This window comes from Aethalodelphis obliquidens, unplaced genomic scaffold, assembly GCF_003676395.1.
Source record: "Aethalodelphis obliquidens isolate GAN/ISIS:26980383/991018 unplaced genomic scaffold, ASM367639v1 scaffold39, whole genome shotgun sequence".
In the NCBI taxonomy this organism is placed as follows: Eukaryota; Metazoa; Chordata; class Mammalia; order Artiodactyla; family Delphinidae; genus Aethalodelphis; species Aethalodelphis obliquidens.
This window is the reverse complement of record NW_020837983.1, coordinates 14,056,239-14,200,417: the sequence shown is the minus strand read 5'-3', so window position 1 is coordinate 14,200,417 and position 144,179 is coordinate 14,056,239. Positions and strand designations below refer to the sequence as shown.

Genomic DNA, 144,179 nt, shown 5'->3' with positions numbered 1-144,179 from the left:
CTAGTGGCTTGAAGGAATACAAGTGTATCCTCTTACAGTTACATAGTTCAGAATCTGAAAGGGTTTTACTGCAATAAAGTCAACATGGCGGGGGAATAAAGTTCCCCCGCCTTTTCCAGCTCCTGGAGGAACCCACATTCCTTGGCTTGTGGTCTCTTTCTCCGTCTTCAGAGCCAGGAATAGCAGTCAGGTCCTTCTCATGCTGCCGTCTCTCTGATCCTCCCTTTTCCGTCTCCCTCTTGTGCTTATAAGGACTCTTGTGATTACATTGGGCCCACCCAGATAATCCAAGACAACTTCCAACTGAAGGTCAGCTAATTAGCAACCTCCGTTCCACCTACAATCTTAATTCCCTTTTGCCATTAATGTATTCTTGGTTCTGGAAATTAGGATGTGGTTCTCTCTGAAGGCCAGTATTTTGCCTACCACAGCACCTGAGTCTTCAACTGTGCCTAGGGTGTCAAGTCCAGAGACCCTTGGTTTTAACATCGTCATAAACTAGATCTCCTGTTTTCTCTACGATGGGATGGAAAGGTGGCGGCAGTTAACAACTAGGAAGACTGAGGAATAGGTTTTAAGGGCCTAACTACAGTACTTCTGAAAAAAGAATTTCAACATATCTTCCTGTTTTTATTTCTACCTTCACCCTCACACTTCTATAAATACAATACCTGGTATAAATGCCAGATATGCCAATTCCTGAGGCTTTAGAGGATTCCGTAGATTATACCAGTACGTTGAGTTACTTCTTGACTTTGTCCACTACGAGCTTAGGATTTAACTTTCTCAGGTGTCTTTAAGTCAATTGCCACTTGTGTTTTCTTTCCAGTTACTGTTCTCTTCTCTTCTGTTCTCTTTGTCCTTGTGGTAGATTGATTACAGAAGAACTTCTTTGCTAATTTTGCACTAACAACCATTTAAAATTGGATATAAACTAGCTCATCAAAAAATAGAGTAAAGCTTTCTAACATACTAGCAGTATATAGTTCACAGTTCAATGTTTCCATTCAAAATAGTAAGTATTAAATCCAAAATCTTAATTTATGTTTCCTACTATGTACAATGCCTGGCTTTGTTGGCATTTGTTTGCCTGGATTTTATTTTTATCAACTCTTCATCATCTGAATAGTTATTTACTTTTCAAGTTTGATCATAAAAGAAATTATTTGAAATATTGCAGTGAGTCATTCAGCAGAACAGGCCTTTCATATATTTCAGGGAAGATTGCTATGTGTTTGACTCTGATTGTCAAATCAAAGCGGGATATAGTCCTAACCAATACAATAATTATTGTATCCCATCCTAATTATGAGGCCCAGGAATACAATCATCACTACATATAAACTTTTAATATTTTTTCTGGGCACTTAGCTTTTTGTTAATGCGGTTACAATTAAATGTGCTTAATCTAGCCCTAAACTCAGTGATAATAGCTGATTCACAGCCTTTGTAGGCAACATAAAGGATTTCTGAGCCAATATACAGCAAACAATAAGAGTAAAAGAATGCAATCATCTTGTGACCTTGTTTACTAATGGATTTCGTGTTTCTCTTGCATTCACCAATGATCATTACCATTTCCTGGATAAAAGAAAATGCCAATGCCTTGGATGTAGCAACTTTACAGGAATATATGAAAGACATACAATATGGAAAACTTATGGAAGAGCGGAGTCCCAGTGAGAATACATGCTAAAAGAAATGGTAAAGATAGGATATGATAAAAACCCAAAGAGGAAATCGATGAATAGTAATAAAACTCGTATTTTTTGAGAGCTTACCTCTTTCTATCTTCTCAACAATCCTATGAGATATGTCTTATTATCTTCATTTTATAGACAAGGCAACTGAAAAATAGAGAGTTTGTGTAGCGTTCTTAATATTATATAGCTAGAAGGGGGTGAAGCTGGGACTTGTACCCAGGCAGTCTGCTTCCAGGGTCCAGGCTCTAAACCCCTACATACACTGATGTGATTCTACTCCAAAATGAAGTTGTATGCACGTTGCTTTCCATGGAATTTCATGTTCTCTAATCCAGCTGCCTCTGGTAACTCTAAAAATGCCCTACACGACCTGAAAATGATTATACTGGTGTGAATGGACATGTGTGTGGAATTATATCATCTTCTTTCAAAAATTCTTTGGTGATTCTTCTAAATTCTTCTTGTAGCCTGCTTTTCACCTTTTGCTTTTATCTGGCTTTATTTCTATGAAATACCTATGCTGGTGGTCTATTTAACTAATTAGTGAAAGAGTGACATACTTTCATGATTATTGCAGTTCTCATAGTCTCTTTTTTTTTTTTCGGTACGCGGGCCTCTCACTATTGTGGCCCCTCCCATTGCGGAGCACAGGCTCCGGACGCGCAGGCTCAGCGGCCATGGCTGACGGGCCCAGCCGCTCTGCGGCACGCGGGACCCTCCCGGCCCGGGGCACGAACCTGTGTCCCCTGCATCGGCAGGCGGACTCTCAACCACTGTGCCACCAGGGAAGCCCCCATAGTCTCTTTTATGTTGTACAGGTGTGTAATCAATGCACTTTTTAATTCTATGGAATGTGGTCCTCCTCCTAATTGCAGTAAATCGGCTGCACTAATCACTTTGAGCTGTTGGCCAACGTAGTTATAGATTTCTACCAGGTGTTCCACCAGAAGATAATCACTTAACGGTACAGAGTATTTCAACAGTGCTGAGTGTAAAACAAATCCAATGGTAAATCCAAAAGCTGGCTTCATAATTCATTCATTTATTTATTCATTCACTCAGAAAAATGCATTGTGCATTCTGTGCATACCAGCCGTTGAACTAAACATCGGGAAAATAAAAGGCATGATATGCACTCCCCTCTCTGCCTTCAAGCTTCTCGCAATTTAGTGGACATTATAATGAAATAAAGTATTTTATGACCCATGAGAAAAAAAGGATATATAAAATTTTCCACAAGAGCCCAAAGGAGTGAATGACTAAGTCCGCTTCGGAGTTATGAACTCAGAGTCAAAAAGGAGATAATGACACGTGAGCTAAACGTTGAAGAATTTGCCAGTTGTTCCTGGTGCAGGTCCCAGGAACATCAGCACATTTTATGTAGTTGACGCATGGGGTGCACACGGGGGAAGGGCTGGAGACAAGGCTGTGGGGTAGAGTCGATTTATATCGTGAAGGATCTTTTATCTTAGGAGACGAATTTAAACCCTTGTTCTTAATAACAGTAAAGAAATATGAAAACATTTTAATCAGATAAAATACCTAGCACATTGTCTTGTAATTTTCAGGGTACAAGTCTATCTCCCTCACTAGACTTGTCACAAGGGCCTTCCCATCATAGGTGCTCCATAAAAGTTAAGTGAATCCTGAGTGGTTGGATTAATAAACTGATGGGGCTTTTTTGAAAGATGACTTGGTCAGCCATGCAAAACATAGTTTGATTAGGGTCAGTTAGAAGGCAAGGAGACCATTTAGAAAACTTGTATTTGTGCAGCTGTGACATAATGAGAGACTGAGCAAAACCACGACAATAATAAAAAACATGCCAAGCCACCAAAGCACTGTAGTGAAATGGGCCACCAGACGCTACCAAATGACCCTGAGAAATGCTATGAACAGGTGTGAGGACATCCTTCAGGCTGGGAATAATATCGTTCCAGTTACCCAGCTTACTGAGGGGAGGGCGCTTACCTCTTCTTCCACCACGTCCTTAATGTCCCATAATCTTGTTTGGGGCCAAGGCTGTCGGACCCTTCCTAAGTAAGTGAACTTCCTTGAACTTAAAACTGTGTCCCTTGATGTAACCCACATTTTCAGGAAACACTTTAGGTATAATCACATTGCTTTGATATGACATTTATCTGAGCTGTCAAAAATTCAAACTATGTCTTTTCTTGGTCTAACAATAGTGACTTCCAGTGGCAACAGTAATACTAAGACAAAAGGCTTATAAATAAGAGAGAGGCTGACACTTGTCAACACATGGAGAATGTAGGTGAGAAACTATAGTGAGGGCTTGGTGCACGTTTAAGTACCATGCTTTATAGCCGGAGCAGGAACCTTTGATGGCCCGAAGAGCTAAGGGATACACAAGACTGTTGCAAAGCAAGTGCTTAGAGAATGTAATAGACCGATACTAAAAACCATTACAGAAGGGAAACTACCCTCTTACCACAATACTATTAGGACTATCTATTTATACAGATGAATAGAAATTGTTCTTCACCTGATTCTTGGAAGCACCTTTTGAAACAAAAGCAGTAGAAACATTTTTTTAAAGCTATGCTATTTTCACTCTCTAAAGTTCTTCCTATGGACTCAACTTGTTCTTGATGAAAAACTTTTCCTCCCCAAACTCAAACCAGGAATGTAATCAACGATTTTCCTCATTGCCTGTATCCCCCATCATCTTTAGAAGCTCAAAGGGCCTCGAAGTCATACCATTACTAGGTGACAAGTGAAAATTATGAGTGGAAGAAATCAAATGCTAAGAAGTGAATGTCTTTCCATTTTAAGCACAAACATGATTAATTCTCACATCACATACTCATAAAGAAAAGCATGATCAACATTAGACCCGTATGCTGAGACAGAGGCAAATGACATTTGAAAAATCATCAAACTTGGAATGGAAAGAAGAAATCAAGGGAAAAGAGCTGGTCTTGGCAGGAGATGATGAGTTTGGCCTCAGGCAAGGCTGGTTTCGAAGGAAGGAAAATACTCATATCTTGATAAATTGTCTTTCCTCATCCTCTATTTCATTTTAGATAAGAGTTTAACAAAATGCAGAATAAACATTAAAATACTTTTATGTTTTTAGTTTGCATTTTAAGAAATTAAATAAACGAGAGTACTACAAAATCCGTTCAAAATTGCGATTTTTTTGTAGAGGATTCTTGTGACAAAATTTCCATTTTATCGCTTGTTCTTAAGATCTACAGCTTGGTATTTCCCTCATCAGAACCACACTCTTGAAGAGTCGCAGGAAACAAGACATTTTCATATTTAAAACTTAAAACTCACCAACCTAAATACGTACACTGTGACAATCAGAATAGCTCCGTAAGTTGATGAATAAAAATAGGAGTATACATCTGTTCTAATTGGCATTTCCATCTCAACTGACTCATTTCTGGGACCTGACACGCTGTGGTTTGCCAGTAGGTTCGCATGCCAGTGCTTGGGCCAAGGTGACATCACGTAACCTTTCTCTCCATGGAATCGTCAGCACCGTCAGTTTGAACAGACGTCCAGAAATAGGTTAACAGATTTTCTTATGAAGACCCAGCAGAAAATCATATTATTTCCCATTGCTTGTTAGCCTCAAAACATAATGATGCCTTTAATTATTTTGGGGGGAAAGGGTCACATTGATGGGCCCACACATTGGCTTGTTAGTTTGGGGTTTTTTTTACCAGTGAATCAGTTGATGTGGAATTGTTGCTTCATTTAAGTAGCTATACGTCAACAAGGTACTTAAAAATACCAAGTATTCACACAGATCATCTCTCTCTCTCTCTACTTCACACACACACACACACACACACACACACACACACTTAAAAGTTCTGTGTGTCTGTTTATGCATGTGTTTAAGAAAGAGATTTATTTCTGAGTGAGTTGAAGGTGTGAAATTCAGCTAAAGACGTCAAGCAAGTGGGGGGATGTTGGGTCTGCAGTCAAGGAGGGAGGTTCAGTGTGGTGATAAACGGCATAGCATCAACACCGAAGATTTGTCATTGAATAAAATCACAAATGGAAGAAAAAAGTGCCTTCGCGAGTGTCATTATTCTAAATTTTATGTTTATTTCAAGTAAACTAATGGAGTTACTAACGTAGTGAGCATTCTTCTTTGGTTTGGTTTTTGGAGGGAGGGTTGTTTGTTTTTGTTTTTGCCTGGTCAGCATCCAATCTCATCTGGGGATCAGGTGGCATAATACCTCCCTTTTCTGGGTGAGCACACCTGCAGACTCCAATCTGTGCCAATAAAAGTCAGTCCGGGGGCTTCTGTCATCAGGAAAGATCACCCACTTCCAGCCTCTAAGCTGGAAGACAATGAGCTGAAGCTGTTATTCAGTCTTATCTCCTCCACCCCTTGGGGAGAGCTTGCCTTGAGATGATGTTAACACAGAGGAAAAGAACAGAAAGAGACAGAGGGACGGCTTCCTGGCAGCATCATTTGGTCTATCTGATTAGGGTGTGCCTGAAGCTGAACTACCTCTGAACCTATTCAGTGTAATAAATAAATAAGAATAATGAATTTTTAACTACCCGTAATCTTACTAAACCAGAAATAGCATACTTAATATTTTGGTGTTTTTCCTTGCAGTCTTTTACACAGATGCATACATACAACTGTATATATGTTTATATAACATATGGTCTCTTAACATTATATTATGAATATTTCCCATACATTTACAAAATTACTGGAAATATAATTTTAATAATTGCATTAAATTCTATCATGTGAATATTTCAGAATGCATTTAAGCTCTCAGCAACAGTAATAGTCAACAATATTTATTGAGCACATACTATGTACAGGGCACTGATGGTAAACTCTGGAGGGATACAGCAGTGAACATTGTAGATATGGTATACATGGAGCTTATAATCTCTTTGTGAACATTTGGATTGTTTGCAATGTTTTACTATTTGAAGAACATCTTTCTACAAAAATATTTCCAGAAGCTTTTTAATAATTATTATGTAAGTCAGTAAGAAGTATAGTTTTTATTGCAAATATATACTTTCATATGTTTGTGTGAGAGAGAACTCACAGGCATACACAAATATATATATGTAAAATAATGAATAAAAACCTTTTAAAGTAATGCCAATCCTTACTACATACAACGAACATATTCTTATATTTCTATTCTATTATAGTCTATTGTTTTTAAATTTCTTTTTCCAAATAACTGGTCTTGATCCACTACATTGATTTATTACCCACTAATGAGTAAGGGACCCACAGTGAAAAACCCTACCTTAGAGCATAATGGAGCACCATGGTTTTCACTAGAGGATCTAATATGAGCTCTAGCACCTACTAAGCATCATACTCACTTATCAGCTATAGAGGAAGTACGAAGTTTTCTGAAAAAGGAAAAGACTCCAGCAACATCTTAGAAAAGCTGCTGTTAGGGGGGTTGTTACCATCAACCAAAGAAGCCACCATAAGCAAATGTTCCACCATAAGCAAATGTTATCTCCCAAAGCTGTTACAAATAACAGGATCTACTAAAGAGAGGAGGCTTAAGGGAGGAGTCCTTACTAAGAAGACCTTGATCACTAAGAGTTGGTGCCAGGAGCTTTCACCGTCCGGATCCTCCTTTGCCAAGAGCAGCTGAGCCAACCCTAACAGACAATTTGAGGTTAACAGGAACCATCCTTAAAACATGGCACAGGGTGGGCTTCCCTGGTGACGCGGTGGTTGAGAGTCCGCCTGCCGATGCAGGGGACACGGGTTCGTGCCCCGGTCCGGGAAGATCCCACATGCAGCGGAGCGGCTGGGCCCGTGAGCCATGGCCGCTGAGCCTGCGCGTCCGGAGCCTGTGCTCCGCAACGGGAGAGGCCACAGCGGTGAAAGGCCCACGTACCACAAAAAAAAAAACATGACACAGAGTATCTGGATGGAGGGATTCTAATTCCCAGAGATCTTTAGCTTCCTTTCTCTTCACAGACATTGTATTTTTGAAATGAGGGCAATTGTTGAGGTTCTCAACACAGTTGTCACCAAGGAGGAAGAATAACAATTTTCTGTCTGGAAATCCAGTAGGGTTAGAGGCCCAGAAAACCACAGGGACATAAGTTGTCAGCCTGTCGATTTCCTGCGGCCCAGAAAGGAGGGTATATGGGATGCAATTTGCAGTAGGAATCTCGCAGTGAATGCAATGGTGAGCGCAGTCCACTGTCCACAAGTAGAAGAAGGTAGGGTAGTGGGTGGGTGAGGATACAGAAGTATATGGCAAGCTAAATATATTTTAGGGGGAGCTAAATATTTTAGAATTGAAGGCAAACAGGTGAAGAGTATAGAGTCTCTCAAAGCAGACATCTAGAGTGGCGAGCTACCCAGGTTTGCTAGGACTGTCTCAGTTTCAGCACTGAAAGTCTTGCATCCCAGGAAACCCCTCAGGCCCAAGAAAACTGGGGCAGTTGGTCATTCTGAGTTTGGGTGCGGTTAGTTTGCAATTAACGAACAGTGTGACCTATTTACTCAGCATCTCTGAGTAACTTACTCAACATCTCTGGGCTTCAATTTCCTCATCTGTAATGTGGGAATGATAGTGCTTACCCACCACCAATAAAAGGAGATCCTAAGTATTTTTTAGTAGTTCTGTTCCTGCACAGATGCAAGGGCTTGCCTCAGAGCCAATTCTATTCGTAATAGCACCGGAGATAAAAATGCAGAATGCTGATTGGCAGTCTTTAGGTGGTGTGGGGTTAGAAGGATTGTAGTACTTGGGTTCTAGCACCCATGGCAGCCTTTTGCACCCCTGATAATTTAGGATTGATTTGGGCAGTACAAAAATGTCCTGGAACCCAAGGTTTCCCAAACAAGGGAAAAACAGAAGTTTGAAAAAGAAGATAAAGTTTATTATAATTTTTTACCTGGGTCCTGAAATATCTGCGACAAATATGCAAGCTATATAGTTTGTTTTTCCTTAAGAACAGAACAAAAATTGTGGATAATTTCATTAGATGTAACCTGTCAAGTATAAAGAATGTGCTCTTACTCCAAGAGAGATATTACGGACAATTCACATTTTATTGCCTCTCTCATATCGGAGGTAGCTTCTTGCCTTGCTTGGGCTCACAGGGTCAGCTGTTTTTATCTGAATTCACTCTCAGATTCGTATGTTCCAACCAAGTTAAGGGCCCTTGTTTCCATCACTGATATAGGCCACGACTAAGCCACTGCATGTTTGTATTTTCACTTCTTACCACAAATTTTTCTATACAAAGACTATAAAAATGATTCAAAAGCAATCCAAACTTCCTAAAGTAATAAGAACATTCTCTCAAGGTCTTAGGCCCCATCTTTTCAGAAGTATGGTTTGAGAGGGACTCTTTTAGGACAGTGTCAGAAGTTGTGGCATCGATTCATGCATGGTTAGCAGTGTGAAATGTGAGCCATTAAACCAAGACTATAGTCAGGGAGAGGTCTGAGAAGATTTAATGAAGAGAAAAAGTGAACTTTATCAGCTAGTATGAGGGCCGAGAGACTTTCCAGAGAAGTGATACATAAATCTTAGGAAATTACTTAATTTCTTAAACAGTACCTGGGACAAGAAATAAAAAGAATAGGAATAAAATTTTAACATAAATACTGGGAGAACATTAACTTTAGGGAAAAACAAAATTTCACAATCAAGAAATTCCCAACTACAATACTTAAAGAAAAGGAACTCAAAGATAAATACCATATGATTTCACTCATATGTGGAATATAATCAACAAAACAAATGAACAAACAGAACAAGACTCATAGATACAGAGAACAGATTGGCGGTTGTCAGAGGGGAAGGGGTAGGGCAGTGGTTGAAATGGATGAAGGGAATCAATTGTACGGTGACCGATGGTAAGTAGACTCATTGCGATGATGGCTTTGTAGTGTATACAAATATTCAATGACTGTATTGTACACCTGAAACTAATATAATGTTATATACCAATTTTACCTCAGTAAAAGCAATTTTTTAAAAAAGGAAATCATCTTTTGTGCCTTATCCTATGTGCCAGGCACTGAATTAGCTGCTCTCCTTGCAAAAATTTTGCAAGATTGGTATTGGAAGCCACATTAAGTCTTAAGAGGATAAAAGAAAAAACTACTGAAGGTTACAAAGCTATTAAATGGCTGGTAGGCTTTGAACCCAAGTCCATCTGTCTCCAAAGTACATATATAATTCAAATCAGGAAAGATGAACTCTTTTCAAAAATTGATTTGCATAAGACTTTCATTTTTTAGGACTTAAATATGATGATTTAAAACTTGACTTCTTCCTTAACTTTTAAGCAAACGTCCCTTAGGCCCATCCTCAGACTGAGCACTCGTTCCTAGCACATAAATACCATTTTCCTAAAGGTTAGAGGCCACATCAGAATGGAGCATCACATCTTTGCCAATTAGTAAGTATCAACGCTGGGAACATTCAGCCTGGGTTTGCATCCCTTCTCTAATAGCTGTGAGACCTAAGCAAGTCACTTATTCTCTCCGAGCTTCAGTTTTCTCATCTGAAAAATAAGGATAATAATAGTATCTCTTTTTAGATGTGTTTGAAGATGAAATTAAATGGTATTAAAACAATTAGCCTAGTGCCTGGTGAATAGTAGGGTTTGTTTGTTTGTTTTGCGGTACACGGGCCTCTCACTGCCGTGGCCTCTCCCGTTGTGGAGCACAGGCTCCAGATGCGCAGGCTCAGCGTCCATGGCTCACGGGCCCAGCCGCTCCGCGGGATGTGGGATCTTCCCGGCCCGGGGCACGAACCCGTGTGCCCTGGATCGGCCGGCGGACTCTCAACCAACTGCGCCACCAGGGAAGCCCAATGGTAGGGTTTTATCTGGGCCAGTATATGTGGTCATCTACAGAGATACAGGAGTTAGATCACTTTTTAAAGCAATCTACAAATATCCTACATTGAAACAGAAATCCCCAGAATTAGTTCAGGTTGATTTAATGTCCCAGGAGTTATGAGTAACTACTGAGGCTGCTCTGGCGTCTTACAAACCAGCGAAGCCTGTAGGGACTTAGATAATGATCACTTCATGTTGGGACTTGGGCACTTGTTGAGACAGATGCTAAAAGCTAATTACACCCACCTTAGCAGGCTGAGCTGGAAGGACAACACAGCAGCTGGCAAAAAGGGAATGCTGCTATGACTCTTCCACTGTCTGTGACTGGGGCCCCTGGGGCCTTGGCCTATTTAAGGATCAGAGTCACGCTATTTATCTTAGTCTGCATCTTGAAGAATATGCAATAATACATCCAGGCACTGTTCTAGGGACTGGGGATGCAAAGATGAATAAGACAAATAAAGACCATTCTCCTAAGCAGCTCCCATTTCAGTTAGAGATACAAATGACTAAAAAATATGATTTTGAATACCGAAGTTACGAAGAAAGTGAAATAGGACATTGGAATAGAGAATGATGGAGGGGGGGTCTAGAGCCATCTTAGAAAGCAGATCTGAGGAATAACATCTGAGATGAGACCTCAGTACTTTAGAAAGTATGTGGTGATACAGGAAGAAAGGGAAGTGAACATTAAAACAACGAATTACATAAAAACCACTACAAAAGCCCCTGGAATGGCTCAGAGATATTTATAGGATTGCAAAATTAATGCATTTAAATTCATAATGAAACATCTTATATCACAGATGGAAAGTTAACTATAACGATGAGTCCAGTCCTGAAGTATTTTGTCTGGACATAGCATTCTGTCTGTCTGCTTCTATTTCCTTCCATCTCTGTTAAAAACCAAAGTATTGTCCTCAAGTGAAAAGGACTTTTACATCTATAAGCCTCTGTATTCTCATCCGTAAATGGAAATAATAATGCTTCAGAGTTGTTCCATGGACTTGTGGTGAGGACAAAAAGAGAAATTGTGTACAAAATACCTAGGCCAGAGTAAGTTGATCAACAATGGTAGCCATCTACAGAGCATATGCTTCCCATCCACCTGAAAGAAAACGACCAATTTGTGTGGCTTTGGATAACATGGGAGAAACTCAGAGCTATGATATGGTTTTTTTTAATGTACCCATGTGGGATTTTTTTCATAAAAGTTTAAAAATCTGAAATCTTTATAATAACAGAAATATAAGAACAGGAAGGCCAAATAAGAAAAAGAAAAACAGAGTGGGTCAGGAAAGAATGAGGAGAATAAAAAATAGTGACATCAAGGCTCCAGGAAAAAAGAGTGCAAGCCCCAGAAGGATCTTGATGCTGCCTTGTCATTCCGGGAAAGCACCATGTTCCTGAGTCATAGAATCTCACAGGACTTGTTCCTGAAAGAAACATCAAGGAGCCTTACTAGAAAAACTAACGGGTCTGGATTCATGATTTCCCATACACAACATTGCTCTCCATCTCCTTTGAATTAAATTAGTTTGTATGTTTTGTGAGCAGAAGCATCGTAGCAAAGCATTATGGGAGTTAGTTTTCATTGATTCCATTATGGGGGTTAGTTTTCATTGATTCCACAAACATCTGTTGAGCCAGCTATTATTATAATTATTATTATCATTATCATTTTACTATTATTATTATTATTATTATTATTATTATTATGTGTCCGGTATCATGAAGGGCTCTGAAGTTGGGAGCGTTGGAATTCACTCTCACCACACCAGGGCAAGTGCCTCTGGGTGTGTATTCCTGATGGGATAAAATCGGCTTACACAGGGCTTGTGCACAAGTTCCCAAGTGAATCGTGAATTAAAAGAAATGGAATATTAAACCATTGCTGTAAATAGTGAATTAACGTATTCCCTATGGAGTGTGAAAAGGAGAGTGAGAAGCCTGGCTAATTCTCAGCCTCCCAAAGGAGCTCCGACAAAACTAGTCAGTTATCTAACAACTTAACATTTTTCAATGCTGTTTAACATTCAACGACTGTAAAAGGAAAAGTCAGCCCTGGCTACTACTAAGTAAAACTAACAGACCACTATTGAAAAAGATGTATGGTTTTAGCATCATCAAACATGCATTTCCAACAAAAATAAAAATCAAATGGAAAGAAAGAAATGCTATTTGGGGCTTAGCAAATACTTCGGTATCATCTATAATTCACATTACAAAACCTTTAAAAACATAGAGCAAAGCAAAAAGCAAAACCTCCACTCAGTAGTGAAATCAATATAGCATATACCGTTTCAACATTGTGCGTTACAAATACCTCGGCTTTCTTTCCGATGGTTTCAGCGTTTGCATTTTAAACGGTTGTGTTTTCAACCTGAGCCAGAGTTATGCATCTTTTTCCAAATTAGTCTTTGGTAAACTTCAATTTCCCATCACTGCCACTTGTTTTGCTCAAATAAATCTAAACTCAGGTAACTACTTAAAAATAAACCTTTTGGGGGGAGGGGGTAGAACCTTATGTGCAAAACATGTAACAGAAAGTTTCATTCAGGTTTGAATGAGGGAGTCATATACACAAAAGCCTAATAGCTTTATTTATAACTAAGTCACTTTCATAGAACTTTAGAACAGAAATTAAAATTCTATGCATCAAGCGCAACAGGAGATTTAACCATATGGTATTTCGCTTGGTCTTTAACAGTGGTGTAGGTACTGTTATTCCCACTTTACAAACTGACAAAACTGACAAGCTGAGTGCTTAAGTAAATTTCCCAGGTCATTTATCGGGAATTCAAATCTATGTCTGCCTGGCTCCAAAATCTATGTATATTAGACAATATCATGCCACTCATATTACACGGCCCCCTTTCAATCTTCCCCATGCAATGACACTATGGCACAAACTGAATCATACCCTATTGTCTATCTAATTTCTCTAGAACTAAAGAATTGGAACGTTCTCTAGAAATAATCTGATTAAGCACTTGATATCAGATAAAATTATGGCATTTATCTTCAGTGCTCAAAAGTGATAGTAATATCACTGAAATTTTCAATCATGTAGATTCTTTTTCTAAAGTGTAGAAACCTTTTATTTCAAAAGCTAGGTGATCACATATAATTAATATGATAATTTTGGAAGAGGACTTTAATAACACATTTTTAAAGGAAATATATATATATTTATATATGTATATTATATATATACATATATAAATATACAATACATATAAATATATATTTATATATATAAATATTATATATATATATATGTATATAAACAGATCTATGAGAGAAAGGAAGCATAATGAAAAACACCCCCGAATACAACTTCCGGAGCAATGTTCATCTGTGTGAATGCGATCCCCCCTCCCACTTCCCAAAGGATAACTCAAGAATACAATGGAAATTGTGCTCTCTCGAGTTAGACAATACAGCAGCCCAGGATTAACCACTCCAGGCAAAAGGAAAGGCAAGTGAAAGCATGGAGAGGTGACTCTAAGCAGAATGATGAGTCTGAAACACCTGTAGAGAGAAGAGAAAAATGCAGCTGTACCAGACAGCTCAAATTACCAAGCTTAGATTTTGCTAGCAGATCTCAATGTGTTTTTCTCCAAAAGAGACGTGACAGATAACATTCTCGTTCACGACACACTCCTATGGGCATACCACGGCTCGAAGAAGCCCAACACGATAATAATTCACAATCACCTTTTCTAATATCTAACTATCAGCCCATTAGGAAAGGTAGTTGCTTGCAGAAGGTTGCAGCCTACCTAAGACAGGCCTCAGGTTATGTGCAATTCCCCAAGACTTACTTGTAACACCGTACCTTTCATTTCTGCTCAAGAAACCACCTCAGATGCAAGAGAGACGGACAAACTATGGAGAATCGATCTGCTCTGATTCATACTGAAAAAATAAATGCTTCACAAACTCCTGCACTTTATTATGAGCAATAAATTACATGAGACACACCTAAATGTGACTGCACACACATAGCTGATTGCAACACACCAGGATGTCGACTCCACATCAGACAGCTTTACGGCAAGTAGTACAGTTCCGAGCAGAATTCTAAGTGTGTTTGTAGAAAGGGAATTACATGATGCAATTCATGTTTTAGAAAGTCCCCTTTAACAATAGTGAAGAGGATAATGTATATCATGTCTCAGTCCCAGCCTGACATTCCAACCACCATGCACACAGCCATTGACCAATAGACATGAACCACAGATCGTCCTCGTATGTTCCTCACATGATCACCCCCTGACCTAGTTCTACTCAACTCTAAATTCTTCACTCATCCCCCAACTTTGAACCCTATCTTTGGCACTTTGACCTCGGTATTTGGACTCTCCGATATCTAACTGTCCACATTCCCCAATAGACTCATATTTCAATGTGCCTAGTTACTCCCTTCATTTCTAGACCACCTTTTGCTGGAGAGTTTGTGCTGGTCTTGCCTTCTCATACTCAATTCCCACTACTGTCCCCTTGATGGAAATCCCAACTGGGTCAGTCCCAGGTCCCCTCTAAGGAAGTGGCTATAAATGATGAGATAGGGGAAACAGAAACTGGAGGCAAAACAAACAAAAAACTAGTGAGAGCAAAGTCACAAGAATTCAAATCAGAGACAATGGGGGAATAAACTAAACTTGGAAATGTAACACTACACAGAAAAGGGCTGAGCTGATAATGACTAATGCCTTGCTGAGAAATGAATTGTGAAAGTGTACTGAAACAGTGACTTAGGCAAATATATACTACATACACACAGAGAATAAATAACATAAAATGAACTCTTGGTATTAACTCTAATCCCCCCACATTTGGGAACTTACTGAAAAACAACAACAAAAAACTCTTAGCCACACATGCCTTTAAAATATGATTCTGAAATAGTCTTTTTTTATCTTGCTTGCTTCCATGAGAAAGAACAATTCCTGGTTTCAGGGCTTTCTCAGTCATTGTAGAAAATTCTTACTGCATGCAATTGCTCAAGTTCAAACTCTAAGCACATAATCTTAGAGGTCACAAATCGACCTCGGTGTGTTTTATAGGGTTATTTTTTCTCAGCTCAAATTGTGTCTTAAAAGGCATCATAACTTGATGGGTGTTGTGCTTGGTGGCAATAAAGACACCAATATCTTCCTTGCAGCCTGCTTCACACTTTTATAGGACCCTCCTGGTCCCTGTTTACAGTTATGTTATTTGCTTGGCTCCTGTATGCATTTCAGTTTACTATCTCCAATATTATTTTCAGAGCTTTATCTCTGTATCTTTCCATCTGCTACTACTCAGACCTAGACATTATGGGATTTAAAATGCCTTCACGCTCCTCCAATACTCAATCTCCAAAGCTGTCCGCTGCTGTCTTTTATCTAGGAATTCTCTCCCCGGCCTCCTCTTTCCTCCCTCTCCCTCCATTTCTCCCTCCCTTGTTCCTTCCCACAGCTTATTCAAGGACTATAAAGAAGTTAGACTGAGCACTACCTGGAAAGTACCCCTCATGGTAGCAAACCCAGGACCCCACCTTGCTCGCTGGGTTACACTATAAGGTACCAGATCCCCAATAGGGTCCTGACCAACAAACTCACCAAAGGACACAATTCAGTAATTTCATGGCCTCCCACCTACAAAGCCTGAATGAAACTATTTTCCAAAGAGGCTAATTCACTACAGCATTTGAAAAAATCTTTCACCCAACTCACTTTGTTTGTAAACCACGCGACTGTGCAGGATTAGCCACGTTTGTAATCAAGCATCTAATCTCATCATATCCCATATACACCATCAGCATCACAAATTGTTTATATTATTTATCTTCAGACATAACCTAATTCTTTAAATGTATCTCTCAACTTGAGGAAAAGAAAATGTAGCAGCACTAATAATATTTTTAGTTTGGGTGAGGGTGAAATGGACACGGCTCACTCTGGCATTTACCCTACTCTCCTGGTAACAGAGGTAATCGTCATAAAAATCAAAATTAATAAACTGTAGTCGCAAACCTAATGACTAGTCAGCAGCACATTAATTTCCCTATACGCCAAACTAACCGTATTGTTCATCTGTTGGTGACTCTGAATGAAATGGGTTGCATTAAGCGACCATCTGCTCCGTTTAAGTGGAATTAAGACAAGAAGCTGCCAGTTTATAGTCGGTGTGACTTAAACTTATGTAACAGAAGGTAAATGATCTTTCATTTGGAAGGACGGAACAGAATATTCTCTTCGATGAATTAACTTAAATTAATGCTTTTTCCATAGCAATTCAAGTCGTAGTTTCCATTTGTCTCCAATGGACATCATGAAGGCTGAATGTTCACTCTTTGGGGATTTGAACATTGGATTGTTGCATTTCATCAGTCTTCCATGCTTCGACGTTATAAGAAGCAGCAGACATTATATAAAGCTTTCTAGGCCAGTTGGGTTATTCAATAATTATTTTTAATTTCTGTTCTGTGCAGACTCTTGATGGCATCTTGTTTATACAGCTTCTTGCTGACTGGATACCTTAGGGGATTCTTTTGATTCTTTCATAGCAGAAGTGAGGCTGTTCCCAATTTTTAACATGAACGGCCATCCTCCTGCGAGCTCACTAAACAGATTGTCAGTAGTCATTTTGGCAGAGGTAGAACGTAAAAGCACTAGGAACTAGCTGGAACCAAATAGAGAGCGCTCAGAATCAATACAACACTGGACAAGATGTGCTGTTGTTCACAAGGCATTTTTCCATGAGAGCCAACGAATTATTAGATGCGTTATGTACGTGCACACAGACCTTCACTATTAATATAGTTTTATTTCTTAACTAGTTATAATTTTTCTAGAGCTTTAAAAATTATGTCTTTTTCCACTTTTATGAGTAATTCCCTATTACTGCCTGCAAGAGTAATCAAATTATTTTTATCACTTCTTCCAGGTCATTAAAAAGGACAGCCAGCGTAAGTGGCCTCATAATAATTATCCCACTAACTTTCCCCTAGACACCTTCCTGCTGTCCCAATTCACAGCTGCACCATCTTTCATTATGGTTTTTGTGCCTTGCCCCCCGTACCATCCATTCTCCACACAGCAGTTCCCAGCAATCTTTTAAAGCATGTCACTCCTCAGTTTAAAACCCTTTATGGGCCTCCCATTATACTCAGGAAAAAGTCCAAAATTTTTAAACCCTTCTCAAGGGCCCTCCATGACCTTGTTCCTACCCAAGTCTCCAGCCTCACATTGTACCAGTTTCCTTCTCATCTAATAGTCTAGGCACCTTGGCCTCCCATTTGCTTTTAAAACATGTCAAAATCTACTTCCCCTGAGCATCTTTACACGTACATGGGGAATGCCAACTGCATCCTAAAGCCTAAGCTTCATTTTACATGTATTTCCTCCTTTTTCCTCTGAATTTTATCTTAACATGTGATACCATTTAGGTAATTATTTGCCTACTGTCTCCCCAGTTTTACTGTGAACTCCATAAGGGCAGACCTGTGTTCATCCTGTTTACGGCTATAGCCTCTTCTACACATCGTAGGCACTCGATGAATATTTATGGAACGGATAAGTTTTTCAAGAATAAGTTGACATCTGAATCATTTAGCATTTTATTGTAGTTTTTTTTAAAGGTAAAGAATACATTGCTTGCACTGTCGTAGTGTCAAAAGTTTCACTTCAGAAAAACATAGCTCTTTCTCCTTTTCGGTCCTCTCAGTAGAATGTACCACATCCCCCCCCACCCCCCCAAATTGACACTATATAGAGAATACGTTTGTGACACAAAACCGTGAAAGTTTCAAGTTTTGGTCATACAATGAAGGGACAGTTTCATTTTCCCTGTCATCTGCTCACACACGTGATAGGTTCTGCTAGGTCATTTTTCATCTCTCATGAGATTACAAAAGATGTAATAGTTTGTGCAGTCTTTGAGCATAGAAATACTGAGTTCAACAGGACTGCATCCAGTGATAAACTAGTAAATGTTAAACAGCCAGAGCTGGGTACAGGGGGAGGAGAGCTGTGACTTGTAGCACTTGCTAGTTTCCCGGATGTAAATGCTCCCACCCTGGCTAATTTCAAGCTGTGTTTAATAACGGACTTGCAAGACTCCTGAAAATGTAACAATTGGCTCTTACAAGCCCATAGGAGCATCTCTAGCACATCATTGGCTGTGACTCTGTAAAATTACCCTTCTTTCACACGTGCCCACGCACCCCCCACACACACACAAACACGCATACACACACAATTGCATAGGATACAAAATAAATTTAATTCACTTGCGAAAGATAATGTTCTTATGATATAACATAGAAGATGAAAAACGAAAAATAACTTGTAGCTTATTCTGTCAGTTTACTGTGATAAAGTTTATCTGTAATCATTTGATTTCTCCAAGCTATTTCCATCTAGTGTCTGCCCCAAAGCAATTTCACAGCTGAGACCCCATGTGTTTCACTTTATTCAACAGTTTAAAGTAGTCCAATTGCAAGTGTTAACTATCACAATAACACTCTCTTCCTAGTTACTGGGAACAATGGCTGACCCTTCTCTAGTCTCCCCCGACTGACTGTCCACTCTAGGTCATTTTTCGTGGAGGATACTGAGTGTTTACCATGAGCCACTTGCTGGACTGATGGACTCTGGGGATTCTGACAGACAAAGCCACGAGGTTCAAGGAGCTCACAGTCAGGTAAGGAGATGGGCAAGGACAATTGCAGGCAGGAAATCCTAGGGCAGAGGTAACCACAGGGGCCTAGAGAATACACAGAATGAGCATGTAACACCACCAACATTGAAGAAGCCAACATTGAAGCTGGATTTTAAGGTTGAATAGGAATTGACTATGGAAAAAAGGAGAGGAAAGGCATGCCAAGAAGAAGGAAGAGCAAGGGCAAAATTATGTTTGGGGAAGGTGCAGCAGTCATGATGAACATAACTGAAACACAGAGTGTGGGAGGAGGGAGGAGGAGTCCTGAGGCTACAGAGACAGGCGCCAGTACAGGCCGGGCTTCTAGGATCCTGGTGTGCCATGCAAAGGAACTTGGCTTTTAACCTGAAAATAATGCAACAGGGAGAATTTAAGACTTTCAAATAGGTGAGTGATGGGCTTGATGCTTTAGAAAGATTATTTGGGCCACAGTGAGGACACTGGATTGGAGTGAGGTGAGAAGGAGGTGGAGACCACCCGTTAGGGCCATGCCCTCAGCCCAGTAATTGACTTTCTTTCCATCACTGTTTTCCCCTGAGTTCTCCATTCTTCTGAATTCTCTGCAGCTGCCAAGTTGCTTCTTTTTATGTTGAAGGAAAATGGTGCCACTCTCTTGTCTCCTTTGGTCCCTAATTCTCTTTCAGGCCCGCTTTCTCTAAAAATTACTCAACACGAGTCAGCATTTTGCATAATAAACTTCAGAGAGGAAAAACGCACAGGCTTCACAAAGTACAAGATGCCCAGCACGAACTTAAGTTTCACCAAGGGAGTATCATGGCTGTTTCAGTTATCTATAGCTAGTGCATGAAACAAGCCAAATTTCGTGGTGTCGGGCTACAACAATCATTATTATCTCTCACGGTTCTGAGGGTTGACTGCATTCAGCTAGTCAATGTAGTTCCAGTCTTCATGCTGTTGCAGTCAAATGGTGGCTGGAGTAGAGGCACCTCCAAGGCCTCCTTACCCACACGTCTGATGGTTGTTACTGACCTGTTGGTTGGGATCTTTTTTTTTTCTGGAACAGACACATGCTGTTACTGGGGTCCCTGAAACCCATGCCATTGGCCCTTTCCTGCTATGAATGCCCAACTTGAGTTTGTGGTACTTTGTCCACAGAACATGCAACACCCTCCGACTGCCATGTCCTCTCCCTTCTTATGGCACCTCCATCCAAGTTGAATACTGGTCTAGACGTAAATCTTGAGTTATAAATCAGCAAGAACAGGCCTTAGAGAATCAGCCCCACACTAGAATGTGACCATGTGCACTTGAGAGCACTCATGAAGCCCCCCCATGCGTTTTGCAGTGTGCTCAAAGGGTATGTCACCCCCAGTCCCACCCCAGCCATCCGACCACAGCTCTGTTCTCAGAAGGAAGGCAGCGAGGTTGGGATCTTGATAGGAGCTGTCAACTAGGCCTCTCTATGTGGCCCAGGCTTCCTCAGAACATGGTGCTGGATTCCAAAGTGAGTGTCCCAAGAGAGAAAGTCAAGCCTTTTCCAACCTAGACTAGATCTCACAGAGAGTCACTTCCGCCACATGGTATTCTTTAAAAGTGGGCCTCTATGGCCACTCCACAGGGCAAGGGAATAAGTGTTCACTTCTTGACAGGAAAAGTGTCAAAGAATTTACAGATGTGTTTTAAAATCATCACAATCATTTCATGTGTTTGACCAATGCAAGAGATATCCATTCTCGTTTTGGTGCACCAGGAAGGAAGTGAAAAAATATAACCATAACCAACAATTTCTAGAATACATTGAAAGGGAGCAAAACTTGCCATATATGCCCTCCGATAGAGGTTCAAGTCTTAAGAGACTTGACTGAAAGATAAAGACGTAATCAAAACCTGAGGAAAATAGATTCATGTGCCAACGGGAGATGGGGAGTGGGGTAGGAGATGTGAAGAGAAAAAAGTGACTCTTCAAAGTGGGGCAGTTTCACTTTCAGTGCCACCTGGGCTGACAGTATCACTCCTAAAACGGAGATGCAGCTCAGAAGAGGAGGGGGTACCATGAGATTTTGCACTCAGCACTCAAATTCTATAGAGAGCCCACTCTAGCCCTCTGCCCACCACCACCTCCTAGAACAGTGCCAAATTCCCTTCCCAGTTGCTCCAGACCAGCAACACTTAGCGTTCTGGAGGTCACTGACTGAAATGAAGTTCTAATGAAAGTTTTGAACCTTCTCCCCAGAAAATAAGTTATACAGTCACTAGAGCCCTTTGGTTGCAAGTCACAGAACCACTTTTGATTGCACAGACAAAAATAATTTATGGAAGCATATGGGGAATTCACAGATACAGAGGAGAGGCTGACAAATTGACTAAAACTTAGGAACCAAGCAGTTCTAAAGGGTCCCAATTATAGGAACTGCTCAGGCCCCTCTGCTACAATGAACAAATACCAAATGAGTTCAGTCTTGTATTACCTGGTTCATTATTCAGATTAGAAAATGTGATAGTTTAATTAGTTTCACATGGGTCATATGCCTAGACGTGGGCTGGATATGTGTAGTGCACCTTCATTAATAGCCTACCAGAGTGTTTCCAATGAGGAAGAAGTTATACACCAAAAGGATATAACTCATCAATGGGGGTGATGTTATTACTAAAAGAATGTGGAATGCAGCAGACCAGAGTACCAAAAAAACTAATGTTTCAACTACTCATAAATACAAACTTTTACATATAATTTTGGAAGGTTCACAGACCTTCTGAAACCCATACATGTATCTTCTGGGATTCCAGTACCCACCAGGTCAAGAACCCTTAATATAAACATAACCATTGAATATTCTTGGTTATCACTTTGCTGAATGCATAGACTACTGAGGTATTCTGGAGAAAATAAAGTGGTGGCTTTTCTCCCTATCTCCTCCCACCCCTCCCAAGCGCAAGAGCCTGGGTGGTCCACACCCTTCTGAAGGAGGAAGATGGCGTTGAACTGCTGGCAAGACTTTACTGTAGCCCTGCATGTTACAAGAAAAGGGCTCAAATTCTGCAACAACAAGACATGGGTTTGAAGCCCATTGCTGTAATCTCAAACCAAGAGAACTTCTTTGAGTTTCAAGTCTTTGCCCTTAAATTTCCCTACTTGCCTCATCATTTATTATGTGGTTCGTGTAATTATCTCAGAATATATTTTGTAAACTATAAAGTTAGGAACAAGTTTTAGATATAATCTGTATATCTATATGGATATAGATCAATAGATGATAGATATAGATAGATAGATGATAGATAGATAGATAGATAGATGATAGATAATTTCAGTGGTTGTCAAGTCTGTTTAATAACAGAAACATCTGGGAATGTTTTTAATTCAAATACTCAGGTTCCTTCCCAGACGTATTAAATCAAAATCTCTAGGGGTGGATTATATATGAAGACATATATGAAAGCATCTCACAGTACTCTTCAGTTAGCTAGATTTGGGGTCCCACCATATTTCAAATCAGAATTATTCATTGTGATCTGCTGTTCATTGATAACTCTGAAAAAAGTCAATATTACTAGTTGTGAGACTATCTAGATTTTGACTAGGTAAAGAAATATACTATTAACTTATTCTGTACCATAAGATATAGACAATCATATAGAGTCAGGGACTCCAACAGCCCCACTGAGGAAGTGCCCGTATAGCAATAACTGGCTTAGAACAAATTCTACTCTCATTTATATGCTAAGAATCATTAAAGTAAGATTTTACAGCTCGTGATCATTTTAACACCATCAATTTGTGAGTATGGCTGTTTCCACCACTTCAAAAACTTTGCAGAGAAGTCTATAGCTTCCTGCAGTCCTTTAATATGGAGATGATGTAATGTATTCTTCAGCTGCAGAAAAATGAGATAAATTAATTAGAATGTAAAATACAAAATAATGGTGCCAGGCTTAGCTCTAACAACGTTTTTTAACATCGGAGGTAGTTTTTTTTTTTTTTTTTTTTTTTTTTTTTTTGCGGTACTCGGGCCTCTCACTGCTGTGGCCTCTCCCGTTGCGGAGCACAGGCTCCAAACGCACAGGCTCAGAGGCCATGGGTCACAGGCCCAGCCGCTCCGCGGCATGTGGAATCTTCCCGGACCGGGGCACGAATCCGTGTCCCCTGCATTGGCAGGTGGACTCTCAACCACTGCGCCACCAGGGAAGCCCCGGTTTCTCGTCGTGCGTATTAAGTTTTCTTCCTGAAGGCGGTGTTGACTTCAGTTCTATTTTCCTGAGAAAGTAAAGGCAGCATGTTTCCACTGAGTGCTCTGCCTGGGTGGCTGCCTCCAGAGAGGAGAACCAACTCCCTCCTTGCTGACATCTGCTAGACAGAAGGCCATCTTCAAAATGCCAATGTGGAGTCAGGAATACCGTAAATCGGGAGGCTGATCCTTGAATTAACCAATACAAATGTTTCAAGTTTGAACATTTTAAACAAACTGACTACAAATGTAAACTGAGAGATGAAGATACCTCTTTGCGTAATTAGGCTATCTCCCCTTACAGGTTTAGGTACAAAAGACAGCCCTCAGTGCTGCACCATGCAGCACCGGGACCCCTTCATCACAGATTAGAAAGAGTTCAGTCTCTCCTCCTCCCTGATCCCCCTCTCCTGAATGCTCAAAAAGCCCCCCAGACTGCTTTCTAGAATCCAAAGTTCCATCTGATCTAACCTTAAGTCACATGGAAGCCAAGCTCCCTTCGGGCTGATGGAAGCTCAGCGTGAAGTTTGGGTTTCTCCAGAAGTTAACACAATGCTGTTTGTGCCACTGTCACCTAGACAGCACGTTGGCCCCTGATGTTATCACTAATTGCTGATGCCGTCACCACTACAAGAGCTCATAGTCACCACCTATAGAGACTTAAAGGGCCACTCCTTGTGGTTTTGGCACTGTTGTTAGACCCTTGAAGCTAGAGGATTCTACCACCTCTACCATAAGCTGGTTGCTCTAAGTTAGTGGTTCTCAACCTTTGCCTTTGATCAGAGTGACCTGGAGGACTTATTAAAATACAAAATGCTGATCCCCACCCTCAGAGATTCTGATTTGGTAGGTCTGGAGGGGGACCTTAGAACACGCATTTCTAACAAGCTCCTAGGTAATTCTAACGTTGCTGTTCCAGGGACCACACTTCCCCAGAACAGCAGCCTCAGACAAGCCCCTTCCCAAGACTGTCTGAAGCAATTCTCCATTTGTTTCTGGTGTTGCTTCTCCAAGGGCATAAATCCTGGCTGCTTCACCCCAAAGCAAGCAGCTGAGCGAGCTACCCCTGTGGCAGAGACTCCTGACAGGACTGCACTAGTGCTTCTTAGAGTGAGAGAGGAAGAGCCTTCTCTGGCCTGGGTTCCTTGCCTTGCAGTTTTAGAATCTGCTACTCAGACACTTACCCAGCGCTCAAGTCTGCCAACTAGATGCAGGTATACATAGGTTCTGGTGTCTACTGCCTCACTGGCCCCGGAAAAATCATTGTGCTTTAACCATCTATCTCGTTACCCAAGCCAGTCCTCTAGTTTTAAGTCTTTTTACCTTCTCCAGTAATTTTATCTCATAATTTTATCAGTGAAGTTTCTATACCTACTCTAGCACTAGACCTTACTCAGGACCAACAACTCTGCCTCAGTAGGTTTTTATAACACTTTTTTGTGACATCTCAATCCTTTCTGTCCTAGAGGGAACCTGGGTTCCTAATGCAATTTAGTTCACCCCTGTCTTAGCAAACTTTGAGCTCCAAGTTTGAGATGCTGGAAAGAGACCAAGGGTGGCTAAGGGCTTCTAATCAATGTTATCTCTTTAAGTGATAATCTCTAATTAATACAGTACATTTTTTGTGGAGACACATGTGCATGTACATATACACAAACACACACACAGGAAAAAAGAAATTACAGAACAAAGAAAAAACATGCAGGGTTTTCCTTTGTAACGAGATTGCTGTACACCCTGGCAGTCCCATGCATCATAGTGGATTGGGCATTAAGTTATAGAGGAATCAATAGTTGTCGGTTGTATAACATATCCCAAGCCCTGACACTTAGTAATAAGCATCGTGATGACATCACAAATATGAACATCCTTACCAAGTAGATAAGTAGACAGGTAAACCTTTTTTATGATTGTTGACCTTTGTTATTTCAGCATGGTGTTTTATTATATATACACCCCTAGTAGGCTTGGAAATAAATATTAATAATAACAGAAGCCTTGCATTCTGGCCAACATTTCCTTATTTGATACGTATAGAGTTTTAAATGCGTTACAAAGGCAAAATTTGTTCAAGGTTATTCACTACCAATGTTTACTCTGTAAAGTGCCTTGAGGCATTCTCAGCATAAAGGGTATTATATAAAATGTTACTTTCTGTTCTTGTCGCTCATCTAATAGAATACCTTCTGGTATGGCTTAAGGTAAGAATAAATCACTCATCATCATCTTTCACAGGTAAACAGCAATGAGGTAGAAAATTAAAAATTAATAAAATATAAAAGTTTTCTCTTGTAGATAAAATCATATTTGTATTTAATAATTGAAACATCTTAAATGCAAGATTAAAATCTCATCGATAATTTTTAAAAAATATTTTGAGTAGTAAGCCTTGGTTTTGTTTTCATGCTACTGTACAATTAGTACTCAATTATGCATAGGTTGTGCTTCTACAAATTTTTTTCTTCCATGAAATACAATACCTATAATGCACAAAATAATAATGTGGAGTTCAATGAAATATCACAAAGGGAAGATCTATATAACTATAACCCAGGTCAATGGAGACTGTCAAGATAGGGGGATTATTCTGCAAGTCAACAGACATTGCCTGCACCCCCAAAGCTTCCTACCCATCCACCTCTGAGCACTAACCCCAGTCTTCTAGAGATAACTGCTATCCTGACCTATACAGCCATCACCACTCTCTGCCTGTTTTCAGATGACCACCTGAGCTTGCATCCCCTAAACCCTAGGGTATAGCTTTGCCTCCTTTTCGAACTTTATATAAACGGAATTACACACCATGTGTTCTTCTGTGTCTGGCTTCCTTCACTTATCACTGTGCGATGCATCTATGATGAGTATGTAGATATAATTCATTCATTCTCATTGCTGTAAAGTATTCCATCATATGAAGTAACACAATTTATGTATGCATTCTAGTGTGGATGGACATTTGAGCTGTTCACAGTTTGAGACTGTGAAACACTGTGGGTGTTTGGAGCAATATATTTTTCAGTAAGTCAATAGCAGTCAGAAATGTTGTACAACACTTCCCAACGGCAGACCCTCAGTGTTGAGCTCTAATGAGGCTAGCACAAATGTGAACATCATTACTAAGTATATAAGTAGACAGGCAGTCCCTGTACATAATTCTTGTCACAAACTTGCTAACATTTCTGTTGAGTTATACCTGAACAAGGAATTTCTAAGTCATAGGGCGTGTGTGTCTTCAACTTCCCATCGTTTATGCCAAAGTGTCGTATTAATATGTATCTTCACCAGCATTAAATAAACGTTCCAGTTGCTCTCCATCCAGGTCTCAGCTCAGATTTTATCTCCTTTAAGCATCCATTCTTGGCCTTTCTAGTTAAAGTAGCTGTCTAGTTAAAGTACTCCACACACCCCCATGCCCCTTACTCTTTTGTCCATTACTCTAACTTATTTTCTTCCTGCCACTTCCCACTATCTGAAATCATCTTATTTTTTCCGGCTCTCCTCCACTGGGAGGTAAGCTCCATGAAAGAGGGACTGTACCTTGCTAGTGTCTGGCACATAATGTCTGGAACATAATAGACTCTTGATAAATATTTGTTGAGTGAACAGTCGGGAACTTCCTGTATGTAGTAAATACGTACAGTAATGCTGGTAGAAAAGATTTTACAGAATATAAACTTCTCAGTCCTTTTTGAATAAAAGTTTCATGCTCCATGTAATGTGTTTAATAGCCAGTGTTCAGGAAAATAATTGTCCATTTAGATCTTCCCGTAATATGGCCATCATGACATGTGTTGAATAATTTTTCTTTTCTCATGAACACAGTGGACCCGAGCATTTCACATCCACTGTGAGAAAACAGATGCCTGTAAATCAAGGCTTCCTATGCTTTTTGAAGTACAGTCCATAATAATCAATTGACGAGCCTGCTATAAATAATAATGCATGGTTTCTCAAGGAACCTAGCATGGAATTGATTAAGAAGCTATAGGCCTGTGATTTTTTGATATCTATGGAATCATTCAACCAACTTTATTGTCTTGTTTTTAGCTTGAATGAAGGTTCATGAATCTTTAATGTGCATGCAGCCTCTATGGAATAGAGAAGTAGTAGTGTGTGACTTTGGGAATAGGCTCAGCCCTATCTTTGCATTTCTACTGTAAAGCCATGGTGACAAATACCCAGGGAGGCAGCCAACCGTGAGCTTCTTCTGTGTCCAGAGCCATCCTCAAGTGAATCCAAATACTTGAGGCAGGCAATGATGTATTAGACTATATTTTCACAAATACAACACATACACACACACACACACACACACACACACACACACACTAAATGGGCTATCCCCAAATCACCAAATACTCAACTAATGCGGCTATGAATCAGAGAGGGATGTTTATGTTCTAAGTTCTTGACTGGTCCATGGTTTCTTTTTTTAAGGAAAGCTGACCTTGTGACCTAACTACTCTGGCTACAGTGAATTGCAACAAGGATGGGTACCAGATGCAAGGCTGGCAAGGGACATGTGAAAGGCATGAGGCCTCTGATAACAGAGCTGCTATACCTGGGAAAGTCACCCACTAAATAAATCAGGTTATCTGTATTGTAGAGTTTAAATGGAGGGCATGTGTAGCGTTCGAGGGAGATGGGGAAAACACGACAGACTATGTGATTTTAGTTACATAACTTGGGAACTATAAATCACAGTTGTATTTCCTCTATAATCCTGCAAATATCAAAATTATTCATGAGGATGGAAAATAAAAATGGATAAAAACTATGAGCATTATCTCATGCAGAGATCTCCTAATCTCTGATTTAAGGCTTTGTGCAAACTTTCTCCCGGACAATGACAAAAATATCAGTGGAGAGGAAAGGCAGAGCAGACAGAAATCGAGAGAAAAGGCAGGAAGCACAGGTATGAGACAGTACAAGCTATTAGGTAGTAGAAACCATAAGTAAGCAAAAATCAGTAGGTAACAAGTAGGAGAAAGGAGAATACTAGTTGTAAGGGCTACAGAGGTTGTGACTGAGAATAAAAAAGCAGAGTCATAGTGGTGAAATATTAAGTAACAATACTGCTAAAGAGACAAAAACTATCACTGGAATCACAATGACTCACAAAAGTTCTTACCATTTCTGTAACGCCTGATCATGAGGCTGCAGTGTTTATTGGTCTTCCCTTCATTAAAAATTTCTTGTACTCAATAACCACCTGAGGTGGGAATTCAAAATCTACTACCACCAACCCCCAAAAGTTTCTGATCTAGGAGCCCGGGGGCATGACCTAGGAATCTTCATTTTGTGTATCTGAGCCTGATATTTCAATGAATCGCCCCTTAAGAAACATTAATCTATCCTGAAGTTGTATATGTTCCTCGAAACTGGAAAGAAAAATCTGCCTAAAATAGATCTCACGTGTGACTTTAATGTTGCAAAGATAACCCAGAGTTGGAGCATTTAAAACACATTGCTGTGTTAGTTTTGTGATTATTTTCACATTAAATCTTATTGCTAGAAATGTAACATTTCAAGTATTTCAAGTTAGGTCCCTCCCCATCTCAATCTCCATGGACAATATCGGACTTGTCTCCCTCTGTTCCCTCGAAGAGCTCTGCTCCAGGCAAATTCACTGATTCCCAAACACAGATCAATATTTTTTATGTCTGAACCCACTCATATTCCCATCTACCCTATCTCCACTTAGGAGAATAGTGAGGAAGGAGCTGTAGGGTTGGCCTGTGTGGAATACGGGGTAAGGAGAGTGTTGGGTCCCACATGACTGAGTTTGGGGGTTGGAATGGAAACTAGAACTTCCTGCTAGAGACAGGCCAACAGGCCAACAATCAAGACAATAGTCAAGTCAATATCTACTGGTAAATACTGAGTTTGAAGACTGGAGAGAGTAAATCCAAAACCAGCGCAGAAGCTGGAGTCAGGAATCAAGGCAGAGTCTCAGAGCTAGAAGGACAGAACCGGCAGAAACAGAGTCTAAGTACCGAGAAGTCTAGTCAGATGGCACAGGCACCACTGGGTGGTTGTGACTTAAATTCATGGGCTGATGAATACATGGTGAATGGATGATTCAGGCCAGAGTAATGACCCTTGTGTATTAAATCATCTCCTAACAACCTACTTAAAGGTCTCAGATCCTTGTAGGGCTAGATGTTTGCCAAGATAATCTTTGCCCAGGTACTGGTACTGTTTGTGGGCAGAGTTTCTTTATGCCATTTGACTGGTAAGTAACATCTGCCTGTAGATTGGTGTCTCAAAATCTTCTTCTGTAAAATGGGAATTATATTAGTAGCTAATCTATAAATTAGTGAGGATTAGAAGAACTAATACAGGAAATTAGATCATGTATATGTGCCTGGCACTTAGCAAACACCTCAAAATTATTGATTCCTGCTGCTGCCATTGTTGTTTAATTGTTATTGTTGCTAGAATTAACTATTATTTATGTACAGTCAGTTATCTTGACAACTTCTTTTTTTTTTTTTTTTTTGCGGTACGCGGGCCTCTCACTGTTGTGGCCTCTCCTGTTGCGGAGCACAGGCTCCGGACGCACAGGGTCAGCGGCCATGGCTCACGGGCCCAGCCGCTCCGCGGCATGTGGGATCTTCCCGGACCGGGCCACGAACCCGTGTCCCCTGCGTCGGCAGGCGGACTCTCAACCACTGCGCCACCAGGGAAGCCCCGACATCTTCTTTATGCTAGATCTCTTGATACTGATTTCTTGCCAAGACTATGTCACATGTTGTTGGCTGTTTCCCTCTAGATGCTATATTACAGACTGAACTCTCTCCCAGCAATTTCCATGTCTGATCCTGGCGTTTGATCTATACTATGGTCTGAATGTTTGCGTCCCTCAAAATTCATATGTCGAAATCCTAAAGGCTAATGTGATGGTATTGGAGGTGGGGTCTCTGGGAGGTGATTAGGTCATGAAGGTGTAATCCTCATGAGTGAGATGAATACCCTTATACAAGAGGCCCAATAGAGAGCTCCCTCACCCTTTCCAACATATGAGGATACAATGAGAAGTCTGCGACCAGAAGAGGACCCTCACCCGACCATGCTGGCAACCCGATCTCAGAATTTTCAGCCTCTCAAACTGTAAGAAATAAATTTCTGTTGTTTATAAGCTACCTAGTATGTGGCATTTTGTTTTAAGAGCACAACCTAAGACAACCCACTACCTACTACTTCCTGAGAGTGTTACCTGTCCTACCAAGTAATAGGCCATTCCTACTCACGTCCCCAGATAATACAAATTCCTTCTCCCTTATGAGGCATTTTTGAAGCCCTAACTGAAATACTTCCTTCTTCGGAAAGCCTTACACACCCTAAAGGGTTCTCCCCACTCTCCGGAATGCCTGCTATATGTAGACTGAATAATTAATCTGCCAATTAAGTACTTACTGCCTTGTGAAATCTTTTCAATGAGTCTCTCAAGTTGTTATTTAAATCATGTATTATTATTTAATTTATCACACATCTGTCTTGTGTACCAAATAAGATAATACCCTCCTTAATGATAGCAACTATATCTTATGCATCTTTGTACGCCCTACAGCTAAGCACCATGTTTTGCACAGAGCTCAATAAATACATTTGATTTGAAATGCTTAAGTTAGAATACCATAAAAGACTACGCCGTTCCACACACTGAGGAAGACATTAAGATTTAAAGAGGCCATTAAGGACTAATCCCATAACTGAGAAGAGGGTAAATTCCTTACTTTTAGGCAGATGTGCTAACTTTCTGGGTCACTAAGTTTCTATTTAAGCAATTTACTAAAAGTAAGTTACTAAATGGATCCAGGTAGCTCAAAAAGGTTAATACCTGTTACTTCCTTCTGAGAAGTGAGCTATGCATCCCTTCCCTGCTCTGGGCAGCCTCAGCCATCTCCATCTACTGATGATAAGATATTAAGAATTATATTTACACAAACTAACCACTTGGACTGAACTTACATAGCTGACCAGAGCAGTTGTATAAGCTGCCTGATCGCAGTGCACCGCTGTTACCCAGTTGCTACTGACTTGCCATGATATAATCACTCTTCCCTTCTTACCTTGTATTCTAAAAAGCTCATATGTAACACGGGAGAAAAGGAAAAAGAATTAAGTCAATTGATGCTGGAATTGCACTCAGGAGTAGGGATACAAAGAGATTTAAAACATGAAAATGTCATGCCTGCTTTGGGGAGCTGTCATCCTACTTGAGGGTGAAGAGTTGGGGAAGGATGCCGATAGGAAACACATAAGCAATTATGTACAATGTGGTACATCCTATAAGAGTGATGCTTGCAGTGCATTCTGGGAAGAAGAGTGAGGAGTCCTGCCAGCTTTAGGGGAGAAGTGGGAGCAGCAGATATCTGAGCTCTGCCTTAAGGGGTTATCAGGAGGTCTCCAAGAGAGACAAGAGGAGAAAAGGCCTTCCAAACAGAGAGAGAGGTGCACGAACAAAGAAATGGTCTGGTTAGGAAATGGCAAGAATCATGGAAATGCAGGATAGAAAAAGACCTTAGAAATACTTTAATCCAAGCTGGGAATTTTATAGACCAAAAAACAAAAACAAGGCCACAGGATGTTAGGTGATATGTAGTTATACGATTAAGAATGGCGGAAAAACTAATCTTGAACCTGCATCTGTCTGACCTATGTTAACACTAATGTTCAGTCTACCTCGATAAGCTGCATATTTCATAAAAGTTCAATGCAAAACCAAGGATTGGTAAGTGAATGCTAATCAATGGGACGAACGTTCCCCACCAGCTGTGTCCATTCATTCACTTACTCATTCACTCAACAAATATTTATTGGCATCGACTAGGTGCCAGATCTCTACTAGGAGATAGGAAGCCAGCACTGCCATAGCAACCAAGACAGACAAAAACCAGGATTTCTCAGAAGTAACAAATTCATGGAGGATTTATACAAGGAAATGGACAGCTGGAATTGGGTTAAGGGTCGTGGCAGGGGAAGTAGGGAGTGCTATGAAAGCCCAGTGCACTCAGGCTAAGACCAGCAGAGTTTGAGAATGAAGTGGCAAGGTGTTCCACAAAGAGGCAACAGCGTGCGTAAAGGCCCAAAGATGAACGAAGGTTCAAATAAAAGACAGTGCCGTGCACAGAAGGAGAACTAAACTATGTTGGACTTTAAAGGACATATGAAGTATGGAAGTCTGATTGGCTTCCTTTCTCCCTGTGCCACCCCTCAGCCAAAGTCCATTTATCTTTCAAGTTGCAAATGACACGCTACTGCCTCCCTTCCCTGACACCCTCAAACTCAGGTCCCTTTAGTGCCATGGGCTTCTCTTCATTGTAGACTTCAATTGCTGGTTTATTATCTGGCTCTCTCACCCAACCGTAAGTTCCTTGAGGGCAGGTACCATGTCCCGGTGTACTGCAGCCACTCCCATACCTTGTTCAGTGTCTTGCACAAATATTTGTGGAGTTACTGCATGCACGTTGTGATAGACGGGAAAATGCCCGCAAAGATATCATAGTCCTGGGACTTCCCTGGTGGTCCAGTGGTTGAGAATCCACCTTCCGAAGCGGGGAGCATGGGTTTGATCCCTGGTCGGGGAACTAGGATCCCAAGTGCCGCAGGACAGCTGAGCCCAGGTGCTGCAACTGGAGAGCCCATGTGCTCTGGAGCCCGCGTGCCGCAACTAAGATTTGACGCAGCCATAAATAAATAAATAAATACTTTAAAAAAAAAAAGATATCATAGTCCTAATCACTGGAACCTGTAAATGTTACCTTATGGGGAAAAGGGGTTTTAGCAGATGTGACTAAGTAACAATCTGGAGGTAAAGAGATTTCTCTGGATTATCCAGGTGAGCCCTAACTGCAATCAGAAGTGTCCTTAGAGATGCAGAGGGAGATCTGACTACAGACAGAAGAGAAGAAAGCCACGTGACCACAGAGGTAGAGATTGGAGTGATGCAGCCACAAGCCAAGGAACACCAGATGCCCCCAGAAGCCGGAAGAGGCAAGGAATGGATTTTCCCCTAGAGACTTTGGAGGGAGCACAGCCTTGCTGACTCCTTGATTTCGGCCAAGTGATAATGATTTTGGACTTCCAGTCTCCAAAACTGTGAGAGAATAAACTTCTGTTGTTTAAGCCACCAAGTTTGTGGTAATTTGTTAAAGCGGTCACATACACTAATACAAACACTGCGATACACCTTTTCCCATAGGGATTGCTTTGATTTTGCTTCTGGCAATTAATTCCTTTGGACAGATTCCTAGAAATGGAATTATGGGTCAAAATATATGACCGTTTTTTCGCTCAATGAAGATTACTAAATTGATTTTTTTTTTTTTTTTTTTTTGCGGTACGCGGGCCTCTCACTGTTGCGGCCCCTCCCGCTGTGGAGCACAGGCTCCGGACGCGCAGGCTCAGTGGCCACGGCTCACGGGCCCAGCCGCTCCACGGCATGTGGGATCTTCCCGGACCGGGTCACGAACCCGTGTCCCCTGCATCGGCAGGCAGACTCTCAACCACTGCGCCACCAGGGAGGCCCCTACTAAATTGATTTTAAAAAACAATTTATATAAACACTAATATAGTAGGAGAATGTCTATTCACCATACCCTCTCCATCATTATTTTCGTAAATTCTGATGTATGCTATGTTGATATGCAGAAATAGCATTTCAATCTTGTTTTAATTTATATTTCTTTGGTTGCTAATGAAGTCAAATATTTTGCCATATTTGTTTACCATTTTTTTTGCATATGTGAAGTTAGATTTTAGAGAGATTTGTATATATTCTTTCCTTAGTAAAGATATTAAACTTTTGTTTCTTAAAGGTGCTAAAAACATCTTACTCTATGGCTTGTCAGTTTATTTAGGAATCTGGTTTTTAAGGGGCTGTGCACGTTTAGCTACACGAATAAGACAAAACTGTTGACCTTTTCCATGGTGCTTTCTTCTTTAGCTTCTAAGCTTACAAAGTCCTCCCCTTTCTAGAAGCCCGATAAAAAGTAAATCCTGGGGCTTCCCTGGTGGCACAGTGGTTGAGAATCTGCCTGCTAATGCAGGGGACACGGGTTCAAGCCCTGGTCTAGGAAGATCCCACATGCCGCGGAGCAACTGGGCCCGTGAGCCACAACTACTGAGCCTGCGCGTCTGGAGCCTGTGCTCCGCAACTAGACAGGCCGCAATAGTGAGAGGCCCGCGCACTGCGATGAAGAGTCGCCCCCGCTTGCCACAACTAGAGAAAGCCCTCGCACAGAAACAAAGACCCAACACAGCCCTAAATAAATAAATTAATTAAGAAAAAAAAAGAGTAAATCCTATTTTCTTTTAGGTTATCCATGAATTGACTTTATATTTAACCCTTCTGCCTGAAATTCACTTTTCTGTATACTGCAGAGTGAGTAACTAAATTGACTGTTTTTTCACAGTATAACAATGCCAATTGTTGCATCATTTATTGACTAATCAGCTTGTTCTCCACTGCTTTGTTATGCCTCTTTTGTTATGTACTAAATTCTTATATATAATGGCATCTGTTTCTGGTCTGCATGTTGTGCTTCTCTGATCAGACTGTCTATCATTTCATCAGTATCATATAGTCTTAAACACTGCATTTTGAAATTTGTTTTCAAATATGATAGGTCTCATCCCTATCCATATTACTTCTGTTTTTGAAGTATTTCTCTGCACTTTTAATCTTTCAGTAACTTTTCAAAAAACATTCTAAAATAATTTTATATTCTTTTGAAACAAATTTACTTTCTAGTTTTCTCCACAACAAAAAATATAGTCACAAGTCCATAATAAGTGCTTAAACATACTAGCTGTTATTAATACCGCTAAACAACAACTTCCATAAAAACCCACTTTCTGTCTATCTGGTTTCTGTGCTATGTAGAGTCGTTTTTCCTTTTGGCACTTAAAAAACAACCAAGTCTACGAAGTATAGCCAGTCTTCTTTTAGTGAACAAAATTATTGCTAGCATCCCTCACACACACACACACACATGCACACACACACACATACTTGCTAAGTGGTATCTGTTTTAAAAGACTTTAAAATATATGATTCAAAGAGTGGTTCACCTCACAGTAGGCTGAACTGACCTAGAGTCTTTTACAGGACTCTTCTCAAGTTTCCAAAACTGCTGAGCTGTATTTGCCCCATAAGCCCTGAAACCACATGTGCAGTTTAATAAAAATTAGGTTAATGGTGAAGTTTGTCTAGTGTGAGAAACCACTCACTTCTACATACTACTAAACATCTTGCAATAACTTTCAAACTCTAACTATGCGATATTGCTTATTAGAGATAGCTGATCTCCTAGACTTCTCCTTATCATCTCTTGCCATCCAGGAGCAAAGCTAATCCTTAGGGATCACCTATTTGTGTGGTTAAATGTTATTTCTTCTACATTTATTTTTGTCTCCTATGAGCTAAGTGCTGGAATACAAAAATTAATTAGCAAGAGAAGTAGACAAGTAAACAACTACAATGGAACTCTGAGATAAAAGCTCACTTTCTTTCAGTGGAGTCAGCAGAAGTTTTTTATCTTGAGAATAAGGCAGGGTGGAAACCACAGGGATCCCTCTCCTAACCTATTTAGTTTTCTTCGAAATAACTACTGCCACCTCCTCTAAGGACAATACAGTAGGACGCAAAGTATGACAATAGACTACAGATGAGATGATATTGAAGTTGGGCCTCAAAGAATAAGTAGGAGGTTTTTTGTTTTGTTGTTTTGTTTGTTTTTTTGATGTGGAAAAGAATGGGAGGCATTTTGGGAAAATGGAACATGAGGATGAGAGAGAACATGGAATGTTCTGGAAAAAAAAACTACTCCAGGACAGCAAACGTGTAAAATGTCAGTTATAAACACATATGGAGAAGATAAGATATATCATAGAGGATCAAGTCTTAAAAAATAAGTTGGAGATTGATTATGAAAATCCTTAAATGCATTTGGTCTCTATATTCTTGTCAATGAGAGTCATATTTGGCTCTAAAGTAAGAGAGTAAGACAAGTCATTAGCCCAGCCCTTCTAGCTTTCACTGCCCTCACTTCACTAAACTATCACCGTCAAGGCCACAAGCAGTTTCCATGTGGCAGATAAGTGTTTTTAAAAGTGTTAAAAAATATAATGCTGATGGACATATAGAAGGTTGATTAGAGAGGAGTAAGACTTGTGGCAGCAGTACCATTTGGGAGACTGTTCCCACAATTAAAGCATGAAACACGAAAGGTCTGAAAGAAGGAATTGGCAATGGTCTACTGATTCTAAAATTATTTACGAAAAGAGATAAATCTGTGATTTGGAAAGGAAGGAAGGAAGGAAGGGAGGGAAGGACGGAGGGAGGAAGGAAAGCAGGAGGGAAGGAGAGAGAGAAAAGGAGCCAGAGGGAGGAAAGAAAGGAGAGACAGACTATAGGTAACCAGAGATGAAGGGTTTGATTGGGTTTGATTTTCAGGAAAACTTCACATAAAATTACATAAGGAGAGTAGCTTCTGCTTTTATAATTCTTAAAGACTATAACAGAAGAATTTCTGTAAGCAGACATTTGGGATTTGCCTTATGACACTAACGCTCACACAACTGAGAGAATTAAGGCTGATCATTAAGGCTGGCAATCAGTGTTTTTCAGCTCTTGTGGATTTAATAACACTTAATTTGAAAATGCTTGTGCCAGAAAGACTGCATCTTCACAAAAATCAAAAATCAAAAACATGAAATCATAGCGAATAAACAAGCACAAATATTTGATTAAATAGCTGAAGAAAAACAAAAACCTGAAGAAAACACTCCAGTGATTCAGTATATCCAAATAAAACAATCAGGAAAATGCTGCCTAGAATGCTTTGCAGGATGCTTTAAAGAATTCTTGGAAGAACTGTGGTTGTGCCTAATCTCACCTTCTCCCCCAAAGTCTCAAAGAAAGAAGCATCCTTCTTGGTTTGGGTTAACCTCTCTGCCTGGGTTCCTGAGTCCATTTCCTCTCATCTCTAGGAACTTGCTGTGAAGGTATTTCCTCTTTCTCCTGTATTTCAACATCTTGTTCTCTCCATAGGTTCCTTTCAGAAGGCTACACCAGCTCAAGTTTCCATTTGAAAATATTCACTCCTTGGCTTATTCACTCCACCAGTAATCTTTGTCCCTTCTCAGCAAGCTTCCCCAAAGAATAGTTTTTCTTCCCTTATTGATTCTTCAGTGAACTCTAGTCAAGATTCTGCCCTTCCTACTCTGCTAACTCTGCTCTGGTAGAGGTCATCTTTGACATCCTAACACGCTGATCTCTTTTTATTGGAAATCTTGGCCTCTGTGCATCACTTGACATCTTCCTGCATGGAACAACTCTTCCTTTGGTCAACTGGAAATAGCTCTCTTGAGTCCCATGCTACTAATCTTGCCACTCCCCTTGATTTATTTGCCATACCTCTTTCCTCTCTAGTCCTCTAATGGTGGTAATTGCCAGGGATGACTTCTCTATGGCTTTCCAATGTTAACATCCTCCTATGTGATCTTATCAATTCCTGGAGCTACAAGAGCTTGACACCTACCTGCCGGTAACACCCAAATCCAATGCCTTTATATCAGACCTCCCTCCTGTGGTCCAGAAATACAAATTTCACTGCCTAGATTACTCACAGACATCTCAAAATCATCTCAAAGCTATATTCTATATTTGTTTTTCTTCTGAACTTTCCCCATTATTAGTGAATAGCTGACCTTCTATCAGGTCGTTCAAGCCAGGAATCTAGGAATCAGTTTCGATTCCTCCCTGTCCTTTATTCCAACCCACAGCCAAGTCCTGTTGATTCTACCTTTTCAAAATCACTTTTCCAATCTGACTCCTTCTTTCCATCCTTGTGGCTACTGCCTTATTCAGTCCCTTAGAAACAGTTCTCTAAGGTTCTCCCTGCCTCCAGTCTAACGTCCCTTTTATCCCTCTACCGTGTTATGGTCAGAATGCTTTTTTCTCAAACTGCAGTTCCTGTAAGCCCTGCTTCTTTATACTTCTCTGTCTGCTCACCCGCATGCCTTGGCCTGGAGTCTCTTAGCCCTTGTTTACTCACAGAGCATTTACTCACTTTTCAGGCACATTTCAAGGATGACTTTTTCCGTGGAGATTTCTTAACCCTCCCAACCCCATAAAATTGATCACTCATCCCTATGCCTCCATCGCACCCTTTGCCAACATCTGCCATTCCACTCCGAATACTTCATTGCGCTGTAAAATAATTCTACAGGATTTTAAGTTCCTTGTTGCCAGAACCTACTTTAGGTCCCTTGATGTCAGAACCAGAATGTATTCGTCCTTCTACTCCCAGCACAAACACACTGACAACAACATAAGCTTGCCGAATGAGTGAACAGCCCTTACAGTGTCAGGAGAATAAACCTCTCACCAAAGACAGCCCTTCTGGTCTAAAACTGGCAATAATGTAACACATTTAAAATACACTACATCAACACACATCCTTACCTCAAAATTTGATTCTGCCTCTAAACTATAATACAATCCTAACTGTAACAATAACGAAATATTAAATTCTCATTGAATAATGTTTTCCAAGGCAGATAGCAAGAGTGGATTTTTATGATTGTCTGGAGATATGCTGTACAATCCAATATGCTGCTTCCAGTAACTGCAGCCCCTCTGCTGCTACCCCATGTAGGAACACTGTGCCCTTGCCGACCTTCGAGTGCTTCCTCCGGCTACAGTTACACAACTGCGGGCCCTGAGCCACCCAAGTGCTGCTGGTGGATAAAGTGCAGACAGCAAAGAGCAGGGGCAACATTATTTTACATGGGCACTCTATGCTTTTCAAGGCATCCCTGGTCTGGAGTCAAGCTCACACCAGGATTCTACTGAAAATGTTATCCAGCACTCATGACCTTGCCTTACTTAACTTTCTCTTCCTTCCTCAATCTACTTTGACTACCTGAATCCAACCCATTGCTTGCTCTGACTTTTAGTGCATTCTCAGGGTTAATTCCAGGAGGACATGTACCACGTTCTATAAGCAAAGGGAGAGAGCAGCTAAGTAAGAGAGAATTCATTGAAATTTGGAAAGAATATAAAAAAAAAGAGCCAGAAATGGGGGTGCCCAGTTGCAGAGATCAGAGACCAAGATTTACAAGGAGCTACTTGCAGTGGTGACCATTTTGCAATGTATAGAAATATCAAATCACAAGGTTGTGCCCCAGGAACTAACATAGTGTTATAGGTCAATTATACTTCAACAAACGAACAAACTCATAGAAAAGAGATCAGGATCATGGTTACCAGAGGCAGGGGATGGGAAGAGGGGGAATTAGATGAAGGTGGTCAAAAGGTACAAACTTCCAGTCATAGGAGGAATCAGCACTAGGGATGTAATGTACAAATGATTAATATAATTAACACTGCTGTACGTTATACGTAAAAGTTACAAGAGTAAATCCTGAGTTCTTATCATGAGGAAAAAGTTTTTTTTATTTTTCTTTTATTTTGTATCTGTTTGAGATGATGGATGTTCACTAATCATATCGAGGTAATCATTTCATGATGCATGTAAGTCAAATCATTATGCTGTGCATCTTAAACTTACACAGTGCTGTATGTCAGTCACATCTCAATAAAACTGGAAGGAAAAAAAAACCAAGGAACTACTTGCAGACACAGTCTAATCTCAGCTACAGTTCCTTGAGAAATCAAAGATAACATGATCCAAGGGGGAAATTCGCTGGGAAGCGCTTCAGAAATAGAAAAATGTAGAGTAGATCTATCAGAACCAGGCAGAATATTACAGGAACTGGCCTAACCCCCAAGAACAGGCAGGTGTGGAGTCATTACAGGAGCCCCACTGTTGGACTCCCAAGCCTTTGCTTATGGGGCGAACACCCTGAAGCTGCAAGGGTGTTGGTGAAAATCAAAGCCAAGGTACATCAAACACCTTGCTTAGCATCTGGCACATACCACGTGGTTACTGTTCATACTGCTATTATTATCTCACACTTGACCACACAAGGTCATCAGCCACTTTTTTCCCGGAGATTTACTTCAATTTGTTCAGCATTTTGCCACCTGAAGAAGCGTTTCATACTCTTTAAACCCTAAAATTTCATCATGTTCACTTTTCTTACAATGTTTTAAAGATGTTAATAGATTAGTCACTTTTTCCTAGGAAATTCCACTGTGAATCTTTCTCTGTGTAGAGAATTTTCTGGTATACTCAGCCTTTCTCCAATATATTTTAAAAATGTCACTGTGATTTTAAAATATGGTCCTCATTCTTTGGTGACTCCATTTTGCTTTGTTTTGATGATAAGTTCCCAGACTCTCTCTGGATACACATTCTCAACCTCAATGGGCCTCTCTTCCTCCACTTTGAACTTTAACTCTTGGAATTCCAACACTGATCCTCTTCACACTCTGAAGAGTTGAGTTATATCTTGTTAGAGGCTTAGTAAAGTTTTTAAATATTATTTCTTAAATGGCTAAATATCCGGAATGGATCAATTCCAACACTTTTTCTACTAACGTGCCAATGAACTGTAGCACGTTTGTTTCCTATAAACATACACCCAATATCACACATAAAATATATTTTATTAGCATATTTGATAAAACAAAGAGATGCATTTACAAGATGGATAATCTTACTGAAAATAATTGTCCTGTCATAAGAACGACATAAGGAATCAAATCAGCCTTTAAAATTTTGTTATAATGACACAAAGACATGTACACACATTTCAGAGAAGCTTAGAAGAGATCAACAAGGGAAACTGTGTTCAGTTTTCTTATGTTTGCGTTTTGAACTTCACAAAATTGATTCTATTGACACATAGAAACGAAAAGATCAGCAATGTTAACACACTCTGTGTCCTATATATTGTCACTCAATAATTCTCAATTATATATTTAGCAACACAGAATCCTTCAGATGAGTAACTGCATTAATATTTTACCAAACATAGTCCTTTTTAAAAAATTGGTTATAATATTTGGACATTCTGAAGATTGAAATCTGAACTCCTTAAGAGTACACATTTCTTTGTTATTATTATTATTTTTTTTTGTCGGTCTCAAATTTTGCTCTTGTTCTGTGTGACATGTGCATGAATGAGGGTAGAGTTTCTATCAGCCTGGACCCTGGCTACTGGAAATAGCACATTACCAAAATAACCAGGACTCAAATCAAGTGCCTAAACAATAATTCTTTTATTGCTAAAACATACTGTTGCTAGTAAATAGTTACACTCACTCCTAAAAAGAAAAGAGCTAGGAAGAACTTGGGGTTCAGAAATGGACTCTTTTATGTTCTTACAAACTTGCAACTCTGGATTACAGACTTCATAGCATTATATTAATGAAGTCATGATTGCTTGCATTTCAAATGTTGAAAAAGCGGACCAAAATGTTTAGTCTATTGAACATGGAGAAAAGAGAACAAGAAAGATGTAGACTTAAAAGGTTATCCTTATTTCACAGATTAAAAAATATCTTTGCAATTGCTAGTGACATTTGTTTTCAAAGAGCAACCCAATTTCTGATTTCTACACGCTTGGTTGGACTGTCTTTTATTAGTTTCTCAACGGTCCACAGTTATCTTTCATGGTATGAAATGGTTCTTCAGTGCTCTTAATGGGTTTCCTCTGCATCCCTCACTTGCATTCACTTCCTTTAAGTTTTATATACAGTAAATACTTAGAGTTCTCACTACACAGCTCTCATAGCTTTCAAGAGCCTTTAAAAAATAATTTTTACTACTCTTGTTAAACCCATGAAACTTGAACCTACAAGACCCAATTTTGTCACTTACCAGCTTTGTAAACATGAACAAATCACAGCTCTCTCTGAATCTCAGTTTCTTCCTCTGTAAAATGTGAATCATAATGACATCTCCCTTCCTTATGCAACCTCCACCAGAAACTGGTTGTTTGATTTGGGTGCATTATTTAACCTCGCTGAGCTTCCATTTCCTCTTTTACAAAAAATTAAGGGTAATAATATTACCTATCTCATAAAGCTGTTGAAGGATTAAATGAGATATTACATGCCAGATATATGAAATTGGTACACGGCAATTGTTTTAAAAAATGTCAGTTCTGGTTATTGTTGAAAAGATAAAATATTAGTGTATGCAGCATGACAGAGTTGAAAGAGGAAGGACTTCAGAGTTCAACAAACTTGGGTTCAAATCATGCTCTCCCATTTATTGGCTGTGACATCTTACATAAGTTACTCCACCACTCTAAGCCTTAATTGCAAGATTCAAAATTATAAATATTAACAGTAGTAGGCATAAAGGGCAGCATGAGTATTTAAGAAACAGTGGTTATTATGAGTATTATGAAAAACTAACTTGCAAAAAAAAATCGTTACTCAAATAGTACTTATAAGAGAATAGTATTCAGAGATACATGAAGACCCTATCTCAAACCTTAGCAGCAAGAGTAAGAAGAAAGCCTATTCTGAAGAAACAGGAAAAACAACAACAATGAAATGGAACAAATCTGTGACCATAACAAAATAAAGACTATGGCAGCAAAATTTACAAAATGAAAAGTTCATTGGTCTCACAAGCACAATCTTCCGCTTGGTAGGTTTGCCAAATAGCAACTGGTAAGTTATATGTATAGTTCTTTCTAAGAAAATCAGACTTAGTCAATGAGTGACCCTCACCATAATCATAACAAACACATTTACTATCCAAAGCTAAAAAGGGAAGTATACATGTAGCATAATGTAATTCCAAAAAGTCAGGGTGGTAACTTCTTTTGGACTGGTCTGACATGCTAGGCTAGGGTAGGGGTTATATAGTGAGATATCCAGTCCTATTTGCTGTAGTAAAGTTGGTAGAAGTAGGATCTCACTTTAACAATGACACATCTGTCTGTCCATGATGGAATTTATGGTGACATAGGAAAATTGTTCATAATCATTTCCATTGTTGCTATAATTAAACTCAAACACCCAGTATTCATTACCACATGACATTTTCCTAAAATTGTTTTTATATTTTAAAAACAGGAAGTAGGGAAAATACAAAAATATACATATTCAATGAAAAGAAGCATAGAGGATTCATTTGTTCTATTACATGTGATATACACCTTGTTTAATGTATATATGTAGTATAAGGAAAAATGAGGCAAACTGCTATAACTATTAGACAAATATATTCAACATATATGGCTAGAAGGTCAACGACCATGTGCTCTAACAATTAAAGACCATGTTATACCTATCTGCTAGGCTACTTTTGTTCCTGATTCTAAACCCAGTCTTCATTCCTATATATTAGGACAATAAAACTCTCTAGTTAAGTAGCTAATTGACCCAGCATTAAGTCAAACTGAATATGGGGTGGATGTCTTCCTCACTCCCCACTGCAGCTTCCACAACATTCTTCCTCTCTCTTCCATTTCATTTTCCTCTAACTCTGAGTTTCATTTCTTCAGACTATACCACTGTGATGGTTCATTTGGTAAATATGGTTACTCAATGATGGTCAGTTTGGTTAATTCAGACTATACCACTGTGATGTGTCAACTTGGCTAGGCTATGGTACCCAGAGATTTGCTCAACCAGTCTAGATGTTGCTGTGAAGGTACTTTTCAGATAAGATTGGCATTTAAATCCACAGATGTTAAGTAAAGCAGATTACCCTCCATAATGTGGGTGGGCCTCAACCAATAAGTTGAAGGCCTTAAGAGAAATGATGAGGTTTCTCCAGGAAGAGGGAATTCTGCCTCTGGACTCCCTTTGGACTCAAGCTGCATTCCCACTCTTCCTGGGTGTCCAGGCTGCCCTGTGGATCTCAGACTTTCAGCCAGCCCCACAGTCACATAAGCATGAGCCAATTCCTTAAAATATAATCTCTCCCCACCACCTTCTCTCTCTCTTCCTATTGGTAAACTTTCATAAATATTATCTGCTTTTCTGGAGAACTTGTGCCCAGCTTGGAACACATGATTAAGTCACATTTAGTCTCGTTTGAAACCAACTAACCAATTCAGATACCTATTTGCATTTATCTCAATAATGCATTTCCTTCCTCAGTAGATGGTCTCTCTCTCATTCCCCGGTCACAAGATAAGTTAGAAACTCCAACAAATTGTGTTCTCCCCTATCCTCCCTCAGCTTCCCATTTGGCTGAGAAAGTAGAAGCAAATAGAAAAGAACTTTCTTAAGCTCCTACCACCAGAAACTACCCACCCAATAGTGTATGCTACTGTCCATATATTCTGCCCTCCTCCCAGTGAACTCCTGCCTGGGAACAGCCCCTCCACTTATCCACTGAACCCATGCTCCTCACCCGCTCCAAAAATTCTCCCCCTCTCTCTTACCTCATCATGTTCCCCCATCTCCTTTGGCTCCATAGCGACACCATAAAGTACGCTGTCATTTCTCCCACTTTCAGAAATAAAAAGATTTTTAAAAAAAACTCTTTAACGCTACATCCCCTTTCAGCTAAACATTTCAGTTCTTTATTCTCCTTTACAACACAGCTCCTCCAAAGAGTTGTCTGTACTTGGTGTCTCCGACTCCTTTCTTTCTATTCTTCTGTGATCACTCCCTTCTGGTTTTCACCCCACCGCTCCACTGAATCTAATCCTTTCAAGGTCACTGAAGGCCTCCATGTTGTAAATCTAAAGGTCAAGACTCAGTCTTCATTTTAATTGACTTACTAGGATCGTTTGTCACAGTTAATTGTTCTCTCCAACTTGAAACACTTCCTCTTCGTTTCCAGGATACGGACATTCTCCTGGGCTTCTTCCACTGGCTCCTCCTTTTCAGTTTTCTTTTGCTGATTCCTCTTCTTCTCCAAAACAAGAAGGTGCCAAGGACAAGGACCCCTCTTTTCCTTACCGATCCTCACTTCCTTGGTGATGTCATTCAGTCCCCTGACCCACAAATTTACAACTCCAGGCCTCTACACTCTGGCCTCGTATATACACATGGCTCATTCTCTCACTTCTTTTCATTTTAGCTGCCTATTCGGCAGGGCTTTTACTATATAAAATTGAACCTTCCCCTCTCCACCCTTCCCGGACTCTGACAATCCTTATCCCACCCTTCTTTCCTACTTTATTATTCTTCGTAACATTTATCATGATCTCATATACCACATTTACTTGTTTTATTGTGTATCCTCTTCCACTAAAATCTACATTCTATAAGAACAGGGATCGAGTCCCCTGTGTCTATTGTTTTATGTCCAGACCCTAAAGTATTTGACCCATTATAAGTGCTCAGTATGTTTGCTGAATGAATGGTCTCGCCTAGTTTTGTTTCCCACTTTCCCCAAAATGGAGGTACTGAAATTCCTTGCTTAGTCTTCCTACAAATTAGGGTTTTCAAAATCTGTTGATAAGGCTTCCCTGGTGGCGCAGTGGTTGAGAGTCCGCCTGCCGATGCAGGGGCCACGGGTTCGTGCCCCGGTCCGCGAAGATCCCACATGCCGCGGAGCGGCTGGGCTCGTGAGCCATGGCCGCTGAGCCTGCGCGTCCGAAGCCTGTGCTCTGCAACGGGAGAGCCCACGACAGTGAGAGGCCCGCGTACCGCCAAAAAAAAAAAAAAAAAAAAAAAAAAATCTGTTAATAGACTTCTCTGATCCTGAACTTGCTCCTGCCACTTCCAGTACTTAGTGGCCTGCCATCTGGATTTTATCAGTTACAATCTTTTCTGCATGAATGGGCTCTTCTGAACATTTTGTTAATGGTACTCATTTCTGTCCTGAGGTCGGAGAGTTACTGGTTTGTTCAGGGAACAACCAGGTGGCCAGTGGGGCTGGCTGGAGCAGACTGAGCCAGGAAGACAATGGACGGAGATGAAGTCAAAGTGGTAACCAAGGGGCGGAGAGGGAAGATGCAGATCAAGAAGCAGGTTGTATAGCTTAAAGAACTTTAGCTTTTTCTTAGAGTGAGTTGGGAAGTCCTTGGACATTTTGGATGTAGGTGTAACATGATCTGACATGTTTTAAAAAATTCACTCTGGCTGCTGGTTGAAAATAAATCACCATTCAAAGTCATTTAATTTTTCTGTACCTCATGCGCAAAACCAGTAAGTTAGATCAGAGATCATTTTAGGTTGCATCAACTTTTTAAAATAATTAACAATTAATTAACTTTTGGCTGCATTGGGTTTTCGTTGCTGCACGCGGGCTTTCTCTATTTGCAGCGAGCAGGAGCTACTCTTCTTTGCAGTGTGCGGGCTTCTCATTGCAGATGCTTCTCTTGTTGTGGAGCACGGGCTCTAGGCGCAGGGGCTTCAGTAGTTGTGGCTCGGGAGCTCTAGAGAGCAAGCTCAGTAGTTGTGGCACACGGGCTTAGTTGCTCAGTGGCACGTGGGATCTTCCCAGACCAGGCCTCGAACCCGTGTCCCCTGCACTGGCGGGCGGATTCTTAACCACTGAGCCACCAGGGAAGTCCCTCAACTTTTAAGAAATCATAAAAATATGAGTGGAAAAGGATTTTTAAATCCTGACTTGAATTAAATGTTTTGTGATCGACAACAAACAATAAATCAATTGCTTAACTTGACACTATTTTTAAATAAGTACTTGGCAACAGTTAATTCATGATGATCTAGGCTGCTCATCAAAGTGCCCTTCACATTCTCAGATTCCCCTATTTGCCAGGGCCTCACAGATATTTTCACATGTGCCCACTGAAACTTGGCTTGAAGAGCTCCTGAAAGGAAAAAATGGCAGAGATTCAGCAGATGCAAAATCTACTACTCATATTTGGACGAAACTAATCAAGTCTTGGCATGAAAAACCGAAGTACAATGTTTTCAGATGTATTGTTTTCCTGATAACACTTTGAAAAATTCCAAATGCTACCTATCTAACCAGATCAAGCTACCTGAGCTACTGAAGATTTTTCTGAATTTGATTCTCAGTGTGAGAATAAGCTACGTATATTAGTCAGGGTTCTCCAGAGAAACAAAACCAATAGGATGGATAGAGAGGTAGATAGGTAAATATTTTAAAGAATTGTCTCATATGATTGTCGGGGGGTGGGGGGCTGATAAATCCAAAATCTGTAAAGTAGGTGGCCTGCAGGCTAGAAATTCAGGCAAGAGTTGATGTCACAGTCCAAACTGCACAGGGTAGCAGGATGAAAACTCAGGCAGAACTTCTATGTTGCAGTCTTGAGGAGACTTCCTTCTTCAGGAAACCTCGGTCTTTGCTCTTAAGGCCTTTAACTGATTGGACAATGCCCACTCATATTAGGGAAGATAATCTGCTTTATGCAAAGTCTACTGATATAATTGTTAATTACATACCAAAAATACCTTCACAGCAAAATCTGGGCTGGTGTTTGACCAAACAAACCCCAAATTTGGCACCATCACCCAGCCAAGTTGACACGTAACGTGAACCGTCATACCATGTTAACCTTCAGTTCAAAGACCCTTCACATGGGAGGGTCTCAGTAAATGCTGACCTGAATAATATTCATTTTCAACAGCACAGATTATCCCACTCATCTGAAAATTTGCAAGATATTCCAATTACATTGTTCTTTACTTTTCTCTTTTTGCTGGAAACAAAAGCAAGAGCTACAATTCAAAGTTCTATTATTAGACTCATGCCTGAGAGTAATCAGTAGTATTAATGAGGAAGGAAAGGACACATTTTCTTCTAATTCTCCATCCCTATAATGACAATATAAGTTATATTTGAGAACCGCTCAAGTGAAATCTCTAGATTAGGTTCATTTACTAAATGTGAAAAGTTACCTGATAATGCAGAAAATTGTTCTACATGACATCGGGTCTGCAATGTTAGAAGTGACTAAGTGTATTTTCATGGGACTTGAAGCCCTCTTCCCCTCACAGCTGGAACCACTGGATTTCTACAAACTAGAGTTTCTTAGAAAAATCCTTTCTTAAGAGGAATTTAGGGAGTTGTATCCTAGCATCTTGGAGCACACCATTTGTCTACTTTGCTTCTATTAGGTCTCACCCTGTGCCCTGGTACTGAGAATCTCTCTTGCTCTAAAGCTGCAAATACACATCTTAAACATCCTGTTAATTCAACGCTGATTATATATTTTAGCCTAATTGGCATTCCAGTTAGATATCTTCCTGGGATCGAAGCACTGTCTTGCTCTAGTGAAGCTTCTTTTCTTTCCAGGGATGGGACACCCACCTCTGGATTGAAGATAAATAGCTAAGGTGTGAGTTACCTGCTCAGGATTCACTACCTCCTCAAATTTTTCAGTCCCAACGGCTGGCCTCCAGTACCAGCTATGTGCTATCCATCTATAGAAATATTCTTTCTGCCTCAGCCCTTCCAGCTGAAGCTACTTTTCCAAGATACATTGCCTCTGTTGCTGTACCCTTCATATACCATGTCCTTCCCATGAGATTGGGCTTCCTTTCCAGAAGCCAATCCCTCTTTCCTCCCCCAGCTCCACCCAAGTTTGTCGGTCTACATCTAGATCCTCATTATTCTCAGGTTGCCTGTCCTCTAGCAGAATTCACAGAGTATTATCACCCTTGTATAAATGAGCCTGGGTTTTCTCACCTGTAAAACTAGGAGATTATACTAGAGATGACCCTTTCAGCTCTGACAGTCTTATGATTCTATAAATGCCTCTTTGATTTTTTATAAGTTTATTTATTTGTTTGTTTTTAATTTTGGCTGTGTTGGGTCTTCGTTGCTGCACGCAGGCTTTCTCTAGCTGCAGCGAGCGGGGGCTACTCTTCGTTGCGGTGCACGGGCTTCTCATTGCGGTGGCTTCCCTTGTTGCAGAGCACAGGCTCTAGGTGCATGGGCTTCAGTAGTTGTGGCATGCGGGCTCAGTAGTTATGGCACACGGGCTTAGTTGCTCCGTGGCATGTGGGATCTTCCCGGACCAGGGCTTGAACCCGTGTCTCCTGCATTGGCAGATGGATTCTTAACCACTCCGCCATGAGGGAAGCCCCGCTGCTTTGATTTAATGGTCCTTGACAGCACCTCAGAGAAAATAAAATCACACCAGGCTCTAAGTAGATTATTTCTATTCCTACATATCTATGTCTAATTCTTTCTTTTTCTCATGATCAATTTCTCACCATTTCTTTGGAGTAATGTTTCTATTTCTTAGAGAGTATTTTCCCTTAAATACTCTAGTTATTATCAGACCATTAAGGGATGTGTTAAAGATCTTCCATCTGCGTTTCTTACAAAACATAAATTGAACTTAAATGGAAAGCACTGCTAATCTACTGCTTCCTGTCCCTCAGGAACTTGTTGGTAAGCTTTCTGGCTGGGACCCATACGTGCCTCTGGTACTGGGCCTTTGCTGGTGAGGAAATGTTTGGACTTGTCCACTTCCTCCTTTCTCTTTGTAAGAGAATATTTTTACACAGTGCATTTATTAGAAACCTTGTTACCCGAGGCTTAAATATAAGTAGAGGATTAGGAGCTTTTATTTAATTGACATAAGATACAAACATATCCATGAAAGCATAACACATTTTAATGATATACTGAGCAAAAGTTAATATAGTTTTCCATTACCTATCAGAACAGGCAAATCCTCTTGTCACTTATCTTTACTTTTAGAAACGAAGTTCATAACAATTAAAGTTTTCACTCACTGAGCTACTCTTTTTTTTTCTAATCAAAAAATTCAGCAAAGACACTTTCAGGAAACATGGTACCTATATCATATGCATAAACTGAATCTTAAAAAATGATTAATGGGGTTGTTTCCCTTTGCTAAACAACTGAATTAAATTAAAAGCATGATCAAGCTACTAGGCTGTACAGAAGTCAGTCATTAATATTGTTGTAAAAAACTTCAATAGGAAACAGCTGATTCAGTGGACATGGAAATATGTCCCCTGCAGACTTGAACTTGTCTGTCCCCAACCACATTTGCAGTTATACCAATAGCTCCAAGCAAAACAGTGACAGAGTAATTGGCATTAAACAAGATGAAGGATATGTGTGCCTTGGCTATTATGTTAGCAACTAAGTACCTTGAAATACTATCAGCCAAAAATATAATTTCCAGAAAGAACATCACTGACATAATAAATGTTTGTGACCTTTCAATCTTCTAAAGGTTTAGTATGGTTCTAGGAGGAAAAATTAGGCATGCTTGCACTGCCGTATCTTCTACTTTAAGCAGGGGTTGCTTCGCAGTAAGAGGTCACCTTAGAGGGGAATCAGGAAAACCTCCCTGGCCCCAGATCTCTCCCTCATCCACTGACATTCCAACCCAAAACATCCACCAAAGCTGTTTAACATTTTCTCCCTGTCCTCCTGGGAGAGATACCATATCTGGCTTCAAGACTTATTTGCTTAAAAAGTTCTTTCCTGAGAATCACTTTTTTTTTTTTTTTTTTTTTGCGGTACGCGGGCCTCTCACTGTTGTGGCCTCTCCCGTTGCGGAGCACAGGCTCCGGACGCGCAGGCTCAGCGGTCATGGCTCACGGGCCCAGCCGCTCCGCGGCATGCGGGATCTTCCCAGACCGGGGCACGAACCCGTGTGCCCTGCATCGGCAGGCGGACTCTCAACCACGGCGCCACCAGGGAAGCCCTGAGAATCACTTTTGATGGAGGAAAGCTGAGAGTCAGAAAACACGAACATGTCAGGAGTCTGAAGTTGGGAAAAGAGAATATAAGCAAGGGCTCAGGAGGGGAGAAGGGAAATTAAGAAAAGGAGTATTGGGTGGTGAAGACTAACTTTATGAACTTCAGTGTTTTGTGTCTAGGGTCCATGTGAACTTAGAAATTCTTAAGTTTGAATTCTAAATGGATAATGATTGGATAGAACAGACTGAGGAAATAACGATAGAATTCTTGAAGATACAGGAACAGAATATATAGATCACCAACAGTTCAGCTTTGATCTAAATGAAAGGCTAAACAGATACCTGTAGAAATCTTTAGATAAGTACACTAGACTTTCTTGTAGCCAGTTATATCAGTTCCTCTTCACATCTTGGCCCTTTGTTACTTGAGCTTTCCTCGGCACTGACACTTTTTACCTCTCCTTTCGGCCTTTTACCTCTCCTTTCTTTGTAAAGTTCTCTGTGCTTGGTTTCTGTGACACCAGGCTTTTCTGCATTTCTTCCTACCCATTGGCCATTTCTTTTCATTCTCCTATTGCTGGTTCCTCTACCACCGCTACTCTATGAACTACTGATGTCTTTCATATTCTCTAAGGGAAAATTCATCCTCTCCAAAAGTAGTCTTATCAATACCAGTAGTTTTCTATCTTGAGCCCATTTTTCTCCTCTGGGATATATGGTATTGGACTTCTCTATCTGAATGTGCTCCTCGAAGTTATACACACCTTTCCTCCCCACTTCACTCCCTTTCCCATATTCCATATCATAAGGAAAGGTATTACCATCCAATTGCTCAACTGAAATCTGGGGGTCATGGATTCTTACCTTCTGATCAACTGTTGATGGTGTTACCTACTCTCCATTCCTATTGCCACTAGGCACCCGTAAGTGCATCCTGTTCCTTGCTACTGCAATATCTTCCTGACAGGGCTTCAAATCCCTTCCCCTCCCATTCCAGGCTCCATCATAGATGGAACAGGACTCCTTGCCTCACAATTCTTTCAAGGTTCTCCTGCATCTTACAGAATAAATTCTACACACATTTACGCATGTCATTTATTATGTAATTTATGATTATATGTTTGTTTCCTCCCCACCTCAACACACGCACGCGCGACACACGCTACTTTTAAACCAGCAATACAAACTACTTTACGTTCCCAGAACACAACCTATTCTCCTTTCCTATTTCCACTTGATTTCTTTTGCCTGGAATGCTTTTCCATCACCCCTTGCCTGCCTCCTTTTTTATTGTCAATCTCCTACTTATGCTTTGTTTCTCAAATCAGATATTTTTCCTCTGTGAGGCCCTCTCTGATTCTCCCCTGTGGTTCTGGTGTGTCTTATGTGCATGTACCTGTGTCATGGCAGTTGTCATGTTTGTTCACTGAGCAGCCCCAGCATCTGGAAAAATGACTGGCACATAGTAGGCACTCAATAAATATTTGTTGAATGAATGAATATTGCTTATACTTATTGGTATATCTGTTTCCCTACTAGATTATTAGCTCCCTTGTATCTGTAATAACTGGTCTGACAGAGTAAGACCTCCACCTTAATCACTCAATCAAGTGATTGAGTCAGGTTATGTGAATTTCTACACTTTACAATCTTTAGCATACTTCAAGTATTCAAAAACATAAAGTGAATTATTACTAAAATCCCAACAACATTCTAGTTAATTTTGAGAGTATTTATTTTATTTTGCTGAACAACCAACTTTATCAAGTACATATAAATGGACAGAAGACAATATTGATAATAGCAAGTGATAAAAAAATAAAGATAATTCACTTTGGAATTTGGAAAGTACTCTTTGTACTTACATTATATTATGGGACTGACTGATGACCCAGAAATTCAAAATACATTAAACAAATCTTGAATTCATACTGGCCACCTGGGTTTCCTTCTTTGCCCTCTGATCCTGACTTCATACTGGACACTGATTTCATCACCTCTTAGACTGATATTAAGGAACAGTTTAACTTCATAGACAATGGAATTGGAATTTCTCTGCACACCTGAAGTAAGGCATTAGTTCACAGCTCTCTGAAGAAGAACGTTTTTAAAAGTCTTCTTTTCTAAGGGTTTCTACTAGGTTAGAGAACAAAGGGCCTGTTTATTTTAATAGTCAATAAAATTAGTGCCCAACTTACAGATCATATAAGGCCAGCTGAGGCCTAAAAGTCCAGTTAACCTATAGTATACTGGAAATATTAAACATTGGCAATAAAATTATAGAAAACTGGCTTCAACACCAGAATATATTTTTTAACCTCCTCATTAAGGTTTTTTAAACCTCATTAAGCAATATCTTTGAGTCTCAGCACACAAGGTTATATGGATCTCATCCTGCAAGTGAGGTTTATTGGCTCTTCCTAAAAGACCAAGAATTGATGGTTCACTCCATTTTTGCCTGAGCTCCAAAGCAAGCTGCCTTCTCTGCAGGCCACCTGGGCACTAATGACAGGACAAGCATGGGTCCTTTCTCCTCAATATGACACTGAACAAGAGCTTTGCTTCTCCTTTTCGCCCAGAGATCTATTTCATTTCTGAGCTCCCTATTCATTCACTCAACAAATGTGTCCTGAGCATCTACTGGGAGACAGGCCCCCTTCGAGGTGCTGAAGATACAGTGAACACAACAGATAAATGACCCTGTCTCACTGGAGCTTTCTCTCGTTTCCTTTATCCACCTCCCTCAGTGAAGATGAGAGAATCTGAATATGCTGGTTCTACTCTTCAGATGAGCAAATGTGCCAGTCCAGGGGCCATAGATGGGATTAGTAAATTCTCCCATCTTCAGAGGCTGTCCCAGGTCTCAATTCTGAGTTAACGAGCGGTACCCATTAAGTGGTTTGCCAGAACAGGTCTGAAACCTGTACTAGGAATCTCCTGAGGGAATAGGTCAATGGTTCTGATGAGGATGGATAACACTAAGAACAGACTTCTTGGAATACAGCATCCTCCCACATATCCTGGTCCCTGGAATACTGAAGGTTATTACCGCTGGGAATCTGATGCAGAGAGAGCACAGTCAGCACAGCTGCTCTGGGACTGTGTCCTTTTCCTCATTCACGGGCCAGCTAAAGCAGCTGTCATATAACTTGGTCTCTACCTGCCAATTGCCATTAATTGCCCTTAAGTCATACATTTAAAGAGCTAAAGTAGTTTATACAATTTTATATATGTGAGTATTTCTAAATTGGGGTTTCCATCTCAGGAGTGTCTATACTTAAGCAGAGCTAGTCATAATGTGGAAAAAAGTTGTGGTGACTAGAGTTAACTGCCCTGGTGACCAGAACCAACTGACATAATGTTCTGAAGTGTTTAACTTTTTTCTTCAGTCACTTAATTCATTTTATGGAGTATGAGAATAAAATTTTTGTATTGAAATGCTTTTTGATACCATTTCTTTCACATCCCCTGCTGTGCAAGTGAAGCAGTAGACTACAGACATCGAAAGGATTAGACTGTTCTTTTCCATCACAGCTGCCACATATTCAAAATGCAAACCTGCCTGGGTATTTCCAAGGAGAATATTCGTTTCATGATGACGCTGGAGTAATCTATTCTTTAGTAGAAATGACCTGTTTTCATGGCCTGATAACTGAGCAGTTTCATATGATTTGATGTATTCTTCGGGATCAGAAAAATCTGTCATAGATCTTCTCTGAAGATTAGGGCAATAAGCAACCTAAGATTCTCCGATCTTCAAAGGAAACTACAAATAATGACTACAAGGTCACTGAAAAAAATTTTAGTACAAGCAGCAAAAAACCAGACTTATATTTCCTCTGATGCTTGCTTCATGTTTTCCAAAACTCAAGGAAATAAAACTTTAAAGATTGACTTTTCTTTTTAAAAATAAATCTAAAAGAGGCTTATGTCTAACTTAAACCAAAATCAGGGGAGTATCGGCTACTTCTAGGAAAAAGGAAGACAGAAAAGTACTACTTACACTGCATTTTAAATTGTATGAGATTAGAGAATAAGGACTCTTTTGCTTATGTTATTTATATGTTTAATAACAGTAGCTGCCATTTATTGAGCACCTACTAAGTGCCTGGCATTTTATTAAGTACTTTACATGAAACGTGGTAGAATGATTAAAAGTGCATGTTTGGCATCACACTGCCTGAGTTTAAATGCTGACCATTTACTATTTGTGTGTTCTTGAGAAACCTACTGAACCTTTCTCTGTCTGTTCAGTTGAAACATGAGAAACCTACTGAACCTTTCTCTGTCTGTTCAGTTGAAACATGGAGGTAATAATTGTATCGACATCATAGGATTGTTTGAGAACTAAAGGTGTAGCATACTGTAAGTACTCAATATATGTCAGCAATTATTATTATCTCATTTAAGGCATGCAGATAATTTAATGAGGTGCCCATATTTTCCCATTTTTTGGTGGCAATACGAAGCACGTAAGGTTAGGTTACTTGACCAGGGTTAACCACCTGGGTCAGGCTCCGCTCTGTTGAATTCTCAAGGCCTATACGTTTAATAACTACAATATACTATATTGCCAAATAACACTGGGCACCTCAAATCCTTTTTGCACTTGGGCAGAGTACAAACAGTTAAGTTGTATATGCCTGAAATTAGCAATGTAAGAGTCCTTGGGTTGTCATCACAGTTGCTAAGTTCACTTCTGATGGACTCGTAGAGAATAACATTCCATCCCACAAGCATTTCCAGTTCATAATCTCAATCAATCATGGGAAGAACTTAAAAAACACAGTTATGTACATTTTGAAACCTAGCAGTTAAACAACAAAACACTCAGTGTATCTCTTTATAAAAGCCAATGTCTGTAGTTAATTCCCCTTTCCCTCCTTTTTTCTTGGTAGGTACAACTGATTCATATGGCTACAAGAGACAGATGTTGTTAGCCCTGTAAATTCACGCATGCTGTACGATCAGGTTTTGCAGTTAAGAAGTTGAGTTCATGAAGGTCAATCTGTATGGACTGGGGATATTTAGTTTATAGCCAGGATTATGTTTCTGACTACTTGGTACAATGCTGGGGTATGCTGTCAGAGCACAGAACATAATAAATAATAACCACAATAAATATGCTAGGAAACTGGTATAGAAGTTGCCTAGATTGATGGATCTCATTTGCTACCCTCCATTATTCACCTCCAATGGAAATTACAATTTGCTTGTAAAGATCTCTCATTTATTTAACTTCAATCTTTAAAAAAATTTTCTTTCCCTCTTAGTTATTTATATGTGTTTATCAAGTTTGTTTTTCTTTTTTAAAATAATATTCCTTTGAGGGGGAGTTAAAAGAGTCAGCTTTGCCTAGCAGCATGCCAAGTAGAAAAACCACTACCATCAATTTTCTTTCCAATAAAAGATGATGCTCAGTGGTAGACTTAAATTCCCATTCTAACCTCACTGGGTGTGGACGAGGTTCTCAAAGGCTACTAAATGGAGCAGGGTCTACACCAGGAAGGAAGGAATTTTTATTAGTAACAAGAGTGAAAATTAAACCATCATATATGGTGATAGCCAAATAGGGAGGAAAGAGAAGTGTAAAATCAAAACAAAAGGATTATTTAAGGGCACATCTCCATAAAGTGGAGGTGGGGTGGGTGGCTCTTTTCCGAATATGTCAAGGGGAAAAGAAATAGTCCATGAACTTCTCCTCTCCCAAATGCATGTACCTGAGGAGTCTGAGAACCATTTGGAAAAGGATTAAGAAGCAACTCAAGTAGTTACCTCATTCAATTTTTCTTAAACATTCTTTTTAAATGATTGACACAGCCCTTCAAGAATCTGCTGAAAATAACAAATCTTCTGCCTATAAGAATATGTGAGCACAAAATTTCATACAATTTCAGGATCCTTGAAACACATCCGTAGATCCAGGGACCCCGAGATTAAGAACCACATGAGCCTCAGGAGAATGCTTTATGCTTTATAGGGTATAGATCAGAACGCTGGCCAAGTTAAATCAGCACTCCTACTGCAATAGAACTGTTAAAGACACTGACCACTTTATATAGCTTTATAAACTTCTAAATGCTTTCTCATATATGAGTTATTTGATATATTAGCCTAAGAGTAGACATCTAGGTACTCAGCTCAATAGATTAGGTAATAAAAAGGGTAATACTGAATACCTAATCTGTGCCCTGCTGCTTACCAATGTCTGATATTCTATTAGGATTAGATTTTGTATAAATAAAATGTTCCCTTATGAAACATAAATACCCTTGGTTGGTGAACACTGAAGTGCTCAGCTTCTAATACCTTAGAATGAATATTTATCAGGTTTTTTTCCAACAAGAAACAAAATACTTAGATTTTTGAAGGTGTTAAGATGAACAGCTCTCAAAATTTTATCTGAGGACCCTGGGGAGGTACATGACATCCTCTCTTTGCCAATTATCAATACATATCTTTGTGAATCTGGATTTTCTTCATATACTTCAACCAACACCACATATTGTAACCGACTGGATGCAGAAGCAGATATGAGAATCCAACTGTCTTCTATTAAGCCAGACATTAAGATTTACAAAGATGAAAACAATGCCACACATTTCACTGTTTTTTTTTTTTGTTTTGGAAAATAGAGATAACCTGTAATGCATTTTTTTATTTTAAATAAATTTACACATATTTTAAAATTGTTTTAATTTCTAAATGATAAATATCAGTAGCTATGATTCACATAAACAAAAGCTCTTTGGAGTCCTCACCAAATTTTAAGTGTTTTTAAAGGGCCCCTGAGACCAAAAGGTTTGAGAACTCGGTAAGTCTCAGAAGACAGGTCTGGGTGGATGAGCAAGTGCAAGGGTGAGAGGGTTGTGAATACAGGAGTCAAGGGACAGAGGACAGCAATGTGCCTCTTGTCTTGGGACTGGGGTTCCTTGACTGGTACTAAAAGTGGAGAGAGGAAGATGCTGTGCAGTCTCTCTTCATTTTGTTTGTGACCTGTTCTAAACACAGTGGTCATGGCAGCGCAATTTCTGGAAACAGATCTCAAGAATCAAGCAAGTAGAATCTCAAATCCTAAAATTAGTACAGACAACTGTTGATTGTTAAATGAAGTACACTGAAGCTCCTCCTTTTTCTCCAGCGAGGGTACAAAACATTTTTGGAGCTCTCGATTTTGTTTGTTTTGCCAAATGATACAAGATTTGTTATTATTGGGTTTTGCATTGTTTGTTAATAATTTTTTCACCGTTTGTAATACCATTTCCTGGGGGAAAAATCTAAAAGGGGACAAATTGGTAGCGGATAGACGGAAAGACTAAATGTACCTTCAAAGAAATTCATCTTAAATTTTAATATTTACCTACTACGCACTAAGCATTGTGCTAGAGTACACTAGAGTAGAGAGGAAACAGCCTTGAATTTGGAATAAGAAAAATTGTTTCAAACTATTCATTTGTTACACTATCTTGGGTAATTTAACTTGTCTCGTTTTCTTATCTATAAAATATGGATAATAATATTTATCTCACAAGGTTGTTAGAGATGAAAAAGAGATAACCTGTGTCAATTGGACAGCATAGTGCATTGTAGGTCTTCCTTGAATAGCCCGGAGAGTGCATGTAAAGGTCAATGATAATCTAGTAGGGGAGATGAGACGTGTCGACAAACACAAGGCGGAAGATCTGACGTGCCAGTGTCACTACAATTGTATTTAGGAAGTGCTACGGCGAGGTAAGGGAAGGAGGAATCACACTTCTTGGGATGCAGAAAGATGTTTAGAGAAATCACGGGTCGCTGAGTGAACCCCTCTCTCACTTCCCGACCCCCGAGGTGTCCCCAGCCCCCCCGGGGGATGTCAGAGCCACCTCCACGCCAGACTGGAAGTGCTCCGCACTCCAACCTTGTCCGGCTCATCGCGGGCACCTTGAGGGTGGGCGTCCAGCCCCAGCTCCCCAGCAGGCATTCCCAGCGACCAGCGGCCGGGGTCTCGGCACTAACCTGCGCCCACCCACTCCGAGCTCCGCGCGGGTTAAGTGGAGGAAGGGAGGAAGGGGTAGGGGAGAGTAACTCCCAAGTTCCCAGCCTCCGAACACCCACTCTCCTCGCTCGCGCAGCCACTCTCCGCCACCCAACACGTCCTCATACAACCCGCAGGGGCAGCCCCGAGACCGCTGACTGCAGCGAAGCGCCGAAGCCGGCCCCCACTCCCCAGCCCGGGGGAACCCATCGACCCGCGTTCTCTCGCTCGCTCATCTATTGGCACTGCCTTGCTCCTCCGGCCTCTGTCACGGGGAAAGCGGCCCTGAGACTTAGAAAGTCCAGCGGAGCGCGGGGTGGGAACCAAGGCAGGCGGGCCAGGGGATTGCCGATCGCACGGATGGGCGCGGGTGCCGGCTAGCGCTGTCTGGCGGGTGGCGGCGCCGATTAGCCTATGCGGCGCGTGGCTGGAGCCGCGCGTCCGCCGCCCCCTCACCTCGTACCGGCGCTGGCTACCCCGGCTCCCGGGAGACCCGTCCCGTGGAGGACTCTCGCGCCGCCCCGGGTGGGAGCCGGCGAGCTGCTGAGGGGGGTCCGGAGGGAGGCAGAAAGAGGGAGTGAGCGCGCGCGGGCGGCGGCGGCGACGGCGGCCCCTCCCCCTCCCGCCGCCGCGGAGAGCGCAGGGAGCAGCCGGGGGCTCGGTGGCGGCGGCGTCTGGCCCCAGCTCCTCCTCCGCCTCCGCCTCCACCTCCGCCTCCTCCATCTCCTTCTCGCTTGCTCCATCTGCCGTGGTTATGGCCCGTCGCTGGAGCACAAAAGAGTCTCCGCGGTGGAGGTCTGCGCTGGTCTTGCTTTTCTTCGCCGGGGTGTACGGTAAGTGTCCTGGACCTCGCGCCCCGCTGACTGAACAAAGCTGGGGCGACCCCGGGCCCCGAGGCCTCCAGGACAGGGGGCTCCCCGAGGAACCGGCAGAGACCCCGGCCGCCGGCGGGACAAAGACCCGGCGAGGGTTGGATGTAGCGGAGGGGGTGTCCACACACGAAGATGCTTTGGTCCATTCGTCTGTCTCCAGACCCTCGGGGTTTTGGTGGGTGTTTGGGCGTCCCGGACCCGGGGAGCCCCCTGGGAGCTAGAGGGTGGCGGATGGACTTCCCGACCTGGGCTGGAGGGCCACGGTGGCCGGCTGGTTCCTCGGGGACTCGTAGCCCCTTGAATAACACACACACACAAAGATGTAGGACTGTGGGAGAAAGAAAGGGAGGTCGCCCCCCGCCGCTGGCCGGGACCGTCCTGCCACCCCCAACCCCCCCACCCTGGGCCAGGAAGTTCACTCCTCAGTGGAATTCACACCGCACCGATCCCTCACCTTCCCCACTCCCTGGCAAAGCAGCCCGCTATTTTCTTCCCATCCCTGCACTTCGGGGGCTCTGCTGATCCCGGGCATGCAGGATCCTGCCCCTTGCTCTGGAGCAGCACGCGGGAGAAGGCCAGAAAATAGTTTCCAGCCCCACCTCAGTCTCTCCCTCTTAGGGCGTACATGTCTGCCCTGACTCCCAGTTCGTTTGGCATTTCATCCATCATTGTCCGCTAATGTTGTCACTGTTGCTTTATTCCAGTCTGTGGGTTGTATTACATATATTCCTTTGAGGTTAAGAGATGGCTGAGGCTATGAGTAAGGACCAAGCTTTACGTAGTACACAGGGGTCAGAACAAGAGCTAAACGGAATTAATTGGAAAGAACATTCATTGATTGAGAGACTTTGAGTTCCACTTCTGGCTTGACTGTTTTTAGTCATCAGTTTAAAACATTGTATAGTTGTTTCAGAGAACACAGTTAACCTTTACTTTTGGGAGTGGTGCTTTGATTTCTTCAGAAGAAAATAATTAGAAGTTATCATTCTTTGGTAAATTTTACTTCTGAAAAGTCTAAGTCATTTGCCACAAACACTTAATTCCACTAATGGTGGTGGGGATGAAGTTCAGTCAACATGTAATTTACGAGCAAGTATTATCTCTTTTGAAAGCATTTATCTATGGAATTGAATGTCACGGTAACTTTTAAAACCTGAGAAATTACACGAAATGAAGAATTTAATGAACTGAGATCGACATTTACTGCCAATCAAGAAATAGTAGTTTTTCTGTGTGGTTCAGAATGTATTGCTCCCTGACCTGATTAATATATTTTTATTTTTGTTTGGGAGGAGTTGGTCCACATTTGATGTGGTAATTGCCAGTGGTGTGCTTATTTGAACAGAAAACCCAGTGCATGACTTCTGATTGTTAGTTGCATCAAGTGGCTGTGATCCCTACTTGCTTGGTGACTTGTGGGTTTGGGTCTGCACCAGAGATCAATAAGCTATTATGTGTTTCTTCTAGCCTGAAGGTGGGTGTAGCTCTGCTCTAGGTTTGGTGTAATGGCCCAGGAGAGAGCAGAAAGCTAGAGGCATCTTTAATCTAGGGTGATTAAGAGTGTCCAGCTTTGTCCTCTACTATAATCAGAGTTGAGTCTTAGTGATGTGTGATCAGATTGGATAAATAAACAGGTTCTTTTAGCTCTGCTTTCATTAAGAGCTATGTCATTAGTGTTTGAACTAAAATTCTTTTTGCCTCTAGGGATAAGAGGCTGTGAACCCCCGAATTTGTCCTGGTGCATCCTTTTGTACTTGTACACAAAATGACTTTCTGGTAGATGTTTATCAGATATTTATGTTTTGGGAATTTGTGTTTAGTGAGGAATTGTTAGTAGGCAAAGACTGAAGCTCCTTTTTCCAACAGTGTGGGGTCACATTATAAAACTAGCAAGTGATTATGCTAAGGGTTGATATCTCAAGCCACACAGCAAGTTTTAAAGTATAAAGAAAACGGAGGTAGTGAGCCAGGCGGGACACTAAACTGTGAGCAGAGATGAAAGGAACCCTTCGCTCTGCATTTGGGGGAATTCTCTTTATTGCTGCACTTTTTGTCCTCTTCTGTCCTGTGTGGATTTATATTAGAGAAGAAGCAGCTATAATAATAGTGTGTGTGTGGCGGGGGTGTGTGTGCTTTCATAACAATAGTGGGGTTGTTTTGCTTGAATATGCAGTAGTTGTGATGAGTGGATGCGTCCTGAGAAGTACCCATCACCTGTTCTGAGCCTTTAGAAAAACTATACACTGTAATTTATGAAACTGTCCCTTATACAGCAAAATGTGTGTTTTTTTCAAAGTGGCTTCAAAACTAATGAGAAACCTTTGTTAATGCAACTGAATATTCAGAGTAACCCTTAACTTAGACCCAGTGAAAAAAATGCAGGTTGATTGGCTGATATTTGGGCAGTTCCAATACCAACCCTTCACAGAGTGACTCTTTCTTATCTATTAAACTGTAATATTAAATGGCTCCAGGTTGTGCCTTGAATCTTTGAAACATTTCAAATACCTTAAAAGTAATCTTTTTATTTTGGTGCTTAGTTTCTTCACATGACCATTTTAGTGGACTGTGTGACTAATAAATGTGACTGTTTTAGTGGAATAGTATGACTGTTTTACTTCCAAGTTACTTTTCTGAATGCCAAAGCCTTATTTGAAACTCTAGATTATGATATGGAATACAGTTAATGTTTTCTAGGAGTAGTTGTTCAAAGACCAACAATTATCTTTCAGGAGCTGCTGTAGCTTAACTGCACCGAATGTTCCTGAGAGTTAGGAGAAGGTAAAGGTTGACCTCTGCCATTGGAAGTTTGAAGGGATAAGAACAGTTAGTGGGGGCAGCTGTGACCTTGCTGGCATGTGTTAGGCCTGCTGTAAGAGGAGAAGGTGCTTCTTCATATCTCACACGGGGATATCTGGCTGTTAAAATGTGTGGAGGTTTTCCAAACCATCTCCTCGTCAGTAGAAGCTGTTAGTCTTGCTCACCTCCCAAGCCATAATTTGATAATTATGGCAGTTCCATTGCTTTATCCTTTTCCACTCTGTTTGTCTCCCAAATCAGTGTTTTCTAATCTTTTTTTATTTTTATTTATTGATTTATTTATTTTGCGGTACGCCGGCCTCTCACTGCTGTGGCCTCTCCCGTTGTGGAGCACAGGCTCCGGACGGAAGCGCAGGCTCAGCGGCCATGGCTCACGGTCCCAGCCGCTCCGCGGCATGTGGGATCTTCCCGGACCGGGGCACGAACCCGTGTCCCCTGCATCGGCAGCCGGCCTCTCAACCACTGCGTCACCAGGGAAGCCCTCAAATCTTTTTTAGAAGATTAAAATACCTAAAATACATTTTATATTACTCCCAGTATACAGAACAAAACAAAATTCATGAAATAATCCTTGCTGGTACTACCTGTGATGTACTCTGATGTTTTTTAACCTATTTCACCTCCCTTCTCTCCTGCTTCCTTTCTTCGTGTACTGGTTTGGACTCAATAAAGTAATTTTGGACCCACTTATAGAATACAGTTGTTAGTTTGTAAAAGCACTGCCCTAGATGAAGCCTTAAAATGTAATTTTAAATGTTTGTTGTATTTGTATATCATTTTACAGCAGCCTTGAAGAGTTGTAGGTGGTAAAGTCTTCGGTTACTTGCTGCTAGAGCTTTTGGGAGCAGTAAGAACTCTCCCTGACATGTACTGACTGAACTTATGACAAAAATGTATCTTTAAAGTGGTTTTCAGCTTATTATAGTCAAAAATTCTTTCTGTACACACTGCTGTTCTAGATGTTGTGGAAGCATAGCATGTTCTTTTTACTCTTGCATCTTATGTCTAATGAGTGAGTCTTTCTCTGTGAATTTTATGGAACTTTCAGCAGGATTTTATAAATTTCCAGTTTAAGGATAGGCTAGAAGTTCCAATTTTAGAAAGGTTGTAGAAATAACTAGAACATGAGAAAAAAAATCTAAACCAGATTCCAATTACTTCTAAAAAAGTCAGCCTTGATTACATAAAATATGTTGAGTAAAACTGAATTAATTGCTTAATATAAACCCTTCCTTGGGTTTAGAATCTAAATTATATCCATATCGTAGGGAGAATATAAAGGCATGCAGCACATTCCACAAAATTCTAGGCGGTTACCAGGCAGAAAGTATTAAATGACCACTCTCAGAGGGGTACCTGTGTTCCAGGGAGAATGTGGAGGAGATCTGAATGATGTATGGTAAATGATTTAGAACGTTCCTAGAAAGTATAATCTCTGAAGAAAACATAAAAATGATGTCAGGCTGAAAAGTGAGCAGCAGTTTAAAAAAATGTTTGGGAAAAAAGGACTTAATTTTTGTGGTTAGAAAATTTAAAGCTTATCAAGAAATTAAGGCAACAATGAGAACTTTTTGTTTTTCTGATGTGAGGCGTTTTTGTATTTGGAGGGTTTTTGTTGTGTTTTTTTTACATCTTATCAATGAAATTACAGTTTAAAGAATGAAAGGTAAAAAGGAGGTATATACCTTTAATATAGGTGAGATGTATGTAGATTTAAGCAAATAGAAAATGTTTTATTTCAGAATTTCGGAATGAGTACTAATCCTGTTCCTGCTACAGGTCTTTATAGGTAAATGAAGGTTGTTCTAAACTTAGGAATTGAGGTTGAATTAATGATTTCTAATTTCTCAGGTTATCTTTCCCTCCCATTTCTTGGTTTCTCTTCATTTTCTCCTCACTCCACCCTGTCCTTTGTGGGAGGGGTGAGTAAGATGTATACTACTTATTCTCCATTTTCTAAGGTGTAGGATTGGATTAGATCCTACAAATACAAGTTACCAATTTGTCTGTTCAGATGCATGTCATTAGTCCTTTTAAGTAGATGCAACAGTAGATGTGTATATAGATAGATAGGTCTGTCTGTCTGTCTATCTCTAGTTTCAATATGAAATTAGCTTAGGGAATTCTGTCTAAACTATAGAAGGAAGGGAAGGAAACTAACATTTACTCAATTAAGTTCAGATACTGTGGTTGGTCTTCATTCATAGTCTGTTAATATTCATTAGGTCTTATTTAGAAATCCTACAAGGTATTTATTCCTTTTTTTGTGGAAGAGAAAAATTGAAGCTCAGAGAAGTTGTCACTTATCTAAGATCAAAGCACTAGGAAGTAGTACAGCCAGGACCACAACCTAATCCTGTCTCTCTCTTCACTCTTTCATTCATTTAGCAAATATTTGTTGAGCGCTTGCTTACGTCTGGCACTATGTAAGGCACGACAGCCTGGTGGAGGTGGTTTCTGCCCTCGTGAAACTTCCAGTCTAGTGAATAACTTGTAGTAAGTGCTTTAACAAAAAACAAACAGGAGACAGCAAAGTGAATACCAGGCACAGAGTAGTTAGAGGAAGCCTTCCTTGTAGAGGAGAATGAAAGACCTGAAGGACAGCTAACCATGTTATGACTGGGATAAGAGAGCCTTGCACATGGGAGCAACATGTGAAAGACCCAGAATTAGGAAAAAGCTGATGTGGAAGAGCTGGTGTGTTGCAGGTAAACAAATAAAATCAGTAGCCGGAGCACAGTGGTCATAAGAGTGACAAGGTGAGGCTAGAATCTTAGGCAGGGACTCCGGGCTTTGGAAACTATGGTAAAGAGTTTGGGTTTAAGTGTAATTGTTGACACAGTTTAAATGCTGTAGTGTGATCTTTGTTTTGAAACAGTCGCTTTTGCCCCTGTGTGGATTGTTGAGAAGTAGGCAAGAGCAGAGGTGGGATGATAGGTTTCGGCTGTAATGCAGGTGAGAGACACTGAGGTGGCAGCAGTGGAGGTGGAAAGAAGAGTATGGATTGCCCCTTTGATAGGGAAGGAAGGGGTGCTTCCTCTCTCGTCACAAGAGGTTAAGGAGGAAAATATTAGTTCAAGTGGACTTAGGTCTGTAGGTTTTGTAGTAGGATGATGGAGAATTCTCAAAGTGATATGAGATCATCAGGTGAGAGTGAAGAAAAGGGCTGAGAGGTTGCGGGTGATTTCTGTTTTCATAATTCAGTAAATCAGTTTAGACCCTTAGGAAGTTAAGTTTCTGTTTATTTTAATCTAGAAAAGAGAAGGTTAAGAATACTCAGTTCAAGAAGGGATATTGTGTGTGAATAGTTGTATAGCATATGACACTAAGGAGTGGGGATTTAAGTTACAAGGGGGGAGGCTTAAGAAGGGTTCTGTGGAGAACTCAGTTCTAAGGACTGTTCATTTTTGTGGATGAAATAAGTACAGAACAAAACTTTCTACAGTGTTTTAAGAGTATTTAAGGCAAAAAGGAAAGGGTGGAATAAAAGTTAGATTTCAAGGACTTTTTGCCCAAGTTAAATGCTTTCTACTAAGTGATCAATTAAAGATTGCTCTATGTCTTAGAAGAATCAAGAATGCATTGGCGGGGTTTCCCTGGTGGCGCAGTGGTTGAGGGTCCGCCTGCCGATGCAGGGGATACGGGTTCATGCCCCGGTCTGGGAGGATCCCACATGCCACGGAGCGGCTGGGCCCGTGAGCCATGGCTGCTGGGCCTGCGCGTCCGGAGCCTGTGCTCCGCAACGGGAGAGGCCACAGCAGTGAGAGGCCCGCGTACCGCAAAAAAAAAAAAGAATGCATTGGCAGATTAGAGAACTTCAAACATTTTTGGAAAAATAAAGTGACCTTTTACCTTTCTTCCCTGGATTGAATAGTTTATTTACAGAATATATAACTTTAGAAGGTCCCAAAACTTCAAAGTAAATGAAGCCAACTGAACAGTTTTCTAGTTCTCTCAAATACTTTATAACTCACTGCCCTGCCCTGCTAGTATCAGTTTGGTGAAGCAGTGAAATCGTTTTACATTCATGTTTTTACCATTGAATGAGAGTAACTTCATACTTACCTTTAATTCACTTGAATTTCAGTTTTTAGAGATGGGATTTGGTGTTAATCTTTTCATATCGAGGTTAAATGGAGCACAGTGGGATGTGTCGTAGTTGGAATTTACCGTTCAGATGTAATTATCTGACTTAATTTCATTGATTGTTAAAGTATCTTATAGGTTTGAATAAGTTGGAGAAGACATGAATCTTTTACCTGGCATATTCTGAAATAGAATTCAGTTTCTTGGAATTATTATTGCCTGTTCTAGTGATACTAAAATCTTTTACCAAGAGTTAGAATACAGAACTCCTTTACAAAAAGATGCTTTTCTTAAATCCTCAAAATAACTCTGAGGTAGGTATTATTAGAAGAAACTGAAGCTTTGAGAGTAGTGATTTTGCCTAAGGTTTGCGTCTCTCTGCTGCTGTTCTCTTCATGTAAAGGCTCGTTAGTTTTTAATTTGTGTTATTGTAACAGCCCCAACTTGACTCTAGTCCTTATTCACTCACATCACACAGAGGAGCAGCAGAGTGACTCTTCTAAAGTGAGGATATGATTATGTAACTTTCTTGCTTAAAACCAATAGTTCCCCATTCTTAAAATAGAAGCATCACTAGGCCCTTCACGATGTAGCTAGTTTTTCCCTTTCTTGTCTCTTGTCACTCCCTCCACCATGCCCTTCCCCTCCACCGTGTTTGTGCCATACTGAACACGTTTCTCTTGTCTCCTGGCCTTTGCACACACTGTTCTCCCTGCCTGGTTTTACCTTCCTCCACCACTTTCTTCACTAGGCTAACTCCTGCCATCCTTCAGCTTTCCTTTACATATTACCTCCTTTGGGAAGTCTTTTCTGGTTCTTCAAAACTAGGTGCCTGTCTCCTAAGCATCTCAGACTGTTCTTAGTATGCACACTTGGTATTTTCCTGTTTTACCTCTCTATATTCCCCCCGGAGCATCGCTGCCTACCAGATACATATTGTGAGCCTCAAATGTAAGTCATATACATAGTTTTAAATTTTGTAGTAGCCGAATTAAAAATTTTAAAAAAGCAGGTGAGATTAATGTTAGTAATGTATTTAACCTGATATATCTAAGATATTATCATTTTGACATGTAACCAATACAAAATTATTAATGAAATATTCTGCATTATGTTTTTCATACTAAGTCTTCAAAATCCAGTGTAAATTTTTTTTTTTTTTTTTTTTTTTTGGCTGCCTTGGGTCTTTGTTGCTGTGCACGGGCTTTCTCTAGTTGCGGTGAGTGGGGGCTACTCCTCGTTGCGGTGCGCGGGCTTCTCACTGCGGTGGCTTCTCTTGTTGCAGAGCACGGGCTCTAGGCGCCCAGGCTTCAGGAGTTGTGGCTCTCAGGCTCTGGAGCGCAGGCTCAGTAGTTGTGGCTCACGGGCTTAGTTGCTCTGTGGCATGTGGGATCTTCCCGGACCAGGGCTCAAACCCGTGTCCCCTGCATTGGCAGGTGGATTCCTAAACACTGCGCCACCAGGGAAGCCCTCTAGTGTAGGTTTTATTCTTACAGCTCATCTCAGTTAGACTAACCACATTTCAAATGCTTAATAGCCACTTTGAAAACAGTCAGTATCTATTAAGGCTGAGTGTAAACATGCCCTGTGATCCAGCATTTCTGCTCCTGGTATAAACTCAACAGAAGTGGGGACGTCACGTGCGTCAGAAGACACATACAAGGATATTCATAGCATCCTTGCTTGTTTTAATTCCAGATTAGAAAGAGCCCATATGTCCATCAGCGATAGAATAGATGAATAAATTATGGTATATGGTATATTCACATAAGGGAAAACCGTACAGCAGCAGTTCTCAAACTTTTGGGACGCAGGGCTCCACAGTTCTTGGGGGATCCAAAGAATGTTTTTTGTGTGACAGATATATATGTTTTTAAATATGGTAAATTAAAGTTGAGAGATTGTTAAAATATTTATTAACCCACTTAAAATGACAAGAAACCAACCCCATTACGTGTGACCTTAAGTAGCATACGTTTTAAAAATATGTAAAATGACCACTAAAATTTCCAAAAAAAAAAGTTTCGTAAGAAGGATGGCGTTGCTATACATTTTTGCAAATCACTGTAATGTCTGGCTTAATAGAAGACAGCTGATTTCTCATGTCTGCTTCTGCAGTCAGTCTGCTGTGACATGTTTTGCTTGAAGTATAAGAAAGAAATCTGGCTTCACATAGATAATTGTAAAGGGAGAAGAATTTTAGTAGCCTTTTCAGATAAATGTGAATATTCTTTGATGCTACACCAGAACTTGACAAGTAGTTTTTTAAAGTTTAGTTGCAATGTGGAATCTGAAATCAGTGAGCTTTCTGTATTCTATTAAACTCTGAAAGGGTGTTGGGAATTCCCAAGAGTCCACTGACCACATTTTGAGAACAAGGTGCTCTCATTACAAGGTAATGGAAAAGAACAAATTTTTGAAAAATAAGGAAAAAAACCCCAAAGTACCGCTGCAGGTAGGGTGGGTAAATTTCACATGTTGATCAAAAGATGTTAGGCACACAATTATAGCTACCGTATGAGTACAGTGTTAGAAGTTAGACTAATGTAGGAGAGCAGTTGCCTCTTGGGGTTGGGCGGGGGTGGGGGTAGTGATTGAGATGGGTACCATGGAAGCTTCTGGACTGCTGGTCAAATCTATATCTTGACCTGAGCGGTGGTTTACACAGATATGGGTTTTGGGGGTGATAACTCATGGAACTATAAACTTGCAATTAGTGCATTTTTGTATGTATATTTCAAATAAAAGTTTTTAAGTAATAACTTTTGAAAAAAAAGAATAGAATAATGTTGAATAATAGTATCCATAGAAGGTTTTCTGATAACGTAGATTCTCTCTAGTGTTTGCATTTAGTTTTTGTTCTTTTTTGCTTGATTTTTTGCCATTGTGTTTGATAATTAAAAACAATTTTAAAACTTTGTACTTCGGAAATTTCAAGCATATTCAAAAGTAGAGACACTAGTATAATTAACCTGATATACCCAACATCCAGCTTCAACAAGTGATCATTATATGGCCAGCCTTGTTTTATCCACTCCTCCACCCACTCCCTAAATGCAAATGATTTTGAAACAAATCCCAAGTACCTAATCTAATAATATTTCAGTATGTATCTCTAAGATGTGAAGGCTTCAAAAAACAAACCTTAAGTCCAATACCACTATCACACTTAAAAAGTTAACAGTTCCTAATTATCATTACATATCTAGCCATATACACATTGCCCTGGCTGTCATATAAACATGAAGTTTTAGAAACTCTTTGGATCAGGATCCAGATAAGGTCCATACTCTGCAGTCGATATCTGTTAAGCCTTTAGTTTTAATGGTTCCCATCCCCTTTTTTTCAAAATTTTAAGTGTGATGTTTGCTATAGGTTTCTGATATTCTTAATCAAATTGGAGCTATTACATGAGTTCCTGTATAAAATAAGTTTTTGAGATTAGATATTTAATTTTGACACATAAGTGTTTTCATTTCTAAGATGATCGTAAGTTATCTATGAGGGCCAGAATTATGTGAGGGAATCATACCTAGCATCATGCCAGACAGTGTTTGTTGAATAAATGAATTCGTTTATCCACGAATGGAGTAAATTACATTCATATGATTCCTTATGTTGAACTACTTTTGCATTTATGGGATAGACCACAACAAGTTGGTAACGATATATTATCTTTTTTTCTTTTTTTCTTTTTTTTTTTTTTGTGGTACGCGGGCCTCTCACTGTTGTGGCCTCTCCCATTGCAGAGCACAGGCTCTGGACGCACAGACTCAGCGGCCATGGCTCACGGGCCCAGCCGCTCCGCGGCATGTGGGATCCTCCCAGACCGGGGCACGAACCAGTGTCCCCTGCATCGGCAGGCGGACTCTCAACCACTGCGCCACCAGGGAAGCCCACGATATATTATCTTTTAATCTGCTGGAATACATTGACTAATTTTCTTAAGACTTTGTGTTTGTATCTATGAAATCAGTCTGTAGTTACTGCCAGCTTTCTAACTCCCTGCACCCCTTTTCTTTCTCTCTCCTGTGCCCTGATTTCCTCCCTCCTCTTCCCAATTTTCATATCTGTTGATCTGTTCTTTTAGACACACTTATAATCCATACACCTTTTAAAATTGATTTCAGTGGTCAAGAACAGTGCAAAAAAATTTACTGTTCCAGTTGTGATTATTTTGCCTTTTCAGGTTAGGGAAGGAGACCTGTATAGCTACAGTTACAATAAGAAAGCAAAAATAAACAGCCTTGTCCCGCTGACAGGAGAAATGTTTTCATTCCTAGTGAGGATAAATTTTGTTTCACTAAGCAAGGTAATACAGATGAGCCTGTCAGAAGTAAATCCCTTCTTATGAATGGGCCTTATAACCAAAGAAGCATATAAGATACCTTAGTGGAAATGGACTGGTTGTATGAGAAGTAGAATTCTTGTCTGAAGGAGGCATCTGTGGAGTAAAATGGAGATGCTAAATGAAGACTGAGCTCAAGTCCAGGGGAAGGACCACTGTGTTCTGCCAGATGGGCACTTCTAGTCTGTTGGGGGTGATTATACTTTAAGACCACACTTACTTGCTCAAAAGGTAGCAGCCATAGCATTAACCAAAATATGGCCCCAGTACTATGGAAGGTATGACCTTGTGTTTCCACTGACATGATTACTTGTACGTAAGACTATTCACGCTGTTAAAGAGGATAGGAGATAGAGGGGGAGCCTCCTATTTGTGCAGCTGGAGTGGAATCACTACACACAGTTTAGGTTCTGATGTCAGTGAGTAAGGCTAAAGTATAGTTCTTTTAAAACTCTCTGAAATCATCTTCAAGTACAGTATACATGTTTTACAATATTCAGTGCTGAACAGCATACTTTCATTAAGTACAAAACATCCAGTTTTCTCTCTAGCGTTGGTACAGAAGTTTTTTGAGCACCAGATAAAATGGTTGTATTTAGGGGCCATATGAAAACTATGAGTGAGCACAGATAAAATTGCATAAATTCAGTATGAATAGGATTCAACTCCACATTACTTCTTCCACTGCATTACAGTAAGGAACTGAGTGCTGGATTTGATTGAAGTATGTGGGTGTTACAGAGAATTCGAATTAGGATACATGATTTATCCCCGCTTTTTATTTTGTGTATTTTTTAAAAATTTATTCTTTTGTTCCCTGACCTAAGTAGGGGGCTTGCCACAACAAAATTTAAAATAATAGAAGTTACGGTTTTTTATAGGTTTTTTAGAACTCTACCCTGCAACTATAAGGGCATGGTACTTTTGGGGAATAACTTTATCTTTTCAATTTCTACCTCTTTGAGCCAATTTTGTTAAAAATACTAAGTCATATTTTCCTAGAATATTGTAATTTCATTTCTATTTCCACATTTGCTTTAAAGTTGTAAGTAATGTGCTCTCAAAAATATTTTCTACATGTGATTATATCACGTTTGTCATTCCTAATACCTGTCTGTCATTCTTTTCTTGAACACACTTATCACAGTTTTCTCTATTTTAGGTTTTCTTAAAGAATCAGCTCTTGGTTTTATGGTCTACTAATTTTCTTGTTTTCTATTTGATTAATTTCTTTGCACTTTTTTTTTGTTTATTTTGTTGTTTTTCTAGCTTTTAAGATGATTGTTTAGTTTGTTAATCTTTTAATTTTTATTTTTAAAGATATACAGTAGAATTAATTCTTTTTCCCTTTGGTGTTCAGGTCTGTGAATGTTAACACATTACAGATTTGTGTAGCTACCGTGCAAATCAGGATACATCACCCGAAAAAACTCACTCCTGCTATCTTTTATAGTCACATCCTCTCCCCACCCATAATCTCAGATAACCACCCATTTATTTTTCATTACTATAGTTTTGTCTTTTTCAAATAAATAGAAGTGTACAGTGTGTAACCTTTTGAGACTGGCTTCCCTTGCTCAGCTTAGTCTTTGCGATCATCCACACTGTTGCACAGGACAACAGTTTATTATTGCTGATCAATATGCCATTTTGTATGGATGCACCACAGTCGGTCACTTCACCTGGTGAAGGACATTTGAGTTGTTAACACCTTTTGGCTATTTAATTAATTATCTGTGAACATTCCTATATGGGTTTTTGTGGAGATATGCTTTATTTCTCTAGGATAAATAATTAGGAGTAGGGTTGCTGGGTCATAAGTTATACACATATGCTTAACTTTATAAGAAACTGCCAAACCATTTTCCACAGTGGCTGTACCAGTTTGCATTCTCACTGGCAACGTGTGCAAGTTCCAGTGGCTCTGCATCCTTGCTAGCACTTAGTGTTGTCAGTATTTTCTGTTTTTGTCATTCTGTTAGGTAAATAGCAGTATCTCATCTGATGTGAATTTGCATTTTTTAAAATGACTAATGATGACATCTTTTCATATACTTTTTTTTGCCATCTTTGTATCCCCTTGGATGAAGTATTTAAGTCCATTGCACATTTTTGGCTTGGTTGTTTATTTTTTAACTGTTAAATTTTGAGAGTTTTTATATCTATATAGATATCAATACACACACAAACACACCCACACACACCCAGCTGTATAGCTTGTCTTTTTATTCTCTTGACAGTGGCCTTGGCAAAACAGAAGTTTTTTTAATTGATAAAATTCAATTTATCAATTTTTTATTTTATAAATTATATTTTTGGTATCAAGAAAACCCCACAACCCAATCAAAATATGGGCAGAGCACCTAAATAAACATTTCTCCAAAGAAAACATACAGATGGCCAACAGGCACATGAAAAGATGCTCAGTGTTGCTAATTATTAGAGAAATGCAAATCAAAACTACAATGAGGTATCTGCCACCTTACTCCACTCAGAATGGCCATCATCAAAAAGTCTACAAACAATAAATGCTGGACAGGGTGTGAAGAAACGGGAACCCTCCTACACTGTTGGTGGGAATGTAAATTGGTGCAGCCACTGGAGGACAGCCTGGAGGTCCTTAAAAAACTAAAAACAGAGTTACCATATGATCCAGCAATCCTACTCCTGGGCATATTTCCAGAAAAGACAAAAACTCTAATTTGAAAAGATACATGCACCCCAGTATTCATAGCAGCACTATTTACAATATACACGACATGGAAACAGCCTAAATGTCCATCAACAGATGAATGGATAAAGAAGTTGTGGGGTGTGTGTGTGTGTGTGTGTGTGTGCGTGCGTGTATTTATAATGGAATATTACTCGGCCATAAAAAAGAATGAAATAATGCCATTTACAGCAACATGGATGGACCTAGAGATTATCATACTAAGTGAAGCAAATCAGGCAGAGAAAGACAAATATCATATGATATCACTTATATGTGGAATCTAAAAAAATGATACAAGTGAACTTATTTACAGACCATATATACACACAGACATAGAAAACAAAAAAGATGTTAAAATACTTCCCCAAATTAATTACAGTAAAATTTGCATCCTCATTCTCAGCAATTATTTTGATTCCTTAAGTTTTATTCTCCCTCTCCCTTATCATTTTCTTTGTCCCATGACAGTTTTCTTGAAGTCTTTAATTGGATTGATATTTCTATTTTGCTGAAGTACATTCTTGTATATTATCCCCCCCCTTAAGAAATATGTAGTGGTTGTATGTATTCTTAGGTGTGCACAGTTGAAATTGTTTCTTTATTTTGCCATCACACTTGAATAATGGTTTGGCTGGGTATAGAATTCCAGGTTCCAATATTTTCTGTTCAGAATTCTGTGTATGTTACTTTATCATCTTGTAACTTTAAGTTCCCATTTTGATTGTAATTCCTTTGTTCCTTTGGAAGCTTATCATGAATTTCTTTTTATCTTTGGAGTTTACCATTTTCACCAGTGTGTATTTAGTATGTATCTTCAGTCATTGTTACTGTGGTATTTGGTGGGCATTTTATCTGAACATATCTAGTTGTATGTTCTAAAGATACTTTTCTAAAATACATGTGCATGTACATATATGTGTGTGAATATATGCACATAGGTATATATATATATATATCGTGTGTATGTGTGTATATGTATGTATACCTACGTATATGTGTTTTAAATGCCTTTTATCCTATGTTCTCTACTTTTAAAACTCCCGTTAAGTGAATAGTAGATATCCTGGCCGTATCTTTTTTCTCTCTTAGTTTTATATCCTTGTCTTTTTATTCTAGAATTTAAAGATTCTTCAATTTGGTCTTCTAAGTTGTAATTTTCTACAATATAATTGTCTATAATATAGAATTGTCTCATTCTTCAGCTTAGTCTTATAAGTTATAATTGTTGTACATATGTAAAATAGTTGCCTTTACAAATACTTTTTCCTTTTTACAATGACAATTTTTTTTCATTTAGCAGTGGAACTGATTTGTGTCTTTGTTACCTCTCCCACAAATTCTCTTACTTTCTACCTGCCCTTTCCCTACTTGCTCCCCCGCTTGTGAGAATATGGTAAGAACTGTACATAGGTCCTTTCCTTAGAAACTAATCCACATATGCACAGTCACAGAAAATGTTGTATGTGATAATGTGTGATTCCAGAACTCCTTAAAGCTCATTCATGATCCCTCATAGTGCTGTTCTTGAACCAGCTGCATTGGTACTACCTAAGAAGCTTGTTAGAAATGCAGACTCTCAGACCCTGCCCCAGATACTGAATTAGACTCTCCATTTTAACAAGATCCCCAGGTGATTTCTTTCATATTCAAGTTTGAGAAGGACTGCTGTGGGAGGCTAGAAACCTTTGTAGTTGTGGTGTATATGATCTATATTGATTGCTTTATTTTCTGTATCTGTGAGCTTGGAAATATATATACACACACGCATATATATATATTTAGATTCCACATATGAGAGATATCATATGGTGTTTGTCTTTCTCTGTCTGACCTCTCTCACTTAGCATAATGCCCCCAGGTCCATCCATGTTGTCACAAAAGGCAAGATTTCATTTTTTATGGCTGAATATTATTCTGTCATATATATGTAATATATATAGTACAATTTCTTTATCCATTTATTCATTGATAGACATTTAGTTGTTTCCATATCTTGAATATTGTAAATGCTGCAGTGAACATGGGAGTGAGTGTATCTTTTAGTGTTAGTGTTTTCATTTTCTTCAGATAAATGCCTAGAAGTGGAATTGAATAGATCATATGGTAGTTCTAATTTTAATCTTTTGAGGAACCTCCATACTGTTTTCCATAGTGGCTGCACCAATTTACATTCCCACCAACAGCACACAAGGGTTCCCTTTCTCCACATTCTCACCAACACTTATTTCTAGTCTTTTTGATGAGAGCCATTCTGACAGGTTTGAGGTGATATCTCATTGTGGTTTTTAATTTGCATTTCCCTGATGATTAATGAGGTTGAGCATCTTGTCATGTACCTGTTGGCCATCTGTATGTCTTCTTTGAAAAAATGTCTATTCAGATGCTCTGCCCATTTTGTAATCTGAGTGTTTGGTTTGTTTTGCTATTGAGTTGTTTGAGTTTTTTATATATTTTGGATATTGGCCTCTTATCAAATATATGATTTGCAAATATTTTCTCCCATTCAATAGACTGCGTTTTCATTCTATTGATGATTTCCTTTGCTGTATGGAAACTTTTTAGTTTGATATAGTCCTGCTTCTTTATTTTTGCTTTTGTTGCTTTTGTTTTTGTTGCCAAATTCAAAAATTGTCACCAAGACCTGTGTCATGGAGCTTACTGCCTGTGTTGTCTTTTAGGAGTTTTATGGTTTCAGGTCTTATGTTCAAGTCTTTAATTCATTTTGAGTTAATTTTTGTGTATGGTGTAAAGATAGAGGTCCATTTTCATTTTTTTGCTTGTGGCTATTCAGTTTTCCAAACACCATTTATTGAGGAGACTATCCTTTTCTCATTGTATATTCTTGGCTCCTTTGTTGTAAATTAATTGACCGTACATGTGTGGGTTTATTTCTGGCTATTTTGTTCCATTGATGTATGTGTCTGTTTTTATGCCGATACCACACTGTTTTAATTACTATAGCTTTGTAATATAGTTTGAAATCAAGGTGCATGATGCCTCCAGCTTTGTTGTTCTTTCTTGAGATTGCTTTATCGTTTGTTTGTTTGTTTTTAGGATATTATGTCTGGCATCAGAGGCACTTTAAAAAGAATCGTGTCATCAGAGGCACTTTAAAAAGAAGTGTCATCAGAGGCACTTTAAAAAGAATCGTACCTTGATCACCCAAATTGTGCATAGCTAATTAAAGTAGGAATATTTTGAAATAGTCACAAAACAATACAGTATTTGAATAGTAAACTGTGCTATACAAAGTAGTAGGAGACAAGGAGGGATCAATTTATAAACTCATTTTTGTAACAATAGCAAACATACAGCAGTTACTATGTATTAGGCAGTGTTCTAATCACTGTGTGTTTGTGTATGTATATATACACACACACACTCATTTACTTCTCATAGCAACCCTGTCAGCTTAGATACTATTATTATTTCCACTTTACATATAAGGAATCAGAGACACAGAGAAGTTAAGTATTTTAGCAAAGGTCACATAATTAGTAAGTGGAAGAGCTTGTATTTGAACCCACAAAGAATTGGTGCTCTTAACCATTACACTATGCTGCTTTGTAGTTTTACCCTGAGACTTCCCTAAACTCAATGCAGCTTATATGCAAACTGATTAATTCCTGATATATTTGCTTTTTTAAATTCATTACTAGAACTCATCTGCTTGTGATGCTGATAGATGAGCCACAGATGCCAGATCATTAGTGTTTTCTGAATTAATTTTGGTTTGCTATTAATTGAGATTTCTAAATGGCAAGATGCTGGATTATTTGATTTTATGCTGTGTACCCTCAAGATTTGTTGTGAGCATTTTGAATAACTTATGCAAATACTTTCTATATAAAATATTAATTTTCTTTCTTTCTCAGTAGATAGACAAAAGATAATTTATAGAAATAGTAATTGGATAGCTAATAAAATTAGAAACAAAAATTAACTTCACAAAGAAATGCAAATAGATACCACATACTAATTTAGTAAATATGTAAAAGTCAAACTGTTCTGTTAAGTGTTCAAAATGTTCAATAAAGGCATACAAATCAAAATATGGTTAGGGCGCAATGAAATAAGCGTTCATACTTGACTAGTAGAAATGGTATCTTTGGCTGATGGGTTTATTAGTATTACTTGACATATATCTTGGGCATTTTTCCATATCACTTTTTCTTCATAAACTGTTTCCCTAATGGTGACTGTTTACAGTTTTGTTCACATTTATAAATACTGTAATTGACATGCTTTTGTTAATTTTTATCTTAACTTTTAAATTATTTTCCTTATGGTTAAGTCATAAAAGTGGAGTTACTGGGTCAGAGATTGGAGTATTTTCAAAGCTCTCAATAAAAATAGTACCTGATTGTTATCGAGTGCTTACCGTATGCTAATCATTGCTTTTAATGCCATATATATGTAAATTCATTTAATCTTTATATTAAAACTGTGAGATGGACGCTGTTTTAATTCCAGTTTACAGAAAACTCAGCCATAGAGGAATTTAAATAATTTCTTAAGGTCACACAGTTAGAGTTAGGGTTTGTTTTCCAGAAAGAGTATACTACTTTACTTCTGCCCATGAATTCAAGACTATATATATATATATTTTTAATTAATTAATTTTTGGCTGCTTTGGGTCTTCGTCACTGCACGCGGGCATTCTCTAGTTGCGGCGAGCGGGGGCTACTCTTTGTTGCCGTGTGCTGGCTTCTCACTGCAGTGGCTTCTTTTGTTGCGGAGCATGGGCTCGAGGTGCATGGGCTTCAGTAGTTGTGGCACGTGGGCTCAGTAGTTGTGGCTCGCGGGCTCTAGAACTCAGGCTCAGTAGTTGTGGAGCACGGGCTTAGTTGCTCTGCAGCATGTGGGATCTTCGTGGACCAGGGCTCGATCCTGTGTCCCGTGCATAGGCAGGTGGATTCTTAACCACTCCGCCACCAGGGAAGTCCCAAGATTATATATTTTTTATACCCTCATCAGTGACATGTTGTAATAACAGCACAATAGCGTTAGGCACAGCTGGAACTCTGTCATCGTAAATACCATTCCTCATTGAAAGGATCCAAGGGTCATGGGTGAATGACTGATTTCAGTCTGGGGCAGAAAATACCAAAAGATGAGCCTGGGACATTCTGTTGTATCAAAAAGCAAGGAACTCTCAAAGATTAGTTAGTGGTGCATGCCAAAAGGACACAGGGACCAATATAAAGAGGCTCGCATTGGCCGAAGATGAGAGAACTTAAGTATCAGAAAGAGTAATAAAGATAGCTGGTTGAATATAGAAAACTCCTTGGTTCATAACAACAGACTTGTAATAAGAAACACACACACACACACATCACTTCAACAAGTTACCAGATAGCAGTGGTAACAACTAGGGCATTAACTCCTACTCTGAAAATAAACAATTATAAGGAAAGAATTAAGCATTTATCCTTCCTTTTTTCTGTATGAACTGTGTTTCAGGGTAAGTAAATAACATTTATTGAGGGAGAGTTCTTTGCAGAAGTTTAGCTAATGAATGTATAAAGAATGGCAGGATTAGAAAATTATTTTTCCACCCCTAATGAGATAATTTATTCAGGCTATGATCATCAATAAGTGAAACTATTAGACAAATGGTTGTGTGGGAAGTTACAGTAAAGGGATCAGACTGCCCTATCTGGACCTATTGATTAATCTCAGACTTATAAAAAGTAGGGCAAGCAGATAGTGAGCCTGCAGGGATACATATAAAGCAGGCAGCACCAGCTCTGAAGAATAATTCCAGCCAAAAATGTTGAACCTGCATGAAATCAAGCTTCTGCAGCAGGAGCTGGCAAACTATGGCCTTTGAGCCAAATTCAGCCCACTGCATGTTTTTTGTTTTGTCTTTTTCATAATGTTTTATTGAAACACAGCCACTCTGATGCATTTAAGTCTTTTTTTAAAATTTATTTATTTAATTAATTTATTTTTGGCTGCCTTGGGTCTTCGTTGCTGTGCACGGGCTTTCTCTAGTTGCGGTGAGCGGGGGCCACTCTTCTTTGCGGTGCCCGGGCTTCTCACTGCGGTGGCTTCTCTTGTTGCAGGCGTCAGTAGTTGTGGCATGCAGGCTCTAGAGCGCAGCTCAGTAGTTGTGGTGCATGGGCTTAGTTGCTCCGCGGCATGTGGGATCTTCCTGGACCAGGGCTTTGCATTGTGTCCCCTGCATTGGCAGGCGGATTCTTAACCATTGCGCCACCAGGGAAGCCCCTGCATTTAAGTCTTGTCTATGGCTCCTTTCACGTTACAGTGACAGAGCTGAGTAGTTGTGACAGAGACCATATGGCCCACAAAGCCTAAAATATTTATTATCTGGCCTTTTACAGAAAAAGTTTGCTGACCCTTGAGCTAGATGAACAAAGTTAAGTGACACCAAAAGGAAGTGACACCACAGAATATGGGCTTCTTACAGGACAGCTGATCTGGTTTCTGTAACAAGTCAGTGGCATGGAAAATAAGGGAGTATCACTGTGGGTTAAGAGAGACTTAAATACTCTCACCAAAGGAAATGTGGAGACATTGTATCCTGCTTCAAATAAGCCAATTGTAAAAAGTCATTTATGGGACGACCAGGGAAACCTGATTATGACCTGGCTATATTAAATGATATCAAGAATTACTATTAATTTTGTTAAAATAGGAGCATTGTAGTTGGTAAGAGAATGTTTATATTTTTAGAGATGCATATTGAAGTTTATAGAGGTGAAATGATATGTGGCATGTACTTTAACATGCTTCACAAAAAGAAAAGAAGAAAGTAAGTAAATACCAAAAGCAGGAGTCAAACTCAAGACTCTGATGTCAAGGCTCATATACTTTCCACCATGTCATCATGCTGTCGTATACTATCTATAATAGATTTTAGTATGGTCTTCTGGGTTGCTTTTAACAACTACTGACCTATCTTTTTAAACTTCGCTCATCTCTTGGAATCCTTGTCAATCTAAGTACAAATCTTGGTTTTCTTCTGTTCCACTGTATCTAGACATCATTAACAGAGGAGCATCTATTAAGGTTAGATCTGCACCTTTTGGCCTTGGTAGCAGAAGATCTGGTGTTCCATTCTTGACTGTACTCTCAATAACTGAGATTTAGTCCTATCGATTTAACTGCTGAGTCTCAACTTCCTGGGTCTTAATATGGGAATATCAATTACTCTTGGAATTGTTTTAAGATTAAAAGATACGTATTAGGAAGGTGTTTTGCAAATGATAAAATCATTATTCAAAATACGACCCATTTATATTTCGGAAAGTACAGTGAAGGAATTAAATGCATGATCTGTGTAATGATACAGACCTAAGTTTGGATACTGTTTCTTAGACGTTTCACCTTGGGCAAGTAGTTTACTATTTCTAAAGTTTAGTTTTTTCATCTGTAAACTGGAGACAATACCTACCTCAAATATTTGTTCTGATGATGAAGTAAATTAAAATTTTTGAAAGTTCATAGTATAGCAACAAATACACACCAGGTAAATAAATATTTTTCTCTTTTTTCACTTGAGGAAACATACCTATATAGCAAGGATAGGTACACTTACATTGAATAATTGTTTAAAGATATGTGAAAAGGATAATCCTCAACTTCATATATGATACTTCTGTAGGAAAATGCTTAGTTGACAGGATAAACTGCAAGATACAGTTTTAAGATTCTGTGAAAGAACAGGTAAGTTATGAGATGAGCTTCAGTAGAGGTAGGTGAAAAGCTAGCTACCTGCTCAGAGAAAGAAAAGGGAATTCTTTACATATATTTATTAGATTGATGGGCTATAAGCTATTAAGAACCCAGGAGTCATTGAAGATCAAAAATGGTAAAAGCATCTTGCCTTTGGCTTGGTGTCCTCTCTTGTCCACCAGCAAGTTGCTAAAGCTAATGCAGAGTAGAGTCCCTTACAGTATAAAGACGGAAGCTACTCAAGAGCTCTGAATAGTCATTTACCAATATTTTACACTTCGAAGGACAGCGATAAGAAATAGCTCTCTAAAGCCTGTTGTCCAAGTGGACAGTTGGATCTAAAGTCTCTCTTTCCCCTCGTGGCTTTTTAACTTCATTCACTAATGAAAGAATGCCTATCTTCCTCTTTATATTTCTTCATCCTTTTCCTTCTTTCCTCTTACCCTCTGAGCAAACTATAACATGAAAACCAAATGGCTAATTGTGTGGAGGATGTTCCATGCTTATTCTTAAAATCTGGTAACTTTGATTCTTTAACTCAACAGTTACTGAAGTTTCACTCTGTGTCAGAAACTGGGATGTGGTTGCTGGGCACTAGGAAGGCAGAGAGAAAGAGAGTGAAAAAGAAAGAAAAAGAGAAAAAAGGAAAGGAGGGGCAAGACTTTCTTTGCTCTTAGGACACTCAAAATTTGCTGTGGAAGATGGTCAGTTAAATTAATAACCCAAAACAGGATGATAAGGACTGTGGTAATGATATGCTTATAGCTCAGTACCAGTGTGATGTCCTGTGGGACCATCAAGGAGGACTCCTAACTCATCCTGAGATGGATGAAGGTCTGTTTCCTGAGCTGAGTTGAAGGAGTTCAGCGGGTAACTGGTGGCAGTGTGCTAGACTGTTCCAGGCAGAGACAACATCATGTTCAAAAACATCACAGTTTCAGAAACTGTATATACTTTAGCTGTGTTGAAACCAGAATATATGTGTTTGAGGTAAAAGCAGACAAGGAGTATTAAATTTAGGGGCGAGGAGATACAGAAGAGCCAGATTATAGTGGGTCTCAGAGGCTCTTAATACATATAAGGAGTTGAACTAGTTACAGATTTATAAGCTGAAGATTCATATCAGATATGCCTGTTACAAAGATCTCTAGTAGCGCTATGAAGAATGGATCAGAGAGCTGCAAGACCAAAGGTACAAAGCTTGCAAGCTAATTCATTTATTCATTCATACATTCAGCAAATATTTATCAAATGTCTGCTGTGAACCAAACGTTATTCTACACTTCTGTCCTCGTGGAACTTAACGTTTAATGCAGTAAAACTGAAATATCAGTGACATGAAGGAAGGAAATAGCAGGTTTGGAAGGAATCAAGAGAACTGACTATATAGTGCGAAGGGGAAGGTGGGGATGGTAAAGAATGACTTCCAGGTTTCTCTATGGACATGTGGGAGATGTTGGTGTCATTCACCCAGGTAAGGAATACCAGAGGAGGAGCAGATTGAGGGTAGATAAAAGGAGTTCCATCTCACATGTAGTGAGTTTGAGATAGCTAGGTAATGTTAAGGTAATACCGAATTCCTGTTCAGTAGGAACTTAAAAGACAACTTTTAGGATGGAAATAATAATAGCAGCTCCTTCGTAGGGTGATTATGAAGATTAAATGTGCTGAAGCGTGGAAATTGCTTAGACCATCATCTGGCACATATTCCAAACTCATTAGTTGCTGCTCTTGTTATTTTAAGAGTAAGAACTTTGAGCTAGACAGATTTGCCTAAATCCTGGCAATGCCACTTACCAGTTGTGTGGCTTTGAGCAGGTCTTTTAACTTTAACCTCTTTTGAGTCTAAATTTCTCTGCATGTAAAGTGGCGGGAGTATCTATTTTACAGTGATGCTGTAAAGGTCAGTAAATAGTATATGAAAAGCACCAACCACAGTGACTGGCACAAGATAAGTGCCCAGTGAATGTTGGGGGACGTGGGTGTCAAGTAAGAATTTGCACCTCAGGCGAAAGATTCTCATTATGGGTAAAAATTTGAGAGATATCAACGTGGAGGACTCAAACCTTTAAACTCGCGTATGTGCTGAAGAGTTTCTAGAAAGGGAGGGGATAATATGCCAGAAGACCTCTGAGTGGTTGGCAAGGGAGATAATTTACTAAGTATTGGTCAAGGAAGTGGTTTGGAGGCTCAAAGGACTAATGTAGTTTTTGAGGGAGTTGGAGTTAGAGCTGAATAAGGCTGTATTAAAAGGTTATACTCCAGTAATAAATATCCAGATAAGATGAAACCATGAATTTATCATGACACAGTTCCACATAGTTACATGATTTTCTCCTATATCAGGAAACTGGATTCAGAGTTGATGTTTTGGGGGACTGTGTTTGATAGGTAGGTCTTTGGTAATCGTTGCCCCATGAGTTTCAGAAATGCACTGGGGGTAAAAGTTCAGGAGCAAATGATAGGTAAGGAAGCTCCATTAGTGAGTGTAGATTCTTTCAAAGAGTTTTTGGCTGAGAAAGTAAAGACCAGGATAGGAAAGCAGAAACAGGGAGGTATACTGGCAAAAACGATTTTATTTTATGGGTGAGAAAGACCTTAATATGTCAAGAGAAAACAAAGGAACCAGAGAGAGGAAAGATCTTAAAGGGAAGGAAAGAGAGGGGCTAATGAGACTGCAGCATCCAAAGTGCTTTTAGACTTACAGTTTTTGGGTCCCATGATAGAGCCTCTGATAAACTTGAGAACAGTCTTTCCTACCAACAAAATACTTAACCATTCACAATGTCATGTTCTCTGGACATTACTAGAAGTAGAAACAAATCACTTATCTCAACCTTCATAAATAATAAAGGTAGGAAAAACACAACAGTGTGGACATTTAATGCAAAAAAAGAAAACAGGGTGAATGTCAAGAAAAACATAAGTCTACAAATGGTATTGACGATGATTTTAAGTTTAGTGATTTCTTTTAAATGTTGTTAAAAGTATACTTTAAAAATTTCGATGTTTACTGGTTTTAAAATTATGCTTTCTTTATAATTTTACCTTTAAAAAACTCTTTTCCTGCAGTCTAATACAAATACATTAAGAATCATTTATCTTTGTTATTATTGCAGAAGCAACACTGTTTCTATTTGTGTGCTTTAGTCGGTGCCTAAACGCCATGGTGTTATTAGTGACATCAGCAAGAATATGAAAGTTGCAGCCACAAATTGGTCTTCTCATCATTGGATCTCATGTATACGAATATTTTTTAAAGTGACCTGCTGCTATACAAGATGGCAATGAATGTTTTAGTATTTATATTAAGTGATAGTTCTTGTACCATTTTGTCAATAATATTAAGAAAAAAGATATCATCTGTAATCACTTTTAATTATAATTATTATAAAGAAAAACTTGAAACTGTAGCTATAGAATTTTATGTTGTGATAATTTTTTTTCAGAAGGTAACATTTTAGTTCATAATATCAATCCACATGAGTTAATTTACAGAAGTAATACATACTTTAATAAAGTCAAACACTGTAGAAATGTATCAAGAATGAAAGCTAATCATTTCTGTCTCCCCTTCTTCCTACCTTGCGGATGGGGTTAAGGGAGTAGGGTAAACATTTTTAGCAGGGTTTTTTGTATCCTTTCATATATTTTCCTACACATATAACTTGGACTCAAAAAGTACACCACAGATCACAATTTCAAGTATTGACAAAGACCAGGAAAGTGGCAGAAATGAGCTAAGAGGGCGTTGGCTCAGTGCCAAAATGACCATAGAAGGTAATGGGGCTGTTGGGCACCTAAAAACATGCATACTTCTCCTAAAGGAAGTAAACTCAGTAGATGTGCGTAGACAAATACTTGTAGACAGTTACAAAATTTTTTTCAAGGGAAGTCAAGAAATTCCGTATCTTTTAATTAAAACTCAATTTTTAACATTGGAATTAGGTAGATCTGGATTTGAGCCTGTCCCTAACCGTTTACTAGCTTGCATGATTTACTTGGTCTGAGTCAGTTTCCTCATCCATATTGTGGGGATAACTATCTATTCTTAAGACTTTAGGAGGAGGATTAAATAGTATATCATGGGTTCAATGTAATGCCTAATGCTGATAAATGATGACTGCCTATAACCATTAGTTGTCTGGTTTTAGGAGTATGGGAAGGGGATTGACTGCAAAGGGACCCAGAGAGCTTGTTTGGGTGCTGGAAATGTATGTGTTGATTGTAGTAGTGATTGCAGTACCACACGTGCTTGTTAGAACCCATCAAACTGTACATTTTGGAATTAGTGAACTTTTTGCATGTAAATTATACATCAACAAAGGTAACTGCCTTTCTTTAAAGGCAGTTTTTAAAAAGGTAACTGCCTTTCCCTTCTCTCTGTACTTCAGCTTCATCAACTATTAAAATAGAGTTGAGGGCTTCCCTGGTGGCGCAGTGGTTGAGAGTCCTCCTGCTGATGCAGGGGACACGGGTTCGTGCCCCGGTCCGGGAAGATCCCACGTGCCGCCGCAGAGCGGCTGTGCCCGTGAGCCATGGCCGCTGGGCCTGCGCATCCGGAGCCTGTGCTCCGCAACGGGAGAGGCAACAACAGTGAGAGGCCCATGTACCACAAAAAAAAAAATAATAATATATAAAATAGAGTTGATATAAAAAAATCCAACATTTTTTATCATCTGGCTTCTCCTGCTGTCTCTCCCAACCCCAGTCACAGACCACCCATACACTGCAAAAGATTTTGCCTGTTGGGAAACCAAGGAAGAAAGAAATGAAAACCACCTTTATTTGTTACACTTTGTTCCTGTACTAAGCTGACCATGTAGGTACTGTGCCTGATACATCATTTGAGTAAAACAGGTCACTAGTCACTTTCCAGAAATGTTATAATGTAATCAGCAAACTAATAACCTACAGTTCAGTAATAAACTATGAAATTTAATCAACCAAGAAGAAAATTAGAAGCAAAAGCAACATACTTGGTATTTCCTTAAATGAGAGTAAAATACATAAGTAGCAGCACAGTGTGTGTGTGTGTGTGTGTGTGTGTGTGTGTGTATGTGTGTATTTGTGTGTATATATGGATGGATATATATACTTCACAGACTCACCCCAAGTCATTCTTTGAGGCCAGTACTACCCTGATACCAGAAAAAGAAAACTACAGACCACCTTCCCTTACTTATGTAGATGCAAAAATCCTCTTAACAAAATACTGGTGAACCAAATCCAGCAGTATATAAATAGGATTGTAAACTATGACCAAATGGAATTCTTCCCAGGAATGTAAGGTTCAACATAGGACAGTCAGTGTGATACGCCATATTGATAGAATAAAGGACAAAAATCACAGGGTAGACACAAACATTTGACAATAGCCAATACCATTTCATAATAAAAACACTCAAAAAATAAAAGAGAACTTCGTCAGCCTCATAAAGAGCACCTGCGAAAAACCCACAGCTAACATACTTAATGGTAAAGGACTGAAAGCTTTCTCTCTAAGACCAGTAGCAAGACAAGGATGTCCGTCTGCTCTCACTACTTCTATTCACTATTGTATTGGAGGGTCTAGGCAGGGCAAATAGACAAGGAAAAAAGGCATCTTAATTAGAAGGGAAGAAGTAAAACTATCTCTGTTTATAAACATGACATGTATATAAAAAAATCCTAAGAAATTCATAAATACCTATGAGAGCTAATAAATTCAGCAAGGTTGCAGAATACAAGAAGAAATGTATTCTTATATACTAGCAATGAACAACTGAAAATCAAGTTAAGAAAACAATTCCGTTAACAATAGCATCAAAAAGAATAAAATGAATAAATATAACGAAATGTGAAACTACTACTCAGAAACTATAAAATATTGTGAGAAAAAGTTAAAGAATACCTAATAAATGGAAAGACATTGCATCATATTTATGTATCTGAAGAATTAATATTGTTAAGAATTAGTATTGTTTATACCCCCCAAGTTGATCTACAGATTCATCACAATCCAAATCAGAATTTCAGCTGTCGTTGCAGAAATGGACAAGCTGATTTTAAAATTCATTTAGAGGGAATTCCCTGGTGGTCCAATGGTTAGGACTCCGCGCTTTCACTGCAGAGGGCCTGGGTTCAGTCCCTGGTCGGGGAACTAAGATCCTGCAAGCCGTGTGGCATGGCCAAAAAATAGATAAATAAAATAAAATTCGTTTAGAAATTGAAGTGATTCAGAATAGCCAAAATAATATCAAAAAAGAAGAACAAACTTGGAGTACTCATACTTCCCAATTTCTGAAGCTACAATATCAATATCAGTATGATATTAAGCTCTAGTAATCAAGAGTGTGTGGTACTAGCATAAGGATACACATTATAGATCAATGGTGTAGAATTGAAAGTCCAGAAATAATACATTTATGATCAATTGATTTTCAGAAAAGTGTGAGGATAATTCAGTGGGGAAAAATAATCTTTTCATCAAGTTATGGTGAGACAACGGGTTATCCACATGTGAAGGAGTGAATTTGACCCTTATCTCACACTGTACACAGCAATTAACTCAAAATGGCCAGAGACCAAATGTAAGTGCTAAAACTATAACACTCTTAGAAGAAAACATAGAGGTAACTTTGTGACCTTGGATTAGGAAATGGATTCTTAGATATGACACCAAAGTATAAGCAACAACAACAAAAATAGGTTAATTGGATTGTCTCAAAATCAGACAACACCTGTATCTCAAACACTTATTTCAACATCAGAAAACACCTTTACATCAAGAAGTGAAAAATTAAACTACAGAATGGGAGAAAATATTTGTGAATCATATATCTGATAAGTTTTTACAATATGTAAAAACTCACAACTCAACAACAACAAAAAGGCAATTCAACCAATTAAGAAATGGGCAAAGGATTTGAATAGATATTTCTCCAAAGAATATACATAAGTTCCCAATACACACACGAAAGGAACCTCAACATCGTTACTCATTAGGGGAATGTAAATAAAACCACAGTGAGATACTACTTCACACCCACTAGCTGTAATAAAAAGGTGGACAGTAACATGTTGGTGAGGATATGGGGAAATTGGAACCCTTACACATGGCTGTTGGGAATGTAGAATTGTACAGCCATTTGGAAGACAGTTTGGCATTTGCTCAGAAAGATAAGCATAGCGTTATCAAAAGACCCAGCAATTCTACTCTATGAGTATCCTCAAGAGAATTGAAAATATGTCCACACAAAAACTTGTATACACAGATATTCACAGCAGTATTCACAAAAAAGTAGAAACAACCCAGATGTCTGTCAGCTGATGAATCGATAAACAAAAGGTGGTTTATCCATACAATGGAATACTATTTGTCCATGAAAAGGAGTGAAGTACTGATTCGTGGTACAACATGGATGAACCATGTAAACATTATGCAAGGTGAAAGAAGCCAGACACATAAGATCGGATATTGTATGATTCCATTTATATGAAATGTCCAGAATAGGAAAACCCCATAGAGACAGAAACTAGATTAGTTGTTGCTAGGGGCTGGAGGAGAACAAAAAGAGGAATAACTGCTAATAGGTACACTTTTTGGGGGCGGGTGATGAAAGCATTCAGACAAGAGATAGTGACAATGGTTGCACAACTTTCTGAACATACTAAAAAACTGGATTGCACACTTTAAAAGGTGAGTTTTATGTGTGAGGTATATGTCAGTAAATCTCACTGGAAATATAGGAATGTAATTCTGTTTTTTTCTGGATTTCTGAATCCCTTCAAACCTTCATATTTACTCTTGTGAACCACCGAAGTCACAGGTAGGAACCTTTGAACCCAAATAGTCTTTAGCTGAGCCCCTTTCTAGTTTGTTTTGTGGGTTCTTACATCAGTGATTCACACTGTTTTAGAATAAAGAAAATTATTTCCATCTGCATGAACATTGTCACTGAGATACTCACCAGTGGGATTCATAACTGTCTTGCATGTCCTTTCAGGGATATGATTAATTCTCTGAATACTGGGAACTTGTGTTTGTTTAGTATTTGTACTTTGACTAATAGTTCATTGTCATCATGCCCTTATTTGAAGACATTTCCAATGTAAAATCTTACTAACATAATATAGGAAGTCTAAACATAAGAACATTGAACTCCCAAATGTCTTTTAAGAATGTGGTTTGGGCTTCCCTGGTGGCACAGTGGTTGAGAGTCCACCTGCCGATGCAGGGGACACGGGTTCGTGCCCCGGTCCAGGAGGATCCCACATGCCGCGGAGTGGCTGGGCCCATGAGCCATGGCCACTGAGCCTGCGCGTCCAGAGCCTGTGCTCCGCAACGGGAGAGGCCACAGCGGTGAGAGGCCCGCGTACCGCAGGGGAAAAAAAAAAAAAAAAAAGTAGAATGTGGTTTGAAAATTAGAATGTTTATTTCCATAAAAAGTAATATTGTAAATGATCATTATTATTTTAAGTGGCAGGTCGGTTCAGGCCAGTTCATAAAAGTCTATTAAATCCAAAATTAATACCTGCAGTTAAAAAGCTGTGGAAGTAATACTTTTAGAATACCAGTAATTAAATAAAGTAGGAAAATAAACTCTGTCTCCAAGGGACTTCTTAACCTTTCTTTGCATGAAACGTCTCATTATAGGTATTTGTTAGACACTATGAAGCCTGTTTTCAGAAGTATGTACTGAATTTTTCATACACTCTCAAGGCATTTGCAGACATCTTATTAGTTCAGCTATGACCTGGGGAAAGTGTGTACATTAGTCTGCTTGGGCTGCCATAACAAAATACCACAGACTGGGTGGCTTAAACAACATAAATTTATTTTTTGCAGTTCTGGAGGCTAGAAGTCCAAGGTCAGGGTGCTGTCAGGGTTGGTTTCTGATGAGGTTCCTCTTCCTGGCTTGCAGTGTCCTTCTCACTGTGTCCTCACATGGCCTATTCTCTATGTGCAGATGGAGAGAGAGATATCTGATATCTCTTCTTAAGGAAACCAGTCTTATCGGATTAGGTCCTCACCCTTATGACTTCCTTTAATGTTAATTATCCCCTTGAAGGCCCTATCTCCAAGTATAGTCACATTGGGCATTTGGGCTTCAACATACTAATTTTGGGTGACACAATTCACTCCCTAACAGTGTACTACTTTATACCTTATTTGACCAGGTAGAAATAACTATATTATAATCACTTTTAAAAAAATGAGATTGGGCACAATCAGAGCTTAAGACCTATAGATTCTGTGTAAGCTGATATAGCCACTATGGAGAACAGTATGGAGGTTCCTTAAAAAACTCAAAATAGAGCTACCATATGACGCAGCAATCCCACTACTGGGCATATACCCTGAGAAAACCATAATCAAAAAAAAAACATGTACCACAGTGTTCATTGCCGCTCTATTTGCAATAGCCAGGACATGGAAGCAACCTAAGTGTCCATCGACAAATGAATGGATAAAGAAGATGTGGCACGTATATACAATGGAATATTACTCAGCCATAAAAAGAAATGAAAGTTATTTGTAGTGAGGTGGATGGACCTAGAGTCTGTCATACAGAGTGAAGTAAGTCAGAAAGAAAAACAAATACTGTATGCTAACACATATGTATGGAATCTAATGGTTCTGATGAGCCTAGGGGCAGGACAGGAATAAAGGTGCAGACAGATGTAGAGAATGGACTTGAGGATGTGGGGAGGGGGAAGGGTAAGCTGGGACAAAGTGAGAGAGTAGCATTGACATATATACAATACCAAATGTAAAATAGATGGCTAGTGGGAAGCAGCTGCATAGCACAGGGAGATCACCTTGGTGCTTTGTGACCACCTAGAGGGGTGGGATAAGGAGGGTGGGAGGGAGGTGCAAGAGGGAGGGGATATGGGGATAGATGTATACATATAGCTGATTCACTTTGTTATACAGCAGAAACTAACACACCATTGTAAAGCAATTACACTCCAATAAAGATATTTAAAAAAACCTATAGATTCTAAAGTAATTTAGAAAAAAAAATTAATATGCCTCCACAATATGAAAATCTGGAAAGTCCAGGGATGTTATTAAGTTCTCAAAAATGACTTCTGGTTATTAAAATCACAAACAATCCCAAAAAGGAATGAATGGCAAAAAAAATCTAAGGAAATTAGTGGTTCCTCAATGACTTCAGACTAATTAAGAACATATCCCCAAGATAAAAAGGATATTTAACCAAGAATAAATTGTAAGTATTACTAATATAGAGAAAATGCAAGATTGAGTTCAGCAAAAATACCAAGGGCAACAAAATGGTCTTATAAACATGTCTTTGTAAAATAAAGAATAACAAATGTTTATAGGGCTGTTGCTTGGGCAGATGGTGTAACACTGGTGATGTTTATGTCCCCTCTGTCAAATATGCTCTTCAAACCGAAAGGGTAAGAGTAACTATATCTGAAAACCTTCTTGAAGGACATATGTGCAAAGATTATAGGAGTTCATTCAGGTATTCTAAATAACTTAAAAGAGTTCTGACTTAGGTGCTAAGACTTCCAAGGAATGAGAGAAGGAAAGAAAGATCAGATGACTGGAAACAGGAAATGCAATTTTGATTTTCCAAACTGGGGCAGGAGGGATGAGAATCCCACAAACCAGCAATTAGTGATAATCACTCTAGGGAAGATTATACAAAAGAGAAGAAATGGTTTATGAATACCTAGGAAAGGAAATAAATGTACAGCCATATGAATTTGGTTAGAACAATGTTAGCAAACCTTATTTCCTTTACAGATTGATAGTAGAAATGTCAGAGGCAAATGCTTAGTAGCTTCTACAGGGGTCTAACAAATTCTCTTATACCCTTTGCACAATTTAGAAAAATTTGGTCTGCATACTAGAACAACATCTAATACAATAACCATCCTAACCAGAAATGACTACTTTTTAAAATTCCTGTGGTCAGCATTTTGCATCCTTTAATGAATAACACACACAAAAAAGGAATTTGAATGAAAAGGAATGAAGATAGTTTAAGGGACTTATGGGACAACATCAAGCGGACAGCTGTATGCATTATAATTAAATTATAAAAAGTTAAAGAGAGAATTTTAAAAGTGGCCAGAGAAAACTTGTTACATGCAAGGGAATCCCCATAAGACTATTAGCAGATTTTTTAGCAGAAACTTTGTAGGCCAAAAGGGAGTTGCATGATACATTCAAAGTGCTGAAAGAAAAAAACTGCCAACCAAGAATAGTTTACCCAGCAAAATTGTCCTTCGGAATTGAAGGAGGGATAAAGAGTTTTCCCGACAAGCAAAAGATGAAGGAGTTCACCACCATACCGCCTCACAAGAAATGTTAAAAGGACTTCAAGTTGAAATGAAAGGGTGCTAATTAGTAACAAGAAAACATAAAGTATAAATCTCACTGGAAAAGGTAAATGTATAGTTAAATTCAGAATACTCTAATGTGTTGGGGGTGAGTAAATCACTTGTAAGTCTAGTATGAAGGTTAAAAGATAAAAGTATTAAAAGTAACTGTGACTACATTTGTTACGAATACTCAGGGTGAAAAGATATAAATTGTGACATCAAAAACATAAAATGGGGGGGCTTAAAAAGGTAGAGCTTTAGTATGCATTCAATGTTAACAGCTTAAAATAGACTGTTATAAACATAAGATATTTAAGCCTCATGAGAACCACGAAGCAAAAATCTATAGTAGATGCACAAAAGAGAGAAAGAAATCTCATCAGACCACCACAGAAGATCATCAAATCACAAATGAAGAGAGCAAGAGAAGAAAAAAGGAACAAAGGAATTATAAAAAAGCCAGAAAACAATGAACAAAATGGCAACAGTAAGTCCACTGTGGATTTCTTTCTATTCTTCTTGGTTAGGACTGCCTGTTGTCCTGTGTCTGAATTTTTTTTTTAACATGTTTTTTCCCACTTTTTCAGACACGGGACAACAGGCAGTGTAAGACTGTGATCTCTGAGAAAAGGGAAACAAATCAGAATGAGTTCTTTTATTGCACTAGCTTTCTACCTGGAGAAAGCTGGTCCATTACCCATTGTTCCCTCATGACCATCAGCAGGAGTTCTGTGTTTGAGTTTTTAAAAATCTTTTTGTTGCTACTAAGAATTGTGTCTTCTGTATCTTCTGACTGGCCATTGTTTGTATTTACAAAGGCTTTTGATTTTTTGTATGCTTATTTTATATCCTGCTACTTTACTAATTTTCATATTGTTTATAACTTTTTCTTTTGACTGTCTTGGGTTTTTAAAATAGATACACAATCATATCATCTACAGATAGATGTAGTTTTACCTCTTCTTTTTTTACCTCTTCTTTTTCAATCCTTATGCCTATAATTGTCTTTTCTTATCTAATTGCCCTAGCTAATATCATGGTGGGCACTCCTATCTTCCATTCCCATTTTTAGTAGAAAAGCCTCCTACTTGAGTAAGAAGCTTGCTAATTTTAGTTTGGTTTTATATTGTTTGCTTCTGCCCCAGATGTTTTAAATTATTTTCTCAATAGATTACCAGCTCTTTGATGGCAGGGACTATGCCTCTTACTTATGTATCAACCTACCATTCATTCATGTGTTTGAGCAGATATGGAGTATCTTCTCTGCTAGTCACTGGGTTACAAAACAAAACAAACCCAGCTATGTCCCAGCCCCACATCACACTTCTCCACCCCACCTTGCCCCACCAAGATTAAGATCTGGTGGGGAATATAGACTTTACACAGATAACAGAAGTGTGATAAATTTTCAAAAAGTGATAGTATTAGATACTCTAGGAACCTACAACAGAATGACGTAACCTAGTATGGGGGAATCAGGAGATGCCTTCCTAAATAAAGAATATATTAAAGAAAGGTCCAAAGGCAAGAGAGACAGCTGACCCTTTTCTGAAAGAAATCTAATATTTCTGGAGAGGAAAATAGAGTGGGAAGGTGAATCACAAAAGATGAAGCTTTTGGAGTAGTTGGGAAGACTCGAAGGGTGGAGAGTTTGGTAAGCCTTATTAGGATTTTGGACTTTTTCTTTAAGTAAAGTAAAATAGGAACGATGTTGGGGGTGTATATATGTGTGTACATATTTTGATGTTTGATACCTGTTCTTATTGCACAGTGAAAATGAGATTGTAGGATGCTGAGCATATAAGTTACTTGGAACTGCTGCTCATTAACTTTTAAACCAGGTCTTCCCCATAACAAATTGGAATAGCTGGTGGCAGGTGGGTTTTAACTCTGAAAGTTAAGTACTGTTTCTTTTACAAGCAAGAAGTATATTCACGTCTAAATTCTTTTTTTAAAAAAAAGTAAGGAACACAAATTTCTTAGTGAATTTGAATTTTTAATCCATCCAATTACTAGCTCTTTGAAAAACTTACTACGTTGCTATAAGCTGGTTTTCTCACCTGTAAAGTGAACTGTTTTAAGGATGAGCTGAGGAAAGCCTTGTGAGGCACTTAGGATTTGGCTGGCACGTATCTATCACATCTTAGCTGTATTTATCAGCTCTTCTTTAAGAACTTTAGTTCTTAAATAAAAAGAACAACAATAAACAAAGAAAGATACAAAGCAACAGGGATGCAGAGACCATAGATTTAGACATCCTGTTAATGATGATATTCTGATTATGCAGGTGAGCAAACTAAATCTTGGGAGAAATCATTCAGTTAAGACTCATGACTAACTAAACAGTAGAGCTGAGGTTTGATTCCACAGAGTCTGGTTCCAGAGCTCAAACTCACTACCCTATGGCCTCTTTTCCTAAAACAGCACATATCTCTTTTAGAAGATTCTCTCTTGTATTGCAGTAAAAAAACTACAAAACCATGTTTCAGCTTGGCAAGAAGAATAATAAATGGGGACAATTGATTACCTTTGGTATTTGGTTAGTAGGACTAAAAAAAGAGTTAAGTCGTAAAAAATTATTTCCTGATTTAGGTGATAATGAAACTTTTTCTTGTTTTCTAGGAGTGCTAGTTAATTAGCTGGTGTACTAACTAGTCAGCTGCTAATGCATAGTTATAGAAGTAATGTTTTATCAGACTATATTTTTCCAGTATATGGCACCTTTAAAGGGGGACTTCTATGAGAATGTCTAGCATGGCTGCAATGTAGTTAAAGTCGGGAGGTGATGTGTGTACGTCCTCATATGTGTGGGGTTTTCTTCTCTCAGGAGTTCGGGGTGGGACATTAGGGAAAATATAGTGAGCTTTATATCAACAAAGCAGTTTGGGGCGGTGCTCTCTGATTATAACATAGAAATAATTGTATTTTGTAAGTGGCATTTTTGTAAAAATGGCAGAACACCTAAATTAAGTAGCCCACTTACTTCATGTGATACTTAGAATAAGAAATATCTAATAATGTAATCTCAAAGAAAGGAATAGTTATTTGATGTTATTAGAAATTATCATTGATTTTTTAACTTCTAAATCGGATTGTTTTTAAATTAGAGTAAATGTGTGGGAAATTAGCAATAGTATCGTGTTTTATGTCTTAAAGTACTGTTATTTCAGTTTTTTAAATCATGAATAATACTTATGAAATTATAATATTTTATTTCACACAGTATTTATCAGACCTCTTTATTTAGAATGACAGGGAATGAACTATAGTCTCTTCGCCTGTTTTTTTTGATAATATGAATAAATCTTTTAAAGAACTCTGTGCCTGTTGTAGCAAATTCGGTCGGTGCTGGAGTATACAAAGGAGGACTTCCTCTCTAATTTCAGTTTGTATACACCGTTAGACTCTTCTGTGTGTGTGTGCAAATGCATGTACATACATATATCATATGCCTATGTAACGTGCACAGTAACTATACAGACATCACTTAAAAGTTAAAGTTAGAGCATATGCTAATGTTACTCTGAAACATACTTAACTCAATGAGTACATGTAGAATTACTTAATTCAGTTTTTTGAATATTTTATTGTAAGGCTGTTTTTAGTTTATTCATTTACATGCTGACGGAGATGTAGATTAAGTTCTATTTTTTTCTATTATAAAGAATTCTACTAAGCCTTATAAGATAGGTATTATCTGCTCTGTTTTTGAGATGAAAGTAAGACACAAAGAGGTTATGTAACTTGCCCTAAATTGCACAGCAAGTAAGAAGTGAAGCTGGTGTTAGAATCCTAGCAATCTAGTCCAGAATCCACAGTCTTAGATACTGCATTATGTTATTGTTTTCCTTCTGCCCATCTTTACTCTGTTTACTGAATTAGAATAAAAATTTAATGTATAAAATATATCTAATATTAAAACTCTCCTGAGGATAATTTAATATGCTGCCTTAAGGGTATTGGAAACCTTTGGGTCACAAATTACACAGCTTTAATTTGGAGTTGTATCTACTATAGAAGTAAGAAGGTTTAAGCCATTGGCTCGCAAATGTTAATGTGCATACAAATCACTGGGAGTGGGGGATGATCTTGTTAAAATGTAAATTCTGATTCAATAATCTGGGGTACGGCCTGAGACTCTGCATTTCTAATAAGCTCCCAGTAATGCCAGTACTACTGATATACTTGTAAGTAGCAAAGGTTTAGGCAACTTATACTGACCTTTGGCAAATCTTGTTAGTTGTTTTATTGAATCAGTTTCTTATACCATTTTGTTTAGGATACCAATTTTCATAGGTTGTACACATTAAAGAAATAATGTGGGAGCTTTCTAGTAGTTTCATTTCTATGTCTGTAGCATTTAACATTGTTAGGAAAAATAAGTTGTGGCCTCTGTGGTACTAATGCACAGTACTTAAATAAATAACTGTAATCAGATTTATTTGTGTAATAAATATAGCTTACACACCTTTGTCACCATTTCCACTGTATCATTTTTAAATTTTTTTGCGGTATGCGGGCCTCTCACTGTTGTGGCCTCTCCCGTTGCGGAGCACAGGCTCTGGACGTGCAGGCTCAGCGGCCATGGCTCACGGGCCCAGCCGCTCCGCGGCATGTGGGATCCTCCCGGACCGGGGCACGAACCCGCGTCCCCTGCATTGGCAGGCGGACTCTCAACCACTGCGCCACCAGGGAAGCCCTCCACTGTATCATTTTTAATGGAGGGAAACAACATTTCTTTTCATTTTGAAGGCTGTAGCTGTAGTTGAACTACGAAGGTTGTTTTATCACTTATTTTATTCTTTAGTAATAGTAAAAATATATTTTACACAGTTACAAAAAGGAATTCCTCTTCAGTGCTGTCTGTCAGGCACTATATCAAGTGCTTAATTGGCATGATTTCATTTAATCATCATGAACTCCCTCATTTATTCATCATTTGTTAGCTCTTTGAGCACCTGCTCTGTTCTAGGAACCGTGCATACAGTGATGCGGCAAGTTTACACAGATTCTGCTGTCCTAGAACTTAGCGCATTGGGGGATGCTATACAGTAATCAAGCAACCATAGAAGTGTGATGGTTGTAAAAGATAAGTTATTAATTATAATATTTGCTATTGTCTCTACTCTTTGAACCATCAAGAGAATTCTGCTTTTGCCATCTAAGTTTCTCCCACCTGGCTTCCTCCCCTGCCCCACTCCAGGGAGAATTCTTTCTCTGTCAGCTGGATTCCTGAACTGTTTTGTTGCCAAATTGACCTAATGCATAGAGAGAGAGAAAACTTTAGAAGTAAAGATGAGCAGCTTTGTAGAAAGAAAAAGAACAGAGGTAGATGGAAATAATTTATCATAAAACTAAATTAAATTTTTAAAAAGAACAGCTGAGGGACACTTTACTAATTTAAAGGAGTAAATAATGTCTACTTTAAATGGGAGTCTTTTTAAAACCACTTTTATTTTACTAGGTGACACTTAGTAACTCATTTCAGTAAGTTACTTGAATGCTTCCATTTGCCCAACTTTGTGGTAGGAGGTGTAGAAAATCAGGGGCTACCAAAATAGGGTATAATCATGTCCCTACTCGAAAGACTGTTAGAGTTGTTGATGAGAAGATGTTGAAGGATTTAGAAGGTAATGCAGAACATAGGACATGGGACACCATGTGTGACCCCAGCAGTAAGCACATTCTGGGCTAATTAAGCATGCTTTTAGAGGAATGCTGTTTTTAAAAAGTATGTGATTGTCTCTTTTCTGGTAATAGTACTAAGTTATCTTTTCACTATTAACTTGATAGAAAATTCTTTCTGGTATTAATCAGATCTATATATTTGGCCTTTATATTACACTACATTGCTGTGATTTCCAAAACATTTTGATTTCCCTACTACTATTATAATTTTGGGCTGCATAGTACTGTTTTGAAGATTATTGTAAGAGACTTTAATTTCATTTCTGGATATTACAAGTAGCTCTATGCACCTGTTTTTCTATTAGAGGGAGAATCTGAAATTTTTTTTTAATTTTATCTTGGAAATTAGTTTATTCATTATGTTTAATTTTAGGAAATGGTGCTCTTGCAGAACATTCTGAAAATGTGCATATTTCAGGAGTGTCAACTGGTAAGTCATTTTTTGTAATGTTTAAATTTCATGCATGACTTCTGTGGTAAATATTGACAGCCACCTGGTATCTTATGAAGTGATATTTGGCTATAAAAATTATTACTGCTTTTTGCAGCATGTAATAAGGAATGAAGTAACTGGAACATGGAGAAATTCTCATAAGATAAAATTGATACTTGCATGCCCATGGATTGATTATATTTTTCCAAACGGACTGCATAATTATTTTTCCATACAAACACTGAGCCAAGAGAAAAGTTAGCTCAAGTTGAATTAGTGTTTTCTTTACATACAAAGTTATATGAAATGAAATTTATTAAAATGTAATTTTGAATGCTATTCCTAGCATTAGAGCCTTAGAAATTAAGCATTTTGCTTGATTTTTTAGATTAAAAATACTACTATGCATAAAACTGTAGTACTTGAGTGCACAATTTATATGTTATTAAAAAGCAACCCAACAACATATTTGTGTGCATGAAATTCAGAAACTTGTTGAGGTAAATGCATTTTTTCCACTCATCTAAGCTTTTATAACTTAATAATGATTTAAGGGCCCATAACTATTAAAATGTTCATTCTTAAATATGTAAAATAAAAAACAAGGAACTACTATATAGCATGGGGAAATATATTCAATATCTTGTAATAAACTGTAATGGAAAAGAATCTGAAAAAGAATATATATACATGTATACACACACACACACACACACACACACACACACACACACATAATTGAATCACTTTGCTGTGTACCTGAAACTAACAAAACATTTTAAATCAACTACACTTCAATAAAAAAAAATTTTTTTTTCATTCTTGGGCGACTTCCACAACTTTGATACCAATTTTGCATTATCAACTACAATTACTAGGAGAGCAGAATCTTGAATTTTTTGCCTATATGGAAATTGAGTTTCTTACTATTATTTTATTATTTCTCTATATTCTTGATAAGTTTTGTGTGATTAAAATAATTGCACTTGGTATATTTGTCAATTTATTGATTGATTTCTTCATGTCTTCTTGGAATTTTTTGGTTATTTTTTTCTCATGAAGGAAAACTGAATGTTTTTCTCTTTTGTTTTATGTCTCATTTTATATTCAGAAAGTGAATAGACTTAACAAGTACTCGAAGAGTTAGTCTGTGCTAGGCCAAACAGATTGACGATCCTGGTTTCCTGAAAATGAAAAGCAGGCGCTTTTGCAGCCTGCGTTAATTCTTTTACAGTGTGTTTCCCCATTTTCATATGCTTTCAAATGGCATACAGTTGTGTACGTCAAGTTAAAAAAGGTTCGTTTAGAGTTGATCTTAATTTTCTCCCTTTTTCTACTTTGGATAGCTAATGAAAATTATGATTACTTTTCCAAGTTGTAATTATGAAGTAAGAAGTTGTGTAGAAACATTTAATTTACACAGCTGAATAGTTACTGTCTAATTCAGTGATTTTCAGATTTTTTGTTCTCAGGACCCCTTTTAAGCTTTTAACAATATCAGGGACTGCTCAGGCTGCCATAACAAAATACCAAAGTCTGAGTGGCTTAAATAATAGATACTTATTTTCTCACAGTTCTAGAGGCTAGACCTCCAAGGTCAAGGCGCTGGTGGGATTGGTTTCTGGTCTGAAGACCTTTCTTCCTGACTCGCAGATGGTGCCTTCTCGCTGTGTCCTCACATGACCTTTCCTCTATGTGCACTCAGGGAGAGAGGCCTGTGGTGTCTCTTCCTCTTCTTGCAAGGACCCCAGTCCTACAGGAGTAGGGCCCCATCCTTATGAGTTACCTCCTTAAAGTCCCTAGCTTCCAAATACAGTCACATTGAGGATTAGGCCTTCAACAAATGAGTGTGGGGAGGACACAATTCAGCTCCTAACAAGGACTTCAAAGAGTTTTTGTTTATGTAGGTTATAGCTACTGATAATTACTGTATTAGAAATTAAAACTGAGAAGTTGTTTAAAAACTTCTTAATTCATTTGCTAATGAAAGTAGTGTCTATTGCATGCTTACATCAATAACATAATTTTATTAAAAATGTATTTTCCAAAACAAAAACATCAATAAGAAGAATGGTATTGTTTTATAATTTTGCAAACCTTTTAAAGATTGGCTTAAAAGGAGGTACCTGGATTCTCACATCTGTTTCTACACTCAGCCTTTTGTAACATATTGCTTTGTTTGACAATATGAAGACAATTCAGCCTCACACGGTTGTGTAATTTGAAAAGAGAGGAGTATTTCCATAGCCATTTTCAGATAATTGTGAATATTCTTCTTTGATACTGTACCAAAGCTCAGCAAGTGGTGGTTTCTTAAAGGTTAGTTGCAAGTAGGATCTGAAACCATATCAGTGAACATTTTGTTCTCTGTTTTACAAAAATCCAGTGGCCTTTCTTGCCCTTTAAATGGGTATTTTTTTCACCATGCATCATTTCGTAATATGAATTAGTTATTTGAAAATATTGGTTTGCTGAATTACGTGGATTTACAGGTTTATTTTCTCATAGTTCTGGAGGCTAGGAGTCTAAGATCAGGGTGTTAGCAGGGTTGGTTTCTTCTGAGGCACCTTTCTTTGGCTTGTAGATGGCAGTCTTCTACCTGTTATCTTCACATGGTCTTCCCTCTGTGTGTATCTGCGTCCTGATCTCTCCTCATTAGGACACCAGGCATATTGGATTAGGGCTCACCCATATGACCTCACTGTAATTTAGTTAGCTCTTTAAAGATCCTGTCTCCAAATCCAGTCACATTCTGAGGTACTGGCAGTTAGGACTTTAACATAGGAGTATTGGGGTTGACACATTTCAGCCCGTAACAAAATGAGTGTTTTAATTAAATGTATTTATGTGTCAATAAATTACTTAATTTCAGAGCTCAGTTAAACCTTATTTATGCCTTACTGTTTTTCTGAAGGTTGGTCTTATAAAATCTTTCTTCTGTGGAGAGAGAAGAATAACATGAAGTCTATTCCAGTCGTACCATTAAAAATATAAATGCATGCTCTCTCAAAAGGTGCTTTTGGATATACAGATTCATTGCAATTTTTCTTTATTTAGTCAATGTGGAACTGTAGAAGGTGCAATGCTTGATACAGTATAAGCCTTCTGAATTCCTTGCATCCCCAGTTGAAATGAGAGAGTCCTTTCAGTGCTAGTATAAATGGAAAATTAGCTTTTGGAAGAATCTCTAAACGTAGGACTTGCTTTCTCTTGAGACCAGCGAGCAACACGAGTGCCTCTGCTACTTTATTTGACAGTGCTCAGTGCCTTAGCTCATTCATTCTTTGCATTCTGGAAATTTTAATGACATTTTAGAAAGAATTTTAACTTACATGCAGTAGTATTTTCAGATAATTTGTGGTCCAAATCAGGACATTTTGAAAGCAAAAGGGTATACTGTTTTTAGTAATGCTGATACCACAGGCAAAACCAGAGCTATCCTGGACAGTTTGGGAGGCAGAGCCACCCTATCTGTAGCAAATTAAATTCATTCAGCATGTATTAAACACCTGATGTGAACCTTGTGCCAAGAAGGGTGGGAGTTAGCAGTAAGTAAAATAGTACTGCCACAGGAACTTACCATTTAATGGAGAAAGTAGACATGTGAAAAGTGCCCCTGTAATGTGGCCTTAATGTAGTAAATCGTATGGTAAATAATGGCCACGTTAAGTTGGATCATGAATTTATTTAAAAGGCCTCGTTACAATGTCTGGTGTGTAGTAAATGACTTCGTATTTTTCTTACTTTATTTAATTGTGAGTAGTACTAAGTACTTAGTTTTGTTTATTCATGTAATTTTTATGGGAATTAACAATTTTTGCTCGATAGTATAGTTTGGGTTCTTACGCTTAGGGTAATATGTTTCTATTTCTAACGTTCTAGTCATTTTCATCCTCCTCCTCAAATCTTTGCTTAGAGATATGTTTTTGTCCTTTTGCTGGTTCTTATGCTATAGGAATTGTCATAAGACAATGTAAATTATCAAAAAGTATACATCTAGTGGTTGTATAATGGAAAAGAATGATTGGATAAAGTATTCTTTTTTATATATTTTTTCTTTAGAACTTTTCATGGTTTGGAAATTAAAATCTGCTTTCATTTATAAAATAGAGAAAGGAGAAAAGACAAATGGTATTTTTGTAAATCTAATAATATGTGAAAATCATGAAATTATATCATAGAAACTGCAAGTAATATAATTGTATATATGAGACAATAGGAAGGCTATTTTAATGTTCTTTTTAAAAATGTCTAGATTAAATGCCTCATGTTCTTTGTTAAATGTCTAAATATGTAAAATAGCTAATGTATTGCTCATCTGCTACATAGAATGAAACTTTTTTAGATCAGACATTGAACAAATATTTTTGATTTTTAATATGTATCCACTTTAATTGAATTTTCTCTATAATCTATATTTGGGTCAGAGTAATTCTAGATGTAATAACCTATAATGGAAAAGAATCTGAAAAAGAATAGATATATTCATATATACACATGTATAACTGAATCACTCTGCTGGATACCTGAAACTAACACAACATTGTAAATCAGCTATACTTCAATTTTTTTAAAAAAGTGTAATTCTAGGGCTTCCCTGGTGGCGCAGTGGTTGAGAGTCCGCCTGCCGATGCAGGGGACACGGGTTCGTGCCTCGGTCCGGGAAGATCCCACATGCCGCGGAGCGGCTGGGTCCGTGAGCCATGGCCGCTGAGCCTGCGCGTCCGGAGCCTGTGCTCCACAACGGGAGAGGCCACAACAGTGAGAGGCCTGTGTACCGCAAAAAAAAAAAAAAAAAAAAGTGTAATTCTAGATATAATTTGATTATTTCCTCATTACTCTTGATTACTTCCAAATCAGTTTTTTACTTGTTTTTACAGATTCTGTTTATGCATTATACAAGTTTCATTAAATGTTTAGAAAAATTGGAAAAAGAGCAAAAAGATTACGAAAATCACCCATTAGCCCTGCATTCTTAGTATAATTAATAATATTATAATTACTTCATTTGTACTTTTTCTGTGCATACCTTAAAGGTAATTGTATATGCATTTGGATTGTAACTAATTTTATCTCCTGCCTTTTCTACTTAACATTTTATAGAATATATTTTTTACATAGTTATTTTAATGCCTGTATAAAATTTCCATCCTGTGGCTATATTGTAATGTTCTTAAACGTATCAATGGATTCTTTTCCAATGGGTTCTCCCTAGTCTGGATCATGTTGCAAGGAACATATTAATATATATTTAGCCCTTTTTTAATTTCTGAGATTATAGCCCTTTTTTAATCTCTGAGATTATTTCTTTAGCATAGATTTCTAGAATTGGAATTACTGTATCAAACGTCATAAATAATGTAGTGACTCTAGAAACCTTTTGTCAAATTGCCTTCAAAAAGGATTGTATTGATCTACACAGCTGTCTGCAAGGTATGAGAGCACTTACACTGCATATAATCATGTTTTTCCGGTTTAACTGTTTTCTTACTATGTTTCTATTAAAGTCCCAACCATTTATTTTCCCCAGACTGTTCAGAAATGTAACTGTTTATTTCTCTTTTTGATTCAGGGCCTGGAGTTGTGACATTGCAAAGAATAAAAGAATAGGATTGGCTTTCATGGTTAGGCAAAAACTACCCTGAAATTTAAAAAAGATTTTCTGGTTGCTAGTAGGAACAGGTGTTGGGGCATGTGCTTTCTCGACTAGAAAGTGTTTATGTGTGAAGTTTAACACATTATTCCCAATTCACCAGTGATACAGCTGCTAAATGTTCGTACCTCATAACATCCGCAGCTAAAAGCTCTACCTGAGGTTAGCCTGATCTTGAGTCTACTTTACATTTGACTTCAAATCTTTTGTCAGGCAAGGCTGAAATTTCTGAGTGTGGAGAAAGAGAGTTATCTGCTTGGGAAGTTTCTTTCTTAATCCTTGTTCGTATTAACTGAATTAACAGAGTATAGAAAATAGTAGTTGTTAGGCGTTGTTCTTCCTATGTTCTGTCAGAATTTTTATTTCATCAAAATCACCCTTTCTTGCTTTTGCGTTTTTTCATTTTATAGTTCCTATTCTAGTACTCAAAGGCCTAGCACACTGCTGGTCCTATAAGCCTTTTTAAACTAATAATTTAGTTGTGGCCTTTTAAAGTAGGAGATATTATTTTCTAAATTGCAGTAGTTTGCTTACAGATTGTTTAGCAACATTTTACGGAAGTGTGGAGCACTATAGTAAAATGGCTTTTGTTTTAACCACAGTTAAATAATCGTACGGTCATTTGAACTTTCTGTGGAAGAACATCTAGTCTGGTAATACTTTTATTATCCTAGAATTTTCAGATCTTCCAAACAAAAAGTCTGAAAGGAAATGAAGCTTAAACTATAATTATTTGATAGCAGTTTACAGCTTTTTTTTAATATAGAAAAGTTGCATGAATAAAGCAGCAGGTGCAAGTGGCCCTTTGTACCTTTCCTGTTATTTTAATGTTATTTTCAATTATTCAGTTAAATACCTGGACCTCTTGCTACGCTTATGAAAAAGAATTTCACCAGTTCTTTTGTCCAATACAGTGTCTTTTATCCATGTTTCAAATGGAGAGAAAAAAAAGAAAGCTTATATGTTTTAGGGTTTTTAGGATTTTAGAATATAAAAATAGAACTTATTGTGAACCCAAGAAACTGTCCTTCAAATGAAGAAAGTGAGTGGAGAATACAAGACAGTACATTTTTTTAAGAAACCAGCAACACATTAGTTTAGGGAACTATTAACTTTTAAAGGCATTGCCTGCCTTCAGAGTTTATTTTTGAGACACTTCAGCTTTTGGAGTAAAGCATTCCCTGTAATTTTTAGAAAAGAAAGTAATGGTAGTATTATATAGTACTATAGTATATAGTATTATAATGTTTATATATTATAAATGTTATGTATTATACTTTTATATGTAACATTATATGCTATATAATTAAATATTGTTTATAACATTTTATTATACAATAATATATTTTATGTGAAGCATTTACATAGCCATAACATTTCATATGTTGTCACATATTTACTGAACAATTACATATTTATAGCAAGATTGTTATATCTTATAATTGTTTATTACTATAATAAACAATAAATAAACCCAACAGCAGAACATTAAATGTACCAGGACCATAGACAGAACAGGTTGTAATGTGACAGAAGTGTGCGATGCTTAGATGGTAGAAGTGAAGTTTATCTGCTCAAGTGAGTGGGCCAGATCCATTGAAGGTAAAAAACAAGTTGCATTCAAACATTTGACATTTTCTTTTCCATTCTTTAACTTCGAGAATAAACCTTTTTTCACTTTGAGAATAATTCTTCAGTGTGAGATCATGTTAATTTTTTGTACTTTTGCTAAGGCATAGATTTAAAGATACTATGCATCTATTGTGCAAAAGCCAGTCACTTAGCAGGTAGGCAAACTGAAGTTTGGTTTTCAAGTTGACTAACAGACCAATACAAGTTAGGGGGTGATTTGATCTTAAGTTGCAGTGATAGAGATACAGTATCCAGAACAAAGTCCATCATAGTTCTTTACTCCTCCCTAACACAGTCTGATATTAGGTTTGTTTCTGGGTATCACTCTTGACAGAAGACACCAAGACTGGAACACTCTCAGAAGAAGATGTGAGTATACCAAAAACTATATCAAGGCTGATAGAAATGACTGAGAAAATTGTGAACTCCAAGGCCAATTTATCTTTGCTCATGTGCTGATTCTGCCTTACTATGTTTCCAGCTAGAATCACAGTAAACTTTAGAAATTAATAGTTTTTCCCATTCAGGAGATAGAAGTCATAGTTTGCTTAGCATTTCGTTCACCTGGAGTGCTTAAATTTAGAAAATGTAAGTAACATATCAATCGTTTTTATGCTCTTCCAGGAAAAAAATTGCCCTTTTATGTCCTTTTAAAAAAAGATAGAAAAGGTTGAATCTTCTGTATTCATTTTATCTTATGCTTTGCTAGCAAAATTCAAAATTATTCTTGCCCTTAGAAATTTTAGGATAAAGCTAGTTAGCTAGTTCCACTAAGAGTACTCTTCTGATCTTATTCATATTGTGCTGTGACCCTGTTAGAACTAAAACTGTTTTTTCTATTTTTCCTTCTATCTTTTTCCATATTTTGTACCTATCTTGACTTTTTAAAATATATATTATTTTACTGCCAGGTAGCCTCTGATTATTATTTGTTTGTTCTGGACATTAGTGAGCTTTAAGAAAGCAAGGAATTACCTGCCTTGAATAGAGTTGAGGACCAAGTGAATATTTTGGTCCTTAAAAAAATCACTAAAAATAATAGCAATAAAGATATTGCTGTGTTCATTCTTAAGTATCTGTACTAATACAGAGGAATGAATATCCATTTAATATTCATTCTGGATATAGGATATCCTGCTTGCCATAGAAATGTATGATTTCTGGAAATAAGTCTGCAAGTAATGAAAGAGTCTGCAGAGTGTGAGTGATAAATTAATATAAAGTTTTCTGCTTGCACTGATTTTTAACTTTTATTTAGTTTTTAATTTAAAAAAATTTTTTAACATCTTTATTGGAGTATAATTGCTTTACAATGGTGTGTTAGTTTCTGCTGTATAACAAAGTGAATCAGCTATACATATACATACATCCCCATATCTCCTCCCTCTTGCGTCTCCCTCCCACCCTCCCTATCCCACCCTTCTAGGTGGACACAAAGCACCAGGCTGATCTCCCTGTGCTATGCGGCTGCTTCCTACTAGCTATCTATTTTACGTTTGGTAGTGTATATATGTCCATGTCACTCACTTCGTCCCAGCTGACCCTTCCCCTCCCCGTGTCCTCAAGTCCATTCTCTACGTCTGTGTCTTTATTCCTGTCCTGCCCCTAGGTTCTTCAGAACCATTTTCTTTTTATATTCCATATATATGTGTTAGCATATGGTATTTGTTTTTCTCTTTCTGACTAACTTCACTATGTATGACAAATTCCATCCACCTCACTACAAATAACTCAATTTCGTTTCTTTTTATGGCTGAATAATATTCCATTGTATATATGTGCCACATCTTCTTTATCCATTCATCTGTCGATGGACACTTACCTTGCTTCCATGTCCTGGCTATTGTAAATAGAGCTGCAATGAACATTGTGGGACATGACTCTTTTTGAATTATGGTTTTCTCAAGATATATACCCAGTAGTGGGATTGCTGGGTCGTATGGTAGTTCTATTTTTAGTTTTCTGAAGAACCTCCATACTGTTCATAGTGGCTGTATCAATTTACCTTCAACACCAACAGTGCAAGAGGGTTCCCTCTTTTCCACACGCTCTCCAACATTTATTGTTTGTAGATTTTTTTTTTTTTTTTTTTTTTTTTTGGCGGTATGCGGACCTCTCACTGTTGCGGCCTCTCCCATTGCAGAGCACAGGCTCCGGACGTGCAGACTTAGTGGCCATGGCTCACGGGCCCAGCCGCTCCGTGGCATATGGGATCTTCCTGGACCGGGGCACGAACCCGTGTCCCCTGCATCGGCAGGTGGACTCTCAACCACTGCGCCACCAGGGAAGCTCTGTAGTTTCCTTGATGATGGCCATTCTGACTGATGTGAGGTGATACCTCATTGTGGTTTTGATTTGCATTTCTTTAATGATTACTGATGTTGAGCATCCTTTCATGTGTTTGCTGGCAATCTGTATATCTTTGGAGAAATGTCTGTTTAGGTCTTCTGCCCTTTTTTGGATTGGGCTGTTTGTTTTTTTGATATTGAGCTGCATGAGCTGCTTGTATATTTTGGAGATTAATCCTTTGTCACTTGCTTTGTTTGCAAATATTTTCTCCCATTCTGAGGGTTGTCTTTTTGCTTCCCTGGTGGTGCAGTGGTTAAGAATCTGCCTGCCAATGCAGGGGACACGGGTTTGAGCCCTGGTCTGGGAAGATCCCACATGCTGTGGAGCAACTAAGCCTGGGCGCCACAGCTACTGAGGCTGCGCTCTAGAGACTGCGAGCCACAATTACTGAGCCTGTGTGCCACAACTACTGAAGCCCGCGCACCTAGAACCTGTACTCTGCAACAAAGAGAAGCCACTGCCATGAGAAGCCCGCACACCTCAACGAAGAGTAAACCCTGCTCGTCACAAGTAGAGAGAGCCCACGTGCAGCCAAAAATAAAAATAAATAAAATAAATAATTTAAAAAAATACTGTATATGCTTTCCTTTGCTGTGCAAAAGCTTTGAAGTTTCATTAGGTCCCATTTGTTTATTTTTGTTTTTATTTCCATTTCTCTAGGAGGTGGGTCAAAAAGGATCTTGCTGTGATTTATGTCATATAGTGTTCTGCGTATGTTTTCCTCTAAGAGTTCTATACTGTCTGGACTGACATTTAGGTCTTTAATCCATTTTGAGTTTATTTTTGTGTATGGTGTTAGGGAGTGTTCTAATTTCATTCTTTTACATGTAGCTGTCCAGTTTTCCCAGCACCACTTATTGAAGAGGCTGTCCTTTCTCCACTGTACATTCCTGCCTCCTTTATCAAAGATAAGTTCACCATATTTGCGTGGGTTTATCTTTGGGCTTTCTGTCCTGTTCCATTGATCTATATTTCTGTTTTTGTGCCAGTACCATATTGTCTTGATTACTGTAGCTTTGTAGTATAGTCTGAAGTCAGAGAGCCTGATTCCTCCAGCTCCATTTTTCTTTCTCAAGATTGCTTTGGCTATTTGGGGGCTTTTGTGTTTCCATACAAAATGTGAAATTTTTTGTTCTAGATCTGTGAAAAATGCCATTGGTGGTTTGATGGGGATTGCATTGAATCTGTAGATCGTTTTGGGTAGTATAATGATTTTCACAGTGTTGATTCTTCCAATCCAAGAACGTGGATCTCTCCATCTGTTTGTATCATCTTTAATTTCTTTCATCAGTGTCTTATAGCTTTCTGCATACTGGTCTTTTGGCTCCTCAGGTAGGTTTATACCTAGGTATTTTATTCTTTTTGTTACAGTGGTAAATGGGAGTGTGTCCACAATTTCTTTTTCAGATTTTTCATCATTAGTGTATAGGAATGCAAGAGAGTTCTGTGCATTAATTTTGTGTCCTGAAACTTTACCAAATTCATTGATTAGCTCTAGTTTTCTGGTAGCATCTTTAGGATTCTCTATGTGTAGTATCATGTCATCTGCAAACAGTGACAATTTTACTTCTTCTTTTCCGATTTGGATTCCTTTTATTTCTTTTTCTTCTCTGCTATGGCAAAAACTTCCAAAACTATGTTGAGTAATAGTGGTGAGAGTGGGCAACCTTGTCTTTTTCCTGGTCTTAGTGGAATTGCTTTCAGTTTTTCACCATTGAGAATGATGCTGGCTGTGGGTTTCTCATATATGGCCTTTATTATGTTGAGGTAAGTTCCCTCTGTGCCTACTTTCTGGAAGGTTTTTATCATAAATGGGTGTTGAATATTGTCGAAAGCTTTTTCTGCATCTTTTGAGATGATCATATGGTTTTTCTCCTTCAATTTGTTAATATGGTTTATCACATTAATTTATCACATTGATCACATTGCATATATTGAAGAATCCTTGCATTCCTGGGATAAACCCCACTTAATCATGGTATATGATCCTTTTAATATGCTGTTGAATTCTGTTTGCTAGTATTTTGTTGAGGATTTTTGCATCTATGTTCATCAGTGATATTGGCCTGTAGTTTTCTTTTTTTGTGGCATCTTTGTCTGGTTTTGGTATCAGGGTGATGGTGGCCTCATAGAATGAGTTTGGGAGTGTTCCCCCCTCTGCTATATTTTGGAAGAGTTTGGGAAGGATAGGCATTAGCTCTTCTCTAAATGTTTGATAGAATTGGCCTGTGAGGCCATCTGTTCCTGGGCTTTTGTTTGTTGGAAGAGTTTTAATCACAGTTTCAGTTTCAGTGCTTGTGATTGGTCTGTTTATATTTTCTGTTTCTTCCTGGTTCAGTCTCGGAAGGTTGTGCTTTTCTAAGAATTTGTCCATTTCTTCCAGGTTGTCCACCATTTTATTGGCATAGAGTTGCTTGTAGTAATCTCTTATGACCCTTTGTATTTCTGCATTGTAAGTTGTTACTTCTCCTTTTTCATTTCTAATTCTATTGATTGGAGTCTTCCTTTTTGTCTTGATGAGTCTGGCTAATGGTTTATCAATTTTGTTTATCTTCTCAAAGAACCAGCTTTTAGTTTTATTGATCTTTGCTCTCATTTCCTTCATTTCTTTTTATTTCTGATCAGATCTTTATGATTTCTTTCCTTCTGCTAACTTTGGGGTTTTTTAAATTCTTTCTCTAATTGCTTTTAGTGTAAGATTAGGTTGTTTATTTGAGATATGTCTTGTTTCTTGAGGTACGATTGTATTGCTATAAACTTCCCTCTTAGAACTGCTTTTGCTGCAATCCCATAGTTTTTTGGGTCGTCATGTTTTCATTGTCATTTGTTTCTAGTATTTTTTTATTTCCTCTTTGATTTCTTCAGTGATCTCTTGGTTATTTAGTAGTGTATTGTTTAGCCTCCATGTGTTTGTATTTTTTACAGATCTTTTCCTGTAATTGATATCTAGTCTCATAGCGTTGTGGTCAGAAAAGATACTTGATACAATTTCAGTTTTCTTAAATTTACCAAGGCTTGATTTGTGACCTAAGATATGATCTATCCTGGAGAATGTTCCATGAGCGCTTGAGAAGAAAGTGTTATCTGCTGTTTTTGGATGGAATGTCCTATAAATATCAATTAAGTCCATCTTGTTTAGTGTATCATTTAAAGCTTGTGTTTCCTTATTTATTTTCATTTTGGATGATCTGTCCATCATCCATCCATGAAAGTGGGTGTTAAAGTCCCCTACTGTGATTGTGTTGCTGTCGATTTCCCCTTTTATGTCTGTTAGCATTTGCCTTATGTATTGAGGTGCTCCTATGTTGGGTGCATAAATATTTACAATTGTTATGTCTTCTTCTTGGATTGATCCCTTGATCATTACATAGTGTCCTTCTTTGTCTCTTGTAATAGTCTTTATTTTAAAGTCTGCTTTGTCTGATATGAGAATTGAGAATTGCTATTCCTGCTTTCTTTTGATTTCCATTTGCATGGAATATCTTTTTCCATCCCCTCACTTTCAGTCCATATGTGTCCCTAGGTCTGAAGTGGGTCTCTTGTAGACAGCATATGTACAGGTCTTGTTTTTTATCCATTCAGCCAGTCTGTGTCTTTTGGTGGGAGCATTTAGTCCATTTACATTAAAGGTAGTTATCGATATGTATGTACCTATTACCATTTTCTTAATTGTTCTGGGTTTGTTATTGTAAGTCTTTCCCTTCTCTAGTGTTTCCTGCCTTGAGAAGTTCCTTTAGCATTTGTTGTAGAGCTGGTTTGTTGGTGCTGAATTATCTTAGCTTTTGCATATCTGTAAAGGTTTTAATTTCTCCATCAAATCTGAATGAGATCCTTGCTGGGTAGAGTAATCTTGGTTGTAGGTTTTTCCCTTTCATCACTTTAAAATATGTCCTGCCACTCCCTTCTGGCTTGCAGAGTTTCTGCTGAAAGATCAGCTGTTAACCTTATCTGGATTCACTTGTATGTTAATTGTTGCTTTCCCTTGCTGCTTTTAATATTTTTTCTGTGTATTTAATTTTTGACAGTTTGATTAATATGTGTCTTGGCGTTTCTCCTTGGATTTATCCTGTATGGGACTCTCTGTGCTTCCTGGAGTTGATTATTTCCTTTCCCATATTAGGGAAGTTTTCAACTATAATCTCTTCAAATATTTTCTCAGTCCCTTTTTTTTTCTTTTCTCCTGGGACCCCTATAATTCGAATGTTGGTGTGTTTAATGTTGTCCCAGAGGTCTCTGAGATTGTCCTCAATTCTTTTCATTCTTTTTTCTTTATTCTGCTCTGTGGTAGTTATTTCCACTGTTTTATCTTCCAGGTCACTTATCTGTTCTTCTGCCTCATTTTTTCTGCTATTGATTCCTTCTAGAGAATTTTAAATTTCATTAATTGTGTTGTTCATCATTGTTTGTTTCATCTTTAGTTCTTCTAGGTCCTTGTGAAACGTTTCTTGTATTTTCTCCATTCTATTTCAAAGATTTTGGATCATCTTTACTATCATTACTGTGAATTCTTTTTCAGGTAGACTGCCTATTTCATCTTCATTTGTTTGGTCTGGTTGGTTTTTACCTTGCTCCTTCATCTGCTGTGTATTTCTCTGACTTCTCATTTTGCTTAACTTACTGTGTTTGGGGTCTCCTTTTTGCAGGCTGCAGGTTCGTAGTTCCCATTGTTTTTGTTGTCTGTCCCCAGTGGCTAAGGTTGGTTCAGTGGGTTGTGTAGGCTTCCTGGTGGAGGGGACTGATGCCTGTGTTCTGGTGGATGAAGCTGGGTCTTGTCTTTCTGGTGGGCAGGTCCACGTCTGGTGGTGTGTTTTGGGGTGTCTGTGACCTTATTATGATTTTAGGCAGCCTCTCTGCTAAGGGTGGGGTTGCGTTCCTGTCTTGCTAGTTGTTTGGCATAGGGTGTCCAGCACTGTAGCTTGCTGGTCGTTGAGTGGAGCTGGGTCTTAGCATTGAGATGCAGATCTCTGGGAGAGCTTTTGCCATTTGATGTGGAGCCGGGAGGTCTCTGGTGGACCAATGTCCAGCACTCGGCTCTCCCACCTCAGAGGCTCAGGTCTGACACCCAGCCAGAGCATCAAGACCCTGTCAGCCACACAACTCAGAAGAAAAGGGAGAAAAAGAAAGAAAGAAAGAATAAAATACAGTTATTAAAATAGAAAAAAATTAGTAAAAAGAAAAAAGTAATTAAAAAAAGAGAAAGAAGAGAGCAGCGAAACCAAAAAGCAGATCCACCAATGATAACAAATGCTAAAAACTACACTAAAAAAAAAACAACGGACAGTCAGTACCCTAGGACAAATGGCAAAAGCATAGCTGTACAGACAAAATCACACAAAGAAGTGTACACATACACACTCACAAAAAGAGAAAAAGGAAGAAAAAGTATATAAATATAAAATTAAAAGAAGAGAGCAACCAAATCAATAAACAAATCTACCAATGCTAATAAGCTCTAAATACTAAACTAAGATAGACGTAAAACCAGAAACAAATTAGATACAGAAAGCAAACCCCAAGTCTACAGTTGCTCCCAAAGTCCACTGCCTCAATTTTGGGATGATTCGTTGTCTATTCATGTATTCCACAGATGCAGGTACATCAAGTTGATTGTGGAGATTTTATCCACTGCTCCTGAGGCTGAGAGATTTCCCTTTCTCTTCTTTGAGATTTCCCTTTCTCTTCTTTGCTCGCACAGCTCCTGGGGTTCAGCTGTGGATTTGGACCCGCCTCTGTGTGTAGGTCGCCTGAGGGCATCTGTTCCCGCCCAGACAGGACGGGGTTACAGGAGCAGCTGATTAAGGGCCTCTGGCTCACTCAGGCCGCAGGGGAGGAAGGGGTATGGAATGCGGGGCAGAGGCTGGTGTGACGTTGCAACAGCCTGAGTGCAGTCAGTTCTCCCAGGGAAGCTGTCCCTGGATCCCGGGACCCTGGCAGTGGCGGGCTGCACAGGCTCTCGGGAGGGGAGGTGTGGATAGTGACCTGTGCTTGCACACAGGCTTCTTGGTGGCTGCAGCAGCAGCCTTAGCGTCTCATGCCTGTCTCTGGGGTCCACGCTGAAAGCTGTGGCTTGCACCCATCTCTGGAGCTCGTTTAGGCGGTGCTCTGAATCCCCTCTCCTCGAGCACCCCAAAACAATGGTCTCTTGCCTCTTAGGCTGGTCCAGACTTTTTCCTGGACTCCCTCCCGGCTAGCCGTGGCGCAGTAACCCCCTTCAGGCTGTGTTCACGCTACCAACTCCAGTCCTCTCCCTGGGATCCAACCGAAGCCCGAGCCTCAGCTCCCAGCCCCCGCCCACCCCGGTGGGTGAGCAGACAAGCCTCTCGGGCTGGTGAGTGCCGGTCGGCACCGATCCTCTGTGCAGGAATCTCTCCAGTTTGCCCTCCGCACCCCTGTTGCTGTGCTCTCCTCCGTGGCTCCAAAGTTTACGCCCCCCCGCCACCGCCCATGAAGGGGCTTCCTAGTGTGTGGAAACTTTTCCTACTTCACAGCTCCCTCTCAGAGGTGCAGGTCTCATCCCTATTCTTTTGTCTCTCTTTTTCCTTTTCTCTTTTGCCCTACCCAGGTACGTGGGGAGTTTCTTGCCTTTTGGGAGGTCTGAGGTCTTCTGTCAGTGTTCAGTAGGTTTCAGTAGGAGTTGTTCCACGTGTAGGTGTAGTTTTGATGTGTTTGTGGGGAGGAAGGTGATCTCCACGTCTTACTCCTCCGCCATCTTGAAGGTGCCCCCTGATTCTTACCTTTTAAATGATAATTAAAAGCTTTCTCATCTTAGACTAGTAAATATTGCTGTTAGAGTGCTACTACTTATTTCCCTAAAAAGAAAAGTTCAGTTTGCTGACTTCTTGAAAAAATTAGAATGAAATTTGGAGTAATTCTCAGGGATAGTATCACGTCCAACCTCTCTCTCCTTCCGGCTCAGTCCATCCTTAGTGTGTTGACTGTTCTGACATTTCCATTATGACAGCTCAGCTATTAAAGGAGTCAAAGAAATCAAGATGCTAAGTGCGAGCAACAAACCCAGTCAAGGGCTTCCCTGGTGGCGCAGTGGTTGAGAGTCCACCTGCCGATGCAGGGGACGCAGGTTCGTGCCCGGGTCCGGGAAGATCCCACATGCCGCGGAGCGGCTGGGCCCATGAGCCATGGCCGCTGAGCCTGCGCGTCCGGAGCCTGTGCTCTGCAACGGGAGAGGCCACAACAGTGAGAGGCCTGCATACCGCCAAAAAAAAAAAAAAAAGCCCAGTCAAGTTGCAAGAAGGGGATTTTCAAACTGTAGAAGTTTCTTCCTGGCCAGGACTTCTTTGGTTCCCTGTTGAGTTGAGGGCTGAGCTGTGTCATACGGGGCACAGCCTGCCAAAGGACCACTCTTGTACTTCCACGTCATTCATCTTGCAGATTCTGATACTCACTTGGTACTTTCCCTGTGTTGTCAGTGACCCACGGCCTTCATACTAAGTATGCTTGCTTTGTAAACTCTGACCAATCTGTCCAGTATTAAGTATCTTTAAGAACACAACCACTTTTCATTAATCACCCAGCCTTCTCTACTTTCCTCTTCTCTGTTTCTCTTTCCTTTGAAATAGCTCCCTCAGCATTCACTGCATACCCTTATTGCTTCTATTCTGCCCCATTCCCTAATCAGCTAACCTATAGTTAATGTATATATGTACGTTTTATTATTTAAAAGTTTTAGAATCCTGTTTACAAAGTCATTTTTTTAATTCCAAAGAGACTAAGAAGCAGTTTCTTCCTGCCTGCAGTCCCCATATAGATTTGTAGCAAATAGGAATAGAAGCTTTAAATCTAAGGATACCCTCTTTCTCTGTGTTATCATAGATCCTATACCTTTTCTCTCCACATTAATATAGGACCAAGACATTTTTTACCAAAACAGACCGTTTTTATCTTTGTTGAAATTCTGTTGAGGCAGCTTTCCGCCCACCCCCTGATAATTATTCCAGGTGTCATAGGGAGCTCCCTAGTGGGCAGTAGTGTGTCTTAGTGGTTAAGAGTGCAGCTCTGAAGCCTACTGCCTGTGGTCCAATCCCAGCTGTGACACTTTTCTGACCTTAGGAACATAACTTCTCTGTGCCTCCATTTTTTCCTCATTGGTTAAATAGGACTAATAATAATAAGAATTAAATGCGAAAAGACACAAGAAAAGGAAGTGCCTGATAGGCAATAACATTATCGTCAGCCATGGGACCCACAGACCTGACCACACACGCCTCATTTTGAGTATACTCGTGGGCCTTGAACTTGTGAACCATAAGCTTCTGACTTGTGAAAATCTCATCTTCAGCACTGTGCACCATACTTAGCCATAAGTTTTCAAACTTAGCACCATACTTAGCCATAAGTTTTCAAACTGGTGCCCTTCTAAATTGGTGTCTGCTTTCCATACTAATCATCTAACTATACATTTTAATTTTCCCATGTCTCGGTGCCTTTTATTGCTTACATAGGCACAGCATTTGCCATTTATTGCTCGATTCACTTATTACCCTCAGACTCATTCGTACTCTCATCCCACATGGCTGTCCAACAGTCACCATTTGCTCACTAATTTATTATTTTGAAGATGGTATTTTATTAATTTCATTTATTTCCGTTGGAATCAAACCCTTCTTATTCGTATTTTCAGCATGTGGAATTGCTTTTGTATTTAACAGCCAAAATGGAGTTAGTATTTATAAAACACTCTATACTCTGAAAAACGAGATGGCCAAATGATAGTGACCACGGTTGACTATAAATGCTGTCCTTCGCTTGTGAACAGGGTGAGCGTGCTTTTGTTTCATACTGAAACTGTCATAAAGTAAAATTTTACAAGTAGTGGAGCTTCTGTATTTGCTTCTTAGCTGATCTCTTTGCCTCACCAGTTTCCCTTCCCACAGGTTACAGTACAGCAAAGTAATCTTCACAGAATATTTGTATCATATCACTTCTTTTAGCAGTAGCCTATCTTGCCTTAACTGGTATCTATAGAATTGAGTCATTAAATTCTTTTAATTTGGAATGTGCTCTTTTTACTTCTTTTCAATGAAGGAAATACTATGTTAAAAGTCGAGTAAACTTGACTTACATAATGCAGGCCCAAATGTAGGACTTATTTTTTCTGTTTAATAATACCCCATGCCCTATGATGCATTGCTTTAAATTACTTTATGCATTATATCATTTAGGATCATATTGTCTTGTATGTTCTCATACCTGTTTATGTTTCTTGGATTCAGTTAGTAAGCATAAATCATTTTTACGAAACTTCAATGTCCATGAGAGCATTAATTTTCTTCATTCTCTTCTTTTGTGCCCTTTTTTTTTTTTTTGCGATACGCAGGCCTCTCACTGCTGTGGCCTCTCCCGTTGTGGAGCACAGGCTCCGGACACGCAGGCTCAGCGGCCATGGTTCACGGGCCCAGCCACTCCGCAGCATGTGGGATCTTCCTGGACCGGGGCACAAACCCGTGTCCCCTGCATCGGCAGGCGGACTCTCAACCACTGCGCCACCAGGGAAGCCCCTCTTAGCCCCTCTTTTGTGCTTTTCGTATTGTATCTTATGTACTTAAGGTGGTCAGTAAACATAGCTGATTTTTACTTACATTTCAGTTTTGTGGTTTGTTAAAACCAAAGGCACAAAGATTTCAGGTCCCTTTTAGCCATAAAGTGCCAACAACCCTTGTCGGTTTTGAAAAGAAACCCAATTCTTCATGTGTGGAACAGGAAATTGTACTTTTTCTTTTAAAAGTAGCTCATTTCTAACCATAAATTTCCTTGCGTGCCTCTTTTTTTCAAGCTTTAAAAACCATGAAATCTCAAATTGAAGGGCAGTTTATTCGACGTTACTTTGAAGTTACCCTCTTCTCTCCCATGTAGCCTCTAAAGGAGAGGTCGTTGGACCAGTTTATATTTTTTAAATGGTTGCTTTAAAGATAATAGGTATGATGGACTAATCTAGTTTTAAAACCATAGTTATTTGCTTTTCTGTGGGACTATTGCACAAGTATCAGAATAAACATGAAGAAGTCTTGAGTGTTTCTCAATCAGTTTTATCCTATTTTCTAAACTATACAGTGGGATCTTTGTGTTTTAAACCCGGAAATTGTCAAAATCTTATTAAGAACTCCATCAGAGAATCTCTACCTATTTATTCTTCAGTTAATTCTCCTTTTCTTCATTGAGAACATACATGGTAAATTTAAAACTGTATATATTTAGTTTAGCTTTTTAGTGCATTTTAACCAGTAGTATTGTAATAATGCCATTTTCTTTTATTTTTCATTCCAAATGTCCTGTACACTAGATTCACTACAAATGAAATAGGCTTTTGGGGACTAATCAGATAACCTAATCACTGCATTCTCCTGTGAAGAAGTCTCTATCCAAGTTGAAAGTTGCTACCTTTTTTGAATGAATGTTTAGAACTCTTTTAATTTGGGAGCTTCTGTTTCTGGAGTTATGGGAAATTTATCAAAAGTAGAGTTACATATCATCATCATCATCCAAAATACATGAGCATTTGTTTATATCGAAAGATACTGACTAAAGTAAATTAAATAGATTTTTTTTTGGTAGATATTTGTGTTCTGAGAACAAAAAGTTGATACTGGTTATTAAGTGATATATTAAGGAAGCAAAATGAACAAAGACTAAAATATAGTCATTCCTGCCATAATGCCATGTGTGTGTTCCTGGAAAATCTCACATTCTGCAAAAGTGAACACTAAACTAACAGGGCTTATGAGAAAGGTAGTGTTGGTACAGATTGCTTCCAGCTGTGTAACTTTTTAAGTATAGCCCTACCAAGTAAAATATCGATCCAGATGGCAGCACAGATATCTTCTGACGTTTACACCTAGACCCAGTCCATACGTTGCAGCCATGTACTCTGGAGTTCATACTTCCTCCTTGAAGATATTTGCTTCTAGTGGAGACCAGTTTAATCAAAACTAAAAACATAATTCGGAGATACCCTTCATCAATTAAGGTGTTTTATTTTATTTTGATAGTGGGGAAAGGTGTTCACATCTCCGTCTATACTTGTAGCCTCCCAAGATAGCTTAATATAAAGGAAAGTCAAGTAATTCTTTAAACCAGTAAAAGTAACCACTTCTTGCAGTAAAGGAAGGTGCTTCTGTAGGGGTTTTCTCCTGCCCCTGGTTACTTCAAATCATTAATATGCTGGGAATAAGATCTTTCACAACTTTGCATTATACTGAGAAGATTCCTCTATTTGCCAATTACATATAAACTAACTCTATTGAAGAAATAACCAGACAGTAGCTATTGATAAAATAACTATGTGTAAACAATAGAGAAGATACGGCTAGAATAAATGGAGGTAAGAGAAGGTCAGGTTTGGTACATCCTAAATTGGAGTATAGTCAAAATCTAGAAAGATGAGGTTCAAACTAGCAGAACCAAATAAAAATTTTCTTTAGAGCAAAAAGAAATTCATTCCATAAAGCAATGTTTTGTGAGTATGTATCCCAACCCATGTCAGATAACCAGTTAATTGTGGCATAATTTCCCATTCTTTCGAGAGTGTAATGGTGCCCAGCACGTATTAAATGAACAATCACTGCCCTCTTTCCCATTTAGCCTGAACACTGCCTTAGCAATCATCTCAGTACCTCATTCCAGGCATTACTGCCAACCAATCTGATTTGGCATATCTTGTGACGTTATTTATTAACAACTTGCTGTAATCCAAGCAGTGTGCTAATTCCTTTACCAAAATAATTGTATTTAATTCTTGCAGCACTCTATGTGGTAGGCAGTTTTTTGAGGAAGTGGATGCTTAAGTATTATCAAACTGATTGCGGGGCTTCCCTGGTGGCGCAGTGGTTGAGAGTCCCCCTGCCGATGCAGGGGACACGGGTTCGTGCCCCGGTCCAGGAAGATCCCACATGCCGCGGAGCAGCTAGGCCCGTGAGCCGTGGCCGCTGAGCCTGCGCGTCTGGAGCCTGTGCTCTGCAACGGGAGAGGCCACAACAGTGAGAGACCCATGTACCGCAAAAAAACAAAAAAAACTGATTGCAATAATAAGTCACCTCAAATCCTTTATGGAAAAGGGTATAATATGAAATGAATAATAGTATAAATATAACAAAATAAGAAAACAGTGAAATTACAGTTGATGGTAGATACTTAAGCTGAAGTGTTATTATAAGTTGGGAATGGGAAATCATTATGAGATACTGAAATAATGGAAAAGTAGAGGACTCAGAAAGCCAGTTGGAAGATTGGGGCAGATATATAGGAGAAAAAGCAAGCCTTGATTTAAGAGGTGGTGAAGGCAGCCTCAGGTTCTGACTTTGAGATTTCTAGTTTTAGCTGCTGTGAGCTTTATTTCCTGTGCTTAAAAAATCCTTGAGATTGCTTGTGGTATTCTTAAAGTAAGTTTCCTTTTTACTTGAATTAGGTGAAATGACTATTCCTTTTGCCAAATATGATGGCTAAGATAATAACGGTTCAGAATATAGAATAAAGAGAAGGATTTGAGAAACACGCAGTTCTGATCATGTTGAATTTGAGGTTGGAATGTCCAGTGGGCCCTTGATTGTGCAAAATCTCTGGGTTAAAGATTTTTCAATTCATGAACTATAGATCATAGTGGAAATGTAGGAGTGAATGAGATCTTCCATAGAGAGTGAGAAGAGTAGAAGGCTTGGGCATGAACCATGTACACCAGTACATCAGGAGCTCTCTGAAGAAGAAGGATCTAGTGCTAGAGAACTAACACTGAGTAGTCTGAGTTAGAACCAGAAGAGTGATGTCAGCAAAGTCAAGGTAGTACCGTATCAAGAGGAAAAAAGTCACTGCCAGGTGCTCTGGAGAGATCAGGTACCATTGGGAGTGAGGGTACATTTGATTTGGTGGTGAGCTCAGTGATGGCCTTTGCTTGCTAACACAGTTCTTAAGGGGTAAAGGTAAGGATTGGAAGTGTGATCTCAGTGGGTCAAAGAGAAAATGCAAAGTGATGAAATGCGAAGAAAATGTATCAGTGCTTCCTGATAAGTATCAGAAATCTAGTGGAAATATATTATGATGATGAGGGGGGCCATAATTTAGGGCTGAAATAGACCTTAGAGATATCCAAACAGCAACTCCTTATTTTAACACATGAGGAAACCAAGTCTTAAAAAGGTTTAGTCGTTTATTCTGTGGCAAAGCTAATAGTGGCAGATAGAACAGATGGCATCTAGGTCTCCTGATTCCAAATCTGCCAGTATATGTAGGCAAACTCTAAGCTCAAAAGGGAGGGAAATTTTTTTATGATTTTTAATGTTGATCACACTGAGCATTTGGATTTATTCTTTCTCATATATAAAAGGGAATAAGTTATGGTTCTGCTAGAGTATATTAATCTACATGCCCAATGTATTAATATTGTACGTATAAAAATGTTGATAAAAAGCCACTGGCTGGATCTAAAACAAAATGCCAAACTCAGTCATGTTGCAAAATTTAAGCAAAATATGTATTCATAACCCGTTAAGAGAAAATAATTTTGTTTTTGATTGGTGAGAATCATTAATATTTTTAAATAATGTTATAAAAGTACTAAGTGAATTAGAAATGTAAAATACTGAATCTTAAAATAACCACTCTTTTTTACGAGTGGTATGTCTTATCCTTTGGCAATTGTGTGAAAATATTCACAACAGTATTTTTGAGCATCCAAACCAGATCATAATTTCTTTAGTCTTTGGTATAAGAGCACCACCTATGGGTTTCTCAGATGTTTGGGGAAAAAAATTTAAGCAAAACATAATAAAATTATTTCTAGTTTTTCCCTATAATTAGTCTCTCCATCTCCATTTATTTAAAGGTTAAGAGTTGTTTGCTTTGTCATAGATTATTCCCACCCAGTTTTTGGATGTGTCTCACTGCTGTTAGATCAGCTAATAAGTATTTCAGTACTTATATGCCATTTACAGTGTTATACTTGTAAGTTAAACAGTTTAACTCAAAATTGTATTATTCTCTTTAATGTAAATGAATCTTTTAATGAAAATGAACAGTGTTTTACATCCTGGGGGAGAGACGATAATAGTTTTTGCCAGTTTATTTGTATGTTTGTATCTTCATGAACTTAAGAATTTGTTCAGTATGCTGCTACAAAATGGCAAGAGGAGGTAAAGAAAGAAAAAAGGTCTTATAAATGATTTAGGCATCTTTTCATTAATTATTGTGATAATAACTCATTAGAACAAGGTTGGAAGCAAAACTCTGGCACTTCAGTGTTAATAAGCCCAAAATAGAATCACATTTGGATAAATTTAGTCTTTTTCTAAAGTATCAAATTACACTTTTTTGTAAGGGAAATTTTACTCTTAATGAAATTTAACAAAAAAAAATCGGAAGCTTTGTGTGTGGGCAATAAGATGTATGCTTAGGCTCTTGATATATTATATCCTTGTGTTTTATGCCATGAATCTCTGTGTCTGAAAAGTGATTAAAATCAAGATCCCTTTGGCGGTATACCCTGATTCCAGACTAGACACATTTTAGGCGTGAGCCTGCAGAGGTTTAAAACCTCGACTGCATGTTTTTTTCAGGGAGTGGGTTATTCTATAGAAATAAGTGTTGACTCTTTGAGCAATATAGCTTGCTTTTATTTTGATCATTACGGATACAAACTTTGTAAAATCACTTCCTAGCATAATTACCCTAAGTTGAGCAGACTGTAACCTCTATTACACACACACACGCACGCACACACACACGCACGCACGCACACACACACACACACACGCACACACACACACACACACAGTGGTCGTTTAGGCAGCTGCTCTCCCCACTTCTAATTTGCTCCTTCTAATCTGCTCTTACTTTAAAAATAAGCTAATCCAGTTTGTCAAAATTGTATCAGACAAGAGGTTCCAAGATTTTACATTTTCCTGAAGGTTTAAACATTCATTGCATTTTCTTGTAACCAGTGACTCTTTTACAAATTAAGGGAGAATAAATTGTCAGATTATCAGCAGAATTCTGGATTGGTAAAATGTGAACTGTGAGAGTTCAAGATAATGAAAGGAGAAGAATACAGGGAAAGTGTTGGTAGTAGTTTAAATTTATTCTCTATTCTAGGATATTTAGATGTCTAACCACATCATGCTACTTTAATCACTGACTATTTCAAGCCTTTATTTTTAAAATAATTTAGGAATCATTTATGACCCTGTAATAAAGTTTCGAAGTATTCATGGAATGAATTAAAGAACTGCTTTGAAGTAATTTTGAAGTAATGTTTTGCTGCCTTTATCCAATCATCCACTAACTTCTTAACAACCCAGCATCTTACTGTTACGTTTATACGTGCTTTCCTTTAATTATTGTGTTCAGAATACTATTTATCTGATTTTTTTAAATTTAAAGTGTCCAAAAAGTAGTTCAGTAAAGTTGAACTTTAGCTGGTTTATAATAAAATAAATTTAAAAGTGAATTTTGAAAAAAGATAGATGGATCAACTGATCTCCATGGCTAACGCTAGCAACTTAACAATTTTAATGTTATTCAGAGATCCAATTTGAAAACTTCCACACCTCCCTAAAACGTTGTATTTAATTAGAATAAGATACTTTGACTAAAAGGGAAGAAAATAAAATAATTTCATTAGAATAATAAAAGCTTTTTAAGGTCGGCAATACTATATTTTATTGTATATGATTTGATGTCTGAAGTTTTCTTTTTAAATAAATACTGATTTACTTAATGCTTTGTTTTAAAGGATAATAATTAGCTAAGACTGCTTTGACTATCTTCCAGCTTGTGGAGAAACTCCAGAACAAATTCAAGTACCAAGTGGTATAATCACGAGCCCAGGCTGGCCTTCTGAATATCCTGCCAAAATCAACTGTAGCTGGTTCATAAGGGCAAACCCAGGGGAAATTATTACTATAAGGTAATTCAGATACCTTCCTGTATTATTGTATGATATTTTATTACAAAGTATAAATTCAGTTTCCAAGTATCATTGCTCAACATGCAGTAGATGATTTTTCAGAAAATATAGTAAATTATATTTATCAGTACCATCTTGAGGGTAGGAATAGCAACCCGTTCTTCCTCTTTTATTAGGGCATGTGTTTTGAATATTTTCTAATGGCGGTAATGAATTTGCACTGAGCCATCCGTATTCTTCTAGGCAATTTTTTAACAAAAGGTACACATTTGCAAAACAGCTTATTAGGATCAACAGTGTAATCTTTGGCCATGAGACAAATAAACAGGACTCAGTAATCCACTTGGAGATCTAACCCATAATCTTGGTCTTGTTAGTAGAGTCCTCTACCATAAGGAGTTAAAACATGATTGTAGGCTACGTCTGTGTATAAAACTTGAAACAAGCTGATGATGGATAAATACTGTGTCTAGAAAAATCTTTCTTTCATGGCACTGAGACAATAGAACATTTGTTAAGAATACAAAATGAAAGATACTCCTAGGGGAAATAACCATAAGTTTAAGATCCTAAGAATAAGTATGATATAAATCAGGAAAATTAAGATTATTTTACAGACATTTAAAATTGCAGAGAAAAACTGTGGGAGTAAGATGTTAAGGAGGAAACATTCAGTGGAACTAGATATTGCTTGCTTAAGGAAATTATATCAAAGCTATTAGGAAAAAAAAAAATTTGCCTGAAGGGGAGAAAAAAAAATAGTGTACCTAAACAAAGAACCATGACACAGTTAAGAATGCCATTCCTGTCACAGACAGTGCAAAGGCATCTTTGACATTCTTTCATTAATTACATTTTTATAGGTAAGGATCATGGAATTTTAGATTTGGAAGAGACCTTGCAGATCATAGACATATCCCTTAGTTTCACAATTTTTTACAAATGAGATTGTAAATTTAGCCTATTTTTGAATCTTTCCATGCTCCTTTTTTATATTCATTAACTAATGAGAAAACCAGTCTCTTGAGGAACACAACTGTAGTCTATCCCCTTTTTTCTGTGGCAGCCGTAAAACAGGGACATATGGTATGTTTTTCTTTGGTTCCTCTCTGCCCCAAGCCACATCTTTTGGAACACTGGAGCTGAGCTTCTGTGGAAGCTGTAACACTCCTCTGTGGGAAGTATGATCCCTTGCTTGATGGATGGGTAGGATGTACCATTAAGGTTATCCTTCTGCAGCAGTACCAGTGTTGGAATCTGAACAATATGCCTATTTTCTGTTACTTATAACATGACTAAGCACAAATGTGTTTACAAAGTAATATTTTACCATAAGGATTCCAAATATTTTTTAAACATAAAACTAGACTTTTTGGAGATTTTTTTTCTTTTAACCTAAAAATCCAACCCCAAATTAAATTTGCAGCGTACCAGCTCAGTTATGTAAAACTTGGAAATTCTTGCCAGCACAAAGGAGGTGACATGGAATCCTGCCATCTGGTTCTGATCATGTGTTGGATCCTTGAGATTTCACAAAGCTACGCTAAAAACCAAGCAAAATAGTGAAATGCAGAACAATATTGGAGGTGAGCTCCACATCTAAGGGAAGAGTTCCTAAATTCTGGATGGAGTTAACAAATTTGGATTTACACAGCTAGCCTCATAAAATCAGAAAGTAATTTTAGTAATCGTCCTAGTTCTTATTGAAACCATTAACATGGTAATACCAAATTTTAAAAAGATGACACACCCACATAATACACAAAGAAAGTCAGGTTTCACTTGTGAACATTGGTGTAATATCTTAAATATATTGTTCAAAAGAAATTTATACCATAATCAAATTCAGCTCATTTAGACACACAATTGAGTCAATATTAGGAAATATTAATTTACCATATTAACAAGTCACAGAAAAGGTATATGATTACCTAGACTAGACAGATGTTTTAAAACTTTTTGGTAAAAACAAAATCAAGATTCATTCCTGAGTTTAAAATAATGAAAATCTAGATAAAAGAGAGAAACTAAAATTACCGACTATGAACAAACAATATTTAGACCTCTCCGTATAAAACTGGTTAAAGATGGTGATATATAAACATTTTTATCCCTTCCCTTTAAATCTTCCCAAATCCACAAAGGCCACCTTATCCACAGGAGGTAGAGGATTGGATTCTGGTTCCCTGCTTGAAGCCAAGGAGTAGGGTCAGGATATTTTGCTCAAGAAAGGAGGCTGAAAAAAACTTCTACTAACCACTGCTTGAACTTTCATGGGGCTGAGAGCTTAGAAAGGTAGGAGACATACCATAATAAGTAGGAATTTAACTAAGTCCCCACTGACTCTGTAACCGGGTCTACACTACTACTCTGAACCACCATCTTAGGACTGGTTTTGGGATGGAGACGTAAGTGGAGGTAGCTACAAAACATGCCGTGGGGGAACGTAGGAGAAGATAAAATTTTAAAAACAAAACAAAAACAGCACCAAAAATCTTTCACAAAAGTGTGCAACCCAAATTTCTAGAATGTTTGAAAAACTTTAATACTAACCAAAACAGCCAACAAAATCAAGTTGGAACAGATTTACTACAGGTGTTGTACAGTTTAATATATTGGGGTCTTTTTCTTAACCTTTTTTATGCCATGAACACTTTGGTAGTTTGGTGAAACCTATAGATCCTTTCTCAGAATGTTTTCAAATTTATAAAACAAAACACATAGCATTACAAAGGGAACCAATTATTCCTGAAGTATAGCTATCAGGTATTTTTACAAATTTATAATATGATAGTACATATATGCTTATTTATTAACGTATTAGTGAGCAAGCCATGCTTTTAACAATTATAATTTCAAAGTGGTTTTGAGTGTAAATAGTTATTCTAGATCTCTATTAAAACTGAAATATAAGATGAAATTATCTGTGATTTCTATTGGTGACAGTGTGAGAGGTACTATAAAAACTATTCATGGGACTTCCCTGGTGGTGCAGTGGTAAGAACCCACCTGCCAATGCAGGGGACACGGGTTCGATCCCTGGTCCAGGAAGATCCCACATGCTGCGGAGCAACTAAGCCCGTGCGCCACAACTACTGAGCCTGCGCTCTAGAGCCTGAGAGCCACAACTGCTGAGCCCATGTGCCACAACTACTGAAGCCCGCATGCCTAGAGCCCATTGTCTGCAACAAGAAGCCACCGCAATAAGAAGCCCGCGCACCACAATGAAGGGTAGCCCCCCCTCACCGCAAGTAGAGAAAGCCCACATGCAGCAACAAAGACCCAACGCAGCCAAAAATAAATAAATAAATTTATTTAAAAAAAAAAAAACTATTCATGGTTTGTTGTTCATATTCATAAGTGAAGGAAATGTTAAATTTCAGTTACAGATGGGTGAAAATAAAGTTGTAAATTTTTCTACTGAATTTGAGAATTTGAGAGAATAGAAACACTGAATACTCTTACTTGGACTTTATTAAACCAAAGCAGAGGGAAAGAAACTTTTTTAAAAAACCTTCAAAAACCTATTAATACAGAAGAATACAGGAAAGGAGGAAAATGAGAACCCCGCTCCCCACCCCAAAGAGAAAAGCTATTCAATCAAAAAAACTCACTTAACCTTTAAAAGATAGACTATCCAATCAGGTTTATTGGTTGGTTGATTGATATGATTCCTCTCCGATGGGCTTAATAAGAACATACCTAAAACAGCACCAACAGAAAGTCTAAAACATGAAGATAGGAGGGCTTCCCTGGCGGCACAGTGGTTGAGAGTCCGCCTGCCGATGCAGGGGACGCGGGTTCGTGCCCCGGTCCGGGAAGATCCCACATGCCGCGGAGCCTGCGCTTCCGGAGCCTGTGCTCTGCAACGGGAGAGGCCACAACAGTGAGAGGCCCGCATACCGCAAAAAAAAAAAAAAAAAAAATGAGGATAGGAAAAGATAAGCTATGGAAGTACATATCAGGAGAGAGCTAGTGCAGGAAGGTTAACATCAGTCGTAATTAACCTTAAGACACAAAGTATTAGTAACAAATGGAATAATCCACTAGGAAGATAAAATCCTGGTTCAACATTGTGTACCTAATAACACAGCATAAAACATAAGCAAAGCAGACTGTGGGGGGAGTTACCAAGTTTGACCAGGTTTGACTAGTGCAGAATTCAGTGGAAGTTTCTAAACATATGTTTTAATCTGAAGTTAATACATTAAACAGGAAAACAGTAAAAATGGAGAAGATTTGATAAAACTAACAAACTTGATTCAGTAACGCATGTATTACATAGGTGTGTAATGTTTATACCTATTTCAGTGAATAGAGAATGCACATTCCTTTCAAAGACATATGTGACGTTTATTTAAAAATTGATTATGTATTAAATAAAGGAATTCTGAATGTATTTCCAGACTTTACATCATTCAGATTTCCTCTGATCATAATGCAGTTAAATTAGAAACCCACAATTTAAAAAACCCCATATGTTCAGAAACGTATTCCTAAATAACTTCTGCATTAAAGATGGAAATCACAATGAAACTCAAAATATTTTTAAGTAGCCATAATGAAAGTATTAGATATTAAAACTGTTGGAATACATTGAAAGAGTACTTAGAAAATTTTTACAGCTTTAATGCATTGATTTAAAAATTAGTAAGATGGAAAATAAATAAGCTCAGCATTTTCTCAAGAGTTTAGAAGAAAAACTACAGGGTAAATCTTTAGTAGAAAAAATAAAGTTAAGATCAGAAAATAATTAAATAGAAAAAATAACCAAAAACTGGTTTTCTGAAAGAGTGAGGAAAATAGACAAAGACAGATCTCAAGGCAAGAGTGAAGAAAAAAGAGGAAAGGTACAAATAAAAATTTTTAAAAAAAGTGTCTATAGTTATAAATACAATAATAGAGACTTTAGAAGTCGTAAAGGAATATCATGAATGGTTTATACTGATACTTTTATACAATTAGAAGAAATGAATCATTTTCTACGTGTGTTACCAAAATTGATTCAAGAAGAATTAGAAAACTAATGAATGCAATAGCTATTAAAGAAATTAAATCAACACTCAAAATAAGATTCTACACCCAGATAGTTTTACAGGCAAGTTTTGCCAAATGAATAGAGAAGCAATTTCCTTAACCTGATAAGTTATCTGTTTAAAAAATTTAAAAATCAAACTTAATATTGAAGTTAATTTTAGCACTAAGGACCAAGACAAGGACACATGCTTTCACTGCTTGTACTTGAACCTCAGTCAATACAACGTTCCAACAAATAGAGGTTAGTGGTATAAAAAAATGAAAAGGAAGAGGTGAAACTTTCCTTATTTGCCAATACTACACTTACCTACATAGAAAATCCAAACAAATTTAAAGACCACAGATATGAAAATTTAACCAGTTGTATGAAAGTACTATGTAAAGCTTTGCAATGATAAATTTTACTTTCAAGATAAAATGATAATTTCTAAGAAAACTTAAATTATCAAAACTGACTTAATGAGTTTAGGAAAGCTGATTAAACCAAAAAGCATGAAGAAATTGAAAATCTCTACCCTAAATCATCTGTACTCTGAAGAGGCACAAGGCACAGGTTTGTAAACAGTGTCTTTGTTACATAAACTATTCTGAAGCATAAAAAAAGAAAAACTGAAAACTACTTTCACTTGTAAATGTATTTTAAACATCCTAAATGAATATTAGCAAACCAAACCCCTAGTAGTGTATATGTGAAGAGATATTTATTGATTATTTCTTTTGTTCTGGATCAGGTCCCTGATTTCATGAATCTTAGTTGATTAAAAGTTGGGAGTTCCCTGGTGGCCTGGTGGTTAGGATTCTGGGCTTTCACTGGCATGGCCCTGTTTCAGTCCCTGGTCAGGGAACTGTGATCCCACAAAGCCAAAAGGTGCAGCGAAAAAAAAAAAAAAGTATATTAAAGGACACTTTGATTACTTCCATATTTTGGCTATTGTAAATAATGCTGCAATGAAATTTGGGGTGCATGTATCTTTTCTAATTAGTGTTTTTTTCTTCCAGTAAATAGCTAGGAGTGGAATTGCTGGATCATATGGTAGTTCTATTTTTAATTTTTTGAGGAATCTCCGTACTGTTTTCCATAGTGGCTACACCAGTTTACATCTCCACCAACAGTGCACAAAGGTTCCCTTTTCTCCACATCCTTGCCAACATGGCTTTGACAATAACCATTCTGACAGATGTAAGGTGATGTCTCATTGTGGTTTTGAGTTGTATTTCCCTGATGATTAGCAATGCTGAGCATCTTTTCATGTGCCTATTGGCATGTGTGTCTTCTTTGGAAAAATGTTAGATCCTCTGTGCATGTTTTAATTGGGATGTTTGTTTTTTTGATATTGAATTGTATGAGTTCTTTATATATTTTAGATTATTAACCTGTTATTGGACCTATCATTTGCAAATATATTCTCCCATTCAGCACAGCCACTATGGAAAACAGTATGCAAGTTCCTCAAAAAATTAAAAATAGAATTACCAGACGATCCAGCAGTTCCACTCTTCATATCCAAAGAAAATTTAAAAAAATAATTTGAAAAGATATATGCATCCCAGTGTTCATAGCAGCATTACGTATAGTAGCCAAGACATGAAAGCAACCTAAGTATCCATCAACAGATAAGTGGGTAAAGAAGCTGTGATATAATATAATATTTCTCAGCTATAAAAGAGTGAAATTTTGCCATTTGCAACAACATGGATGGACCTACACGTTATTACGCTTAGTGAAATAAGTCAGACAGAGGCAAATACTGTATGTTTTCAGTTTATATGGAATCTGAAAAATAAAATACATTAACGAATATAACAAAACAGAAACAGACTCACAGATACAGACATCAAGGAGAGGGACAAGATAGGTGAGGGGTATTAAGAGGTACAGACTACTATGTATAAAATAAATAAGTTACAAGGATGTAATGTGCAGCACAGGGGAATGTAGCCAATATGTAATAATAACTTTATATGGTGTATAAGGTGTAAAAATATCGAATCACTGTGTTGTACACCTGAAACTAATATAATATTGTAAGTCAGCTATACTTCAAAAAAAAAAAAAAACTCCTCAGTAAAAGATACCATTAAGAAAGACTGACAGCACCAGCTGTTGGAGAGAATGAGGGTTTGAGTGGCTCTACATATATCTTGCGTAACATACATGCCCCAAATAGAGACATGTTTATACTATATGAAGAGCTCTTAAATAAGAACAAATTGTAAGGTATGAAGGATATAATAAGGTGATTCACAGAAATAGAAATAGCTAATAAACACAGGAAAAAGTGTTTCAATTTCAGTAAATAAGGAAATGCAAACTAGAACAATGATAAATCTATTTTATCCACCTAACTGGCAACAAATCTTTAGAAATAAAATGTTTCATTTTGCCAGAGTTGTGGGATATAAGGTGCTTTTTCATACACACTTGGTGGAATTGTGAATTGGTATAAACATTTTTCTCAGTGTTGCTATCAAATTTAAAGTGGAATTGTGTCTTTTGACCTAGCAGTTCTACTTGTAGAAAAATTTGTCCTAGAGAAATACTTACTCATGTGTGTGTGGAGAGAACATGTATAAGGATTCCAGCCTTGTTCATAATAGTGAAAAACTGGAAGCAGTCAAATTGTCAGCCTTTGTTGTAGTTACTCAGAATATTTAAAGAGGAAATACCCTGGTATAATAATCCCTGGATAATTAACTTTACCATCACTTGGCGTAAGGCAGGAATCTCACTTTTCGGTGAGACATGTTAGTAGAAAATGCTGTTTTGTTTTTTCTTTTTTCATAGCAGTGGCTAATTTTGTGTGTGGTCCTTATTTGACTTTTCTGCCCTTTATTCATGCCCGTATTTTATGAACTACAAGCTAACGTTTGGTTATAAACCATTTATGTAGAAAAGGATTCCCAAACTCAGGGGCTTTTCACTGAAGAAGCTTTTGGTTTGTTCATTTTTAACTTTTTTACTTGGCTCAGGTTTGCGCTGTTTGCCCTCCCGAAATGTGAGCTATCAACCCATTAAGCCAGCAGATGAACCAGTCTAATCTAGAGAAGGCAGACTTCCTCTGTGTCCTTCAGTTCATCGAATTATGGAGTCGTTCAAACAGAACAACTTAGGGTGCTAAGAATTAGAAGTGGTCCTTCCTAAACACACACAGGGAGAAGAAAAAGAAAAAAGGTGCCAACCGTCTCCTGTTTTTTAGCGTTATTTTGGAATTTCGTGTTACTTATGAAGAAGTATTGTTCTGGAATCTGGGAAAGAGATATAAATGTTAGGAACACAGAAGCAGTATTATTATTGCTGATGATATAGTCGTGGGCCTAGAAGATCCAGGAGAATCATTGAATATATGGAGGCTTGTAATAAATTCCCCAGGTACTTTGTGTTATTAATGAAATTTTTTTCCAGAATGTCCTTTTCAGTAACCTTTTCTGACTTTTTATTTGTAGTTTTCAGGATTTTGATATTCAAGGGTCCAGAAGATGCAGTTTGGACTGGTTGACGATAGAAACATACAAGAATATTGAAAGCTACAGAGCCTGTGGTTCTACAATCCCACCACCATATATTTCTTCACAAGACCACGTCTGGATCAGGTTCCATTCCGATGACAGTATCTCTAGGAAGGGTTTCAGACTGGCATACTTTTCAGGTGTGTTTTTAAATAAGAAGAAAGATATGGAACAGAATTCTATAGTATTTACTGCTCAGTCACTTTGGGACTCGCCTTTTAAACAATGTCCGTTTAATTGTGACTCAATCCTCAAGGTAGCTGAGATTGAGGAATTAGAGGCTAAAGGTTCAGGTACCATAGATCCAGGTTTCCAAAAGGCATTTTGTATAATCCTAATAAAATGATTAATTTTACAAACTAAGGTCAGTTTTCTTTTTAAATATTTTGAATACGTTTATTTTAAAAGGAACTTTTTCCCCTCAAGTGTTTACCAGTATCCTGCAAGTTACTTCAGAATGTATTTTTGTGTGTGTGCATTACCCTTGTCTTTACACCTTCAAAGAAAAGACATAATCAATTTCACTTTCGTAGTTTGTAGTATCAGAAATCTTCTTTTGCTAGTTCTTAAACTTTATCCAAAAAGAGTGAGCAGATCATACAAATATGAAGAACTCAGAGCATTAGAGTTATGTAAATTTTTGCTGAAAATCATTCTACATTTTCTGAAATGACATGGTCTCCTTTAGCAACATATGCTGCTTTTTCTCTTTTTTATTAAAAGCACAGTCTTTGTAATATTTACTTAGGTTCTGAAGCACATTTTCTGTCACCTATTTGCCAGTAAATAAAAGTTGTTAATGGAGAGGTAAGCATTGGCCGACATCATCAGTGTGGACTGTAGGAATCTAATGTTTGGTTTTCTTTCCCTACGTCATTGTTATATATTTAAGATAGTCCACTAAGATAATCAGAATTCTATAAACATTTCCATTCTTTTCTCTCTTCTTCCCCCTACTGCTTTGTTGAGTAAATGTATACCTTTAGCTCAGATTCATAAAATATTTTGCAGTTGTATTAAAACAGTTATAAAATGGAAGTACCATGTTGTGGTTACATGAAATGTTAGAAATAGAATAAAGTTAACTTATGGTAATCTTAGCAAAAATTTGAGTCTAAATAATGGGCTTGCAAAATACGCTATGATACACATAGCAAAATATTGTGTGTATGTGTTTGTGTATATATATATAATATATATATATAAACAACTCAAAAAGAATACTAAAACTGGATTTGAAAAAGTGATTATTATAGAGGAGTTTTTCTTCATTGCAAAATGTTTATACAATAGAGTATTTGAAATTCTTAGGCAATACATCCTACTGACTTACGTATCTTACATCACTTTACTAAATGTTCTGCAGTAAAATAGCTTCTGCAAAAACAGGATTGGTCTTTTCTCTTTAGATCCGCTGTAGAGATCTTCATGGAACAAATCATAAGTGTTTAATAAATAGTTGAGTAATCAGTAAGCCAATATTAATTTGCCATTAGAGTTTAACCTGTTTTTTGATCAAGCCCAACTATCATTTGGGCTAATCAACATTTACGATAAAAATGCCACTTGCCTTTAAAGAGTATGTTGTTTTTCTCCTTATCTCTCCATCTCCGTCCTCCCAATGTCCTCCCAGGGAAATCTGAGGAACCAAACTGTGCTTGTGACCAGTTTCGTTGTGGTAATGGAAAGTGTATACCAGCAGCCTGGAAATGCAATAACATGGACGAATGTGGAGATAGTTCTGATGAAGAGATCTGTGCCAAAGAAGTGAATCCTCCAACATCTGCCTCTTTCCAACCCTGTGCTTACAACCAGTTCCAGTGTCTATCTCGGTTTACCAAAGTTTACACTTGCCTCCCCGAATCTTTAAAATGTGATGGGAACATTGACTGCCTTGACCTTGGAGATGAGATAGACTGTGATGTGCCAACCTGTGGGCAGTGGTTAAAATATTTTTATGGTACTTTTAATTCTCCCAATTATCCAGACTTTTATCCTCCCGGAAGCAATTGCACCTGGTTAATAGACACTGGTGATCATCGTAAAGTCATCTTACGCTTCACTGACTTTAAACTTGATGGTACTGGTTATGGTGATTATGTCAAAATATACGATGGATTAGAGGAGAATCCACACAAGCTCTTGCGTGTGTTAACTGCTTTTGATTCTCATGCGCCTCTCACTGTCGTGTCTTCTTCTGGACAGATAAGGGTACACTTCTGTGCCGATAAAGTCAACGCTGCCAGGGGATTTAACGCTACTTACCAAGTAGACGGCTTCTGTTTGCCATGGGAAATACCCTGCGGAGGGAACTGGGGGTGTTATACGGAGCAGCAGCGCTGCGATGGGTATTGGCATTGCCCAAACGGAAGGGATGAAATCAATTGTACCATGTGCCAAAAGGAAGAGTTCCCATGTTCCCGGAACGGCGTCTGTTACCCTCGTTCTGATCGCTGCAACTACCAGAATCATTGCCCAAATGGCTCCGATGAAAAAAACTGCTTTTTTTGCCAGCCAGGAAATTTTCATTGCAAAAACAATCGTTGTGTGTTTGAAAGCTGGGTGTGTGACTCTCAGGACGACTGTGGCGATGGCAGCGATGAGGAGAATTGCCCGGTAATCGTGCCTACCCGAGTCATAACTGCAGCCGTCATAGGGAGCCTCATCTGTGGCCTGTTACTGGTCATTGCCTTGGGATGTACTTGTAAGCTCTATTCTCTGAGAATGTTTGAACGAAGGTCAGTATCGAGACGAAACTATATTGCTTATGCTCTCTACAGTAAAAGCATGGCCCAAATATTTACAACACATTTCTTAATGAGATTAGCAATATATTTTTGTTAAATTGTTGAGAAATAAATACTTCTTATGATTTATAAAATGACTATGAAAAGCCTATGACTCAAAAGCCTAATAAGAATATTAAAAAACAAATAAATACTAAGAGTTATGAGGTGAAAAAAGCCAATCTGTGTTTATCAGTTCCTGTTTTCAGGTTAATCTGTCTTACAGGAATTTTGCAAGCTGTAATTCTCGGTTGTTGCTCTTTAACCTCGGTTTTTATAAATATTAATTCAACAATTCCAGATCATTTGAGAACCTTCTATGTTGAAAGCATTATACAGGTGAATAGAGAAATGGGTAGGAGTAATCTCATGGGCAGTTTACAGTTAGAAGGAAGGAATTGGTGGGTAGAATTAGATGGCAAAAAATATAAATATTGTAAGAGCTATAAAATAAAGTGGTATTAAAGTCGAAGGATCTCAGTTAAGTAAGAAGTGGTTCAGCGTTAAAGAGTGGCCTTCAGGGAGAGCTGTCTTTCTTGTAGAGGAGAGACTGGACCTGGGAGAATTTGATGGCAGAGAGGCCTTCTAGAAAGCTCCTGTGGAGACCATGACCGTCAGTCCCAGGAGAATTACAAATGATAGATACAACAAAGAAGTCACATACCAGACAGCTAAGAATAGATGCACAGTATCACAATAACCAAGTGCATCTTATCTTTGGTTCAGTATAAATGGCCAGAAAATGTTTTACTACATTGCAACATAAGAGTACAATGAAGACCAGAGGCCTTGAGTTTAAGAACAAGTTATTCCAGAAAGGGTTTTGGTGACTCATTTCACTCTTTTCCTTACCTGAAAAGTAAATGTGTTGGACTTGCTGAATAAAGTGTCTTCTAAGAATTTTCAAATACTTTCACCTAAAGTCTCAAGCCCCTATGTTCTTAGGGGTTTAAAGATCTAGTACTTTTATCTTTTACGGGGATATCTAACTTATTAAAACTTAGTGATCCAGGCCCCTAGTGTAAAACCGCATGAGGCTAAACTGTCCACTTCATCTTTGTGTTCTCAGTGTAGGAATGCTGGCTAAATAAGCTTTATACAAATGAGCAAGTATATTAAAATTCAAATTGTTTTAATTGTTGATAATTTTAAAATTACTGTTTTGGCTTGCCTTTTTTTTTAACCCTTTTCATCCCCCTGTTTCTCTCAAAGATCATTTGAAACACAGTTGTCCAGAGTGGAAGCAGAATTGTTAAGAAGAGAAGCTCCTCCCTCTTATGGACAGTTGATTGCTCAGGGTTTAATTCCACCAGTTGAAGATTTTCCTGTTTGTCCACCTAACCAAGTATGTTACAATTTATTATTTCTCTTTCCGTACCTCTTAAAATGAAATCTATACTTGTATATAATGGTAAAGTATCCTTGACTGGGTCAGAATTTTTGCAGTCACGTTAAGAATTAAATATATGGAGGATTTGAAATTATACAGTTGACCCCTGAACAACGAGGGGGCTAGGGACACCCACCCTCTGTGCAGGTGAAAATTCACATGTAACTTTGTAGTCGGGCCTCTGTGTCTGGGGCTCAACATCCATAAATTCAACCAACCATGTATCATGTAGTACTATAGAATTTGCTGTTGAAAAAAATCCACGTATAAGTGGTCCCGTGCATTTCAAGCCCATGTTGTTCAAGGGTCAACTCTGATTGTTTCATTGTATTTTAACAAATTCAGAAGTATACTTTTCACTCTTTACTTCTGATTTGGTTAGGTGATTCTTAAGCGTTTTACTGTTTAGGATAATTTAGTGTGTTAAAATTCAAAAGTAAAGTTTGACAACTTATTTTCTACTTGAACTATTTCAAGGATTTAAAAAGAAATACTAAAGTTGATATGCTTAGTAATAGACTAGTAACGTGCTAGATTAAAATAAAAGTTGTTGAAATTAAGTTAACATTTCTACCTGACTTGAGAGAAAACTTCTTCACAGCTGGATTTTACAGCGCTTAAAAATTCATATCATTTTCTTTAAATAGTAACTCATTCTTTATTAATGTTTCTGAATTCTTTAAATTTTTGTGAGCAATTTTCTACTTCAAGTGTACAGTAAAGTGATCCAGTTATACATATATATATATATATTCTTCTTCAGATTCTTTTCCATAATAGATTATTATAAGATACCGAATATAGTTCCCTGCAATTTCTTTTTAAATTTCTTTTTCAATGCTTACAGTTGTGCCAGGGTTCTTAAGGGCATTAAGGTTTCTACATTTAGAATGTAAATTTATCCAGAAACATTTCTAAAAATTGTTCCCAGTATCAGAATTAAGAAAAATTGATGAACATTGTTTTCCCAGTAATTTAATTCTGTTCAAGATGAAAGACCATTTCCTTTCTGGTAAATAGGTTTCCAATTACAGTCGGTCATCTTATTCGAGTCTTTTAGGAAATCTTTGTGAGAATTTGATGTAATTTGCTAAGTAAGTAATTCAGAACTTCCACTGGTTGGAATTTTGTCTGCAACATAGGAAAACCCTACATTGTGGTTTTTATGTATTGTAGTCCCTGCCATGGGGAAGGGTTCTTTTTAGGTAGGAATTCAGAGGATGGTTAATTCCATCCACCCACTCCACCATCTATCACCCCACCTCTATACCCTGAGGCTACCTTCAAGAGGTTAGTCAACTGTGAAGTTCGAGGGAGCACAGTCCACACAAGACAGCCCTTACTTCTAAAACCAATTTTAAGTTCAGGGGCTCCCAAACCATCCTCAGGTTTGATAATTCACTGGAAGGACTGAGAACTCATTGAAAGCTGTTTTACTTAATAGTATAATCTGGTGTAACTATTATTGCTGGGAAAGGATCCAGATTAAATCAGCCAAAGGAAGAGACGCATAGGACAGGGTTCAGCAGGGTACCAAACACGACCCTTCCAATTGTCTTCTCTCCATAAAGTCAGGACAGTGTTATTCTCTCGACACGGTTGTGTGACAATATGCACAAAACATTGCCAACTAGGGACGCTCACCCAAACTCGGTGTCCAGGGTTTTTATTGGAGCTCCATCACATAGGCATGATTAATGGCACACGTGGCTGATCCCAGTCTCCAGCCTCTCCAGAGGTTGACTGATTCTGCTGACTCAGCACTCCCACGCTACATCACATTGGTGTGGCTCAGAGCCTCCACCTAAAACGCAGTGCTACTCTCTGGCTGGCCCAAGTCTCCACGCAATGACACTCCTGTCAAAGATGACATTCCAAGGTCTGAGGTCTCATCCCAGAAGTAAAGGGCAAAGGTCAGACCTCACTTTGGGTAAGGTTTCAATTCTTTACTACCTAGTACAGCATTTTTGTAGGGTTATACTTTACCCTTGTGAGGGAATTCTGCTTCAACAAAGTTTTAAAATAAAATATGTTTGTAAATGGGAAACTAGATTTTATTCAGTTAATGAGATTACACTCTTATGTTTGAAACTTTTGGTAATAAATTATCAAATTTCCTTATTTGTTTTTAAAAAGAAAAATAGGGCTTCCCTGGTGGCGCAGTGGTTGAGAGTCCGCCTTCCGATGCAGGGGACACGGGTTCGTGCCCCAGTCCGGAAAGATACCACATGCCACGGAGCTGCTGGGTCCGTGGGCCATGGCCGCTGAGCCTGCGCGTCCGGAGCTTGTGCTCCGCAATGGGAGAGGCCACAGCAGTGAGAGGCCCGCGTACCGCCAAAAAAAAAAAAAAAAAAAAAGAAAAATAACCTTCTGATTACCAACTCATTCAAAATAGCAATCCTTTCTGAAGAATGCCTTTCTTCTGCTTCATAAACTGAAGAAGTACATAAAATTATTCCTAAAACAATCATGAGATCCCCTTGTAGAATCTAATGTTAAATTGGCAATCATTTAATTAAACAGACTTTGAAGCCAGTAGAGAGCTTCATCTCACTGACAGACTGTACTGTTAAAGATGGCTTTGAAGTGTGCTGAAGGCATGGTGGGTGGCAGCTGCATAAGAGGGGAGGATATCTGAAGAGCCTTGTATTCATTTCTGGATTTAATGACAGTAGTGCTCACACAAAGCCTTAGAACATGAATGCCAAATGAGGAGGACCAAATCTATGGAGTTCAAAGAGATGTGAGCCACTTTTTTTTTTTTTTTCAGTTAGTTTATAGTTACATTCCCAATTGGTGAAAAACCTTACTCATTCATATAGTAAATTTTATGTGCTGATATTCAGATTTCTTATTGACGATCTGTTATTTACTAAGGCTAGACTATGAAAGATTCCTGTGATAGTAGCTTCTTAGCTTTCTGTGAGTTATATTCCAGGGATTGTGTTCAAAGGGTGTATATGGAAATCACAAATCTATATGGAAAACCTGAGGCTAGCTGTACGGTATCAGCTTGGATTTACTTCAATACCAGTCATAAACAGAGATGGAAAACATATGTTATCACATCTTCTTATTCTCTTCCCTTCTTTTTTTCTGTGGGGGGAAAGGCAAGAGCCATTCATTTGGCAGAGGGAAACTGTATCACCGTTTGAAAGGGAGTATATCAATTCACCATTGTTTCTTGGAAATACTGTATTTTAAATACTAAATGCCAGATTGATGAAAGCTGTGTTTGGTCCAAGTTTGATTACTCCTTTTTATAACCACTAGGTGGAGCTTAAAGACTGTTTTTGTAAATACTGTAGTGTTTTGTTTTGTTTTTTTAAATCCAGTAGTCATTCCTAGAAAAAAGAAAATCTAGATGATTTTTCTTTCAGTTGGGCAATATGGTCACTTCCCATATGCACTAATTAAAAATCACCAATTCTCAAAGAATAAGGTTATAATTTATGTTTAACATGAAGCTGTAGAAAATAAGACTTAAATCTTTAAGATTGAGAAGGAACCCAAATGTCTCAGATGCCATTGAATAGTGCTATAAACAAGTTAATTTCTTTGGCTTTTTGTTTCCTGTGCTGCATTCCAGATACAGTAATTCCTTTGTTTATGACAATGGAAATAAATCCTCAGTATCCACTCATTCAACAAATCCTTGAGAACCAACTGTGAGATATAATTTTTACATGTTTTGGAAGGTTTCAACCTTGTAGATCAAGTCTAACTTGTTCTGTGTTAAAACAAAAAAACAAACAAACAGCCTGGTTTTCACACTCCTTTAGGTCATTTGGAGAATTATTGTAGAGATTCTTCTATCCTCCGAGCTAAAGAAGTATCATATAATTTTATTTTCCGTCTTTGGTGCATTTCTAGGATTGGATTACCATGTGAAGTTTTGAAACAAAATTGCAGTTGTAATTGGCATTAAACATCATTTTAAAGTTCATATATAAAATGAGGTATCAAGAAAATCTTAAACACAGTGAACAGTGGTTCAAGTTATAGGTTAGATTCTGGAGTGAGGTGAACCTGTATCGAGAGAATTTAATTCATCCTCCATAGACCATAAAATGAGTAATAGAACTTTCATCCACAACACATGCTGAATAGAAGGGTGTTTTCCATCCTAATACCTTGTTGTTAGCTGTCTTAAGATCTTTTCTTTCTTTCTTTCTTTTTTTTTTTTTTTTTAGGGTTTTTTTTTGGAAAACCTGAGGCTGGCTGTACGGTCTCAGCTCGGATTTACTTCAATCAGACTTCCTATGGCAGGCAGATCCAGCAACATCTGGAATCGTATTTTTAATTTTGCAAGATCACGCCATTCAGGGTCATTGGCTCTGGTCTCAGCAGATGGGGATGAGGTTGCCCCTAGTCAGAGTACCAGCAGAGAACCTGAAAGAAATCATACTCACAGAAGTTTGTTTTCTGTGGAATCTGACGACACAGACACAGAAAATGAGAGAAGAGATACGGTAGGAGCATCTGGCGGGGTTGCAGCTCCTTTGCCTCAAAAAGTCCCTCCCACGACAGCTGTAGAAGCAACAGTGGGAGCAAGTGGAAGTTCCTCCACTCAGAATACCCGAGGTGGTCACACAGAGACCGGACGGGATGTGACAAGCGCGGAACCCCCAAGTGTGAGTCCGGCGCGTCACCAGCTCACGAGTGCGCTAAGTCGTATGACTCAGGGGCTACGTTGGGTACGTTTTACATTAGGGCGATCAAGCTCCGTAAGTCAGAACCAGAGCCCTTTGAGACAACTTGATAATGGGGTAAGTGGAAGAGAAGAAGATGATGATGTCGAAATGCTAATTCCAGTTTCTGAAGGAGCTTCAGACTTTGATGTGAATGATTGCTCCAGACCTCTTCTTGATCTTGCCTCCGATCAAGGGCAAAGGTTCAGACAACCATATAGTGCAGCAGACCCTGGAGCAAGACCAAGTAATCGCGATGGCCCCTGTGAGCGCTGCGGTATTGTCCACACTGCCCAGATACCAGACTCTTGCTTAGAAGCAACGCTGAAAAATGAAACAAGTGATGATGAAGCTTTGTTACTTTGTTAGGTACAAGAATCCCATCAGGGAGATTGGATACAAGTTGGAGCAATATCCATTCATTGTTTTGTAACTTTACAATTAAACTAGTTTTAATTTAAAAAGAGAAAAGATGCAGGGTGATTTCTTACTATCATATGTTAGCCTGCATGGTTAAATTAAACACCTGTAACTCTATAAACGTTAGAGTTTACTATTTTAGCAGCTAAAAATGCATTATGTATTCAGATTGTTCAGTAATGTTCTTCCATTTGTTTCTAATTGTTTTCATCCCGGTACTGTAGTTCGCAGTAGAGATATGGCTGCTGAAACTCATTTGACTGTCAGTTTCTATCTATCCTATGTTAAAACGTTTCTTTGTTCAAAATAATACCTTCTTTTAATTGAACCCTTTATGCTTTTGCCAATACATCTTGTAACTTAATATACTAGATGTTAAGGTTGTTAATATAAAAAGAGAAAAAGTCCTTATTCTCACCTGTTTTTATTTGTATAACATCTGTCTAAACATTATTAGATTTCATAATATGAGCTTGTCAAAGGGAAAAAACCTTTGTCTAAAATTTTTTCTCTTATGTTTAACATGCAATGATGTGAAATTTAGATAGCGTTAGATAAATTAATGGCAAAAACAAAACTCTTTTATAAATTTTCTAATGTTGACTTTAATACTCTAATATGGTACAAACCAAATGGTAAAAAGCCCAAGTCATTTCTTTTTTTATCTCTATTTAAGGACAGAGTTAAGCGGATGAAGATATTCTACTATGCATTAAATCTTGAACTTTATAAAATATGTACAAAAATTGTACAAGATAAGTTCCAACTGGTAATGTCTTTCCCTGATACAGGGTTATGCTTGTATTGGACCCTAGGGATTTGCACTAAAATCATATCAAGGTCTCAGATGAGTTTAGTGCAGAAGCACTATCACTTTAAATACTATTATTTGCTATCATAATGACTATATATTTCCATAGCTTACAGGGGGAGCGTGAGGGGGCATTTTTATTACAACTTGAGGTTGCTTTGCTGGTTTTATATTTATTTGTTGTATTTAAAAACTGCATTATAGTAAGAAAGTGATTTTTTCAATATATTTTATTCATAAGGGGAGGATCATGCTACATGTTGAAAAGCAAATTAAGAAATCATTCAGATCACCTCCCTTTTTTAAGTAAAGTGAATTGCAAAACCCCGCGTATTTTTTTATTGTCAGTTCCCGTTTATTTATTCTTTAGCTGTCTGTTTAGTAGCTTAATGTTTGAGTATGAAAAATGTATTTGTGTGCGATTATTGCTATTTATTACATTTTAAATACTTTGCTGAATGTCATTTTAAAGCATGTTTGAGGTCTTGTGTATTTGTCGTGTTATGCTGTCAGGAAGAACTGACTGAAATGTTTTAATATGTATCAAAAATTAAAATGACTTCTTTTTTTGTATTGCCTTGAGGTACTTGAAATCAAAGTTTCTCTTTATTTTTGTTCATTTGGTGCATATACAGATTCAGGCCATGAAATACGCAGTGTGTCTAGAAGAAAAATTAAAGAGGGGATGTCTTTCTTAACTCCCTTATAGTAAAGTAGTAGCTTACACCAGTTCTCAAGCGTAAAGAAATCCCTAAGGACCTGGACATTATTTTGCCGTTGAAAAACCTGCCTTTTAATTGATGTGTCTTATAAGAGTCAGTAACTCTATCAGTTCTCTTTTTATATTATTTTCAGATACATTTTAGACCCCTATACAATATTTTACTGGCAGAATTTGGGTTACCAAATTAACCTTGTTTAGATCCTACTAATTATATACTATTATGTATAGGTTTTTTGTTTTGTTTTCTGGCATATATTTTAATTTCTTTGT

At 38.4% G+C, this 144,179-nt stretch overlaps 1 protein-coding gene and 1 long non-coding RNA gene across 6 annotated transcripts in view; one reads left to right on the top strand and one right to left on the bottom strand.

The window, feature by feature from the left end:
* The window catches only part of LOC113633425 (uncharacterized), an 81,291-nt gene extending 66,790 nt beyond the window's left edge, over positions 1-14,501 (bottom strand). For all 3 annotated transcript variants that reach the window (XR_003438195.1, XR_003438194.1, XR_003438196.1), the window contains exons 1-2: positions 14,145-14,501; positions 1,782-1,847 (exon numbers count right to left, since the gene is read on the bottom strand). This is a non-coding gene — a long non-coding RNA (uncharacterized LOC113633425). The remainder of the gene's footprint in view (positions 1-1,781; positions 1,848-14,144) is intronic.
* A 45,000-nt stretch (positions 14,502-59,501) lies between these two features.
* On the top strand, positions 59,502-143,767 carry LRP12 (LDL receptor related protein 12). Of its 3 annotated transcripts, none has more exons than XM_027131589.1 (7): positions 59,502-59,831; positions 98,943-98,999; positions 124,408-124,543; positions 133,025-133,227; positions 134,721-135,825; positions 137,086-137,218; positions 141,457-143,767. In XM_027131589.1, the coding sequence occupies exons 1-7, from the start codon at positions 59,753-59,755 to the stop codon at positions 142,321-142,323; spliced, it is 2,580 nt and encodes an 859-aa protein (XP_026987390.1). In that variant the 5' UTR covers positions 59,502-59,752; the 3' UTR covers positions 142,324-143,767. The 3 variants fall into 3 exon arrangements, with proteins under 3 accessions (XP_026987390.1, XP_026987391.1, XP_026987392.1); XM_027131591.1 differs by lacking the exon at positions 59,502-59,831 and adding an exon at positions 117,303-117,410 and having other exon boundaries at positions 98,984-98,999; XM_027131590.1 differs by lacking the exon at positions 98,943-98,999.
* The last annotated feature ends 412 nt before the right edge of the window (positions 143,768-144,179 follow it).

Coding starts and splice junctions, on each gene's coding strand:
- LRP12 (XM_027131589.1), top strand. CDS start 59,753: ATGGCCCGTCGCTGGAGCACAAAAGAGTCTCCGCGGTGGAGGTCTGCG. Junction 124,544..133,024: donor GGGGAAATTATTACTATAAG/GTAATTCAGATA, acceptor TTTTATTTGTAG/TTTTCAGGATTTTGATATTC. Junction 133,228..134,720: donor CAGACTGGCATACTTTTCAG/GTGTGTTTTTAA, acceptor ATGTCCTCCCAG/GGAAATCTGAGGAACCAAAC.